At 40.6% G+C, this 115614-nt stretch overlaps 2 protein-coding genes and 1 long non-coding RNA gene across 15 annotated transcripts; all 3 read right to left on the bottom strand.

Moving 5' to 3' along the window:
- Positions 1-8308: 8308 nt before the first annotated feature.
- On the bottom strand, positions 8309-37938 carry ZNF782 (zinc finger protein 782). Of its 7 annotated transcripts, XM_074017960.1 has the most exons (7): positions 37483-37938; positions 36264-36459; positions 35374-35432; positions 30616-30742; positions 15877-15978; positions 13413-13555; positions 8309-11623 (listed from the first exon to the last, which is right to left on the bottom strand). In XM_074017960.1, the coding sequence occupies exon 7, from the start codon at positions 11469-11471 to the stop codon at positions 9768-9770; it is 1704 nt and encodes a 567-aa protein (XP_073874061.1). In that variant the 5' UTR covers positions 11472-11623; positions 13413-13555; positions 15877-15978; positions 30616-30742; positions 35374-35432; positions 36264-36459; positions 37483-37938; the 3' UTR covers positions 8309-9767. The 7 variants fall into 7 exon arrangements, with proteins under 7 accessions (XP_073874061.1, XP_015292121.3, XP_015292123.3 ...); XM_015436635.4 differs by lacking the exon at positions 13413-13555; XM_015436637.4 differs by lacking the exon at positions 13413-13555 and having other exon boundaries at positions 36264-36361.
- Positions 37939-39791: 1853 nt separating this feature from the next.
- LOC135967497 (uncharacterized) lies at positions 39792-78979 on the bottom strand. 6 transcript variants are annotated; one of them, XR_010581660.2, is made up of 7 exons: positions 78510-78979; positions 77288-77442; positions 75795-75999; positions 55481-55649; positions 51976-52122; positions 49303-49496; positions 39792-40751 (listed from the first exon to the last, which is right to left on the bottom strand). It is a non-coding gene; the product is annotated as an uncharacterized lncRNA (long non-coding RNA). The 6 variants fall into 6 exon arrangements; XR_012424937.1 differs by having other exon boundaries at positions 39968-40620; XR_012424935.1 differs by lacking the exons at positions 77288-77442; positions 78510-78979 and adding an exon at positions 77050-77191.
- Positions 78980-105258: 26279 nt separating this feature from the next.
- CTSV (cathepsin V) lies at positions 105259-111535 on the bottom strand. 2 transcript variants are annotated; one of them, XM_045372902.2, is made up of 8 exons: positions 111335-111535; positions 110386-110521; positions 109963-110085; positions 109719-109865; positions 108991-109215; positions 108001-108166; positions 107182-107299; positions 105259-105652 (listed from the first exon to the last, which is right to left on the bottom strand). In XM_045372902.2, exons 2-8 carry the CDS (start codon positions 110509-110511, stop codon positions 105553-105555), a joined length of 1005 nt encoding a protein of 334 aa, XP_045228837.2. In that variant the 5' UTR covers positions 110512-110521; positions 111335-111535; the 3' UTR covers positions 105259-105552. The 2 variants fall into 2 exon arrangements, with proteins under 2 accessions (XP_045228837.2, XP_065386922.1); XM_065530850.1 differs by having other exon boundaries at positions 111464-111535.
- Between the last annotated feature and the right edge of the window lie 4079 nt (positions 111536-115614).

Genomic DNA, 115614 nt, shown 5'->3' with positions numbered 1-115614 from the left:
ACTGCCCCCAGCCTTATGCAATGAATGGTCTACTTTTCTTTCTATCCCTCTAGACTAGATGTCTTTCCTAGAATTTTATATAAATAGGATAAAATACAGCTCTACCCTCTTGTGCCTGGCTTCTTTTGCTCAGCACAATCTTAAGATTTATCAGTGTTGCTGCATGCACTAGCGGTTCCTTCCTTGTGCAGCTGTATTCCATTATATGGTAATAGTACTGTTTATATATTTTTCTGTTAATAAATCCAATTATTTACAATTTGGGGTTACTATGAGTAAAGATTCTATGAACATTTGCATGTAATTCTTTTTTTTTATTATTATACTTTAAGTTCTAGGGTAAATGTGTACAATGTGCTGGTTACATATGTATACATGTGCCATGTTGGTGTGCTGCACCCATTAACTCGTCATTTACATTAGGTATATCTCCTAATGCTATCCCTCCCCACTCCCCACAATAGGCCCCAGTGTGTGATGTTCCCCTTCCTGTGTCCAAGTGATCTCACTGTTCAATTCCCACCTATGAGTGAGAACATGCAGTATTTGGTTTTCTGTTCTTGCGATGGTTTGCTGAGAATGATGGTTTCCAGCTGCATCCATGTCCCTACAAAGGACATGAACTCATCCTTTTTTATGGCTGCATAGTATTCCACGGTGTATATGTGCCACATTTTCTTTATCCAGTCTGTCACTGATGGATGTTTGGGTTGATTCCAAGTCTTTGCTATTGTGAATAGTGCCACAATAAACATATGTGTGCATGTGTCTTTATAGCAGCATGACTTTGGGTATATCCCCAGTAATGGGATGGCTGGCTCAAATGGTATTTCTAGTTCTAGCTCCTTGAGGAATCGCCACACTGTTTTCCACAATGGTTGAACTAGTTAACAGTCCCACCAACAGTGTAGAACTGTTCCTATTTCTCCACATCCTCTCCAGCACCTGTTGTTTCCTGATTTTTTAATGATTGCCATTCTAACTGGTGTGAGATGGTATCTCATTGTGGTTTTGATTTGCATTTCTCTGATGGCGAGTGATGATGAGCATTTTTTCATGTGTCTGTTGGCTGTATGAATGTCTTCTTTTGAGAAGTGTCTGTTCATATCCTTTGCCCATTTTTCGATGGGGTTGTTTCTTTCTTGTAAATTTGATTGAGTTCTTTATAGGTTCTGGATATTAGCCCTTTGTCAGATGAGATTGCAAAAATTTTCTCCCATTCTGTAGGTTGCCTGTTCACGCTGATGGCAGTTTCTTTTGCTGTGCAGAAGCTCTTTAGTTTAATTAGATCCCATTTGTCAATTTTGGCTTTTGTTGCCGTTGCTTTTGGTGTTTTAGACATGAAGTCCTTGCCCATGCCTATGTCTTGAATGGTATTACCTAGGTTTTCTTCTAGGGTTTTTATGGTTTTAAGTCTAACATTTAAGTCTCTAATTCATCTTGAATTAATTTTCGTATAAGGAGTAAGGAAAGGATCCAGTTTCAGCTTTCTACTTATGGCTAGCCAATTATCCCAGCACCATTTATTAAATAGGGAATCCTTTCCCCATTTCTTGTTTTTGTCAGGTTTGTCAAAGATCAGATGGCTGTAGATATGTGGTATTATTTCTGAGGGCTCTGTTCTGTTCCATTGGTCTATATCTCTGTTTTGGTACCAGTACCATGCTCTTTTGGTTACTGTAGCCTTGTAGTATACTTTGAAGTCAGGTAGCATGATGCCTCCAGCTTTGTTCTTTTGCCTTAGGATTGTCTTGGCAATGCGGGGTCTTTTTTGGTTCCATATGAACTTTAAAGCAGTTTTTTCCAATTCTGTGAAGAAAGTCATTGGTAGCTTAATGGGGATGGCATTGAATCTATAAATTACCTTGGGCAGTATGGCCATTTTCACAATATTGATTCTTCCTATCCATGAGCATGGAATGTTCTTCCATTTGTTTGTGTCCTCTTTTATTTCACTGAGCAGTGGTTTGTAGTTCTCCTTGAAGAGGTTCTTTACATCCCTTGTAAGTTGGATTCCTAGGTATTTTATTCTCTTTGAAGCTATTGTGAATGGGAGTTCATTCATGATTTGGCTCTCTTTTTGTCTGTTACTAGTGTGTAAGAATGCTTTTGATTTTTGCACATTGATTTTGTATCCTGAGACTCTGCTGAAGTTGTTTATCAGCTTAAGGAGATTTTGGGCTGAGACAATGGGGTTTTCTAAATATACAATCATGTCATCTGCAAACAGGGACAATTTGACTTCCTCTTTTCCTAACTGAATACCCTTGATTTCTCTCTCTTGCCCGATTGCCCTAGCCAGAACTTCCAACACTATGTTGAATAGGAGTGGTGAGAGAGGGCGTCCCTGTCTTGTGCCAGTTTTCAAAGGGAATGCTTCCAGTTTTTGCCCATTCAATATGATATTGGCTGTGGGTTTGTCATAAGTAGCTCTTATTATTTTGACATACATTCCATCAATACTGAATTTATTGAGAGTTTTAGCATGAAGGGCTGCTGAATTTTGTCAAAGGCCTTTTCTGCATCTATTGAGATAATCATGTGGTTTTTGTCTTTGTTCTGTTTATATGCTGGATTACATTTATTGATTTGCATATGTTGAACCAGCCTTGAATCCCAGGGATGAAGCCCACTTGATCATGGTGGATAAGCTTTTTGATGTGCTGCTGGATTCGGTTTGCCAGTATTTTATTGAGGATTTTTGCATTGATGCTCATCAGGGATATTGGTCTAAAATTCTCTTTTTTTGTTGTATCTCTGTCAGGCTTTGGTATCAGGATGATGTTGGCCTCGTAAAATGAGTTAGGGAGGATACCCTCTTTTTCTATTGATTGCAATAATTTCAGAAGGAATGGTACCAGCTCCTCCTTGTACCTCTGGTAGAATTCAGCTGTGAATCTGTCTGGTCCTGGACTTTTTTTGGTTGGTAGGCTATTAATTATTGCCTCAATTTCAGAGCCTGCTATTGGTCTATTCAGGGATTCAACTTCTTCCTGGTTTAGTCTTGGGAGAGTGTAAGTGTCCAGGAAATTATCAATTTCTTCTAGGTTTTCTAGTTCATTTGTGTAGAGGTGTTTATAGTATTCTCTGATGGTAGTTTGTATTTCTGTGGGGTCGATGGTGATATCCCCTTTATCATTTTGTATTGTGTCTATTTGATTCTTCTCTCTTTTCTTCTTTATTAGTCTTGCTAGCAGTCTATCAATTTTGTTGATCTTTTCAAAAAACCAGCTCCTGGATTCATTGATTTTTTGGAGGGCTTTTTGTGTCTCTATCTCCTTCAGTTCTGCTCTGATCTTAAGTTATTTTTTGCCTTCTGCTAGCTTTTGAATGTGTTTGCTCTTGCTTCTCTAGTTCTTTTAATTTTGATGCTAAAATTGATGCTAGATCAATTTTAGATCTTTCCTGCTTTCTCTTGTGGGAATTTAGTGCTATAAATTTCCCTCCACACACTGCTTTAAATGTGTCCCAGACAGTCTGGTATGTTGTATCTTTGTTCTCATTGGTTTCAAAGAACATCTTTATTTCTGCCTTCATTTCGTTATGTACCCAGTAGTCATTCAGGAGCAGGTTGCTCAGTTTCCAAGTAGTTGAGTGGTTTTGATTGAGTTTCTTAGTTCTGAGTTCTAGTTTGATTGCACTGTGGTCTGAGAAACAGTTTGTTATAATTTCTGTTCTTTTACATTTGCTGAGGAGTGCTTTACTTCCAAGTATGTGGTCAATTTTGGAATAAATGCAATGTGGTGCTGAGAAGAATGTATATTCTATTGATTTGGGGTGGAGAGTTCTGTAGATGTCTATTAGGTCTGCTTGGTGCAGAGTTGAGTTCAATTCCTGAATATCCTTGTTAATTGTCTCATTGATCTGTCTCATGTTGACAGTGGGGTGTTAAAGTCTCCCATTATTATTGTATGGGAGTCTAAGTCTCTTTGTAAGTCTCTAAGGACTTGCGTTATGAATCTGGGTGCTCCTGTATTGGGTGCATATATTTAGATAGTTAGCTCTTCCTGATGAATTGATCCCTTTACCATTATGCAATGGTCTTGTCTCTTTTGATCTTTGATGGTTTAAAGTCTGTTTTATCAGAGACTGGGATTGCAACCCCTGATTTTTTTTTTGTTTTCCATTTGCTTGGTAGATCTTCCTCCATCCCTTTATTTTGAGCCTATGTGTGTCTCTGCATGTGAGATAGGTCTCCTGAATACAGCAAACTGATGGGTCTTGACTCTTCATCCAATTTGCCAGTTTGTGTCTTTCAATTGGACCATTTAGTCCATTTACATTTAAGGTTCATATTGTTACGTGTGAACTTGATCCTGTCATTATGATATTAGCTGGTTATTTTGCTCGCTAGTTGATGCAGTTTCTTCCTAGCATTGATGGACTTTACATTTTGACATGTTTTTGCAATGGCTGGTACCTGTTGTTCCTTTCCATGTTTAGTGCTTCCTTCAGGATCTCTTGTAGGGCAGGCCTGGTGGTGACAAAATCTCTAAGCATTTGCTTGTCTGTAAAGGATTTTATTTCTCCTTCACTTATGAAACTTAGTTTGGCTGGATGTGAAATTCTGGGTTGAAAATTCTTTTCTTTAAGAATGTTGAATATTGGCCCCCACTCTCTTCTGGCTTGGAGAGTTTCCGCTGAGAGATCTGCTGTTAGTCTGATGGGCTTCCCTTTGTGGGTAACCCGACCTTTCTCTCTGGCTGCCCTTAACATTTTTTCCTTCATTTCAACTTTGGTGAATCTGACAATTATGTGTCTTGGAGTTGCTCTTCTCGAGGAGCATCTTGGCGTTCTCCATATTTCCTGAATTTGAATGTTGGCCTGCCTTACTAGGTTGGGGAAGTTCTCCTGGATGATATCCTGCAGAATGTTTTCCAACTTGGTTCCATTTTCCCTGTCACTTTCAGGCACACCAATCAGACGTAGATTTGGTCTTTTCACATAATCCCATATTTCTTGGAGGCTTTTTTCATTTCTTTATACTCTTTTTTCTCTACAATTCTCTTCTGGCTTCATTTCATTCATTTGATCTTCAATCGCTGATACTCTTTCTTCCAGTTGATCGAGTTGGTTACTGAAGCTTGTGCATTTGTCACGTAGTTCTCGTGTTACGGTTTTCACCTCTATCAGTTCTTTTAAGATCTCTGCATTGATTATTCTAGTTATCCATGCATCCATTCTTTTTTCAAGGTTTTTACTTTGCGCTGGTTACATAGTTCCTCCTTTAGCTCTGAGAAGTTTGATCACCTGAAGCTTTCTTCTCTCAATTCGTCAAAGTCTTTCTTCGTCCAGCTTTGTTCCATTGCTGGTGATGAGCTGCTTTCCTTTGGAGGGGGAGATGCGCTCTGATTTTTTGAATTTCCAGCTTTTCTGCCCTGCTTTTTCCCCATCTTTGTGGGTAACCCTTTGGTCTTTGATGATAGTGACATACTGATGGGGTTTTGGTGTGGGTGTCCTGTTTGTTAGTTTTCCTTCTAACAGTCAGGACCCTCAGCTGTAGGTCTGTTGGAGTTTGCTTGAGGTTCACTCCAGACCCTATTTGCCTGGGTATCAGCAGCAGAGGCTGCAGAAGATAGAATATTGCTGAACAGCATGTGCTGCTGTCTGATTCTTGCTCTGGAAGCTTTGTCTCAGGGGTGTACCCTGCCATGTAAGGTGTGAGGTGTGAGTCTACACCTAGTGGGGGATGTCTCCCAGTTAGGCTACTCAGGGGTCAGGGACCCACTTGAGCAGGCAGTCTGTCCATTCTCAGATCTCAACCTCTGTGCTGGGAGATCCACTGCTCTCTTCAAAGCTGTCAGACAGGGGCATTTACCTCTGCCAAGGTTTCTGTTGCTTTTTGTTTAGCTATGCCCTGTCCCCAGAGGATAAGACTACGGAGGCAGGCCGGCTTCCTTGAGCTGTGGTGGGCTCCACCCAATTCAAGCTTCCTGGTGGCTTTTTGTCACCTACTTAAGCCTCAGCGATGGCAGGTGCCCCTCCCCCAGCCTCGCTGCCGCCTTGCAGTTAGATCTCAGACTGCTGTGCTAGCAATGAGGGAGGCTCCGTGGGTGTGGGACCCTCTGGGTCAGGTGTGGGATATAATCTCCTAGTGTGCCGTTTGCTATGACCCTTGGTAAAGCGCAGTATTAGGATGGGAGTTACCTGATTTTCCAGGTGTTGTGTGTCTCAATTTCCTTTGGCTAGGAAAAGGAATTTCCTTCCCCCTTGTGCTTCCCAGGTGAGGCAATGCCTCACCCTGCTTCAGCTCTCGCTGGTTTGGCTGCACCCACAGACCAGCGCCAAGTTTCTGACACGCCCCAGTGAGATGAACCTGTACCTCAGTTGAAAATGCAGAAATCACCCGTCTTCTGTGTTACTCACGCTGGGAGCTGGAGGCAGGAGCTGTTCCTATTCGGCCATCTTGGGTGCACCCCTATGTGTTTCTCTGGGGTAAATGCCTAGAATGAAAATTGCTGGTTGTAGGTAAGGTACTGTTATCTTTATAAGGAACTACAATATGGATTTGTATTGCTATCACATGAACACACACTTTCTTGCTGACCAAAGCTTTGGACACTGTTTCTAGTATTTATTGGCCAACTATATATCTTCAGTGAAATATCTATTTTAATGTTTTCCCTTTTTTTGGTCCATTATAACTGCATTTTCTGTATTATAAACATTGTTTTTTTTTTTTTCTTTTAAGAGACAGAGTCTTGCTCGGTTACCCAGGCTGGAGTACAGTGGCATGATCACAACCCACCACAGCCTCAAACTCCTGGGCACAAGCAATCCTCCCACCTCAGCCTCCCAAGTAGTTAGGACTAGGACTACAGGCATTTGCCACTATGCTTGGTTAATTTCATTTTTTGTAGAGATAGGGTCTCATGTTGTACAGGGTGGTCTCAAACTCCTGGCTTCAAGCAATCCTCCTGCCTTGGCCTCCCAAAGTGCTGGGATTACACAGGCAAGCCACCATATCCAGTCAGTTTCTTTTGTTTTCTATCATAAATTTTGTACTTTTAGTGATTTTGTTTGGTTCTGTGATTTATTTTGAGTAAGTTTTAAATTATGGTGTAAAGATCAAGTTGCATTTACAATATATAAGTATCATTATTGATACAGTTTGCCTGTGTCTCCACCCAAAACCTCATCTTGAATTTTAATTCCCATAATCCCCACATGTTATGGGTGGGACCAGCTGGAGGTAAGTGGATCATGGGGGGCAGTTTTCCCCATGCTGTTCTTGCGATAGTGACTGACTCTCATGAGATCTACTGGTTTTATAGCATCTGGCATTTGCCCTGCTGCACTCACTATGCTGCCCTGTAAAAAAGGTGCCTGCTTCTTTGCCTTCTGCCATGATCTTATGTTTCCTGAGGCCTCCCCAGCAATGCAGAACTGTGCGTCAATTAAACCTCTTTCCTTTACAAATTACCCAGTCTTGGGGTTTTCTTCTTACTAGCGTGAGAATGGAGTAATACAATTATCTCAGCATCATTTTTGAAAACAATTATCATTTTTCCATCAAATTACCCTGAAACATTTGTCAAAAAACAACTGATGACATTCAGTTACAACTCAGAGAAACAGAGAGCAGGCAAGAGCACTGCTCTCTATCCATGAAACAAGAAAACAGTTGGGAAGGCTTTAACTTTTCTTCAATGCACCAGATGTCTGAGGCCACAGAGCAAAAAAGCTATCTGGAAAACTAGGTGGTTGTAGAGAGAAACAAAGATCCAAGCAGTTGTTAACTGAGAGAAAGAATGCCAAATGCCATAGAAAGTGACTCCAGCGGGAAAACTAGACAACATGAAGTATCAGGTAGGTAACTGTGGCAGAGAGATAAAAACTATAACAAAATTAAAATGCTAAAAATGAAAAACACAGTACCATAAATAAAGATTGCCTTCCAAGTGTCCATTATTGTACTCAACACTGCTAGGAAAGAATCAGTAATGTTGAAGATATTTGCTTGTGTATTTGTGTGTGAAAGACACACACAGAAAAGAGAGAGAGAAATTTATTGGTTGACACTGGCTTCTTTGAAAGGAGGCAGTTTAGTAACAATGGCCTTTACTAGACAGACATGTTAGAAGGCAGTAGGAGAAAGGGAATGTGGCATCAGATATTTTCCATAAAAGGTTTGTTATTAATATTCATGTGGCAAATTGTAGCTGATGTCAAAGTAGTTATAAAGCAAGGGGAACACAATTCTCTTATAGCAATGTTGAGGTCTAAGAAACATATAAAACAAATACCTGGTAAGTACCATGCACACATACATACATAAACAATCAATAACTCACAAAACACTCACATATTTGCAACACTGCTTTTCAGTTTATGCAATTTATTTCTTGTTCTTTTTAAGCTTTTTGTTATACTGAATGTCTATTAATCAATGTTACATTTCATTAAAAGTTTTGATATTATATATGAAACAACAGTTCTGATATAGCAATATCTAGATAAAGGCTATTACTTACCTTTCTTAAATTGATAGATTTTCCCCTTGTAACAAGCTCTGATATAAAATATGATCATTTGTTGAAAACTTTACACATTCAAAATTAAATGATCAAATATTTAATGAGATTCTGGGGGTGTGTGTGTGTGCGTGTCTGTGTGTGTGAAGAATTTCCTACATTTGTTAAAATGTCAGATTTCTGATGATATTACCTGTCCGATGAGGAAGACTTGGGAATAAAAGCCATGGTCATTCAGGATGCTGTCTGAGGTTTGTCGTATGTGACTTTTCTGACATACACTGATTTCAGATGTCCTGAAAAATCATACTCGTGAGTTTTATTAGGTGAGGGTTGTTGAGTTTCTGTCAGTATCAAGTATACCCAAACCTTTAGAAGTTCAGCAGAGAACACATTTATTTCCTCACTACAAGAAGTCCAACTGTGTACATGGAGGAGAAAACTCCATGCCACAGGGTCTTTCTCTGACCTTGGTTCCTACCATCTTGTATTTTCTATCATCAGAGCCTGAGTCCCAAGGTTTTTCTCCATTCCACTCTAATGAGGGATAGAAGAAAATATTGAGAATTTTGCTGATGTATTTAAGACCTGTCATTGACCTCCATATTCCACTAGCTAGAGAGTAACAATATGACCCCATTTATATGACAGAGCGGTTGAGAAATTTAGGCCAGGTGTGGCATGAGAGAGAAGTGAAAATGATTACTAGTGAACATTTCAATAGTTATTATGTGACATATAGGGATTACCTCTATGTAAGTTAAAATGAGGGTTGACATGGCAGAAGAATTTCCCACATCCATTAACTTCATTTCTTGTTTAATATACTACGAGGTCTCCATCTTGAATGTATTTTCTGCTGTACTGACTTTTCATTAAAGTTTATCACACACTTATTATATTCTAGCTTTTGTCATTGTGTGATTGATGATGAAAGAGTTTTGATTGTTGGCACAAAGTTTTCACATTTTTATTACTTTCTCAGAGCTCTTCTGCAGCATGAGTTTTCTGAGGAGAGAGTTCACATGAGTATTTTCTATATTCATTATCTTTATAGGGTTTCTTTGCTGGGTGAGTTCTGTAATATCCATGGAAGACTGTGCTCTGGCTGAAAGAATGCCCATATAAAATACATTTCAACAATTCATCTTCTATTCTTTGACATTTGGTGGGGGCTGAAATTGTAGAGGAAATTCCAGTGCTATGTTAACAGTTTTCTCCTGTGTGTTCATTATGTATTGTGAGGTTTGATCTCCAGCTCAGAGTTCTTTCATATTCTTTATATGCATATGTTTAATCCCCTGGGTGGGCTTTCTGATGTTCTCTAAGGCTTGATTTTTGACTGAAAGTTTTTCCACATTTATCACATTTATAGGGTTTCTCCCCTGTGTGAGTTCTCTGATGTACTCTGAGATTGGATTTCTGACTGAAAGCTTCCCCACACTGATTACAATTATATGGTTTCTCCCCAGTATGAGTTCGCTGATGTTTTCTTAGGACCGACTTCTCACTGAAAGCTTTTCCACATTCATTACATTCATAGGGCTTCTCCCCAGTGTGAGTTCTCTGATGCCCTCTGAGATTTGATTTCTGCCTGAAAGTTTTTCCACACTCCTCACATTTATAGGGTTTCTCCCCAGTATGAGTTCTGTGATGTACTCTGAGGTTTGATTTCTGACTGAAAGCTTCCCCACAATGATTACATGTATAGGGTTTTTCCCCTGTGTGAATTCTATGATGTCCTCTGAGTTGTGATTTCTGACCGAAAGCTTTTCCACACTGATTACATTTGTAGGGCTTCTCCCCTGTGTGTGTTCTATGATGTTTCCTCAGGCCTGACTTCAGTTTGAAAGCTTTCCCACATTCATCACATTTGTATGGTCTTTCCCCTGTGTGAGTTCTTCGATGATTCCTTAGGCCTGACATATGGCTGAAAGATTTCCCACATTCATTACATTCAAAAGGTTTCTCCCCTGTGTGAGTTCTCTGATGCACTATGAGGATTGATTTATAGTTAAAAGATTTCCCACATTCATGACATTCGAATGGTTTCTCCCCTGTGTGGGTTCTCTGGTGTATTCTTAGGCCTGACTTTGCACTGAAAGCTTTCTCACATCCATCACATTGATATGGTTTCTCTCCTGTGTGAGTTCTCTGATGTTTTCTTAGGCGTGACTTCTCACTGAAGGCTTTCCCGCATTCACGACATTCATAGGGTTTCTCCCCTGTGTGACTTTTCTGAGGCCAAATCAAGCGTGAATTAACAGAGCAGGATTTTCCACATTCATTATACTCACAGAGTTTTTCCCTTATGTGAACCTTCGGATGTACACTGAAAGTTGACTGGTAGCTGAACGTCTCTGTACATGGGTTATAATCAGAGTATTTATCTGTTGCATGAGTTCTCTGATGCACTGGGAGGGTTGAATTATGGTTGAAACTTTTTCCATATTCAAAGGGTTTCATCCCTATATGAACTCTACGACATTCTCTAATGTGTGACTTTTGGCTGAAAGATTTCCCTCCTGTTGGAGTTTTGTGAGTGATCCTACAGAAACAATTTCCAGTATCATTAAACTCATAGTGACTCTTCTCTGTATGAATGTTCTGAGGAAAAATAAAGGTTGATTTATCATATTTGTTTTCCCCAAATTTATTGAAATTGTAAGATTTTCCTTTTGGGTAGGTACTGTCAGATGTAACAACGGCAGCCTTTTCAAGAAAAGCTTTTCTACTTTCATTATGTTCAAAATCTTGCCCCGAAGTCTGAATTGTCTGATACTGAATAACGTCCTCCTTATGACTGAGGGTTTTTACACTTTTATTATAAGCAAAAGATTTCTCTTGAGTGTTAGTTCTGCCATCCTTAATACTGATGAGCCATTTGTCACATACATTATGCTCATGAGCCTTTTCTTTTGAATACTGACAGTGTGGGGCCGTCGGGCTGAGACCCAGGTAAGCAGACCCCACAGTGTCACATTTACAAGGCATCATTCTTGCAGGAAAAATGTTTATGTCCCGATTATGTGGTTTTCCTGAAATTTCTTGCTCTGTAGTCAATAATTTATTGCTGAATAAAACTTGCCACAAATGTTTGCCTTGATTTTCTGGGCTCTTCTCTGAGATTTCATCAGGTTGGGAGTCTTCTAAAAATGATAAAATTAAACAAACTTTATGATATTTAACACATTTCTTATGGAATGGGACATATGTGTATATATATGCCCTATTATGTATTTGATTCCTGAGTTTCTGGCTCAGTTTCTCAACAATAAAGTAATTTCAAGTATATTCCCTATATTCCCTTTTAAGCTTAAATTTTTTTTTGTAGTAGAAAAAGAAATGGGAAATGAATATACGTCTGTATTTGGCATCTTAAAATAAAAATTTCAAAACTGAATAGAGAAGAGGATATAAATCAACAAAATGACTGAAAATGGTGTATATGTAAGAGCACTGGATCCTGGGAACAGGAAAATCAGAGAATGGGATGAATAAAAAAAAGATTACCAAAATGAAGTAGCTAACAACAAAAATCAATGGATTAGTGGTTTTATCTGAGACAGGGTTTGCCTTAGGGAGTAAAGCTAGTCTAGATTCTTATACAAATATAAATTACAATGGTAGGATAATCATTAGCCTACAATAGTCCAGTTGAAGCTCCATTTCCTTTCTACATATCACAAAATAAATTTATAATGGCACCAATTTCCTCATGTTAGAAGAAATACTACTGTAGACCACATTTTAATTCTGTCTGTATTATCATCAAAGGAACACAAATGTGTAAGTGGAAGTATAAAATTGATGGGAGTTAAAGTCATTTTTCCACCTCGATTGGATTCACTGCTCTGCCCTAGCTCTGGTGACTTGGTTTATTGTATCAGGGTTGTTCAACAGTGAATCTTTTTTTTTTTTTCTTTTTTTTGAGATGGAGTCTCACTGTCGCCCAGGTTGGAGTATAGTGGTGTGATCTTGGCTCACTGCAACTTCTGCCTCCTGGGTTCAAGTGGTTCTCCTGTCTCAGCCTCCTGAGCAGCTGGGATTACAGGCATATGCCTGTAATTTTTGTATTTTTAGTAGATATAAGGTTTTGCCATGCTGGCCAGGCTGGTCTCAAACTCTTGATCTCAGGTGATCCACCTGTCTCGGCCTCCCTAAGTGCTAGGATTACAGGCATGAGCCACTGCACCTGGTCAATAGTGAATCTTTTTAGATCATCAAATCTTAACTTTTGTCTCTTCAGTTTGCTCACTCTTTTCCCTAAAACCAGCCTTGTCTTTGTCCAATCCTTAATTCTGTTTTCAATCTACTTTTTAACATTGCTAGTTTTTATCGACTGTGAGTACCTTAAGGATCATATTTTAACCTGGACTTAAAAACTTTACATGTATCCTTTATATTTATTTATCATAAATTTCTTGTGTATGTTTGACTGCTATTGCCCTATTGCTACCCACATTCCATGCAAAAATGTCAGCCCCAAGGCTTTAAATACACTGCCTTAGTGCCCTAAGAGATATTCAGGAAAAGAAGGTTTTACACTAACTGCAGGCTCATTACATGTTCTAGCTGTCACTGCAATAGCCCAAAGTCTTTTCTGCTCTAGTCTTGACAGTATATCACCAGTAAATAGTATATTGACAGTAACAGTCTTATATTCTTTCTCTGAGTCACTCTGCTTTTTAGCCTTAGACCTATGTAGATTCTAGATGCCCTTCAGGCAACGCAAAGCATTTCCCAAATTACATACACACAAAAGGCTTCTTGTGTCTTCCCACAAATGTAAGGAACATTTATTTACAATCTAAAAGTAGTTACTGTCTATATTATTCATTTTAACAAGGGATATATGGATAGTACTCATATATCTGACACTCATAATTTTTTAAGAAAGTTACCATCATTCAAATTAGGGAGTATTTTAAAACTTACCTCACGTGCACAGTTAAATGGCATTTTCTCTTTCTTAGTTGTACGTAAAATAATAGTTCACTTTTTAATCAATAGCATTATTTTATGCAGCTTTGTTCTCCTTTACAAAATATAACCTTCATTCTGATATACTTTATACCTCTCTGTAATATAAATGAAGACAGTGACTCTTAAAAAGCAATGTGCCTCAAAATTACCTCCTCTTTCCTACACAAGTGCTCAGACCCAATGCTAACCTACACCTGATTATTCAAAAGTCTCAGAAATTTGACTTGGGTGTTTGCATTTAGGGATAATGTTTTTTGAATGAATCAATAAGAAACACCTCTCCCAAGTGGCTTTGAAGTTAATACACAATATTATTAAAAATACTTATGTGTTATATTGCATGGACTCAATATATAGAAGAGTAAAGCAGGGACCATTCTTTTTAGTGGATTATAATCCAGGTAGGAATGGAGCTCATTCAATAACTATGTGCTCTCTGGCACAGTGTTTCATTTCTTTCTTTTTTTTTTTTTTTTAACACATCTATCAAGTAGATTGTGAGTTAACAAAAAGAAGAGATAAGGCATACACTAAAGGATTTCAAACTATACCACAGAAGTAGGAATTTAAATCAAAACTTTAAGTGAGTAATAGTGCTTTCCCCCTTTTTCTAATTGAGATTATCTATTTTATTCAGTTATTTTTATTGCAAGAACCACTTTTGGCTTTAAAATTTATACTAATATAGTTTTATTTTTATTACATCTTTTGCTTTGCTTAGTTTTCTTTGAAAACTTTCTCACTTTAAAAAACAACTATATAAGACTAATATAAGACTAAAAGTTTTTTCTAAGCACTGCTTTATCTATATCCCAAAGGTTCTAGTATGCATGTTTTTTACCTTTGAAATTTTCTGGATATTGGACAATTTTGATTTTCATTTACTCTTTGATTAAATATGTTTATATAGTCCTTATTGATTTTAAGACAGAGAGACTTTAATTCTTCTCACATTGTTTGCAATTTATAGTTTTACTGGACAATACTATCTTTACTTTGTGGAATTTATTGATGTTTGCACAAAATACTTTTATATTTTGTCAGTGTCCCATGGTCATTTTAAAATGGATTCATTCTTTGTTAAAAGAGTAGAGTTTTGAAAGCCACAGCAGATTCAGTTTTATAAAACATGTTATTTATAACTTCTAGAGCAGGAGTCAGTAAACTTTTTCTGAAAAGGCCAGAGAGTAAATGTTCTCCGCTGGGCTGATCATGTGGTCTCTGTTGCAGCTACTCATTTCTACCTTGCAGCATTAGCACATAAATGAACAGCTATGGCTGTGTTCTAGAAAAATCTTTCCTGACCAAAATAGGGAGCAGGTAGAATTTCCCCTGTGTCCTCATTTGCTGAGCACTAGTCTAGGATCTCAGTTGTGATCCTCTGGTTCCGGTATGAAATCAAAAAGGTAAATTAAAGGCTATGCTACCTATATGTTTCCGTATTTCCTCGGAACACTTGTGGTTTTTTGTTTTATGAAACCCGGTAATTTAGTACACAAATATTCAAAACTCTTAAATATATTTTAAAGTTGTCTACTTTTAACATATCCTTTCAAAACTGTCTACTTTAGCATTATCAAAATGCCCTTTCTTTTCTCTATTTTTTGACCTGAATTTAACTTTAGTGTTAGTTACTGAGTTCACAAAAAGAAGAGATAAAGTATAGGATAAAGTATTCCAAGATTATGCGATAGAAGTAGGAATTTAAAGCAAATAAAACCTGAATTATTGTACTTTATTGCCTTAGCAATTCCTAACTGTATTTTGAACTTCTCCAATTATTTTTTAAATATACTTCTTTAACAAAATCTAATAGAATTTTCTCCTAATAGGCGCATTTAATCCACTTACATTCGTTGATATGGTAAATATGTTTGTCTTAATCTATGTTATGCCAGGGATTTGCATAGGTTTTGTAGAGACAAGAGTTGATACAGCAGGCCTGAGACTGCTACTCTTAGAAAGACTTTCTTATTAGGTTTGCCCTTGGCTGGCATCTAGAAACAAGATTCCCATAACTGCTGAGGAGCTCACTGTGCCAGCCCTGTACAAACAACATGATAGAGAACACCGGTTTTCCATCTCAAAGTCTGGATTTTTGGTGCATGCTAGACAGAGGGTGTCTACATGGTTAGCCTGCAATAAAAATCCTGGGCACCAATTCTGGGTAGACAACATTTACATGGGTTTTCGCAATTCCTTGCTTAGGGAACTGTGCTTGGGGAACTGTATGAACTCTCAGAAACTTACGGTTTGTTTCCTATGAACTTTGCCCCATGCACCTTTAATCTTTGCTGATTTCTCTTTGTATCTTTTCACTGTATATAATTTAACCATTATTATGACTATATGCTGAGTTGTGTGAGTCCTCCTAGTGAATCAGTGAACCTTCTGCTCATTGAATTCAGTAACTCACCTGGGGAGTTCCTGCTTAGAAATCCTTTCTCTTTCTCTAATAACCATGGATCTTCTCCTTGTTCCAATGTGAAGATCAGTTCTGGTTTTGTAAAGCAGTACCCTATAAATGGGAAATAATTTAGCATTTGCATTAGTTGTATAGGTTCTACTGTTTCTGAATGTGAAAAAGCTACAGTTTCAGAAGGGGCATATTCAGGGTGCTCACTGGACCTTCTTTGAGGAAGTAACCAAAAAAAACCATTTTCTTTCTTACTTTTTTTTTTTTAGCAACAGGGTCCCTTTGTCACTCAGGCTGAAGTGCAGTGGTGCGACCATGGCTCACTGCAGCCTCAAACTCCTGGGTTCAAGTAATCCTCCTGCCTCAGCCTCCTGAGTAGCTGGGACTACAAGTGTGCACCACCATACCTGGCTAATTTTTAAAAGTTTTTTTTGTAAAGACAGAGTCTTACTATGTTACCTAGGCTAGTCTCAAACTCCTGGCCCCAAGCAATTATCTCACCCTGGCCTCCCAAAGTACAGCGGCGTGAGCCACCACACCTGGCCAGAAAACATTCTCTTATTCTCATAAATGGTCAATCTCCTTGAACCCCTAAACTGCACACCTAAATAACATACAATTCTAAAATGGCCAATGTCTTGGGTGTCAAGGAAGATATTTCATGAGGACTTCCATATCTGGCTGTAACAGGGTAAAAGAAACTGACTTGCTGCTCCATAACAGACAACTAAAAAACCAAACAAAATATAAAAAATGGTAATTAGGTTTTAGCCAAGAGGCAGTGCAGACAGTGATCCTTGAAAGTAGAGAAACAATGAGGTGAGCCCTATGATTATCACAGGCTACTTGTGAGAGAGTTGCCAACCCAGAGCAGAAAAAGAGAACACCAAAGCAGAGGCTGGCAGACTTGGTAAGCTGATGTGACAAAACTGGATGTTTAAGGAATCCCTGGCAACTAGAATTTGTGGGAGTAAATGCCAGTGAAGAAAGAGCTATACTGATATAAAATGCTGGAGATCTGCAGAAGGGTCTCCTGAGTACTGACTTGTACAAGCATATAAGAAAATCACTCAAGGTTAGGAAAAAACCAGTGAAAAAGAATAGGCTGAAAAATCACTACAGCGGACACAAAGGTAGGAATGATCATTCATACCTAGTAATTTTTTATTGGGTGCTAGATATTGTGAATTTTACATTGTGAGTTGCTAGATTTTGTTGATGATAGACAACGATCATCACCAACTAGGGTAGAAAAACTTCCTAATTAATGACCAACAGGGTAGAATAACCAGAAGGGTACTGCTTTAGAAGAGGGACCAAATTAATTCTAGACTAAAGTGAGCTCTGAATCCAACACAACAAAGCTTAAAGTGTATCTTGAAATGATCGAACTAATTCCAAGTAACTTAACTACATCCCAGAAAAGGCTCAGAAATACGTAAAAGAATACAACAAAATCTAGCAACTCACAATGTAAAATTCACAATATCTAGCACCCAATAAAAAATTACTAGGTATACAAGACTCTTATCAAGGAAAAAAATCAATCAGTAACAACCAAACAAGAAATGGCCCATATGGCCAGGCACAGTGACATCTGTAATCCCAGTTATTTGGGAGGGCGGGGCAGGAGGATTGCCTGAAGCTGGGAGTTCAAGACCAGCCTGGGCAACACATAGAGAGACTGGAAAATAATAAACAGAGTTATCTGTGATCTGTGGTTAAATAAATTTGTAGTCTAACATATATGTAATCAGCATTCCAGAAGATAAAAAGGAAAGGGAGAGAAAATTTTGAAGCAACAGTGGCCAAAATTTGCCAATTTTAATGACCTATATAAACCTGCAGATCCAAGAAGCTAAATAAATGCCAAGAGGAAACATAAAATCACACCCATATACATTATAATCAAATTGCTAAAACCTGCTGAAAAAAAGTAAATTTTATGCAGACAGAAAAAGACATAATATGTGCAGAAGAACAAAGAAAATTAAAGCTGACTTCTTGTTAGAAATTTTACAGTCTGGAAGACAATGAAGTGACACTCTTAAAGTACTGAAAGAAAAAAAATCAACCTAAAATTCTATACTTAGCAAAGATGTTTCAGCCAAAAAAAAAAAAAAACTGAAACAATTTATCAGCAACTGATGTGTATTACAAGAAATGTTAAATTTTCCTGACAGAAGAAAAACGGTACTATGAAAATTTTTGATTTATATAAAAAAATTTATAGAGATAAAGAGCACCATAAACTGGAAAAAAGAGGATGAAAATAAAATATACTTTTCTCATTTTTGGATTTTCTTTAAATAGAATATTATCTTTCTTTTTTCTTTTTTTTTTTTTTGAGACAGAGTCTCGCGCTGTCACCCAGGCTGGAGTGCAGTGGCCGGATCTCAGCTCACTGCAAGCTCCGCCTCCCGGGTTCACGCCATTCTCCTGCCTCAGCCTCCCGAGTAGCTGGGACTACAGGCGTCCGCCACCTTGCCTGGCTAGTTTTTTGTATTTTTTTTTTAGTAGAGACGGGGTTTCACCATGTTAACTAGGATGGTCTCGATCTCCTGACCTCGTGATCCACCCGTCTCGGCCTCCCAAAGTGCTGGGATTACAGGCTTGAGCCACCGCGCCCGGCCGAATATTATCTTTCAAGTTATCTTTTTAGACAATATTATTTATTATGGGTTTCATAATATATAAACAGCATACATAAAGAGAAATTCTGCATAATGATAAAGGGAATAATTAATCAAGAGGATATAGTAATCACAAATGTTTTTCCATCTTATAACACTACTTCAAAATACATAAAGCAAATCCTGATGAAACTGGAAGAATAACCAAATCCACAATTGTAGCTGCACAGTAAGACTCCTTTCTCAATAATTTATAGAAGTAGATTACAAATAAATAAGAAGGAGTACAGAAGACTTCAAGAATATTATCAACCAACATGACCTCCATTTATAGAACACCGATCCAAAAGGAAAACACATATTTTCAAATACATATGAAACATTTAACCAGGATAAATCATATCATGGGCCCTGAAACGAGTTTAAATAAACTTTAAAAGGATTTAAAAAAATCTTGCTCTCCAAATAGGAATTAAGTGAGAAAACAGTAATAGTAAAAAAAAATTTTCAAAGAGTCAAAAATTTAAAATAAAAAAGCCATGTTCTATTAGAAATATGGAGTAGAGGTATTTCCTCCTATCTTTTCTGGTAAGTATAGCTAAAAACTATGGATATTATATATTTAAAAACATAAGATGCTGAAAGGTGGAGAGAAGACAGCAGATTGTTCAGGGACCTCAGGACTTAAGGAATGACAATGATATATTCCCAATTAGAAGCTGGAGAAGCTGGCAACAAGCAACATGAATGTGGAGACAGAAAAAACAAAACAAAACAAAACATAAAACCCAAAACTTGTACTCTCAAACCAGAGGTTCAGGAAAGAGGCAGCCTAGCAAGACTGAAAACTTTTAGACAACGACTGTTCTTATTTCAGCCAAACACAAAATAAAAAATACATTCTCCACCTCTACTGCTGCCATGAAAGGCCACGTGGGGAACTCAAATGTCTGTGCTCACCAGGCTGGAGGAAGGCTCCCTTACCGCTCCACCAGGGACATGTCAGAGAGGGCTGACTGGGGGCTGAGACATGTCTCCAAGCCAGGCAGTGACAAGGTCCCCTGCCCCCCAGTGTCAGTCGAAGCCCCATGGGGAGCAGTAATGAGGCACTCCGGATCCTCCCATGCAGGGTATTATCAGTGAAGGCAAAATGGGGATCTTGAACTGCCACTACCATTCAGCAGTAATGACAACCCCTCCTCCAGGTGCCGACAGAGGCTGAACAGGAAACCTGGACTTTCAGCCCACCTTTCAATAATGAGGCAGCACCCCCCACCTCCCCTGCCACAGTGGTGTCAGAGAATGCCTGCTACATGAGAAGATTTAATTAAATAAGACATAGATCTTATAATTTCCAAATAGGTTCAATCTAAAATCACTTGTCATACTAAGATCTAAGACAACTTCAACTTGATTAAGCAAAGACAATCAATAGATGCCAACACTGAGATGGCACATAAGTTAAAAATATCTGATAAAGTCTTTAAATAAGCCATCATATAAATGTTTAAATAAATAGTAAGAAATATGAAGCAAAAATAGAAAGTCTCAGCAAAGAAAGAGAAGATCTATGAAGTAGATATTTTAGAGTTAAAAAATACTCAGTGGATGGGTTCAACAGCAGAATAAAGAAGACAGAGGAAAGAATCCATGAATTTTAATATAGAAGAGTAGAAATTACCCAATCTGAACAACAGACAGCAAACAGACTAAAGCCACAGGGACCTGTAAGACTATAACGTAATATCTAACAATTGTGTCACACAAGTTTCAGGAGGGGAGAAGAGGGCGGGGCTGAAAAGCATTAGAAGAAATGATAGCTTACCAACTTAGTGACTACCATGAGTTAAGGGATTGTAAAAGGAGTTGGGCTGACTTTATATAAAGGGGTAGGACAAAGCTCTTTGTGGTGACTGAATAGTTCTGCTGACTTGACTGTAGTGGTGGTTATACCAATCTATACATGTGATAAATAACACAGAACTATACACCTGTTGTGCCAATGTCAACTTCCTGATACTGACATTGTACTACAGTTGCATAAGATGTAATCTCTTGGAATACTGAAGCATTTAGGATTTAAAAACTGCTGTCTTAGGCCAAGTGCGGTGGCTCATGCTTGTAATCCCAGCACTTTGGGAGGCTGAGACGGGTGGATCACGAGGTCAGGAGATTGAGACCATCCTGGCTAACACGGTGAAACCCCGTCTCTACTAAAAATACAAAAAAAAAAAAAAAAAAAAGAAAAGAAAAGAAGGCCGGGCGCGGTGGCTCAAGCCTGTAATCCCAGCACTTTGGGAGGCCGAGACGGGCGGATCACGAGGTCAGGAGATCGAGACCATCCTGGCTAACACGGTGAAACCCCGTCTCTACTAAAAAATACAAAAAACTAGCCGGGCGAAGTGGCGGGCACCTGTAGTCCCAGCTACTTGGGAGGCTGAGACAGGAGAATGGCGTGAACCCGGGAGGCGGAGCTTGCAGTGAGCTGAGATCCGCTGCACTCCAGCCTGGGCGACAGAGCAAGACTCCGTCTCAAAAAAAAAAAAAAGAAAAGAAAAGAAAAGAAAATTAGCCAGGTGTGGTAGCGAGTACCCGTAATCCCAGCTACTTGGGGGGCTGAGTCAGGAGAATGGCGTGAACCCAGGAGGCAGAGTTTGCAGTGAGCTGAGATCGCGCCACTGCACTCCAGCCTGGGCGACAGAACAAGACTCTGTCTCAAATAAAAAAAAAAAGAAAAAGAAAAAAAATTGCTGTCTTCTTGGCAGACTGACATGTAACATCACTCTGTATCAACAATTTTCTGTGCTCTGAAGTCTCCTTTATCTGATATGAACATAGCCAATCCTGCTTTTTTATGGTTAATGCTCCATGGTCCACCTTCTTCTATTCTTTTACTTTCAATCTACCTATTATTTTTGAAGTGAATTTCTTGTAGATGGCATATATTTAGGTGAATTTTAAAAACCAACTCTTTCAATCTGTCTTTTAATTAGTGTATTTAGACCATTTAATGTAATTATTGATATGCTAGGGCTTTAATCTGCCATTTTATTTGTTTTCTGTTTCTTCCCTTGAATTTTTATTCATTTTTTCCTGATCTCCTCTCCTGAACATTTTTTTTTTTTTAGAATTCAATTTTTTACTTATCTATGTTTCTAAAATATTTTTGAGTATACTACGTAAGTTGTTTTTTAGTGGTTACTCTATATGTTAAATTATATACATATTACTTATCACAGTCCACTGTGACAGAGGAAATTAAATATTTCCTCTGTATACACTGAGAACCACATCAGAGAATGTTACACTTTTCCCTTCAACCATCAAACGAAATTAGAAAACCCAAGAGGGAAGGCAAGTATATTGTATCTCCCAGCATTTTTAGTCTTTCCATTGTTCTTTCTTCCTTCCTAATGCTTGAAAGCTTCCTTTTATGATTTCTTTTCTGTTCCAAGAACTTCCTTCCTTCCATTCTTTCGGGGTAGGTATGCTGGCAATAAACTCTTAGTTTCCCTTCATCTGAGAATGTCTCAATTTTCCCTTCATTTCCAAGAGATACTTACACTGGATATAGAGTTGTGTTAACAATTCTTTTCTTTCAGCACTTGAAACATATGTTCTCTGTGGTTTCTAATAAGAAATCCACTGGCATTCCAATTCTTTTACCCCAAAAGCAATATATTGTTTCCCTTTTGTTGCTTGTCAGATTTTTTCTTTATCTTTAGTTGTCAGAAGTTTCATAATTATGCTTCTTAGCATGAATTCCTTTGGGTTTATCCTGTATAGAATTTACTCAGCTTGTTGAATCTCTAGGTTTATGACCTTTGCCACACTTGGGAAAATTTTAGCCATTATTTCTTTGAATTTTTTTTAGCCTTTTCTTATGGGATTCAAATTACACAAACATTAGAGATTTTCTTTCAGTTTCTGGGGCTCTGTTCATTTTTATTCAGTCTAGTTTTTTCTTTGTAAAGAGTGACTCATTTCTATCGTTCTGTCACAAAGTTCAGCAATTCTTTTCTCTGTCTACTCTGCAGCTGTGCATATGTAATTACTTTTTTAAAAAGTTTTACTTTAGAATAACTTAGATTTACAGAAAAGTTAAAAGGATGGAAAGAATTCTTGTATACCTTGCTCCAAACTTCCTTCACTGTTACCGCCTGAAATTACCACAGCAGTTGTCTCACGTAATATCAGAAATTCCAATGGCAGTTTTTTCATAACATAACATTATGAAATAAAATCTACACTTTATTCAGAGCTCCTTTTTACCTAATGTCTTTTTCCTGTTTTACAGCTTCATCCAAGATTCTACATTACATTTAGTCACCCTGTTTCCTTAGGCTCCTGTAAACTAAGTGTTTTGAGGTATTTTGGATCACCTTGACAGTTTAAAGGACATTGTAGAATGTTCTTCAGTTTTGGTTTTTCTGATGTTTTCTTCATAACTGAAGTGGGGTTATGTATTCCTGGGAGAAAGACCACAGAGGTAAAGTGTCTACCATTCTCATCACATCTCATCAAGGGAATAGGCCATCAACAGACTTATCACTGATGATAACTTTGATCACCAGTGGAGGTAATAGATGCCAGGGTTTTCCATTATAGTTATTCCTTTTCTCCAGTATGCATGTTATACTTTTTAGAAGACTGTCACAGGCACAGCTCACTACAGCAGTGGAGAATTATGCTCCACTTCCTCGAAGAGGAGTAACTACACAAATTATTAGGAATTCTTCTATTTGGGAGATTTTCTATTCTCTCTTATTTATTCAATTATTTGTATCAATATGGACTCATGAGTTTTTCATACTTTGGGTTATAAACCAATACTATGTTGTTTATTTTATTGCTCAAACTGTTGCAATTTTGGCTACTGGGAGATCTTTCAGTTGGCTCCCCTGTTCTTTGACGTATCCCCTGCTATGGTTTGGGTATGGTTTGTCCCCATCAAAACACATGTTAAAATTTGATCCTTAATGCAGTGTTGGGAGGTGGGGCTTAGTGGGAAGTGTTTTGGTCATGGGGCTGGATACCTCATGATAAGATTAATGCCCTCTGACATGGTTTGGCTGTGTCCCCACCCAAATCTCATCTTGAATTGTAGCTCCCATAATCCCCATGTGTCATGGGAGGGACCAGGAAGAGACAATTGAGTCATAGGGACGGTTTCCCCCATCATATTCTCGTGATAGGGAGTTAGTTCTCACGCGAGTTGACCGTTTTATAATGGGCTCCCCCCTTCACTGGGCACTCATTCTCTCTCCTGCTGCCCTGTGAAGAGGTACCTTCCACCATAATTGCAAGTTTCCTGAGGCCTCCCCAACCATGTGGAACTGTGAGTCAATTAAACCTCTTTCCTTTATAATTACCCAATCTCAGGTGTTTCTTCACAGCAGCATGAGAACAGACTAATACACCATCCCATGGGGAAAATTACCCAATCTCAGGTGTTTCTTCACAGCAGCATGAGAATGGACTAATACACCATCCCATGGGAGTGAGTTCTTGCTCTCACAGGAATGGATTAGTTCCTGTGACAGTGAGTTGTTTAGAGAGACTGGCTTCCTCAGTTTCACACTCTTGCTTCCATGCAATTTCTTTGCACATGCTTGCTCCCCTTCCACTTTCTGCCATGAGTTGAAGCAGCATGACGTCCTCACCAGATGAAGCTGTCTAATTTGGGACTTCCCAGCCACCAGAACTGTGAGCTAAATAAATGTTTTTTCTTTTGAAATCACCCAGTCTCCCGTGTTGTGTTACGGCAACACAAAACAGACTAAGACAGAAAACTGGTACTGAGGAGTGGGTTGTTGCTTTACAAACACCTGAAAATGCAGAAGTAGCTTTGGAACTGGGTAATGGGTAGTGGCTGGAAAAATTTGGAGGGGCAGGCCAGAAAATGTCTATACTGCCATGAATGGAGCATTAAGGGTGATTCTACCTTAAGGGTGGCTCAAATGAAGACAGGAAAACAAAGGAAAGTTTCAAACTTCTTACAAATTGGTTAAATGGTTGTGAAGAAAATGCTGATAGAAATATAAACAGTAGAGACCATTCTACTAAGACCTCAGATGGAAATGAGGAAGCATGTATTACGAGCTGGAAAAAAGGCCATCCTTTTTACACAGTACCAAAGAAGGTGGCTGCATTGTATCCATGCCTCAAGGCTTTATGGAAGGCAAAACTTAAAGAGTGGTGAACTAATATAACTGGTGGAAGAACTTTCTAGGCAGCAAAGTGCTGGAGAAGCTGCATGGTTACTTTTAACAGCTTATGCTGGAGTTATAGTAGCAAAGGGATAATGTAAAGATGGAATTTATAATTAAAAAGGAAGCAAAGTGGAAGGAGTACTGATACTCTAGGACCAGGGTGGAAGTCAGTTTTTGGTGATAGGAAAGAGTTGCAGGTTTTTTCCATAGTGGTTAGTTAGAGTAGGGCAGTTGTCTAAAATTTTCTCTTTCTGGGTGGTTGCATTCCTGTTCTTTTGTCTAGAGGAAGCAGACTTTACTTGGGACTTTTTTTTTTTTGGCTGTGCCAATTGGTGTTTCAGGCTGATGCATTACGCAAAAATAAAACTGGGAAAGAGGTGTCATTTCTTGGGTTCCAATGTCCCTAGCCTGTCTGTGTCCTTCTCTCACTGTTCAAGTCTTCTTATGTTTTTGCATATAATGCCTCGCAGTTTTAGCTGTACTTAAGGAGAGGAACAGGACGAAGTATCTCTAATCAATCTTATTTGGAACCATCAGTCTCTAAGACGTTCATATTTAAGAACTGCCTTTTAAATTTACTGTAATCTTTCAATATGAAAAACACGTATGTAGTTCAAAAATCCAAACTGTATAAAAAGGTATATTAAAAGTCCCACTTCCATTCCTGTTCCAATCACTCACCTCCCACCTGCTGTATTTTATTACTTTCTGATTTTTCTCCCAGTGTTTCATTTTTGCAAGTATCAACAATCACATATATTCCTCTCTCTTCTTTTCTTACTCAAAGATGGCTTTCTATGGACACCATTCTACTGCTTTCTTTTGACTTAATATTTACGGAATATCACTCCTTATTTGCATATAGGCTCTCGCCCATTGTATGGTTGCATAGTCTTCATTTGTGTGTAGAAGTAACATACTTTTAGCCAATTAGTCAATGACGTACATTTGGGTTGTTGATAGTCTATTGCTATTACAAACAATGCTGCAATGAATAACCTTGTGTATGTATCATTTTGTGTTTACGCAGGTATTGTTGCTGAGTATTGTATATGTTGCTGAGTAAAAACTAACGCACCTGTAATTTTTTTAGTGCCAAAAAATTACATTTCTTAGCAGATATGGTTGATTACTATTTTAGTTAAAACCCTCAATGATTACTTATTGCTTAAAAACCAGAATATAGCCTCAATAATATATATTCACTTGGTCCACTTTCACATCTGTACCATATTCCTTCTTGCTTTCTTTGTTGCAGGTGTACTGGTTCTTTTTCAGGACTCTGTACTCACTATCTTCTCTTCTACCAGGGGTCTTTGTGCTTGTACTTTTATCTGCTTGGAATGTTTATATTTCCTTATTTAGCTTATTCCTAGACTTCCTTAGAGCTATTCTCAAGCACTGCTTATCTTTTTCTTTGAATTTGAAAAGTTTCTTTAAAAAAGTAAAAAGAGTTCAGTGAACGCTTCCCCTCATAGATCCTTTACCCAGCTTCAAAAAATATCCAATTTTTTTAATAGAAGGTTTTCTTGGCCTCAGAAACTCTTCACATCACCCTATGAAAATTAAGGCTGTGCTATTAAGTAACTTGAGAACTGCACTGGTGTCTATCAAAGAGTGGATATTAAGTAAACAGTTGTTAAGTTTTAATTGCATTTCTTTGGTCTCATACTGTATGATTGAGTGTTCAATCAAAGAAGAAGAAATATGTCTTCTAGACATAAATAAGAGACATGTCTTAGTAACCCAATATGCAATTTGTGTGATGCAGCTAAAGCAATGCTGAGTTTTTATGGCACTAAATGTGTACATCAGAAAAGAGGAAAAGTCTCAAATTAATAGTCCATGATCTCACATTAAAAAACTAGACAAACAGCACAATAATCCTAACAGAAGCAAAAGTAAAAAGTAGAAATCAATTAAATTAAAACCAAAAAAACAAAAGAGAAAAATCAATGAGAGAAAAAGCTGGTTGACTGAAAAGAGCAGTAACATTGTAAAACCTCTAGGAAGAGTGAATAAAAAAATAAAAGAGAGAGTAAGAAGACAGAAATGACCAATATAAAGAATAAAACAGGTCTATAAATACAGATCCTAAAGACATCAAAATGATAATAATGGAATGATCTGAACATTTTTGCGCATATAAACGTGACAACTTATATAAAATGGACTAATTGTTAGAAAAGCAAAAATACCACAATTCACCTAATAGAATTAATTTGAATATCCATATATACGACTTAAAGAAATTGATTTGTAAAACTCCCCAAAAAGAAGTCCCTAGGCCCAGATGGTTTCACTAGATAACTCTACCAAACATTTAATGAAGAATAAATACCACTTCTTACAACCTCTTCCAGAAAATTGGAAGGAACACTTTCCAACTAATTTTATGAGGCCAGACTTATGCTGATATGAAAACCAGACAAAGGTAGTACAAAACTACGGACCAGTTTCTCTCATAAATGCAAAACTACTTAACAAAATATTTCAAATAGAATCAAACGATAAATAAAAAGAATTATATGACATTACCAAGTAAGGTTTATTCCAAGTATGTAAGGCTGGTTCAATATTTGAAAACTAGTCAACAAAGTCTACTATATTAATGGAGTAATGAAGAAAAATCATGTAATCACAGCAGTATATACATAAAAAATATTCGACAAGATTCAATATCCATTCATAGTCAATATTCTCAGAAACTAGGAGCACAGTAGACGTTCCACCATTTGATGAAGAATATCCACAAAGGACCTGCTAGGATCATTTGGTGAAAGAGATGTTTTCCCCTGAAGGTTGGGAACAAGGCAAGGATGACCACTCTCACCGCTCTTACTCTACACAGTACTAGAAGTCCTAGCCAGTGTAATATGGCAAGAAAAGGAAATAAAAGGCATACAGATTAGAAAGGAAGATAGTAAAATGACCCTATACATAGATCACATGATAGCTTATGTTAAAAAATCAGAAGGAATCTACAAAAAGCCTTCCTAGAAAGTTCAGCAAGATCTCAGCATAAAAGAACAAACATACAAAAATCAATTACATTTCTATAAACTAGCAACCTTTGCATGCAAACAGAAATTTAAAACACAATGCCATTAACAATTATCCAACCAAATGAAATACTGAGGTATACATATAACATGTACAGGACTTTTACATTGAAAACTACAAAACACTGAAGCAAGAAATCAAGATCTAAGTAAATGGAGAAATATCTTGTGCTTATGGATTATAAGACTTAAAATAAGACTCAAAGCAGTGAAGATGTTAACTGTCACAAAATTGAAAATTTATAGCTTTAATTCCTGTCACTCAATAAGATTTTAACATAATGAAATTATTACAATATGTATATGCAAAGGCAAAGTAACTAGAATAGCTAAAACAATATTGAAAAAGAAATATAATGTGGGAATATAATAGTCTCATACAAGTACAGTCAACTGATTTTTGACACAGGTGAAAAAGCTAGGAAGGGTAATGGTGCTGCATGGAGCAAATGGATATCCATAGGCAAAAAAAAAAAAAAAATTATCTCAACTTACACTTCATGCCCTATACAATAATTAACTCAAAATGCACTATCATTAAAATGTAAAATATACTACACAATTTTTAAAAATAGGAGGAAATCTTTGGTCCAAAGACTTAGTGAAGAGTTCTTAGATACAAAATTTTTACAAAACTGATAAACTGGACTTCACCAAAATTAAAAACTTATGCTCTTCAAAACATCCCATGAAGACGACGAAAAGACAAGTTACAGATTGGTACAAAAATGTGCAAACCACACATCTGATAAAGAACTCATATCTAGACTATCTAATTTCTCAAAAGTCAATGGTAAAACATACAAACTTCCAATTAAAAAACGGACAAAAGCCATGAACAGACATTTTACTAAGGATACACAGATGGCATGTGAACACATGAAAAGATATTGATTACCAGTAGCCATTAGGAAAATGCAAATTAGGATCACTATGAGATATCACTATACACCTATTCAACCACTAATATATAAAATAGCAACAATGCCAAGAACTAGAAAGGACAGGGAATAACTGGATCCCTCATACATTGCTGGTAGAAATGCAAAATGGTACAGCAACTCTGGGAAATAGTTTGGCACTTTCTTAAAGAATAAAACATAACTTACCATACAATCCAACAATCACACTCTTTGGTACTTATCCCGGAAAAACTTATGTTCACAAAAAATCTGAACATGAATGTTCACATCAACTTTGTAATAGCCCCAAACTGGAAACAAACAAAATGTCCTTGAATACGTGAATGGCTAAACAATGACATTCATATAGTGAAATACTACACAGCAATAAAAGGAATGAACTATGGATACGCAACAACTTGGATCTCAAGAGCATTTTGCTGAGTGAAAAAGGCAATCTCAACACATCAAATACTGTATGATTCCATTTATATAACAGTCTCAAAATGACAAAATTATACAGCTAGCAGATTAGCAGTTAGCAGAGATTAGGGACAATGTGAGAGACAGCATGGGTGTGACTATGAATGAGTAGCACCAAAGAGATCTTTGCGCTGATAGAACAGTTCTGTATTGCAACTGTGGTGGTTACACCAATGTCCACATGTGATAAAATGGCACACAGCTATTCACACACATTGTGCCAGTGTCTACTTCCTGGTGTTGATATTGTAGTACAGTTATATAACATGTAACCTTTGGGGGAAATGAAGGTGAGGACACAGTTTTTGCTAATTCCCATAAATCTATAATTATTTCAATATAAAAAAAGGTTTCTTAAAATATATGCAAAAAATTAAAAACTGAAAACATTTTCTCTTTAAAAAGAGAAGCGAGAGATAGCAAGAAAAAGTCTGTAAAACATATATCTAATAAAGGTCTGAACTTCTTCGACTAAACAAACAAAAATACTAAAAACTAAATGAAACAAAAATGAGCTAAAGATTTGACTGGTCACTTAAAGAAGATTTATGAATGGCTGAAAAGCATATAAAAAGAGGTTCAATGTTGTTAGTCATCAGGAAAATGCAAATTAAAACCCAACTAGAATTGTTAAAAACAGTAAAATTTTCCAAATAATGGTAACCAAAGAGTAATGAGAACTCACAGACATTGTTCATGAAAATGAAAAACTGTGGAGCCAGTTTGAAAACATTTGGCAGTTTCTTATAAAGTTATAGACAGATAAACTTATCAGAAGACCTGGCAAGCCCACTCCTAGGTACTTACACAAGAGAAATGAAAACATGTTGACACAAAGACTTGTATGTGAAAGTTCACAGCAGCTTTATTCATAAAAGCACCAACTGGGAAAAAATTCCGTATGCTGACCAACTGATAAAGGATAACAAATTGCAGTATATGCCCACAAAGGGACACTACTTAGGATAAAATAATAAACCACTTATACACACATGTGCATGAGTTTCAAAAGCATTATGCTAAAGAAAACCAGACAAAAGGGAGTATATAATTTATGATTCCATTTATATGAAATTGGAGAAAAGGCAAAATTATTACAATCGAAAGCAGACAAATAGTTGCCAGGGGTTGTGGGGGAAGGGATGGAGGGAGGGGACTCACTGCAAAGGGCTACAAAGAATCTTTTGGGGGTGATTAAAAAGATTCCAAACCATGATTTGGACTGTGGTAATCAACTGTATACATTTTTTAAAACTCATTGATTTGTACACTGAAAGGTGCTGAATTTTATTTTCTGTTAAATACACCTCAATAAAAGTAACTAATATAAAAAAGGAAAACCAGAATTGCACTGTAGAGGGAGTCACACGGTACGGTACGGAGAGAGAGAAAGAGAGGAGAAACAGAACTGCCCTCTGGAGGGAACCTCATGGTAAGCTGTGCTCACCCACTGAGACGAGGTGGCTGTAGTTCTCCAGCATCACATCTCTGTACAGGGTCCTCTCAACAGGGCCCATGTGCTGCCACTCCTCCTGGGTAAATTCCACAGTCACGTCCTTGAATGACACTGATGCCTGTAACAGTGCATTTCTGATTAATCTGAGTGTTCAGAATCAGGGAAAGGAAAATGTTTTCAGAAACTAACTCATTATGTTTACTGTTGAGAATTTAAAACAAAATGCTACAAGGGATTATTATTATGACCCTAATTCTGCCTTATTCTTTTGAAATGCATAATTAGCACAAATATTTGTTCTCATGCTCTCATTTGTATTTATTTTAAAATTATACACATACATTTTTATTTAATATATTGAGGAAGCTTAGTGCCCTTTTAGGTAAAATTATTATAAATATGATTCCTGCATACATTTCCCATGGTGCAATCTTGGCTGACTGCAACCTCCACATTCCTAGGTTCAAGCAATTCCCCTGCCTCAGCCTCCCAAGTAGCTGGGACTACTGGTGTATGCCACCACACTGAGCTAGTTTTTTGTATTTCAGTAGAGATGGGCTTTCACCATGTTGGTCAGGATGGTCTCGATCTCCTGACCTCATGATCCGCCTGCCTCAGCCTCCCAAAGTGCTGGGATTACAGGTGTGGGCCACAGCGACCAGCCGGGAAGTGAATCTTCACAGGAATGAAAATCTGTTCATTATTATCTCATGCAGCTATACACACAGATGTGGCATGATACATAACACAAAAAAGCTCAAAAAGCTAAGAAAAAATAATTAAAAGAAATGAACAAAGTCTCCAAGAAATATGAAATTATATAAAATGGCCAAACCTAAGAATAACTGATATTTTTGAGGGAGAAGAGAAAAAAGTCTAGAAAAATTATTTGAGGAAATAACTGAGGAAAACTTCACTGACCTGGCTAGATATTTACATATCCCAATGTAAGAAGGTCAAAGAACTCTTGGAAAATTCACGGCAAAAAGATCTTCACCAAAGCATATAGTCATCAGGCTGTCTAAAGCCAATATGAAGGAAAGAATTCTAAGAGCACTAAGATAAAACCATCAGGTAACCTATAAAGGAAAATTTATCAGACTAACAGCAGACCTCTAAGCAGAAACCTTATAAGCAAGAAGGGATTGGGGGTCCTATCTTCAACCTCTTTAAACAGAGTACCTGTCAGCCAAGAATTCTGTATCCAGCAAAACTAAGTTCCATAAATAAAGGAGAAATAAAGTCATTTCAGACAAACACATGCTGAGGGAATTTGTCGTTACCAAACCAGCACCATGAGAAATGCTAAAAACCTAGAGGAAGTGAATAAATTCCTGAAACATACAACACTCTGAAATTAAATCAGGAAGAAATTGAAACCCTGAATAGACAACAAGTAGAGAGATTGAATCAGTAATTAAAAAATTTGAAAATTGCCAACAACAACAAAAAGCCTGGGACCAGAAGGATTCACAGTTGAATTCTACCAGATATTCAAAGAACTGATCCCAATCCTGCAGAAACTATTCCAAAAGACTGCAAAAGAGGGAATCCTCCCTAAATCATTCTATGAAGCCAGTATCACCCTGCTAGCAAAACCAGGAAAAGATACAACTAAAGAAACAACAGACCAATATCCCTGATGAACATAGATACAAAAATCCTCAACAAAACACTAGCTAACTGAATACAATAGCACATCAAAAAGCATATCATGATTAGGTGGGTTTCACCTGAGGGATGCAGGGATGGTTTAACACATGCAAGTAAATAAATGTGATACATGACATAACATAACAAAAAACAAAAATCACATAATCATCTCAATAGATGTAGAAAAAGCATCTGACAAAATCCAGCATACCTATATAATAAAAACTCTCAAGAAACTAGGAAGACAATTTTTCCATGGACCAGCGGTGGGAGGGTGGGGATGGTTTCAAGATTAAACTGATCCACTTCAGATCATCAGGCATTAGTTAGATTCTCATAAGGAGCACGCAACCTAGATTCTTTGCATGTACAGTTCACAATAGGGTTCGCTCTCCTATAAGAATCTGATGCTGCTGATCTGACAGGAGGTGGAGCTCAAGTAGTAATGCTTACTGGCCTGCTGCCCACCTCCTGCTGTGCCGTTCCATTGCTAACAGACCAGTACCAGTCAGTGGCCCCGTGGATTGGGGACCCCTGACCTGTTTAATGGTGCTGGTGAAAGTGGCAAGCCACATGTAGAATAATGAAACTGGATCCCTATCTCTCACTTTATAGAAATATCAACTCAAGATGGATCAAAGACTTAAATCTGTGACCTGAAACCATAGAAATTCTAGAAGACAACATTTGAAAAACTCTTCTCGACATCAGCCTAGGCAAAGAACTCATGACTAATACCCCAAAAACAAATGCAACAAAAACAAAAATAAATTAACTGGACCTAATTAAACTAAAAAGCTTCTACACAGTAAAAGAAATAATTACCAGAGTAAACAGCCAACCCACAGAATGGGAGAAAGTATTTACAAACTAGACATCTGACAAAGTATCCAGAATTTACAAGGAACTCAAATAAACCAGCAGGAAAAAAAATAATCCCAACAAAAAATGGGCGAAGGCCATGAATTGTCATTTCTCAAAAGAAGATATACAAATGTCCAATAAACATATGAAAAAAATGCTCAACATCGCTAATCATCAGGGAAACGCAAATTAAAACCACAATGAGATACCACTTTACTCCTGCAAGAATGGCCCTTATTAAAAAGTCAAAACACAATGGACATTTGCATGGATGTGAAGAAACGGGAATGCTTATACAATGGTGGTAGGAATGTAAATTAGGACAACCTCTATGTAAAAAGTATGGAGATTCCTTAAGGAACTAAAAGTAGATCTACCATTCCATTTAGCAATCCTACTACTGGGTATCTATCCAAAGGAAAAGGTCACCATCAATGAAAAAGAAACCAGCACACATGTTTGTGGCAGCACAATTCACAATTGCAAAGATGTGGAACCAACCTAAGTGCCCATCAACTGAGTGGATAAAGAAAATGTGGTACCTATACACTATGGAATACTACTTAGCCATAAAAAGGAATGAAGTAATGTCTTTTGCAGCAACTTGGGTGGAGCTGCAATTCTAAGTATCACAGGAGTAGAAAACCAAACCATATGTTCTCACTTATAACTGGGAGTTAAGTTATGAGTATGCAAAGGCATACAGAGTGACATAATGGACTTTAGAGACGAAGAAGCGGGAGGGTGGGAGGCTAGGGAAAGGTGCTAGGGATAAAAAGCTACCTATAAGGCACAACGTACACCACTTGTCAGGCCATGGGTGCACTAAAATCTCAGAATTCACCACTATAAAATTCATCCATGTAACAAGATGAATCCATGTAACAAGAAACCACTTGTACCCCAAAAGCTATTGAAATAAAACATTTTAAAGAAATGTTTTTAAGTATAAAGACAGCATTCATTATGATTATTTTAGTCTTGCTCTTTCATTTTAGTTAAGGCCTGTCTTGACTTCTTTTATACTCTGGGATAGTAAAATACATAAAACAAAATGTAAAAGTAAAATGTTCAGAATCTTAGTTGAAAATTTCAAATACATTTTATGTTAAAATTGAAAATTTTTCCAGTTTTAGTAAACATACATTATGAAAACTTTCTCATCTTAATAAATATATCTAAGTACAGTGCTAAGTAAGAAGGCAGGTTGCATCTTCAGTGTCAAAGTGTGTTAGCACGAGGATGACAAGGTGGTGTGAAAATTATAGTAAATTTTTATAATTTGTGTATGCAAGGTGGTTTTTAAAATAAAATATCTTAGTATCTTATTTTATTTTCCTTTCGGTTTATACCTTGTCTCTGTACATTTATAAGTGAAGGCATACTGACAAAGACAAATCTTGTTTGATAATGGTCAACCAACAATAAACTAAAAATCTAAAAAAAAATAAGCAAATAAAACACAAATATAAATGATTACAATTTTCTATGAAAATCTAATGACAAAAATTATATTGAGAAAGTATAAATCCAGTATAAGCTTATAAGAAGTTGAGTAATGAATTGATTAATAAATTTATTCAATAATCAAAATCTTCACACAGAAAGTCTTCACAAGGTCCAAATTCATAGGTGAGTTTCACAAAATCCACATATAACACAATTTTCTCATTTTTCTAAATTATTAGAAAAGAAGAAACAAGAAAAAGTGCCCCATTTCCTTTCATGAGACAACCATGGTACCCTAACTGAACAGGGAAACAGGAAAATACAGTTTAATCCAATTTGTGAATACAGAAAAAAAAATCCTACATTATTACCAAAAAGTGCTAGGAAAACATGTAAGAAGCAAGTTACTACACTCATTAGCAACTAGGGTCTATACAGGAATTCAAGTTACTTTTAGAAAATCCATTATATTATTCACAATATTTATAGATTCATTAAAGGACACAGCTATAGATTTATTCTAATAGATATACAAAAAGTATTTAATATAATTCAATGTGCATTTATAACTAACACGAGATCTTGGCAAACTGGTAACTGGAGGGAACCTACTAACCCTGACAAAGATTATTTACCAAAAGCTGACAGCAAACAAAAGAGTTCATGGTAAAACTGTATATATTTTCCCTCAAGATTTACTCGATCTATTTCTCCTTTTCCATTTAATGCAAAGACCTCATAAATACATTACAATACAAAGTGGGGAATGAATAAAGAGCTTACCTGAAATGTGTTCATTTTCTGTGGCTCTTGGGAGAGTGTAGAGAACTGTGAAGCCTCAGCTGGGGGGACAGAAAGAGGAGGTCACACGGTCTGGCCTACCTCACAGCTCCTAGATTCACCTCCCCAAATCTCAGCAACCCAGTTGGGGAGCAGCCTTCCTAAGGTAACAGGGCCCTTCAGGCCTTGAAAAAGCATGAGAAGCACCACGTAGAGGTGGTACTGTCTCTACGACAACTCTGAAATAGTTTTGGGGCTTAAACTGCTATTTTTTATTGAGTGAACATAAACTTTGCCCAGTTGATTTAACAATAATGCACATGTGCTTTTAACTCACACAAAAAAATAAAGACAATAGAGGATTAGTTGAACTAAAGTACACCACAGGATAAGACACTATTCTTTCACTAAAATTAACTTAGCAGGCACCATAGTTCATGCCTGTAACCCCAGCACTTCAGGAGGCCAAAGAGGGAGGATGGCTTGAGCTCAGGAGTTCAAGACCAACCTGGGCAACATGGTATGACCCTGTCTCTACAGAAAATAAAAACTTAAAAAATTAGCCAGGTGTGGTAGCATGTGCCTGTGGTCCCTGCTACTTGGGAGGCTAAGGCAGGAGGAGGTAGAGGCTGCAGTCAGCCGTGTTTGTGCCACTGCACTCCTGCCTGGACAACAGGATAAGAATCTGTCTCTGAAACACTAAATTAACAGAAAAATATTCAGTGGGCATCATTTAATTATTTTTCTTAGTAATACTGTTTACCCTTGGTATAGACAATCCACAGAAAGTCTTGTAAAAGAGATGAGATACTTTAAGGCAAAGAGTTGTAGATGTTTTAACTGGGATGTATTTCTCAAAAGGCCCTTTGGATAAGATGTTTTTGGTGACTCACCTGTGAAAGAATGAACGGAACTGTTTTCCTCCTGGCCCTGCCACAAACGAGGGGTCCCTGGAAACTCACTGAACCTTTCATGCCCAATGTCTTTAAAGCTTTCAAAAGAATCAGAAGTAGATAACCACAGAAAACCCTTCATGTATCATCATGCTGGGATTCTCCAGTGTCACATGTGTTAACAGCAGTATGGCATCTGTAAAGAGTGGAGAACAAAGGGACTGGCGGCTACTTTGGGATCTGGGGACAGACTCTTTGGTTACCCCTACCCCCAGACTTCTGCAATGATGTGGCCTTTCCTGAGCAGCCTGTCCCTGGCCCCCACCCAGCTCATTCTGCTCTTCTCAAAGCTGGCCCAAACCACCCACTGTCACCCATTCTGTGGTGGCTTCTGGAGGCTTCACCAACAAGTCTGGCTCTATCTGGGAAGTAGGATCAAGAACTGCTTCTGACCATACACATCCAGGATCTGCTCCTCTGTGGCCTCTTCTGCCTCTGCTCTGAAGCTCGGGAGGGAGGTCTAGGTCTGAGAGGGGTTCTCTTCCAGGTAAAACTGTTCACAGAGGCCCCTGCTTCCCAAGTCGCAAGGGCTGCTCCGTTCAAGGAGCCTGCGACCTGACCTGAGAAACCATGTTAGTGCCAAAAATCTGACTCTTAGAATTCATCATATCAGACTTAAAACAGAGACACCCTGACGATGCAGAAGGGGCCAAGAACCTGTCTGACCCAAGAGATCTGAAGACACACCAGAAATCCAGACGACATTTGACACATGGTAAGATTCCAACTACATCCACTCCCTGAGTATTTGGGGACATGCCATTCTGCTAAGTGCTGTGAAGGCTGCAATGCTGGTTATAGGCAGGTGTGATATTAGCGCCTGAAACGGGAAATAAATCACACGTGCCCTTGAACCCCAGCTCCCTCACTGCTAGCTTGTGACCTGAGCCTCAGTTGTTATATTTAATGCAGATGTGGTTGTGAGGTTTACATAAGGCAGCCAATGAACAGAACAAAGTGTCTTCTAAATATAACAGCAGCAGTCGCTCATGGCTTAGCAGCCTACAGTCGGCTGTTTGCTTTACAGGTGGTGACATAAAGTTTTAAAACAACGCCATGAAGCAGTCATTATTAATACCCTCACTTTCAGATGAGAAACCTGACTCTCATCCAGGTCCCTGCATTCGCCTAGGCTTGCAGTTGACAGAGCTGAACTTACCCGGGTTTTTCCAGCTCCAGAGCTCGGGGTCTCGATGCAGACCCACCGTCCGGGAATTTCGGGCACGTTGTCGCCCGCGTTACAAATGCGCTTTCCCCTCCCGCCGCCGCTCGCAACACGCTCCCGTCCCGCACACCGCGGCCCGCACCCAGCACCTGCTCGCGACCCGCGCTCAGCCCCAGCCGCCCCGGGAGCCAGTGGCCGGGGTCCCTCTCCACCGGCCGGGAAGGTCGAGGGCCCGCCCGGTCGCATCCACTGACACTGGGGGCGGGGATCCCACGAACTTCCCGCTTCCTCTCCCACTCCCGGCACAAACGCTGCCCTGCCGCCCCAGCTCCGCCCCCTCTACTTTGCGAGCCGACCCCAGAGCTCCCCAAATCGCTTCCCGGGAGTCCCGAGAACTCAAATGAGGCAGCGGGGCTTCAGCTGCACAGGCGCAGAAGGAGCCCAGTAACCCCATCCCAGAGTGCTGCGCGGCGAACCAGACTCGTTCAGGACTACATTTCCCATAAGCTCTTGCGTCCGTTTTCGACGAGACTCCTCACGTTTCGGCGATTCAGAACTGGCGGGGTGGATTTTTTTTTTTTTTTTTTTTTTTTTGAGACGGAGTCTCGCTCTGTAGCCCAGGCTGGAGTGCAGTGGCCAGATCTCAGCTCACTGCAAGCTCCGCCTCCCGGGTTCACGCCATTCTCCGGCCTCAGCCTCCCGAGTAGCTGGGACTACAGGCGCTGCCACCTCGCCCGGCTATTTTTTGTATTTCTTAGTAGAGACGGGGTTTCACCGTGTTAGCCAGGATGGTCTCGATCTCCTGACCTCGTGATCCGCCCATCTCGGCCTCCCAAAGTGCTGGGATTACAGGCTTGAGCCACCGCGCCCGGCCGGGGTGGAGTTTTTATGAAGAGTCTCTTCTCAGGCTCTCTAAGAACAGGGAGAAGTTAAAGGTTAAAACTTGAACGCTACTGACAAATATAAAGAGTAGCTCTCCGTTGGTTCCCGGTTGAACCAGCATTTTTTTTTTGCATAAGGCTTTCGGAGACAATTGGGAAGCTGAATACGGATTGGGAATTGAAAATATTGAAAAAAAGTACCATTACTTTTGTGAACTGTGAAAAAAGATTAAGAATTTTGCAGAAAAATTGATTTTTTAAAAAAAGGAATCACTACCGAAGTATTTAGCATTGAAATGATATAACTTTTAATTTACTTTACAATTTTATACATTTTCAACCTGGAACCTCCACCTTGTCTCTTCACAGCCCACCGGACCCATTGACCTGTGAGCCCTGTCCTGGCGCCCCCAGGCGTGAGGATTCTAAGGCGGGTCGAGCCCATTGCTGCAGGTGTTAGAGAAAAGCTTTTGGTTTTTATCCCTTAACATTGCTTCTTGCCGAATTCTCTTATTGTTTCAAAATATTTAAATTTAATGTTATCTTAGGTTTCCATGCTCATAACGAGTTTTCTTGCTTTTTGCTGATTTTTTAAAAAAAATCTCCATTGGTTATTGGGGAACAGATGGTGTTTGGTCACATGAGTAAGTTCTTTAGTGGTGATTTGTGAGATTTTGGTGCACCCATCATCTAAGCACTATACACTGCACCCTATTTGTAGTCTTTTATCCCTTGCGCCCCCCCCCCACCATTCCCCCCAAGTCCCCAAAGTCCATTGTGTTATTCTTATGCCTCTGCATCCTCATAGCTTAGCTCCCACTTACGAGTGAGAGCATATGATGTTTGGTTTTCCACTCCTTAGTTACTTCACTTAGGATAATAGTCTCTAGTCTCATCCAGGTGGCTGCAAATGCCATTAATTCATTCCTTTTTATGGCTAAGTAGTATACGATCATATATACCACAGTTTCTTTATCCACTTGTTAACTGATGGGTATTTGGGTTGGTTCCACGTTTTTACAGTTGCAAAATGTGCTGCTATAAACATGCATGTGCAAGTATCTTTTTCATATAATGACTTCTTTTCCTCTGGGTAGATACCCAGTAGTGGGATTGCTGGATCAAATGGTAGTTCTACTTTTAGTTCTTTAAAGAATCTCCACACTGTTTTCCATTGTGGTTGTACTAGTTTACATTCCCACCAGCAGTGTAGAAGTTTTCCCTGTTCACTGCAGCCATGCCAACATCTACTATTTTTTGATTTCTTGATTATGGCCATTCTTGTAGGAGTAAGGTGGTTTTGATTTGCGTTTCCCTGGTCATTAGTGATGTTGAGCATGTTTTCATATGTTTCTTGGCCATTTGTGTATCTTTTTTGAGAATTGTCTATTCATGTCCTTAGCCCACTTTTTGATGGGATTGTTTGTTTTTTTCTTTGATGGGATTGATTTGCTTGAGTTCGTAGTAGATTCTGGATATTAGTCCTCTGTCAGATATATAGATTGTGAAGATTTTCTCCTACTCTCTGTGGGTTGTCTGTTTACTTTGTTGACTGTTCCGTTTGCTGTACAAAAGCTATTTAGTTTAAGTTCCAGTTATTTATTTTTTGTTTTTATTGCATTTGCTTTTGGATTCTTGGTCATGAAATCCTTGCCTAAGCCAATGTCTAGAAGGGTTTTTCCGATGTTATCTTCTAGAATTTTTATAGTTTCAGGCCTTAGAATTAAGTCCTTAATCCATCTTGAGTCAATTTTTGCATAAGGTGAGAGATGAGGATCCAGTTTCATTCTCCTACATGTGGCTAGCCAATTATCCCAGCACCGTTTGTTGAAAAGGGTGTCCTTTCTCCACTTTATGTTTTTCTTTGCTTTGTTGAAGATCAATTGGTTGTAAGTATTTGGGTTTATTTCTTGGTTCTCCATTCTGTTCCATTGGCCTATGTGCCTATTTTTATACCAGTATCATGCTGTTTTGGTGACTGTGGCCTTATAGTATAGTTTGAAATCAGATAATGCGATACCTCTAGATTTGTTCTTTTTACTTAGTCTTGCTTTGGCTATGTGGGCTATTATTTGGTTCCATGTGAATTTTAGAATTGTTTTTTCTAGTTCTGTGAAGAATGATGATGGTATTTTGATGGGAATTGTGCTGAATCTTTAGATTGCTTTTGGCAGTAGGTCATTTTCACAATATTGATTCTATGCATCCATGAGCATGGGGTGTTTCCATTTATTTGTGTCATCTATGATTCCTTTCAGGAATGTTTTGTGGTTTCCAGCAGCATATCAAAAAGACAATCCATCATGTTCAAGTGAGTTTCATACCAGGGTTTCAGGGATGTTTTAACATATGCAAGTCAATAAATGTGATACACCACATAAACTGAATTAAAAACAAAAATCACGTGATCGTCTCAATAGACACAGGAAAAGCATTTGACAAAATCTGACATCCTTTTATGATTAGAACCCTCAGCAAAATCTGCATACAAGGGACATACCTCAATGTAATAAAAGCCATCTATGGCAGACCCACAGCCAACATAATACTGAATTGGGGAAAAGTTGAAAGCTTCCCCCTGAGTATGGGGATAAGACAAGCACGCCCACTCTCACCACTTCTATGCGACATAGTACTGGAGGTCCTAGCCAGAGCAGTAAGATAAGAGAAAGAAATAAAGGACATCCAGGCCAGGCGCGGTGGCTCACGCCTGGAATCCCAGCACTTTGGGAGGCCAAGGCAGGACGATCACAAGGTCAGGAGATCGAGACCATCTTGGCTAACACGGTGAAAACCTGTCTCTACCAAAAATTCAAAAAATTAGCCGGGCATGGTTGTGGGCGCCTGTAGTCCCAGCTACTCGGGAGGCTGAGGCAGGAGAATGGCGTGAACCTGGGAGGTGGAGCTTGCAGTGAGCCGAGATCGCGCCATCGCATTCCAGCCTGGGCGACAGAGCAAGACTCTGTCTCAAAAAACAAACAAACAAACAAAAACAACAACAACAAAAAAAACCCAAAAAACAACAAAAAAGGACATCCAGATCAGTAAAGAAGAAGTCAAATTGTTGCTGTTTCCTGATGATATGATCGTATACCTAGAAAACACTACAGACTCCTCCAAAAAGCTCCTAGAACTGATAAATGAATTCAGCAAAGTTTCAGGATACAAAATTAATGTACACAAATCAATAGCTTAGCTATACACCAACAGCGATCAAGCTGAGAATCAAACCAAGAACTTAAGCCCTTTTGCAATAGCTGCCAAAAAAATAAAATAAAACACAACACTTAGGAATACACCTAACCAAGGAGGTGAAAGACCTCTACAAGGAAAACAACTTTAGTATTTTTAATGGGTTAAAATGAGAGGCAGCAGGTACAGTGGAAGAAGTCAGTGGGTGGGCATTGGTGTCCAACAGGTACTGGACCTTTGATGGTAAGGCATTGGTTTTGACTTACTAGATTAGTAGGTATGATTATTTTCTAGTTTTTGTTATTAAACTTTAAGACTGCTAAGTAACTCCTTCCATTTCTTGTTAAAGATTGGAAAATTTCATACTCTGTTATCTACACTGACTGAATGAAGTTAGAGTATTTGTTCCTATTTTGTGACTACCTTAAATAATACCTATAAACAGTAAACTGTTAGTAGTGTTTTTGCTGTAATTAAATGTAGTAAGACTTATCTTCCAAATTATAACTGAATTAATTTGTCAAACACTTGTTGAACTTTTTGATTTATCCAAAATTCTATGCTCAGCAGCTGGAGGTAGGAAGAGTAAGGGTCCTCCCTTCCGTGGAGAGGCATACTTTCTTAAGAGGGGAATACTCTGCAAGAATTAGTATCATGTAACAGGTGGTGAATTTGACCAAATAGTGTACAAAAACCATTTTTTTGGTGTGGCTCGTGGCAAAGAGATTCAAGAGGGTAGACGGAGTCAAGCTTGCTGAAACAAGGAAAGAGAAAAGAAGTATTCTAGGCAGAAAGCAGGAGTGTAGCAGGAAAATGCCTAGGTGCAGGTCAAATGATTCACAGGATGAAATTAATCAACGTTTGAAATGAATGGAAAGTATTCTCTGAGAGTCTCACTTGAGTAATGTCATGGGAGTCTTATGTAAACATGAAGTGAAAGTTACATTTTTTAAGTTGTCTTTGTCATCTGTTTTTAGGGTGTGTGAGAGAATACTAAAGTGATACTCTTTTTATCCTCCATAGTAAGAAAACTGGACTAGAGAAACTGATGGCTTCCTCCCTTTTTGGTGATCTAGCAGCCCTGGCACACAGTGTCTCTGAATCTAAAACACTTGTTTTGTCACTATATCTCCTGAAATGATACACTTAGGATTGGTAACTTGGTAAATGCACTAGTCTTATATTCATTGCAATAAAATGCTCTTGTGCCAATGTTATTTTACAATATTACATTTCATTGCAGTAAATCAATAGAAATAGAAATTCTCAGCTGATTTGTATTACTTAAGAAACAATGAAATCTAATTTTAAACTTTTCTCATTATTTATAAAGGGAATTCATAAAATCCTTGCTAGGTTTGATGACAGGTACCACATTAAGGGTAGCATTTTATAATAACCCTTTCTCAAACATCATCTGTGGAAGTTAAGAGCCTCCAATGGGTTTTCTGTAGAGTGTACATGATACCACACTCAGGCAGTTCACGGAGTGTAAGAAATATGTTAGTGCTTTGTCATCTGACATTTTAACCAAGAAAAAAAATACACGTTGATAAGTTTAACTTATACTTCCCTTTCCCTTCAGGTATCTACTGAGCATTTTTTGAAAAATATAGTTCATGCTTGACAATATTCCTTGATGACAGCACAGCCAGCCAGCCTCATCTTAAACAATGACAGTAAAATCGTGAGTTCAACTATAATGTCAAGGGACAGACCCCTTATTCTAAAATGATTTCAGCCATTTGGTTGTCCTTTTCAGCCATCAGTTTAAAAAATTGGAATCAACTATATATTGATATCTAGATTCTAAACATTAAGTATCAATTTCTCTTTTAATCTTAGATGTCATGGTAGAAGGAAAAATCGGTTAGCAAATAAGCCATCCCAGAAAAAGTGTAGCTATTTATTTGATACCATTTGCCTTAGACAGTGTTGAACACAATGAGAAGGCTAGGTTCCCTTTGTGGAATTTTTTTTGTGAAAAATTAGTTTTTAAATGAATTACAGGCCTAAATCAATGTGTACTACTTTGGATACTAATCTTTGAAGAAGGAACAGCTTTTTCTCTTAGGTGGCACCATTGTGTACCTGCATTTGAATTTCTCTTATTGTGCATGAGCACCTCATGGGCCACAATCAAAGGTGCACTTTTAGAGCACCCTAAGATGAAGTTTATTTTAAAAGGAACAACAACCAACAATAACACCAGCTCCATTGGGGTTGTCCAGACTGTATCATTATCATCTCCTTGGATTGTGAGTGTTGATTTTTATAACACAGTTTGGAAAGTGGTAATTTAGAATATTAATGTCTTTAATTTTACTTTTCATTCTATGAACATAACTAGCTTATAAACAATTTTGTTCCTAATGCACTCGGTTTTAGCTAATTCAATTGTCAGTAACTTTTACTTTAATTAAAAAATGACAAGTTTACACTCATAATGTCACTTTCCTCTCTCACTTTTAATGATAGTTGCGATAAAATTGTGTTTCAGCAAAAAGTGGACTCAAACTCTGTCTCAAGTGCAGGGCTTTGGGACCTATTGAGTAATCACTAAATGTCTGTCTTCAGCCAGGTCTATAAATTCTTGCGAAAAAAAAAATCACTCTACTTTGGCTAGAGTCCCTGGCTTCTTTTGAATTCAAAATATTTTGATATGTTAGTATATAATTCAAAAGTAGTTTTAAGGATTAATCTTGCTCAAACAAATAAATTTCATGCTTTTATCTTCATTATTCTAATTTTTAGAAGTCCACTTTTGGAAGTAAAGTAAGTTTTAATTTGCCATCAGCAAATTTGAGAAGTGATCATTTGGTATATTGACTATTGATGAAATGAAGGTTTATCAAGCAAATTAATAGGGCAAAATGCCTTCAAGAAAAGATTCAGAAAAATGTTTATCACGGGTTAGTAGTGCATTGTTGTCAGTGGGACAGGTGGAACTCACTGGGATAAGTTATGCCAGGTTTTTTCCAAATATATGTCTGCAAACCCATGTATGTTTCCACCTCCACCTTCCCTCTATCTCTAGGCACTGAGAAGCCTTTTAGGAAAAGAGGGATGGATGTGAGGCATCTTTATTATTATTATTATTATTATTTATTTTTATTTTTAGAGACGGAGTCTCCCTCTGTCGTCCAGGCTGGAGTGCAGTGGCGCGATCTTGGCTCACTGCAATCTCCGCCTCCTGGGTTCTAGCAATTCTCCTGCCTCAGTGTCCTGAGTAGCTGGGACTACAGGTGCACACTGCCTTGCCAGGCTAACTAGCGATGGGGTTTCACCGTATTGCCCAGGCTGGTCTTGAACTCCTGAGCTCAGGCAATCCACCTGGTGAGGCATCTTTATATGGAGGAAAGCGTCCCAGAAGATTCTGATTTTAATCCCAACTCAATCATTCCCAAACTTTGCTGTACATTGAAATCACCTGGGAAGCTTTTAACACCAACCCTGTGCCCAAGGTCATACCCAGTGCTAATGAAATCAAAATGTCTCATGTTGAAAGTGAGGCAGTGACTAAAGCTCCTCAGGTGATTTTAATGTGCAGCAATGTTTGAGAGCCACCGCCTAATTTGAGTTTAGGATGACAAACTGCTCCTATTTGGTGGGACCTTGGGTAAGTCAGTTTTAAGGTTGTTACCATTATCTGTAAAATGAGTGTGGATTTGTGGATTAAATGTCATGTAAGGTCATGGGTCCTTTTCACTATGTAACATCAAATTCTTTGTTTTTAAAGTTATTTCAGAGATGAAAAGTACTTGAAGTACTATAGACATATCCATCTTAAATGTTACAGGCTTTTTAAAAAGCGCTAATATTGTATAGACCTACTATTGAAATTCAGATTTGTCTTCCCTCAATTATTTTGAGCCTCATTCTAGATGCCGAGGGCAAATGGAAGCACATAACTTATGTAAGAGAACCTCTTGTTTTCTGATACAAAGCATCTGTGGATAACTTAGGGATACAGTAACATATCTGAAGAGTTGTATCTGTTCAGAAATATTTCACTTCAACTAATTGAAAGTACCTGCCATTAATATTACACTGTGTAGTGTTATACTGCTTTGTTAGCACTGCTTATTGTAGGATCACTGTACCTATCATTGATCTCATGTGAACTTATGTTTACTAATACATGCCAGTTCTGACCCGCAGACCCTGGCTGAATGATGGATGAAGGAATGCACTCAGACACAGGTATCCACTGAACGAGCGGGCTAGGAGACTGGGCCACTCACAGACACTGAGGAGGGTGCTGTAAAGAGTCAGCAGCCATGGCCCTGACAAGCTGGCACTACTGGCATTTATTCAGCACAGATTTAATGACAAAGGCTTTGAGTCAACACACTTGTGATAATTAGCATGGTCACCCTCCCAGGAGAGAGCAGTCCTGCATGCAAATAATCAAAGGTCAGTCTTAGGACAACATGAGAAAACAAGCTATTTAGATAAACTCCTCTACCTTCCCTTGTTATTTGCTTTTTACTGTTAACTCAAGGTAAGAGGATCAGGCTGCCTTCAGCCATAACCCTTTCCTAAAGCTTTTGCAAAAACTTCTGGCCTTCCAAGAAGGTTTGCATTTTTCCTATAATTTTCTCTTATAATTTCTCCCATCACCCTGACCGAACTCCTACAAATACATTTACTAATTATTATGCAAAAGTGATTTCAAATACTTCGATTTGTTATAAGGTACTTTTATTATGTATTTTTAGGGAAATAATAAAAAATGGTGTTTAGGAGATAGTGAAAAACTAAAATGCAGGGCCTAACATCTTAGAAAACATTACCGTATGGCTTAAATTTAAGCATATGTACACATAGATATAAATTACATGAGTGGGCATGGTGGGTCATGCCTATAATCCCAGCACTTTGGGAGACTGAGGCAGTTCGATCACTTGAGGCCAGGAGTTTGAGACCAACCTGGCTGTCATGGCGAAACCTTGTCTCTACTGAAAATACAAAAATTAACTGGGTGTGATGGTGCAAGTCTGCAGTCCCAGCTACTTGGGAGGCCGAGGCATGAGAATTGCTTGAACCTGGGAGACAGAGGTTGCGGTGAGTTGCGATTGTGCCACTGCACTCCAGCCTGGTCAACAGAGTGATTCTGTCTCAAAAAATAAATAAATAAACAAAATAAACTGCATGGCATGAAAGGTTTTGTAGGCAGAAGAACATATAACAGGGAAATATATTACTGTTTATATATTATAATCATCAACAAAAACACGTCTTCTAACAGCATATTGCCTAGCATTTTGGTTCTCATATTTTTACTAAAGCCAAAAACCTAAAACAGGAAAGTGCCCTCATGATACTGTTCTGAACTAGAAGATTTTAATTTCAGGGCCACTAGGAGAGTTCTAAAAAACTCGCCACTTAAAAAAATGTCTTCAGGCCTAACAAATGATAACATCTATTGTTATGAATACTTTTTCTTTCCACAGTGTCACCATAGCAATACACTATTACATCAGATACAGGTGACCTTTTTAAAAAACCTGTCTTGTTATTCCAGCTAATTACTTTGCATGATATCAAGCTCAGTGTTAGGTCACAGCTATAGACATCATCAACTGTATTGTGCCTACTAACATATTGAAGCAAATTATTTGTGTTTTCTGTGGTCCTTAAGACTTTTAATTTTTAAATTATTGGGAAACCCAAAGAGTATGTGTTTATATTGATTATATTGATATTTATTGTGTGAGAAATATAAAATTGACTTTTTTCCAAAATCTATTTTTGGTTTAGATTTCATAAGCTTACCACTATTGATATTATGAGCTAGATAACGCTTTGTTGTGACGACTGTCCTTTTCATTGCAAAAAGTTTAACAGCACTGATGGCCTTTACCAACTAGATGTCAGCAGTAACCCATAACCCAGGTTGTGACAACAGAAAATATTCCTTCGGAATGATATTGCTAACATAATTTTTAAAGGTAAAATTACTTTTCTTTAAAAGTTGAGTAAAAAGTGTGTCATGTATTTATATTATTGAAAATCTCTAACGTTGAGCTTAATAGAAGACAGCTGAATTCTCTTTCTTGGCAATTTGTTTCAAAGAAACAATAAGATGATTTGGCCTTGTGCAAATATGTAGTTGATAAAAGGTGTATTTTTAATCGTTTCAGACAGTTGTGGGTATTCTTTAATATTAAATCAAAACTTTACAAGTGCTAGTTTCTTAGAGTGGCATTTTACATATTAATAAATGTATTCCATCAATGTTCACTGATCTTTCTTGCACAATAAGTGAATCTTTCCTTCCATACTTGCTTTTATAATAGTATGCATAACTTATTTGGAAAATATTGGTTTATGTTTTATTGTGTCAAAAACTCACTTTTGTTAATATAACCACCAATCTTATTTTAAAAAGTCTAAGTATTGAGAAGCTGTCGTGCATACGGTTGAAGGAACAAGTTTTTCAAAGTCCTCATGAAAGCTTAAATTTTATCATTGGGAACAAAGACTTATTTTCCTTGAAGTGACAGCCTCATTTTGTTTTTGAGAATGATAGTTGTACTTTTTTTTTAGACCAAGTCTCACTCTCTCCCTTGGCTAGAGTGCATTGGCATGATCTCAGGTCACTGCAACCTCTGTCTCCTGGGCTCAAGCAATCCTCTTGCCTCAGCCTCCCGAGTAACTGGGACCACAGACGTGTGGCACCATGCCTGGCTAGTTTTTTTTTTTTATTTTTGGTAGAGACAGGGTTTCATCATGTTGCCCAGGCTGGTCTCGAACTCCTGAGCTCAAGCAATCTGCCTGCCTTAGCCTCCCAAAGTGCTGGAATTTTACAGGCATGAGCCACTGTGCTGGCCCAGTTGTACTTTTAAATAAAAATGATGTTCCATGAAAAAAGTGATTATTCAGTTCACAATTAAATCAAATTCTTTTTTTAAATGCAACCGTACTGTAGTAAGCAGAAGTGCTTCTTGTTAACTTTCCACTTGTTTAGAAAATTAAAAAGAAATGTTAAGATTTAATAACACCATTAATTTTTACTGCTTCATCAAAGACATTCTTAAGAAATTCAGCTGCGCAAGGATGACACGCAAATTCATGAAGCGTTCCATATTTTAAAAAAAAGAAAGAAAAAAAAGAAATTCGGCTATCTTTTTTTTTTTTTTTTTTTTTTTTTAGCTGTAAGGGACAGTACAGAATAGAATGACTACTAGTGTAGTTTGGTACCACTGCCTTGATTTATGCTGAGAAACCAGCAGTTTTACACACTTTTGCTTTTATACAGTCATGGCAGTATCAGTGAAAAAGCAGGCAATGTCTTTGTATTACTTTCACAATTTAAAAAAAGTTTTCTATTAGGTTTTTCAGGGTGAATTAATATTATTATCAGAACAGTTTTGACATCTTAGGCTTTTGGAAAAAGGTCTTGGGGATCCCAGAGGTCCACAGAGCACATTTGGAGAACCACTGGTTTATCAAATAGGCATGATGCATTAGTTTTACGAAGCTTAAAGCTCATCAAAGACTGGCTTCTTTTACAATAAAAAGGCAGATGAGCTTTTAATTCAAACTACTAGAAATAAATAAATACTTCATGAGAATATGCTACAGAAATCTAAGGAGAAAGAAAGCTAGGAAATCCGAATCACATTCACATTTATTAAAGTTCTAAAGACTTTATTGCCCACCACTACTGCTTTATAAAACGTTCTTGTGTTTCAATGTATGGTTAGAAGAGTGAAAAGAGATTTGGTTTACTTACTTCTTTAGCATCCAGTTAGAGTTGAGGGGAGAAGGCTCCAGCTGTGCACTAGAATCAAAGCCCTCAATGGGCACTGGACCAGATACAGGCCATTTTCCAACAGCTGCAAGTCATTTGGAACGCTAAGCACATGCTGGAGGGAAGCAGGAGTGGTGCTTCCAGATGCAGAGAGATAGATGATGCTGGAGGGAAAGCTGGATTGGAAAAGGGAGAGTTTTGAACATGGACATGCCTTTAGTCCTAGCTACCTGGGAGGCTGAGATGGAGGAATTACTTGAGCCCAGAAGTTTGAGTTCAGCCTGGGCCATATGATGAGACCCGGTATCTTAAGAAAATATAAAATAAGGCTAGGTACAGTGTCTCATACTTGTAAACCTAGCACTTTGGGAGCCCAAGGTGAGAGGATTACTAGAGTGTAGGAGTTCAAGACCAGCCTGGGCAATAAAATGAGACCCCATTTCTACTAAAAAAAAAAAAAAAGAAAAGAAATCAAGAAATTAGCTGAGCATAGTGGCACATGCCTGTGGCCTCAGGTACATTGTAGGCTGAGGCAGGAAGATCACTTGAGCCCAGGAGGTGGAGGCTACAGTGAGCTGTATTCATGTCATCGCACTCCAGCCTGGGCAACAGAGTGAGACCCTATCTCAGAAAAAGATAAAGTGAACCGAAAATGGGCCTGTAAGGACTGTGGTCATTGAAGGGACAAGCTGCCAGAGGAGTGGCTATGAGAGCAGGAGGAAGAAAAGCAGGAGAGGATGATAAAAGGAGAAGAGTTCAAGATAGGAGAGGCTGTGGTCACAGAGGTAAATGCGGCTAAGAAGTGACTTATTTCATGAACACTCACTGGATACTGACTCTCTTCCAAGTGCCGGGGTAGAGGAGAGGACACGTGGATCACAGTTCTTGCTTTTATGAGCTTATGTTCTAGTAAGAACGAACTTAACTATTTTTTCAGGTAGTATCAAAGAGCGGGATAAAGGGACACACAGTGATTGGGGGCTATTTTAGGTGGAATGATAAGGAAGAGCCTCTCTGGAGAGCTGACATTTGAACAGTGACCTGACTGAAGCAAGGACGGGAAACAGTGCTGTCTTTACAGGCAAAAAGGTGACTGCCAAGACAGAAATGCGTTTCACGTGTGTTTGAGGAAACAACAGCAAGGTGACCAGCACGGTCAGAGTAAAGAATGAGGGGAACAGCAGAGATGAGGCCCCACAGGTGGTGCCATAGCTCATAGGGCCCTTTGGCTTGCAGGCCACAGGAATAAATTAAGGTTTTACTCAAACTCAGTTTGATGGGAAATTCATGGTAGATCTCGAGCAGGGGAGTGCCATGCTTTAAATGAAGAGGTTATGCTGACTGCTTTGGGGACTACAGGCCATAGTGGAGAGGCAGAGTAGAGGCAGAGAAGAGGGTTAAGCAGCAGCTAGGGTAATACAGGTGAGCAGTGACAGATTATGGCTCATGATCAGACCAGGCCGACCATCAATGAAGGTAGACATAACAGGCATTGCACACAGATAGGAGCAGGGTAACTGAAATGCAGGTAGTTGGCCCCAGCACCGAGGCAAATGCCAATGTATGAAGAGCTCCAGTTTGTCAGCATGATGGCACCAGAGGCCTTGGCAGGAGGAGCCTTGAGAGTCATGTCAGCAGGGCAGGCAGTGGAGGTGAAGGAGAGATGGAAGCTGAGGAGCTGGCATGAGGGCATGGTGCTGTGACACCAGTGAGAGGACACACTTAGAGCGTAGTGGGGAGTGGGATGGGAACAAAGGAAACACAATTTGGGGGAATCTCTGGTAGACACGGGAAGAAAATCTTCAGAAAGGGGTGATTGTGGGAACAGTGTTCTGCAAAAGTGAGACGGGATCAACTGCACTGAGGGAAGAGTTGGCATCAGTGGGAATAAAGAATTCTGTCTCAAACTGACTCAGAAGAGCACATGGCATGGATGAGTGTCAGCAGGTCAGCAGCTTAGCAGGAAAGGGGACGGGAAGCAGAGGGCTTGCTAATGTTGTTCCAGTGCTCTCTGATTCCTGTACCATTGATCCCAGAAAGGGAGGTTCATTCTTGAAATACTTGAGCCAGATGTGGTGGCTCACGCCTGTAATCCCAGCACTTTGGGAGGCCAAGGCAGGCAGATCACCTGAGGTTGGGAGTTCGAGACCAGCCTGACCAACATGGAGAAACCCCATCTCTACTAAAAATACAAAATTAGCCGGGTGTAGTGGCACATGCCTGTAATCCCAGCTACTCGGGAGGCTGAGGCAGGAGAATCGCTTGAACCTGCTAGGCGGAGGTTGCGGTGAGCTGAGATCGGGCCATTGCACTCCAGCCTGGGCAACAAGAGTGAAACAGCATCTCAAAACAACAACAACAACAACAATGAAACAAAGCAAAACAAAAAAATAATACTTGAGAGCACAGAGTTTGGGAGAAAGGGAGCAGAATCTCTGTAAAATGTGATGTTCAATCACCATTTGTTTTTGAAAACATATTTGAGTTTGGTAGCTTAGATCTGGCAATGTTCTCCCATCTGATAACCACCAGACAAGAAATGAACTTGCTTAAAATAAGCTTTTTTCCTTTCATTTTGACTTAAAGAGTTCAAGTAGCTCATGGATATACGCTTCTGCAGAGCACCCTCTGAGGTAACAACACCTCGCAGCTCACCTTTAATCTTTACTCAGCCGTTCATTTTGCTCAGTTCTTTGTAGGATAGATGTTTGATAGATGTAAAGTAATTCATGAGATTGTCTCACAAACTGCTTGGCAGGTTTAGAGGAATCCCAGGGTACAGAGACTGGCAGCTGTGTCCACCTTAAAACCAACAGAATTGTGTCAGTTGCAGATGATGTAAGACAGAGCAATGTTTATGATGTGATCATGAAGATGTGAGAAATAGGGGCTGTGAGAAGGACCATTCTTTATATATATGTGTTCCTTATCAAGCCAGCAACTGACTATGGGGAATGTTTTACAGCCCCAGAGACCTGTGCCTGCCGTGCTGCTCTGCACAGCAGCCACTGGGAGGCTCTCTTGACCAGCAGTTTTTTAAGCTCGTGCCCTATATAGAAGGGTTTTTGTGAAAAGATCAACATTTGCTCACTATCACATGGGTTGAACATATTCAAGCTTGACGTACTTGTAAAGTTCCCATCTGCCTACCCACTAGGCTGAGACATTACATGTGGTAGGTACTTGAGGATTTACTGAATGACTTTAATTCACACTGGGCCCGTGTGTGTGCTCCCCTTAATGAGCGTGAGGGTGACAACACTGCCTCTTTTCATGATGTCCTTGGCTGAGAGGTACCGTCATTCTTGTGACCAAAATTGGCCTGTACATTTCTATGGGCAGAGTAGGTAGCAGAAGTATCTGACCTATGATTGTGATTCGGCTTCTTGCTCTGCCTGATCAAGCAAAGTCTCTGGAGAACATAAGAATAAAAGGCAGGTACTTTCTGGTCAAAACCAGAAGAAACTTGTCATTCCTGAGAGTTCTTACTACAGCACTCAAACTAAGCTGAATCAAAGGCCAGTGCTCTATTTTGCAGATTTACATAGAAAGACTTGTAAGTTATGCTGATACCGACATTTGTCCAGCCAACTGGAAGAGGATCGTCTTGTCAGCCATTTCTCTTACTGTGGAGCGATGACCAGGAGGTTGCTGGGAGTGTGAAAAACCGCAGGCTCTCTGAGAACATTTCATCTGATGACATGTAAGTTTGTAAGGTTTCTGTGAACTTTCTGATCATTTTTCAATACTTCTTTTGCTCCCCTAAACTTAACACTTTAAGAAAGTTTTAAAGGTTACATTGTGCAGATGATGGAAATGGACATAAAACCCACATCTTTCTATCAGCTTTAGAATAACAGTTCATATTTTTCATCGTTCGTTGGTAGGTCTTGGTAAATTGCTCTTATAATAATCTGCTCATAAATTGAAAAGTATTTTTCTGGTGATTTTTGGCAATTATCTTCCAAGTATACTACCAGAACATCATAGTACAGTAAATATCTTTATGGCTTTCTAGGGGCTGTCTGCAAGTTCCGGTCTCTCTTTAAGGAGCACATGTCTGGCCTTTGAAATAATTGGCCACTGACAGGTCTAGGGCCTCCAGACTGTGAAAAATGTACAGCTTCACCCTGAGTCATACATTGTGTATTTGCTCTTGCCGGTGTTCCCCCTGCCTTTATCTGGAGATCTGCTTTATAGAAACCTTGACATACAGAATAACCACAGATCCTTGTGCCCCTGTCCCCTCCCCTAGGAGTGTTGCCTGTGTTTAGAGATCAGGCTGATGAGTTAGAAGCTCTCCACAGGCAGTCTGAGAAACATTGCATTGCTGGACATCACCCAATGCTCACCTCACTCAAGGGCTTCCTAGGGCACTCATATGACCACGACAGCCCTTTGGGGTCCTTGAGTTACCTATGAGAGTGCAGGAAATCTTGCTGAGTCATGGGGTTGCTCACAGATATCACCAACTGGACACAGAAGCATGAGCTTCATGGGGTCTTTCTTCCAGTCTGGCCTCAGGACTGCTGTAAAGGGAAGGGCCTTGGAGCTGGCAGGCAGGGTGAGCCAGGGAGGCATTTTTAGCAAAGGCTCTCAGAGTGCCCACTGGACAGTGAGAATGGCTTTGTGGGTGCCGCTTAGGAAAATATGAAGGAACATCTTATATGAAGATCAAGATCATGACAGGCAGTGGCACGAGGTTTTGTTTGTTTGTTTGTTGTACATTTGCCTGTAGGTAAAACTGTCGTTGAGAATGTATGTAGCCACAGAAGTGGAGCCTGATGGCTGAGTAGACATCTCTGCCAGTTGTGCTCGTCACAGGAATAGCCTCGGCAGAGGACCTGTGGCGAGGAGAGAGTCTGCATGTTTGGTGGAGGGAGAGCACAGCAGCTGTGGGACTTTGCCCTGAACATGGTGCCGCCTTGTTGTAGCAGAAAGCAAAGCAAGGCTGCACTCATCCAATGCTCACCTACAGAGGAAACATTTAGCCTAGTGCTAGCCCGAAGGGAATTGTTTATCCCAGTGGTTGGAACTTGATAAAGTTGATAAAGTTGTGGAAAGCCTGGCTACTGCAGGATAAAGTACTCTTGGTCCTTAATAAACCTGAAAGGCTGTCTAGGCCACAAGGACTGCAACTCTTAGGCAAGTCCTAGTGCTGTGCTGCGCTTGGAGCCAGTGTATTTGGGGGCATGTGACCTAGAGAGACAGCAGCTGGGGCAGCTATGGAGTGCTTGCCCGCCCCTCCTCCAATCCTAGACAGTGCAGCTTGCAGGTCTGACAGCGACCTCCTCCTTCTGCTTGAGGAGAGGAAGGAGGAAAGAGGATTTTGTCTTGCATCTTGGATACTAGCTCACAGTAGGAGCGGGCACTGGTCAGAGTCATGAGATCCCCATTTCAGGTCCCAGCTTTGGGATAACATCTCTAGACAAACTCTGGGCCAGAAGGGAACCTGCTGCCTTGAAGGGAAGGACTCAGTAATGGCAGGATTCGTCACTATCTGACGAAAGAGCCCTTGGGCCTTGAATAATCAGCAGAGGTAATCAGGTAGTACATGCCATGGGCCTCAAGTGAGACTCAGATGTGCTGGCATCAGGTGTCACCCAGCACATTCCCAGCTGTGGTGGCTGTGAGGAGAGACTCCCCTGCTTGAGAAAAGCCAAAGGCAGACTAAAGAGGATTTTTCTGGAGCTTAGACACCAGCTCAACTACAGTGGAGAAGAGCACCCCGTGGGCTGTTGGAGTCCCTGATTCAGGCCTTGGCTCTTAGATGGCATCTCTGGACTTAGCCTGGGCCAGAGGGGAGCCCACTGTTGTGAAGAGTGAGTTCCAGGCCAGGCAGCATTCGCCACAAGCTGACTGAGAGCCCTCAGGCATTAAGTGAACATCAGTGGTGAGCTGGCGGTAATCCACACAGGACTGTGATGACGTCGTACATGGGAAAAGACTGTCCTGCCTGGGGAAAGGGGAGGGGACAGTGGGCAGTGATTTGCTGGGTGGATTCAGTGCTAGCTCAGCCAGGGTAGAACAGAACACCAGGTAGATTTCTAAGGTTTATGACTCCAGCCCTGGCTTCCAGACAGCACCTTTGAACGCATCTAGGGACCAGGGGAATGTACTGCACTGAAGGGAAGGACAGAAGCCTGGCTGGCTTCACTACCTGCTAGTTGGAGAGCCATGGGGCCTTGCCTGAAACAGGTGGCAGCTGGGTTGTTGTTATAGTGGGGGTCTTGGGCAGTCACAGTGCTGTGCCGGCTTCAGGTCTGACCCAGTGCTGTCCCAGTGGCCACAGCGGTGCTTGTATTGCTCCTGTCCTAACTCCAGGCAGCCTAGCACAAAGAGAGAGAAACTTCATTTGCTGGAAAGGAAGGGAAGAAGTGAGTCTCTGTCTGCTAATCCAGACAATTCCTCCAGGTCTGATCCAAGACTGCCAATGTGCTAAAAACAAACAAAACTGGAGGAATCACATTATCTTATTTCAAATTATACTCTACAGCTATAGTAACCAGAACAGCATGGCAGTGGCATTAAAAATAGACACATAGACCAATGGAACAGAATAGAAAACCCAGAAACCAATTCATACATCTGCAGTGAACTCATTTTCAACAAAGGTGCTGAGAACATACAATGGGGAAATGACAGTCTTGTCAATAAGTGGTGCTGGGAAAACTGGATATCCATATGCAGAAAAATGAAACTAGGCCTCTATTTCTCATCTTATGCAAAAATAAAATCAAAGTGGATTAAATATTTAAATCTCAGCTGGGTGCAGAGGCTCACACCTGTAATCCAAGCACTTTGGGAGGCTGAGAAAGGAGGATTGCTTGAGCCCAGAAGTTCAAGACCAGCCTGGGCAATGCAATGAGATTTTGTCTCTATTTCTTAAAAATTTTTTTTAAAAAAATATTTAAATCAAAGACCTCAAATATAAAACTAAAATAAAACATTGAGAAAACTCTCCAGGATATTGGACTGGGCAAATATTTCTTGAATAATATTTTATAAGCACAGGCAACCAAAGCAAAAATGGGCAAATTTGGTCACATCAAGTTAAAAAACTTCTGCACAGCAAAAGAAACAATCAGCAAAGTGAAGAGACAACCCATAGAATGGGGGAAGATATTTGAAAACTATCTACAAGGGATTAATTACCAGAATAGTTAAGAAGCTTAAATAACTCAATAGAAAAAAATCTAATCATCTGATTTTTAAAATGGGCAAAATATCTGAATATACACTTCTCAAAAGAAGACACAGTTCTCAAAAGAAGGCATGGGGGCACGTGCCTGTAGTTTCAGCTGTTTGTGAGAATTACGTGCAAACATTACTTGATCCCAGGAGGTTGAGGCTGCAGTGAGCTGTGCTTGTGCCACTGCACTCCAACCTAAGTGATAAAGTGAGACCCTGTTTCAAAAATAAAAAAGGCATACAAATGACAAATAGGTATATGAACAGATACTCAACATCAACATTATTGATTGTCAGAGAAATGCAAATCAAAATTACAATGAGGGATCATCTCACCCCACTTAAAATGGCTTTTATTCAAAAGACAGGCAATAGCAAATGCCGGTGAGGATGTGGAGAAAAGGTAACCCTCGTACACTGTTAGTAGGAATGTAATTTAGTACAACCACTGTAGAGAACAGTTTGGAGGTCCTCAAAACTAAAAATAGAGCTACCATATGATCCAGCAATCCCACTGCTGGGTATATACCTAAGAGAAAGGAAATCAGCATTATCAAAGAGATACTTACATTCTCATGGATATTGCACTAGTGTTCACAACAGCCAAGATTTGGAACATCCCGAGTGTCCATCAACAGATGAGTAGCCAAAGAAAATGTACATACACACAATGGAGCACTTACTATCCAACCGTAAAAGAGAATGAGATCCTGCTATTTGCAGCAACATGGATGGAAATGTTAAGGGAAATAAGCGAAGAAAGAAAGACAAACTTCACATGTCCTCACTTACTTGTGGGAGCTAAAGTAGAAGAATTGCTAGCAGAAGCTAGTAAAGGTAATATGGGCGATGGGGGGATAAGGAGTAATGGTTAATAGGCACACACACATAGTTAGAAAGAATAAATAAGATCTAGTATTTGATAGCACAACAGGGTGACTACTGTCAATAATTATTTAATCGTACATTTTACAGTACCTAAAATAGTATAATTGAACTATTTGTAAAACAAAGGATAAATGCTTGAGGTGTGATGGATACTTTATTTACCCTACAGTGACACATTGTAGGCCTGTATCAAAATACTTTATATACCCTATAAGTATATATGCCTACAATGTACCCAAAAATTTTTTAGAAGACAGTCATTCAGAATTACCACACTGTGTATTTACAACGGAAGCAAGGCTTCTTGTGACTAAGAAGAGACTAGTGACGGTTGGTTGCTGTTGAAATGGCTGCTAAATTACCACTTTGCTAATAGTATATAAACTGAGTTGTCATGGTGATACTGCTAATAGCCATTTTAGCAAAGAACATAACAGCAAATGAATTTGAAACAAATAGAAGTACTTTGAAAGTTGCAGAAGCTAACATGCTTTTAATCACTACAGTTGTCATCAGTCTATAAACCGGTTTCTTGAAGGAAGCAAAATTCATAATTATGAACATGTAGCTCACTATAATGGCAGCTAAATTGTTCTAAAAACCTGCAACTAATCTGGCAGCGGGGGGTGACTCTAGCTCTAGTTACAAGGTCAGAAAATACACAGGGAAATGTGCAGGTTTCCATAGATGTGAGCTCCAGAAGCAGTGGTGGCAGAGGCCAGCTCCAAGACAGCCAGTTCTACACAATGCTGTTTGTGAACGCAGAAGCACCAGGAGCTATGCTCTGAACAGGAGCAATGTTCATGATCTTTGGAAATTGAAAAGTATTACAACAAAGTACTTAACGTACATTTATCTTGTCCCTCTGCTGTTGGTTATTTATAATGGTCTCTTTTTGACTGTAAATTGAACCATTTAAAAATTAGTGTCTATCAGATTTTTCTTAAAACTTTTTGACATGTATTTGTCTTGTTAGAATATATTTTCTTTCAGGAACGTTACTAATTATCAGGGACATGCAACTGAAAACCACAATGTGATATGACCTTGCTCCTGCAGGAATGGCCATAGTTTAAAAATAAAAAAAAAAATACATGTTGGCATGGATTTGGTGAAAAGGGAACACTTTTACACTGCTGATGGGAATGTGAACTAGTGCAACCACTATGGAAAACAGTGTGGGGATTCTTTAAAGAACTAAAAGTAGAACTGCTGTTCAACCCAGCAATCTCTCACTACTGGGCATCTACCCAAGGGAAAATAAGTCATGAAAAAACACATGCACATGCATGTTGATAGCAGCACAATTTGCAATTGCAAAAATATGGAGCCAGTCTAAGTACCCATCAATGAATGGGGAGCTAAAGAAAATATAGAATATATACACCATGGAATACTGCTGAGCCATAAAATAGAATGAAATAATGGCCTTTGCAGCAACTTGGATGGAGCTGGCGGTCATTATTCAAAGTGAAGTAACTCAGGAATGGAAAACCAAATATCATATGTTCTCACTTATAGGTGGGAGCTAAGCTATGAGGATGCAAAGGCATAAGAATGATATAATGGACTTTGGGGACGTGGGGAGGAAGGTTGGGACGGTGGTGAAGGATAAGATTACATATTGGGTACAGTGTACACTGCTCAGGTGGTAGGTGCACCAGAAGCTCCAAAAGCATCCCTAAAGAACTTATCCATGAACCAAAAACCACCTGTACCTCAAAAACTAAATAAAATTAAAAACCATTATTGGTAAAGAAATATATATATATATATATGCATACATACATATACACATACATACACACATACATATTTGTTTATACATAAATATATAAAATGTGTATATATATATTTGTATATATATACACACATTTAATTTAAATTGAGCAGCTCCTATTCAGAAAATTTGCTGTGCCTGTAAAGGGTATGCTATTCAGCCATGTAAAAAACAACAGAAAACTGAGAAGATGTATATCCTGTAGGCATAATGGTTTTCTTTGATAACTAAGCCTCTATTAATAAACATGATGATTCTATAAAATACTGTATTTTACACAATTAAAATATGTTTTTGGAAAAACATAAAAGAGATTAAGTGCATATATTCCTATAGTAAATTAAGTCCTGATTAGCTGATTATGAAAACATTATCTGATTTACATTTCTATAGCCTTATGGTTATATGAATAGTAAATTAATGCTGGAAGGAGATTCAGTCAGGTTTTCAGTTAAATGAGAAAACCACATATCTGCTTATGTCTTAACTGCTCTTCATTACCAGAGAACATCAAGCATTTGTTGGCTTAGCCAGTGGATAAAACATTAAAACTTTAAAACCAAGAAACCAAATGTGTTGTTCAGGTATTAATTATTTTTATACAATTAAGTCTTTACAGGAATTACTGTGCAAGTGGTAAGATTACTCTAGTTTATATTTATTTAAACATTAGACAAAGTGCTGGATACAGTGACTCCCATCTGTAATAATAACAGCACTTTGGGACACCAAGGTGGGAGTATCACTTGATCACAGGAGTTTAAGGCCAGCCTGGGCAAAAAGTGAGACCCTGTCTCTGCAAAAAGAATTAAACAACAACAACAACAAAACAGCCCAGCTCAGTGGCATGAGGCTGTAGTCCCAGCTACTTGAAACGCTTAGGTGAATGGATCACTTGAGCCTGCAAGTTTGAGTCTGCTGTGAGCTAGGATCATGCCACTGCACTTTAGCCTGGGTGACAGAGCAAGACCCTGTCTCTTAAAATTTAAAAAAAAAAAAAGCAAACACCTTTGGCCAGGGCAGCTGAATAATCATGTGGCAGAGGGCTGCTCCCAGCCTGTTCTCTCAGTGCATTCAACTCATCCCGACATTCTCTTCTGACCGGGGTGAGAGATGCTGAACACCTTAGAGTTTCATTTCCAACTCAGGAGAAACATTGTGTGATACGGTTTGGCTGTGTCCCACCCAAATCTCATCTTGAATTTCCACGTGTTATGGGAGGGACCCAGTAGGATGTAATTGAATGATGGAGGCGGGTCTTTCCCGTGCTGTTCTTGTGATAGCGAGTAAGTCTCATGAGATCTGACAGTATTATAAGGAAGAGTTTCCCTACACAAGCTTCTCTCTTTGCCTGCTGCCATCCACATAAGATGTGACTTGCTCCGTCTTGCCTTCTGCCATGATTGTGAGGCCTCCCCAGCCATGTGGAACTGTGAGTCCAACAAACCTCTTTCTTTTGTAAACCGTCCTGTCTCGGGTATGTGTTCAGCAGCAGCGTGAAAACAGAGTAATACACGGTGCAAGTCCAGCACCTACCAAAAGGCATATTATAAAATGGGTGTAGTCTGGCCAAGATGGCTCTCTTTGATCCTTCTGCCTTCCTAAGTTTAAAGAGTATTCCTGTCCTGTCATAGTGACAGCTAGTAAATGGCATCCACCATTTCTGTCATCTGATCACTATTGTGGGGCCTTGTGAGTGAGCATGGGGTCTGAGCTGTGCAGCTGCACTAAGGGAACTCTGAAGAATGAGCCCTATATCAGCAGCACAAGTGCATTAGAGGCTGTCACCTTTCTGCTCATCCCAAACTTGGGGTGCTGGATGCAGAATGGACTGCAAGCAGCTGTCTGGACATTAGTGTAGGAATCCAACTGCATAGCCTTGATTTGTTTCAAAGCAGAATTTAGAGCCATTCTAGTAGCTCAGCATGATATAGATAGATATATATATATATATATATATATATTTTTTTTTTTTTTTTTTTTTTGAGATGGAGTCTCGCTCTGCCGCCCAGGCTGGAGTGCAGTGGCCGGATCTCAGCTCACTGCAGGCTCCGCCTCCCGGGTTCACGCAATTCTCCTGCCTCAGCCTCCCCAGTAGCTGGGACTACAGGCGCCCGCCACCTCGCCCGGCTAGGATATTTTTAAATAAATGGAGAAAAATTTTATTAACTGACTTAACAAAGAAATACTGCCTATTAAACTCACATAGTATTGTTTAAAGAGTATCTACAAAATTCTAACCTCAATGTTTTCTTGCAAAAGAAGTGGAAATAAGTAGATAGACTCTCTCAAAGAATCGCTGAGAAACACAAAATATTCATAAGTAGTATAAGTTTTACATAGGTGCATTTTTGAAGATTACACAGTAATCAGTTTGCATCAGCCCTTCCAGTTTAGGAATACGGATAGGATTTCCCTCCAGGGGCAGTTTTCACATAAATTTTGAAGACATTGTTAAAACTGAAAATTTTCCTGTATTTTTTAATCTACTGGGGTTCCAATCCAGTGTGCTTTCTTATATTTATAAGGCCCAACTACAATGTGTATTATCATAGGTCTTGGAGCAAATATCACATAAATGAAGGCATTTCTGCATTCTATACGTTCATAGGTTTTATTTCAGAAATGAGTTCTTGTCTTCATATGGAACTGGAACAACTGACGACCCTACCACATGTGTGTATTTATAAGGGTTTTCTACCTTGAATCCTTTCATGTTTCAAAGAAATGAAAAAGCTGAAGCCTTGATCATATTTCTTAAGATTATGTAGTTTTTCTACATATTAAAATTCAAATATGCCTTTGAAAGGATGTGGGAAAATCAAATTTATTAACATTTTTTTTTACATTCATGTTTTTTTCCAATATAAATTTTTCTAAGTTTTCAAAGAGAACTGGGAAAGTTGAATGCTTTTTTGTGTTTCTTCCATCGATAGGGTTCTTTACAGCATGAGTTCTTTTATGTTTTCTAATAAACTAGAGCGTGTGATGACTTTACCACATTTCTTACATGAGAATAATGTTTTTGAAGATAGCCCAGTTGACTAACATTGTCCTGTGTTGGTTTTGTTGTGTTTCTCCTTCCCCAGGCTTGAGTTGGGAAACCAATTCTCCCACTTAATTAATAATGATGTTGATGTTTCTGGCAGTGTTTATACCAAATGCTACTTTGACCTTTGCGCGTTGGCATACGACAGTAGCCTATATTTGCCATTTTGTCTTGACATAGTAAGAGCATGGGAGCTGGAGGTAAGGCTATGAAGGTACTAAGTGGGCTTTCAGTTGAAACTAGGCCTCATAAAATTTAGAAACTAGGCCTCATATAGAAAAAATTAACACCAGGTGGCTCTGGATAGGGTCCCACCCTGCCTCAATAGGGTCCCACCCTGATAGGGTCCCACCCTGCCAATTCCGGGAAACAACCTCATGGGGTCCCACCCTGCCAATTCTGGGGGTCCCACCCTGCCTCGAAGTTCCCGGAATCAACAACTCCAGGAAAAAAAACCTCATAAGGTCCTGCTCTAACCAATTAGCATAAGACACCTTGCTCAGGCCATAGACAGACCCAATTACCACGCGCCTAAAGCTTTGTTTGAATTTCACGCCCTAAGCTGTGTTTGAACTTGTATTTGCCTATATAAACAACCTGTAACAAGCACTCGGGGTCCCAGGGCCAACTTAGAGCTTGGGACCCTAGCGCGCTAGTAATAAATAACTCTCTGCTGTGAATCTCGTGTCGGTGATCCTTCGCGGCGACCCCTGCCCAGGAGGGAATCGACAGTTCGGTTCCAACACAGTCAACACCAATGCCAACATCTGCGACTAGATCATATTAAGAAGTGATTATAAAAATGAAAAGCTTCAAAATTAACATATTGAAGAGCTTATTAACCTTTCTGCATTCTATTTTCTATATATTTATGGTTTATACAAGGATTCACATTATTTAAAAGTTATAGATATCTCTTCTGAAACCATAATTCAGATTATTTTAATCAAATTTAATTCATTCTTAATTGTTTTCCTTTTGAACCGCTACCCTTTCAAATAGTCATACATAAGTGATTTCCGGCAGTTGTATTCCTGATATCTACATATATAATGAACTTAACATTCTTGACTATTTTTTATCATTTAGTTTGCAAATTTATGTCATTTTCTACTGTATATACCACAGTGCAGTGAGTCCCATGAGTTTGTTAGACAAAGCATTAGTGCCTAAGCCAAAAGACCTGCACTTAGACTGTACAAAGTATGCGGGTCTCAAGCACTGGATGCAGTAAGTACATGGGATTCTACCGGAAATAACTTTTATGGGGCAAAGTAATATTCATGGTTTGTGACTTTTGGTAAGTACACAGCAAAATTACTCACAACTGACATGGATGAACATTTAAAATAGGCATTTTTGGTGGTACCTGGGAAGTATTTTAAAATAATACATTTTCTACCATGATTAATGTGCAAGTGAAGTAACACCTTTTGATGCTTTAGTCATTAGACTTATTTGACGTTCCAATGCAGTCCGGCACATACCTGCCTCATTAAAATTTGCTTTGAATATATAATAACTACTACAGATTGGGTAGAATTTGAATAAATTCATAAACTAACTTTTGCAAAAGTATACGTTCATTTTGTTTAAGGAACAAGTGCACAGGTAACAGATGATACTGTTGTTAGAAGCCTGTCACAACACTGTGACATCTTTGGGAGCCCAATTTTTAAATAACTTAATAAAACAAGTTCCCCCTTTGCTCCAGCAATCTAATTATAGCTCTTAAAGGAGACCACCTCAGTGAGTTGACAGAACTTGGCAGTGTAAACCTCAGCCAAAGTAGCTGTTACTGAACTATCTAAAGGAGTCTGCATGTGTGGCTTATCATCGATGGTGATTGTTATAGGTTGGAACCCCTTTTGAAATTGTACCTCTTTTCTATTCAATTGTCTTTCTTAGGTTGTTTCAAGGTTGGAAGACAAAGACTTTTATGGTACTGCTAACAAAAGGAAAAGGTCTTTGAGTGCTGATGATTTAATGAATCTTCAGTGCCTTAAGGCCATCCACTCCTGAAGGAAGAAGTGAGGGGTTATGTAACATCTGAACCCCTCATCAAAAAAGACAGGAAAATATCACCTTTCCTGCTGAAGAACTGGAAAAGTACATTCAAAAGAAGAAACACCTAAAATTCAAGTTAACTCAAGGACAACTAGGATTGCACTTCATAGAAAAGCATGGGACCTTGTCAATGCAGCAACACACTCTTCCACTCTTCTGTCCCTCTTAATGTAAAAAAGAGTTATAAAATGTTGGGAACAGGCCCCCCAAAATCTGGCCATAAACTGGCCCCAAAACTGGCCATAAAAAAAATCCCTGCAGCACTGTGACATGTTCGTGATGGCCATGATGCCCACACTGGAAGGTTGTGGGTTTACCAGAATGAGGGCAAGGGAAACCGCCCGGGGCAGAAAACCATTTAAAGGCATTCTTAAACCACAAACAATAGCATGAGCGATCTGTGCCTTAAGGACATGCTCCTGCTGCAGATAACTAGCCAGACCCATCCCTTTATTTCAGTCCATTCCTTCGTTTCCCATAAGGGATACTTTTAGTTAATCAAATATCTATAGAAACAATGCTAATGACTGGCTTGCTGTTAATAAATACATGGGTAAATCTGTGTTCGGGGTTCTCAGCTCTGAAGGCTGTGAGACCCCTGATTTCCCACTTCACACCTCTATATTTCTGTGTGTGTGTCTTTAATTCCTCTAGCATCACTGGGTTAGGGTCTCCCCAACTGAGCTAGTGTCAGCAAGTGGTGCCCACTTGTAGGGGCTCGAATCCAGGTCGAAGGGTTGCCGGAGTGACTGTTGGAGATTGTGGAACTAGTGGGAGGACACCTGAGTACTCTTAAAGCAATCCCCGTGGTGAGTAAGAAGGGGAGCTCAGAAGCATCAGGGTATCAATGGAACAAGTGTGGGGTCTCGTTCATTCCACCCTGGAACTTTTTCACACTGATGATGAGGAGGAAGGAGAGTATAATGAGGTAACAGAAGAGATTACAGAGCAGATTTATTTGCAGCTAAAGCTAAAGCAGCAAAGGAGGGAGAGGTTCATCCCTACCCTTCTGCACCTGCTCATTATTTTGAAGAAAATGACCCTCCGGATCTTTCTTTTCTGGAGGACACTGGACGAAAAGTAGTTGCCCCAGTGAATGTTTGAGCAGCGCCTTAAGTGACCGCTCTTAGTTCTATTCAGGTAGGAATTCAGCAAGCTAGACGAGAAGGTGATTTAGAGGCTTGGCCATTCCCTGTTAGAATACACTCCCCAGATCAACAAGGAAATATAGCTACAATCGAGCCTTTTCCTTTTAAATTACTCAAAGAATTTAAACAAGCTATTCATACTAAAAAAGAATGTAGAAATAATCAGTGAGCCAGGCCACCCGGTAGAGGAAAAAAGAAAACTGCTGAGCCCAAAATATGTCCAAAATGTAAAAAAGGAAAACATCAGGATAATCAGTGTCACTCTAAGTTTGATAAAGATGGGAACCCGATTTGGGGAAGCACTGTTGGAACTGAACTGTCGATTCCTTCCTGGGCAGGGGTCGCCGCGAAGGATCACCGACACGAGATTCACAGCAGAGAGTTATTTATTACTAGCGCGCTAGGGTCCCAAGCTCTAAGTTGGCCCTGGGACCCTGACTGCTTGTTACAGGCTGTTTATATAGGCAAACACAAGTTCAAACACAGCTTAGGGCGCGAAATTCAAACAAAGCTTTAGGCGCGTGGTAATTGGGTCTGTCTATGGCCTGAGCAAGGTGTCTTGTTCTAATTGGTTAGAGCAGGACCTTATGAGGTTTTTTTCCTGGAGTTGTTGATTCCGGGAACTTCGAGGCAGGGTGGGACCCCCAGAATTGGCAGGGTGGGACCCCATGAGGTTGTTTCCCGGAATTGGCAGGGTGGGACCCTATCAGGGTGGGACCCTATTGAGGCAGGGTGGGACCCTATCCAGAGCCACCTGGTGTTAATTTTTTTAAGTTCTTTTTTTATGAGGCCTAGTTTCTAAGTTTTATGCGGCCTAGTTTCAGCACCATGAGGGGCCTGTCCTGGGCCCTGTTCTAAACAGGGGCATTTCCAGCTCAGGCCATTTTCTGTCCCCCACCACAGCCGTAGCGCTGCAGTAGATTTATGCTGCACAAAAGCTGTGAGCCTTCTGCCTGGGGAACACCCACAAAAGGTCCCAACAGTAGTATGTGGACCCTTGCCAGTGGGGACAATAGGATTACTTTTAGGAAGGTCTAGTGTAAGTTTAAAAGAGGTACAAATACATACAGGAGTCATTGATTCAGATTATAATGGGGAAATTCAAATTGTTGTATCTACTTCTGTTCCCTGGAAGGCAGAGCCAGGAGAGCACATAGCACAGCTCCTGATTGTGCCATTATGTGGGAATGGGAAAAAGTGAAATTAAATGAACAGGAGGATTTGGAAGCACAAATAAACAAGGCAAAGCAGCTTATTGGGAAATCAAATTACTGATAAACATCCTACCTGTAAAATAACTATTCAGGGAAATAAATTTAAAGGTTTGGCGATACAGGAGCAGACATTTCAATCATTTCTCTACAGCACTGGCCATTCGTGTGGCCAATTCAACCCACTCAATTTAACATAGTTGGAGTTAGTAAAGCCGCTGAAGTATATCAAAGTAGTTATATTTTGCATCACGGGCCCAGTGGACAACCTGGGACTATTCAACCAATTATAACTTCTGTACCTATAAATTTATGGGGGAGAGGTTTATTACAACAATAGGGAGCACAAGTTCTAATTCCAGAAGAATTATATAGCCCTCAAAGTCAACATATGATGGATGAAATGGGGTATGTCCCTGGTATGGGACTAGAAAAAAATTTGCAAGATTTGAAAGAACCACTTCAAGTGGAAAGACAAAGTTCCTGCCAAAGATTAGGATATCATTTTTGATGGTGGCCATTATTAAGCCTTCAGAACCTATACCTTTAAAATGATTAGCAGATAAGCCAATTTGGATAGAACAATGTCTGCTAAGTAAAGAAAAACTGGAGGCTTTAGAAAAATTAATTACTGAACAATTAGAAAATGGGCACATCGCTCCAACATTTTCCCCTTGGAATTCTCCTGTTTTCATAATTAAGAAAAAATCAGGTAAATGGAGAATGTTAACTGACTTAAGACCAATCAATTCAGTTATACAACCTATGGGAGCATTACAGCCAGGATTGCCTTCTCCTGCTATAATTCCAAAAAATTGGCCTTTAATAGTCATAGATTTAAAACACTGTTTCTTTACTATCCCTTTAGGTGAGCAAGACTGTGAATGGTTTGCATTTACAATTCCTGCAGTAAACAACCTACAGCCTGCTAAGCATTTTCATTGGAAAATGTTGCCACAAGCCATTTTAAACAGTCCAACAATTTTCCAGACGTATGTAGGGCAAGCAATTGAACCTACTAGTAAAAAATTTTCACAGTGTTACATTATTCATTATATGGATGATATACTTTGTGCTGCCCGCACTTGAGAAATATTACTCCAATGTTATGATCACTTGCAAAATTCAGTTTCTCATGCTGGTTTAATTATAGCTCCTGACAAAATTCAAACTACTACTCCCTGCTCCTACTTGGGGACCTTAGTAAATGACACTACCATTGTGCCGCAGAAAGTAACCGTATGTAGAGATCAACTGAAAACATTAAATGACTTTCAAAAATTACTAGGGGATATTAATTGGATACAACCTGCTCTAGGCATTCCTACCTATGCCATGAGTAATCTGTTTTCTATCCTTAGAGGAAATCCTAGTCTCACGAGCCCTCGGCAATTAACAAAGGAGGCGGAGGCAAAGTTAAAACTAATTGAGAAGCAAGTCTATAAAGCTCAAATAAATAGAATAGATCCAGAGAAGACTCTAGATTTGCTAATTTTTTCAACTCAGCATTCACCTACTGGTGTTATTGCCCAAGAACAGGCCTTAGTAGAGTGGCTTTTTCTTCCACATAGTAATTCATGGACTCTAACTCCTCATTTAGATCAAATTGCTACTATGATAGGGATTGGGAGAACTCGGATTGTTAAATTATATGGATATGATCCTGGAAAAATTATTGTCCCTCTCACGAAGGCACAAATACAGCAAGCTTTTATAAATAGTCACACTTGGCAAACCCATTTAGCTGACTTTGTGGGTATTCTTGATAACCATTTTCCTAAAATGACACTGTTTCCGTTTTTAAAATTAACTAATTGGATTCTCTCTAAAATAACTAAATTTAAACCAATTGAAGGTGCTGACAATGTTTTTACAGATGGGTCTAGTAATGGTAAAGCTTCTTATTCTGGCTCGAAAAGTAAAGTTTTCCAGACGCCCTATACTTTGGCTCAAAAAGCAGAACTCATAGCTGTAATTGAGGTATTGACTGCTTTTGATATGCCTACTAATGTGATTTCTGATTCTTCATATGTGGTTCATTCCACACAGTTAATTGAAAATGCTCAGTTACAATTTCATACAGATGAACAACTGATGACTTTATTTACCCAATTGCAAACAGCAGTTAGAAGCAGAATGCACCCTTTTTACATCACTCACATTAGGGCTCATATACCTTTTCCAGGACCTTTGACTGAAGGGAATCAAATGGCTGATCACTTGGTAGCTAATGCAATACCTAATGCTAGACACTTTCACAATTTAACCCATGTTAATGCCTCTGGTCTCAAACGCAGATACAGCATTACCTAGAGAGAAGCTAAAGCTATTATTCGACAATGCCCAACTTGCCAAATGGTACATTCCTCATCTTTTTTAGGAGGAGTTAATCCTTAAAGATTGGAACCTACCTCTCTTTGGCAAATGGATGTAACACATATTCCCTCATTTGGGAGACTAGCTTATGTACATGTATGTGTGGACACCTTTTCTCACTTTGTCTGGGCTACATGCCAATCAGGAGAGCCTTCTGCCTGTGTTAAACATCACTAGCCAAGCTCTAGCTACATATTTATCTATGTGGAATATTAAAAACATTACTGGTATCCCATACAATTATCAAGGACAAGCCATAGTAGAAAGAATGAATCTCTCCCTAAAACAGCAGTTGCAAAAGCAGAAAGGGGGGAAATAAGAAATATGGAACCTTACAGATGCAACTGAATATAGCATTATTAACTTTAAATTTTTTGAGCCTGCCTAAAGACCAGATGCTATCAGCAGCTGAACAGCATCTACAGAAATCAGCTGCAAAGACAGAAGCAGAAAAATGGATTTGGTGGAGAGATCTGATAACAAAAAGTTGGGAAATAGGTAAAATAATAACTTGCAGTAGAGGTTATGCTTGTGTTTCTCCAGGCCAAAATCAACAGCAGATCTGGATACCACCTGAAACCTTATCATGAGCCAGATGCTGAGGAAGAGATTCTGGGAGGATCCTGAGGACCCCCCGGTGGCAACCATGTTGAGACTGACGCTGAGGAGGACCCCAACTGTCACGAGCAACACCCATCGAACCCACCTGGGGACAGATCAAGAAGCTGTCACAGATGTCAGCAGAAGAAAACCTGAGGAAAGTGGGACAACCAGTCACAATGAGTAATTGAATGGTAGCTATGATAGCGGTGATCACCACTGCTGTGAGTATTCCTTCAACAACGGCTGACACAGAGAGCAATTATACTTGTTGGGCATATTTATCAATCTTAGCTGGTAATAATGCCTACATGTAATCACTCTATGACACAGTTACACATGCTTTCTGATCTCAGTATTTACCATAATAAATCTGCTCCTATAATTGAGGCATACCGCCCCAAAAAACCTATTTGTAAACAAAATTGAACCTGGCCAGAAAAAATGAATGTACTGGTTTAGGAAGATTGCACTGCAAAACAGGCAGAGGTGCTGCACAACAATTCCTATGGAATCATTATTAATTGGTCCCCTAAGGGGATGTTTAGCTTGAATTGAACCTCTCAGTCTGCGTGGCACGGCCACACTATGTTCAGCTGCTCTGAACAAAATGGTGAGATGGTAGAAATGATAAGAAGTACGGCAAGAGTTCCTATTATCTGGAACCATGGCGGTATAGTGCCACCTCAACCTCAAATGATATGGCCCTTTGTAGGAGCTAAACATAAGGATTTGTGGAAACTATTAATAGCTCTTAATAAGATCAAAATTTGGGAAATAATAAAAAAGCATCTAGAAGTACACTCTACAAACTTGTTTTTGGATATAGCAAAATTAAAAGAACAAATATTTAAAGCATCCCAGGCATACCTGACCTTAATGCCAAGAACTAGAGTGCTTAAAGGAGCTGCAGACAAATTGGCAGCTAGTAACCCATTAAAATGGATGATAACACTTGGAAGCTCCGTGATTCCAATGCTGATTGTGCTTTTAATCTGTGTTGTTTGTCTTTGTATAGTCTGCAGATGTGGATCCTGACTCCTGCGAGAAGTAGCTCACCACGACAAAGCTGCCTTTGCTTTTATCAATTTGCAAATCAAATAAGGGGGACATGTTGGGAACAGGTCCCCCAAAATCTGGCCATAAACTGGCCCCAAAACTGGCCATAAAAAAAAATCTCTGCAGCACTGTGACATGTTCGTGATGGCCATAACGCCCACGCTGGAAGGTTGTGGGTTTACCGGAATGAGGGCAAGGAACACCTGGCCCACCCTGGGTGGAAAACTGCTTAAAGGCGTTCTTAAACCACAAACAATAGCATGAGCAATCTGTGCCTTAAGGACATGCTCCTGCTGCAGATAACTAGCCAAACCCATCCCTTTATTTTGGCCCATCCCTTCGTTTCCCATAAGGGATACTTTTAGTTAATTGAATATCTATAGAAACAATGCTAATGACTGGATTGCTGTTAATAAATACGTGGGTAAATCTCTGTTTGGGGCTCTCAGCTCTGAAGGTTGTGAGACCCCTGATTTCCCACTTCACACCTCTATATTTCTGTGTGTGTGTCTTTAATTCCTCTAGTGCCGCTGTGTTAGGGTCTCCCCAACCGAGCTGGTCTCAGCAATAAAAGCCACTCCAAAGTGAAGGCTCCTTCTAGCCCATGCACAGATATTTGCTTAGTATATAGGCTGACAGCAGTGAACTATGTAAGGGTTTTAAAACAATGGTTTAAATTTTTAGATTTTAAAGATAACTTTTCTGTTTCTTTCGTATTTTTCTTTCCCCCAATATTGCTGCATATGCATTTAGCATCGATGCATATTACCATTAAAACATAGGACTCTCAACAAGTCAGAAAGCCACTAAGAGCAGGTGCAGCATTGCCAGGTACTGAAAGGGCTCTTCCTTCCTACTCTTACAATCGAAGCTACTAGTTACCGGCAATCATTTTAAGGAAAAGCTTCTGGATAACGTTTGCCATTCATATCCTCTGTAGGCACTTCTTATTAGCAGTTAGCATGTTTGGTGTCATAAAAAGAGAAAATGCTGGTTATTGATTATCTACTTTTATTAGGGTCTATGGTGTATTTCTTGTGAAATATGATGGTTCTTATTTGCTGATAAATTTTATTTTTTAAATAAAGGTATGAAAAGATATTTTCACAGTGCCAAGCAATATGGTGACGCAGTGGTAATAAAAAATAAACTATGAGGTGCCCTGAAAGTTTCAGGACAGTTTTTAGCTTTAACATAGTGTGCTTGTGCCCTCCAGAGCACTGCAGCATACATATATATGCTATAAACCTTTACAAAATATCATTGGAAAGTTTAATTGTATTTCTTATTCATTTTTTTAAATAGATGTTGTGTCAGTATGTTGCCCAATCTACAGTGCAATGATTATTCAGTGGCACAGTCATAGCATACCACAGCCTGGAAATCCTGGCCTCAAGCAATCCTCCCATGTCAGCCTACCAACTAGCTGGGACTACAGGTGTGTACCTTTGGCTTCATTTTGCAGAATTTGAATATTAAGCATTTAACTTTTTGTCTCATCAATATCTGCTATCTTCAAGAAGGATTGAAACAAAAAATTAAAGGGTTAATATTCAGGAGCTAGGCATGCCTGTAGTCCCAGCTACTCATAAGGCTTAAGCGGCAGGATCACTCAAAGCCTAGCATAGGAGGCTGCAGTGCACTGTGATTGTGCCTGGAAATAGCCATTACACTCCAGCCTTGGCAACATACTGAGACCCTGTCACTTTAAAAAATGGTAAAACTAAATACATGTAAAAGAAACAGGGGGTCGGCGTGGTGACTCATGCGTGTAATCCCAGCACTTTGGGAGGCTGAGGCAGGCGGATCATGAGGTCAGGAGATTGTGACCATCATGGCTAACACGGTGAAGCCCCGTCTCTAATAAAAATACAAAAAAATTATACGGATGTGGTGGCGGGCAACTGTAGTCCCAGCTACTCAGGAGGCTGAGGCAGGAGAATGGCGTGAACCCGGGAGGCGGAGCTTGCAGTGAGCCGAGATCACGCCACTGCACTCCAGCCTGGGCAACAGAGCGAGACTCTGTTTCAAAAAAAAAAGAAAAAAGAAATATAACAAACCTTTCAATGATGCTTTGTAAATATTTGTAGCATTGACACTTCTACAAGTATCAAAGCTTAAAATTACACTAAGCCTTTTGGAATTGTTGTATTTTTATAAAGTGCCCTTTTCTCTTTTGAAGTAGTTCTTTGCAGGGCTTTTATCTGCATTGATCACCAAAAATTATTTTCCAGAGATGTGATAAAGAATAGGATCAATTTTAATGCACATGTAACAAATTCGAAGGAACTGGACCTTAATAGTAGTAGATGATCTAATACATTTTGTTATCCCGCATGTTAACCTGGAGGCAGGTATCATATTTTATGCTCATAAACCTTAGGAACCTTACCTCCTAAAAAAATTATCATTTATGGAGTGCAGAGCTTAGAGATTGAAGTATTGACTGCAGTTTTATTTTCAAAACATAAATGCTACAATTTAGGTGGTTTTTATTTCTCATGCTGACATTAAAAGAAAACCTAATAAACTATTTTAATTAAAATGTGACTAGTGGGCCTGGCACAGTGGCTCATGCCTGTAATCCTGGTACTTCGGGAGGCCAAGGTGGGTGGATCATGAGGTCAGGAGTTTGAGACTAGCCTGACCAACATGGCAAAACCTCATCTCTACTAAACATACAAAAATTAGCTGGGCGTGGTGGCACACACCTGTAATCCCAGCTACTTTGGAGGCTGAGGCAGGAGAACGGCTTGAACCTGGGAGGCGGAGGTTGCAGTGAGCTGAGATCACGCCAGTGCACTCCAGCCTGGGTGACAGAGCAAGACTCTGTCTCAAAAAAAAAAAAAAGGGACTAGTGTGTTTATATGTGTTTATAACTCTTCTGTTCACATAGTGTTACATCTCTGCCTACCTTAAATGATTCAAGTCAGTCTTGATGTGTCTTAAAGCATTTTTATAAGTTGCCTTGACCATTCACAAGTTGGTTTAATCCATGCCTCTATTTAAGACATAATATTTGTTTTCTCTGGCTTAAGTTCTTTTCAATTTTAAGATAATTTATTACACTTAAACTCACTCTCTGGCCACAGTACTTAGTGGCATAGTGCATTAGATGGCATCTTTGAATAGTTGGTTATTGTGTCTGAGAGGAAAAAGTACATTAGAATATAAAATTAGGTCAATACACCAAAGAGAAAGGATTCCCAGGAATAGTGCAGAATTAGACCAAAGGTGTTTGAGGTTTTCAAACAGTTACACAGAAAAAAGCATGGAAGTACAGAAAGTAGAATTAAAGTTGCTATACAGAGGGTGGCTTAGACCACATAATTTGACTTTAGCACACCGCTTTCAAGCTTACATTTTAGTTAAAAATATATCTAATCACTGTTAGTTTTTTTTTTTTTTTAGAACTAAGAGTCTAGCCACTCAGCTTCAGTGATTCTCACTAAACCCTAATAATATTGGTATATTTTCATCTACTTTAATTCTTTAGTACCTAAGAAAAAATCTTTAAATAACTCATCACCTCATCTTGATAAATTGCAGACTAGAATCAGTGATCTGACTTAAAAGAAAAAGTCTATCATGAATCCCTGTTTACAAGATGCTTTGCACCATATAATATGCAATAACTAAGTAGAGGTCCTGATATATATGAGTGGGCAAAGGTTTAAAAACCAGTTTGAGAGAGGGGCACTGGACATAAACCCATGACTTCAAGAGTAAGTCAGGGCTGGGTGTGGTGGCTTATGCCTGTAATCCCAGCAGTTTGGGAGGCTGAGGCAGGCAGATTACTTGAGAACAGCAGTTCAACACCAGCCTGGCCAAGGTGGCAAAACCCCATCTCTACTAAAAATACAAAAATTATCCAAGCATGTTGGCATCTGCCTGTGGTCCTGACTCCTTGGGAAGCTGATTCACGAAAATCACTTGAGCCTGGGAAGCAGACGTTGCAGTGAGCAGTGATCATGCCTGCACTCCAGCCTGGGTGACAGAGCGAGACCTTGTCTCAAAAAAAAAAAAAAAAAAAAGAAGGCCGGGCGCGGTGGCTCAAGCCTGTAATCCCAGCACTTTGGGAGGCCGAGACGGGCGGATCATGAGGTCAGGAGATCGAGACCATCCTGGCTAACAAGGTGAAACCCCATCTCTACTAAAAATACAAAAAATTAGCCGGGCGTGGTGGCAGGCGCCTGTAGTCCCAGCTACTCGGGAGGCTGAGGCAGGAGAATGGCGTGAACCCGGGAGCTGGAGCTTGCAGTGAGCTGAGATCGCGCCACTGCACTCCAGCCTGGGCCACAGAGCCAGACTCGGTCTCAAAAAAAAAAAAAAAAAAAAAGAAAAAAGAAAAAGAAAAAACAAAAAAGAAAAAAAAAGAGTCAGTAGAATAAGGACTACTAACATTGCTTTCCCCTTTGGCTTGAATTCTAGAAGGCAATATAATCATTTTGATAAATGGAAAATTGGGTCAATTTAGAATAAGAATATAAATGTGATGAAAGTGGGCAGGTTCTCCAAAACTAAGTTGCTAGTAGGGTGGTAACTATGGCAATTTTCTTAGAGTTTGATATCCGGGAAAGATTTGCTGTCTAACATAAGACTATGAAAAAGATTATCTGACTACCAAAGCTCAAATTTACTTTCATTTTTAGGGTTATTTCCACTTTTGTAATACAGACACCAGTGAAATTTTCTCTGGTATTGTGTGAACTAAAACTTTTACCTCTTAATTACAAGGAAAAGACAATAGATCACTATCCATCAATACAAAAGAACAAGCTACGAAAACATGGATGACCTGGACCTGTGACAGACTAAATGGCACTGTGTTTGACTCATGGATCTGACACAAACTAAGTGGGTCTGGATAATTCACGGACACTCGCAGGTCCAATCTCTTAATAGTTTCAAATGAGTCACAAGTAGATGACCATAAATACCTTTCGTGAACCATCACTGTGGAATTCTGTGAGGTTAAGATATCAAGACTAGTGTGACTAGTGTCACATGTGGTTATGGACAGGTGTGAGAGCAATGCAGTGTCTCTCAAGAGTGGGAGTTTTTAGAGATGGAGGAAACAGGATTTCTACCCTCTGCCTGCTTACCTCTTACCCATAGACCTCCCCACAAGCTCTCCATTGAAGTGGCCTCCTGTCTCCCCTTGGTCTTCTCAAAGCAGGTTCAGGCATTCCACTGTCACAGATGCTTGTGGTTTCCAGAGATAGTGACATCACCAGATCCGGCTCATTCTGGCACTGTTTCTGGCTGTGCTTCCTGCTGTCTGGGCTCTTCTGCCTCTGCTCCGAAGCTCTGGAGAGTAGTAAGGTCAGAGGGGTGCTCTCTTTCCGGGAAAGATTCCTGTTCCCAGGGGCCCCCTGCTTCCTAATTCGCAAGAGCTGCTTTGCTTTCCTGTGAAATTATTTCTTGGAAGCTGGAACCAAGGGCCCGGGAAACGAATTTTAGGGACATAAACCTGGCCCTCTGGAATTCAATACATTGGACTGAAAACATAGACAGCTTGGTAGTGAGTGGCTAAGAGCCTTCCTGTGACCCAAGGGATCTGACCAGACCCTACCAGAAAGCCTAAAATATATCTGACACAAGGTAAGGTTCTACCCACATTCACTTCCCATTATATCCCTGTGTATTTTGGGTCGTGTCACTGCTCAGTGCCGTAAAGACTGCAGGACTGGTTTTAGGCAGGTGTGATATTCGACAGCACCTGAGATCGGAAATAAATCACACCTGTCCTTGAACCTAAATTTCCTCACTGCTAGCTTGTGACCTGGGCGCACTGCTCCACCAACCTGAACCTCGGCTGTTATTTTTAATGCAGACGGCTATACCGGCCTCAGAGTGCTTGTGAGGTTTAGGTGAGTCATCCAATGAAAAGAACAAAGTGTCTTCTAAATACAGCAGCAGCTGTCACTCACTCAGGGTTTAGTAACTGCACTTGGCTGTTTGCTTTACAGGTATGACTTAACTAAGTTTCAAAACAACGCCATGAAGCAGGCATTAACACCGTCATTTTCAGGCGAGAAACCTCTTACCCGGTTCCTGCCCTCGCCCCCGCTTACAGGTGACACAGCTGGAATTTACCCAGCTCTTTCGCTCTCCACACCTCGGGGTCTTGCCACAGACCTGGCGCCCACGAGTTCTGGCACTTTGGTCAACGTTTATAAACGGGCTCTCCTCTGCCGCATCGGGCATGGGCTTTTCTCAAGGTTCGCACTGAGCACCTGTTCCTAAAGGGGGTGCAGCCGCACCTGCGTCCCCGGGACCTCTAGCATGGGGGGGTCGCCCCTGGGGTCCACCCTGGCTTCCCGTTCCCACCCTCTGAATCACAAGCCCAATTCTCACTAGAAGTTGACAGGCTGTGGAGAGACCCGGTCTCCCCGCGTCCCACTTCACGTGCGCACCTTCCCGACTCGCGACACCCAAAGGCCCCGGGACCACCTCCCTGCCCGAGCCCGGCGGGAAGCAACGAGCTAAGCTTGCGCATGCGCAGATGTCATCCAGAGGACCCGTTCCTAGTGTGGCGCGCGAGCGATCAGGATTGAAGACTACGTTTCCCAGAAACCTCCACGCCACGACTTACTTTGCAGCGTTTTCTCTATTGGATGACTGGAAGACGTCCCTGACAGCCTCGCCTGCCCAGGTTCAGCCAGAGCCCCTAGAAGTTATCGGGGAAGTTTGAACTTTGCTGGCAAATACAGTGCGTGGTTCTCCATCAAATCCTGATTGGAAAAACAGCTGCCAAATACGTTGGAAACAATTTGAGAAATTTGGATGTGTACTGGCAATTATAAATATTAAAGAACATTGCCGTTATGCTTAACTGTTAAGTGGAATTATATTGGAAAATACTAGTTTTTACAAAGACATGCACAGGGAAGCATTTAACATTGACAGGATAGTTAATTCACTTTACAATTTTTCAGCAAAAACTAACAAAGCGAATATGGCAAAAGGTTAACTTTTCTTACATCAAGGACATGCATGACTATAGACAGATGCTCATTTTACCGTTTCCTACGTTTCTGGGTGCTTACACATTTTTCAATACAAAGGAAGAAAGAAAGAAAAACAAGGATACTCCCTCCATCAATTTGCCTTTTCAACTCAAAGCAGCTCCTAGATGTCAAGGTACATACAAATCTGTCTTGGGAAGAAGGCTGTGAAATGTGATTGCACACGTAGCACAGCATTACTATAGAAGAATAGTACCTGTGACCCTGACCAACAGGGTTTCAGGAAAGGGGAACAAAAGAAAAGAAAAACACACACCTTCAAAAATACATAATAAATGAAAATACGCACAACGCAAAACGAGAAAAAATGGCTATGGCCGGGCGCGGTGTCTCACGCCTGTAATCCCAGCACTTTGGGAGGCCAGTGCAAGCGGATTGCCTGAGTTTGCTACCAGCCTGCGCAACACGGTGAAACCCCGACTCTATTAAAATAGAAAAAAAATAGCCAGGTGTGGTGGCGCGCGCCTATAGTCCCAGCTACTCGGGAGTCTGAGGCAGGAGAATTGCTTGAACCAGGAACTCCGTCCCCCCCCGCCAAAAAAAAAAAAGAAAAAGAAAAGAAAAATGGCTATCAAGCAAATCATGGATCTCCCAGAGATGTCCCCACTTAAACCTTACATGAGCACCTGTTGATTTTTTTTAACCAAACCAGGGAAATACGGTCATAATATCGTGGGAACATCTTTTTATTAAATTATACATATTGAGCATTTATCCGCTCAATATTATTCCGTAACATCAATACTTTCTTCCGTGAGATGATAAATGTAAATAGTAGAACCTATTCACCCGAGGATTGGTCACGAAGTCAGTGCGATCCGGGTGAACACACGCGTGAAGCTTTGCTTCCCAGCAACCTTCCCGGGGGACGTGGGGGAGGGCACATCCCCAGGTGGCGCGGCGCGAGGACAGGGGCCCTGACCTCTGGGTCTTGGCGGGGCACACAGGAGCCCGGCTTCGGGGTGCTTAGCGGGGCGAAGCCGCTCCCGGACCCGCGTGGCTCCAGCCTGCCGGGGTACCTCGCGGAGCGGCTGCCGCGAGCGCCCTGCCCCGCCGCTCCCTCCGCGCGCTCCCCGCCTGGCTCTGCCAAGAGTGAGGGCTTCCCCAAACGCCCGCGACCGGGCGTGTCCCCCGGCTTCGCTCTGCGAGGTCTGGGGGCCCGGTGGGCTGGGGTTCGGGCAGGGTCCGTTCCTTGCGGTCCGAAGTCTTCAGGCAATTTCCAGGCAAAGTCCCGGGACAGCGGGAAAGGAACTGGTCTCCCTGCCTGGGATCGTTTCCGGCGGAAGTGCCCCTTCATCGGACGGAATTTTCCGTCTGTGCAAAAATGAAGCTTACTCGGTATCATGTGTGCTTTTTTGGGGGAAGGACAAAATAATAATAAAAAAAGACTTATTTTTTATAAACAACTTAATTGGCTTATTAATACTCAAATCCCTTGCTTCTGTTTTATTAAATGCAGTTTTCCATATAAAAATCCTTGAACTTCTAATGAGAAGGCTAAAGGTAACAGTATAATAAACAGTCAACTCAACCATATTTGTTCGCTTTGTAATAAGCTTGGCAACTTGGCAACTTGTTATTTTATCCTCCTTAAGTTCTGTACTGAGCAAGGCTGTTAAATGAGCCGAATTTTGCTCTTGTTGCCCAAGCTGGAGTGCAATGCGGCGATCTCGGCTCACTGCAACCTCCGCCTCCCAGGTTCAAGAGATTTTCCTGCCTCAGCCTCCCCCGAGTAGCTGGGATTACAGGCGCGCGCCACCACGCCCTGCTAATTTTTTGTATTTTTAGTAGAGATGGGGTTTCACCATGTTGGCCAGGCTGGTCTCGAACTCCTGACCTCAGGTGATCCGCCCATCTCTGCCTCCCAAAGTGCTGGGATTACAGGAGTGAACCACCGCGTCCGGACTCCCCTGTTTATTATTTAACGTAAATATATTTAAACGTTTCTTTAAAAAAAATCTAGACACTAAATTTGATTAAAACATAGCAGCCCATAAAGCTATAATGTAACTCCCCCATCTAATCTCCAGCCCACCTCCCAAGTACAACCAATGTCCACTGATGCCTAACTCTAGACTTTAGACTACAGCAAACAATGCATTTTTTAAAACATGGTTACAGCTTCTTTACAACTTGCTTTTAACATGTGAAGTTGTCTCCTAGTGGAGTCATCTGGTCAAGCTATAGAGAATGAAATCATTCTGTTCCTTAACTGCATTGTTAAGTGTATATCATGTTTATTTAATCAATTCTTTGTGATGGATGTTTAGTTTGTTTCCAGTTTTCACTATTATAAATAATATGTGGTAAATAGCATTGTTCTTGCATCTTTTGATATCTGTGAGATTATTTCTTTGCACAAGCGCCAAAATAGAATTGTGCCATTAAAATGTGTACAAATGAACATGTTACAGATGCTAACAAATAGTCCTCAAAGAGGCTATATCAGTTTATGCCGTTTCTTCACATCCACTCCAACACCAGATAGCATGCATTTTTGGTAACCGATTAATAGAAATGCTTAAGGTTAAACATCAAATGGTGCACCATAAATTTCTTTAAAAAAATGCTTAAAGAATTACTATTCATGTTTTAATGGAGAGAAAGTGGTCCAAACATATATTCATTCTACAGACACTTATTGAAAACCTGCTGTGTGATGGGCATAATTGTAGATGCTGGCATAATAACAAAGAATAAAAGATAAAAATCCTCACTTTGGCATAGTCAATTGTTAAGAAACAATGGGATACTTAGGCCGGGCGCGGTGGCTTCCGCCTATAATCCCAGCACTTTGGGAGGCCGAGGTGGGCGGATCACGAGGTCAAGAGATGGAGACCATCCTGGCTAATACGGTGAAACCCCGTCTCCACTAAGAAAACAAAAACAAGAATTAGCCGGGTGTGGTGGCGGCGCCTGTGGTCCCAGCTCCTCCGGAGGCTGAGGCAGGAGAATGGTGTGAACCCGGGAGGCGGAGCTTGCAGCGAGCCCAGATTGCGCCACCGCACTCCAGCCTGGGCAACAGAGCGAGACTCCGTCTGGGAAAAAAAAAAAAAAAAAGAAAGAAAAAGGAAAAAAAAAGAAACATATGGGACACTTAAAGACATCCAATAAAAGGGACTTTTACAAAGCCTGGGCAGAGTTGGTGAGGCGCCCTGTGACTGGTGACAGTGGAGTCATTATCACTGCCAGGGTTGACATCGGGGGAAGGAAATGTTACCAGAACCTGGCAAAAAAGACCATCCCAACAGGAGCTATGGTCTTAAAAAGAGGAACATTGTTAGATTTGTTTCGCTTTTTTGGAGCTATTGTAAGTAAGCTTATGTTTTTTATTTCAGTTTCCAACTGTTTTTGGCTAATATGTAATATGGTTGATATTTATGTGTTGACTTTGCATTCAGTGATCTTGCTTTACTCACTTACTAGTTTTAGGATTTTTTTGTTTTTTTTTTAGATTCCTTGGGATTTTCTATGTAGACAACCATGCAATCTGCAAATAAGGATAGACTTATTTTTTCCTTTCTAATTTGCATGGCTTTTCTTTTCTTACATTATTGTAATGTCCAGGATTCCCAGTACGATGTTGAACAGTAGTGGGAAGATCAGACACCTTTACCTTGGTCCTGATTTTAGGGGAAAAGCATTTAGACTTTAGTCATTAAGTGTGATGTTAGCTTTAATTTGTAGTTCCTCGTTTTTTAGGTTGAGAAAGTTTTCTTCTAGCTCTAGTTTTCTGAGAGTTATGATTATAAATGGATGTTTGATCTGGTCAAATGCTTTTGCTGCATCAACTGGTATGATCCTGTGGTGTTTTATTTTTTCTTCAGTCTGTCAAAATTGCAGATAACATTGGTTGATTTTCAAATATTGAACCAGGCTTGCATCTGCTGAATAAACCACACCTAGTTGTAATGTATCTTTCTTTTTATGTATTAATAGCTGTGATTTACTGATATTTGTTGTAAACTTTTGTCTTCAGAAGGAGAATTGGTCTGTAGTTTTCCTTCTTTGTACCGTCTTTGGCTTTGATATCAGCATAATGCTGGCTTTGTAAAATGAGCTGGGACGTGTTCTCTCCACTTTTGTTTTCTGGAATAGTTTATGTAAAACTCATGTTATTTCATCTTTAAAAGTTTGGTATAATTACCCAAGGAAGACGTCTATGCCTGGAGATTTCCTTTTCAGCATGTTTTAAACTATGAATTCCATTTCTTTAATATAAAACTACTTAAATCATCTATTTTATAGTGGGCGAGTCTTCTTTGTGTTTTTCAAGGAATTAGAACATTTAAGTTATTGAATTTTGGATAGACTTGTTCATATTATTCCCTTATTAAGCTTTTAATGTCTGTAGGTTCTATAGTTAGAACCCCTCTTTTCTGCCTAATGTTGGTCATTTACATCTTCTCTTCATCTTTGTCAATCTTGCTAGGTGTTTATCAATTTTATTTATCTCTTCCAAAACCTCCCACAACTTTTGGGTTGATTTTCTCTTTTGTTTTAATGTTTTCAATTTTCTTGATTCCTCATATCTTTGTCATTTCCTTTCTTCTTCTAGCTTTTAGTTTATTTTGCTTCCCTTTTTCTGTCTTGTAGTACAAACTTACTTTGTTAATTTGAGACTTTTACTTTTCTAACATAAACATTTAATGTTCTAAATTTCTTATAAGCACAGCTTTAGGTGCATCCAATAGATATTATGTTGCAAATGATGCAAATTGTGAATGGATGAGTGATCAATCAACTGATTGATCTTTTCTTCAATAAAGATTTTTCAATTCTGGTAATTGATTTACTTTTCTTCAATAAAGTTGCATAAATCAATGGAAAAAAATTAGACCATAATCCATTTTGTGTTAATTTTTGTGTATGATACGGAACATGTAGGAAGGCTTGAGCTTTTTTTTCCCTCTACAAATATCTAATTGTCCCATCACTATTTATGGAAAAGACTATCCTTCCCTTGTTGAGGTATCTTGGCACCTCTATAGAAAATCAGTTGTTTAGACCATAAATGTTCATTTTCTGTTTCTGGACTTCATATTCTCCTCCATTTATTTATATGTCCATTCTTATGCCAATATCACACTATTGTAAATACTGTAGTTTTATATTAATTATTTAAATAAAATGTAACTCCTCTAGCTTTGTTTTATTTCATAAAGTTGTTTTGGTTATTTAGGTCTTTTGCATTTCCACATAAATGTTAAGGCTTCCTTGTTAATTTATACAAAAGAGCTTGTATTGTATAAAATGAACTATTTTGGAAGTATGAGTGTGTGTGTGTGTGTGTGTGTACTCATTGTAACAACATATTATCAGAAATCTAAAAAATAATATTAGAAAATCATATTTTAAATAAAAGTGTTCAGGCTTTCAATAGTTAACTATTTAATATTTACATAGATTGAGGTGACTAAAGAATGTGTTCACCAAAAAAGGCCTAAATTCATTAAGATAGTCTCTGTGAAAAAAGGGTGTTAAAGGTTATGAGAACAGTTACTAGATCTGCATTTTAAAAATGAAAATGACTTTCTGAGATACTGGAGAGAAGCAACCTTATTTATTTGGAGGTCGGGCATACATGTCTAGTATGATTCACAATAAAACCGTATTAGCAACCATCAGCCAGTACATTTTGCATTATTTCCTTTTGCATATTTAATATGATAAATTCATTTTAAGTTTGAGCACCAATAAAAAAATTAGGCATTTCTTTTAAAAAATAGTAGGCTTCCTTTAATCAGGGGTTTTGAATTATCTTTTGATTCTCTTTTCCATTGTAAATTAGCAAATTACTGAGATTATATTAATTTCTTATAAATGTACTCCCATTTTATTTAAAAAGGTGATAGTATTACACATTTTAATCTCTATGCACTGTAAACTATGGAAACATCAAGCCTCTAATTGAAAAAAAATTCCCGAAAGCATCAGTAGGAAAGAATCAATCTCTTGGTCTCAGTCATGTAGCAAGAGCGTTCTACGATTATTTTAACTGCATGCTTATATATTTTAGTTATGTCTCATTGTAAAATGTCAATGCCATTATAGAAATTTTAAATTTAAAAAGTACATCTCGTCCTTGGACACTGTGGCCTCAAAAGACTAGCTTAAGTTTTCCTTGACCTTAATTATCATTGCTGAACTTGTAGGAGGGGTGGTTTAAATCTGTCAGTGACTTAAAACGAGAATTCTCTCTTTGATTTGGATAACCTGTGAACACCAGTGATGTTACTTTATCCATGAAGGAACAGTGCAGAGAAGACACCACTCTGGCTGTCGTGAGAAGAACGGACAACAGGAGACGAAGAATGAAAAGACGGAATTCTGGAAGACAACAGTGGCAGTGAAGTTGTTTAGTTTCTTTGCATTGCCACACTAAAAAAAAAAGAAAGACAAAGCAGCTAGGTATCGAAACAAAACACCAAACACCAGGGACAATATGTTTTTTAAAAACATGGTGACAGGATGTTCTCACGAATCCCAAAATATGGGGTGTTGATAAAAGCCACCTGACTACAAGTGACATCTTGTGTAGGAGGAAGCAAGGAAAGCGTTGGGGTGGGATGATTCCAGAACAGCAGCTCTAAAAGAAGGGGTTTGCTTTCTCCAATACCAGCAGGGCTCAAGGGGCTTGTGTAACATAAGCTGAAGGGGATGGAGCAGTGTAGCTCCTCCGAAATCACCTGCCAGGGATCCCTTTTAGGGCAGGCCCTGCACTGAAGAGAGCCTCCTAGTGGAATGAAAATCAAGCAGGATAGGGACAACAAAGACGACAGAGAGAGAAGGTTTAGACTAAAGGGAGGGAGGAGAATAAAGGCAGAACATCTCAGAAAGCCAAGTTGCCATATTTTTGAGTCCTAGACACAACCAATAGAAGGGAGCTCTGTGAAGTTTGAAAGGCTTTTCACATCTCTTTCTGAAAGTTCAGAGAAACTAACGACATAAAAAATAAAAGTCCTTCCTTCTACACAAAGAAATCTTTGGAAACAAAACAATAAACAAGCATAGCAAAACTCTGAAAAGACACATGGAAGAAGATGGGCTGTCCAGAGACATCAAGGGTTGATGAACTGCGGGGTGACGAGTTCTCTGTTTTCTTCTGCTTCTCGTATGCCATAGACAGGGCACCACAGAAACCTCCATCCCAGAACTACCAACAGGCACAGACAATGAAACAAAAACTTTAACAAAAGTGTGTTCTCTTTAGCCAAAGGTCTTGGAATGGATGGACTACGAATAGAAAACCTTTTAGCAATATCAGCCCTACACCAGCCAAACATCAACAGAAAAACTGTACTACCCTCTGCCCTGGAGAAGCAAGCAGGGGAACTCTGATTTCCCAGTCTGGTGGTATTGGCGGGGCTGAGCACAGAGATAATCTTGCATCCCCTGCCTGGCAGAAGTGGGTGGCAGGAGGAGCTGAGATTCCATCCTCTGCCTGGAAGCAGACAGTGCTCTGATTCCCGCACAGGGGTGGTGTCAGTGGGGTCAAACAGTGAGCGGCGCCTTCACCCCCACCCAGCAGCAATGACATTTGATGATGCAGTAAAAGGCAGAGCTGGTTACAACGAGGCTTCACCCCTCCAGGCCCTGTCATCAAGCTCCTTTGGGTGCTGACCCTTCACCTCCACTTGGCATCAACAAGGCAGACTAGGGTGCCATAAGGAAGGGTAGCTGATGCTCTGCTTCCCCCCTTTCCTGATATCAATAATATGCAGAGGGGAGCCAACCCTCCACCCCTACTCGTAGCAACAAGGTGGTGTGAGTCAGCCTTCTACCTTTCCTCCCTTCCCTCCCACCCCACAACCCTGAAGGCAGTGGAGCCAGTCAGGGAGCTGGTCACACAATCACACTCAGAGGCAACAAGGTGGTGTGAGTCAGCGTCCCACTTTGACCAGGAAGATGAATGTGGGATGAGGAAGGACTTGAACTTTCATCCCACCCATCTGCAACAATGCAGTGTGAGTCAGCGCCCCATTTTTGCCAGAGGGTTTGGAGGAGTCTATTAGGAAGCTGACCAAACACACCCACCTGGCCCTGGCACTATACCCACTTAAAAGAAGTTTAAATAGGATTCACGGTCTCATAATATGCAAAATATCTGGGATACAATTTTAAAAAATGCTTGACATACCAAGAATCAGAAAAATCTCACAGAATGAGAAAAAAAAAATAGCAGACACTAACACCAAGATAAATCAGATAGAGTATTATCTAACAAGGGCTTTCAGGCAACTATCAAATGCCTCAACAAGCAATTGCAATTTTAAAAAAGATTAAATAGGATTACATTTAAGGAAAAATTAAATAGGATTCACGGACTCGTAATAGAGAAAATAATCTGGGATACGATTTTAAAAATGCTTGACATGCCAAGAATCAGAAAAATCCCACAGAAATGAGAAAAAAGTAACAGACACTAACACTAAGATAAATCAGATAGAGTATTATCTAACAAGCATTTTCAGGCAACTATCAAATGCCTCAAAAAGCAATTGCAATTTTTTTGGAGTAAAAAATTAGAAAATTTCACCAAAGAAACAAAAATTACAAAAAGAAACCAAATGGAAGTTAGAGAACTGAAAAATATGATAACCACAATAAAAAGCTTGCTGGATATGCTCAATAGTAGAGTGGACATAAAAGAGGATAGAATCAATGAACCTGAAGACAGATCAATAAAATTTACCCAATGTGAGCAGCAGAAAAAAGGAGGTTAAGAAAAGAGAACAATTACAGCATGTCAGGGATCTATAAGACAATAACTACAGTGCTAACATATGTGTTAACAGAGATCCAGCAGGAGAGAGAGAGGGGGGGACTGAAAAAGTGTTTGAAAAAATAAAGGCTGAAATGTCTCAAATTTGGGAAAAGACATAAATCTACAGACTGAAGAATCTGAGTGATTCCCAAACATAATAAGCCCAAATAAATTGATGCCAAGACACATCATAATTAAGTTTCTGGAAACAAACAAACAAACAAAATAAAGCAAAGGAAAAAATCTTGAAAGCATCAGAGAGAAACAACACATTACTTGCAGAGCCCCAATTTAAATAACTTTCTTTCTCCTCTTCCTTCCTTCCTTCCTTTTCTTTCTTTTTCTTTCTTTCTTTCTTTCTTTCTTTCTTTCTTTCTTTCTTTCTTTCTTTCTTTCTTTCTTTCTTTCTTTCTTTCTTTTTCTTTCTTTCTCTCTCTTTCTTTTTTTCTTTCTCTCTTTCTTTCTTTCTTTCTCTCTCTTTCTTCTTTCTTTCTTTTTCTTTTTTTTTTTTCTTAGAGAGAGATAGAGTCTCACTCTGTGGCCTAGTCTGGAGGGCAGTGGTGCAATCATGGCTCACTTCAGCCTCAACTTCCCAGGCTCAAGTGATCCTCTAGCCTCAGCCTCCCAAGCAGCTGGGACCACAGGTACACGCCACCATGTCCAACTAACTTTTGTATTTTTTGTAGGGACAGGATCTCCCTGTGTTGCCCAGGCTGGTCTTGAACTCCTGGGCTCAAGTGATCCTCTTGCTTCAGCCTCCCAAAGTGCTGGGATTATAGGCATCAGCTATCACGTCTGGCCCAACATTTTCAACCTGAAATCCTGGAACTGGAAGAAAGTAGAAAGCAATTTTCGAGTACAGAAAAAAAAAAAAAAAAGAACTGTCAACCCAGAATTCTACATCCAGTGAAAATATCCTTTAAGAATGAGGCCGGACACAATAGCTCACAGCTTGAAGCTTAAGACAGGAAAGAGCATCAAAATGAGTAAAAATAAGGGCAAATATGAAAGACTATCCAATTTTTCATGAGTTTCTTAAATAATATTTGACTGTTAAAGCAAAAACTCTACACCTAATGTGGTGTTCAATGTATAAGGAGGAAACACGACAGAAATTTTATTTTAAAAGTGGAGAGAGTAAAGGGTTGTAAATGTAGGAAAGGTTGTTAAACCACACTAGAATTGGTTAAACATCAATATTAGTAGACTGTGATTAGTTACATATGTATATTGTTATACCTAGAGCAACCACTAAGAAAACTATCCAAAGCTGTATGATCAAAAACACTATAAGCCTGGGTGTGGTGGTGCATGCCTGTAATCCCAGGACCTTGGGAGGCTGAGGCAGGTGGATCATCTGAGGTCAGGAGTTCGAGACCAGCTTGGCCAATATGGCGAAACCCCATCTCTACTAAAAATACAAAAATTAGCTGGGTGTGCTGGTGCATGCCTGTAATCCCAGCTACTCAGGAGGCTGAGGCAGGAGAACTGCTTGAACCCAAGAGGTAGAGGTTACAGCGAGCCAAGATTGCGCCTCTGTGCTCCAGCCTGGGCAACAAGAGCAAGACTCCATTGCCGAAAGAAGAGAGAGAGAGAGAGAGAAAGAGAGAGAGAGAGGGAGGGTGGGAGGAAGGAAGGAAGGAAGGAAGGAAGGAAGGAAGGAAGGAAGGAAGGAAGGAAGGAAGATAGGAAACAAACAGAAAGCAAATAACAAAATGGCAGACTTCAGTCCTCATGTATCAGAATTGCTACAAGGCAATTCTTGAAGTGGTCTACATACAGTAATTAAAAGACAGAGATTGGCAGAGTGGATTAAAAAACAAAAAACCAAACATGATTCAACATTATGCTGGATCTACAAAAAAACTCACTTGAAATACAATGACATAGGTAGATTGAAAATGAAAAGCACTAAAATAAGTGTACCATGCAAACATTAACTTAAAACTGGAAGTCACTACATTAATACTAATATAGTAGAACTCAGAGCAAAGAATTACTGGAGACAAAGAGGGACATTACATAATGATTTTTAAAAATTAATTTACCATGAAGACAAAATGGTCTTACATGTGTTCACACCAAGAACAGAGCCTTAAAATGCATAAGGTGAAAACCAACAAAGTTGAAAGGAGAATCAACAAATCCACAATTGTAAGTTTGGACTTCAACACTCTTCTCAGCAACTGATAAAACTACTAGACGTAATTTTAAAAATTGTAGTAATTTATCAAAAATGGAGTGAATAATATAAACACAAATTAAGAGTGTGTTTGATTGTGTCATTTGCAGACTCCTTCCTTTGGCAGACCTTGACTGGGCAGTTTGATGTGCCTGAACTTAATGCAGGATGCACTTGGATGTGGTCCAGAGCTAAAGTCTGGACTTCGTGTCTGCAGCTGTGGCCACTTTACCCTCCTTCGGACTCCGAGGCCACTTTTGCTCTCAGAGGCACCCAGAAGAGCCATCGGGCGCACGGGAAGCACTGCTCAGCAGCCTCAGTGGGGCACCAAGCACATTAGCGACAGCATCTGTCATGAATTCCAGGCCTCTGAAAGTCGCTGACCACCTTAACCATCGGCCAGATGGACCCCGCAACTGGGAAACACATAGATGCCACATAATTCCCAGCCCTGGACTGTCTCTCTCCATGAAATCAGGTGATACCAGAAATCCCAGGAGCTTCTGATCCTCAAGAGCTTTTTCCAAAACTGGTCTGGAAAGTCATCCGACATCTGCAGCCAAGCCTGTGCTTTCAGGGCTTTGCACAACTGTGAGGCCTGCCCGGTCAGTCTGTTTGATGCAAAGCAGGAATTTCTCTACACTGTGCCCCGCAAAGCTTACTTCTTTCTAGATTACTCCTCCTGTCATGCATCGGTAAGCCCACTCCCTTCACTAAGCGAAATGCTGTCTTCTCTGGATGCTCAGTAGCACCCCTTCTAAAATGCAGCTTTCAGGCCTGGACAAGAAATTCCAGACATGATACCAGGAAGCAGGCATTCACGCCACTATCTCTTTCTCTATCCAGCCATTTAATGCCATTATTGCAAACTTTTGGGGTGCCCAAGTCAGGTTGTTAATAATACTGAAATTATTGGTATCCCAAAACTCATTTTTTTTTTTTTTTTTTTTTGAGACGGAGTTTTGCTCTTGCTGCCCAGGCTGGAGTGACATGGCACGATCTTGGCTCACTGCAACCTCCGCCTCCTGGGTACAAGAGATTCTCCTGCCTCAGCCTCCCGAGTAGCTGGGATTACAGGCATGTGCCACCACGTCTGGCTGATGTTTTGTATTTTTAGTAGAGACGGGGTTTCTCCACGTTGGTCAGGCCCGTCTCAAACAAACGACCTCGGGTGATCTGCCCGCCTCGGCCTCCCAAAGTGCTGGGATTATAGGCGTGAGCCACCGCGCCCAGCCCCAAAACTGAGATTTTTAAAGAGTACTATTAATTTCTTCTTCATCCTGTACTTGTGTCATACATATGTATGTGTGTGTGTATAAATAAATATATATGTTTAAATAAAATTTAACTGATACATATATTTAATCTCAACAAAGAGCTTTACATTTATACACAATACGTTTCATTCTATTAGTTTTAAACTTTCTAGAGTTTGGAAGTCCTTTTCTTCCTGTCTCTTTTTAAAAATCCAAATTCTTTTATTCAGAGTACACACTCTCTGTCATGGGCATCTGCTGCTCTCGCCTCTCTGGTGAAGCCATCCTGGTTTTCTTGTGGAGCATCATCCTTCACGTAGCAATCCATGTGCTGTGGCTGGGCTGACCGTCCTCCACATCCTGAGGCAGGTGTGTGACCCAGGCAGGGCCAAGCAGCACCAGCCTGGTACTTTCCTCCAAGGAGGATAGGGATGAGCCTGGCTGGGGGGGTGTGCAAGGCAGAGGACAGCAGGTCCTGCAGGGAAAGAGACAGAGTGCTGATGATGCTCTGTGAGCCCAGAATCCAGCCAGGCCTGCGTCACCCAGGTCCTCCTCTCGTATACGCAGTTCAACAGTGGTTTCTGCCCCTTTCAGCTGACAGACTTGTCTAACAGCATCTCTCCAATTCTTTACTGTGGCTTCGACTGTCATCTTCTTACAGGATGGGCTGGTGGTGACAAGGGGTCCAGGGGGTTTGTTCCAGGGCTGTTCCCTAGCAAGGATAGTTTTTGTGTTTCATGTGTGTTTGGGTGGCTTAGTGGGGTGCACTGGATTTGTGTGTGTTCATGTGTTAAAGTGTCCTCCAGCCTCCCGCCAGTGTCGCCACCATCATACTCGTTCAAATGACTGAGAAGAATCATTGGGAGATCCAGTCAAGGACATGGCTAGATTATTTGCCACTAGAAACCAGATGCAACTGGGCAATAACTAACAGTATTTTATTTAACTGGGTCTTAGCCACCTTTTATCCAGGTCCTACTGCTGGTTTGGATGTAAAATGTTACAGCTCTGTGGAAAACAGTTTGGCAGTTCCTTAAAAAGTTAAATGCAGACTTACCATATGATCCAGCAATTCCACTCAGGTATTTGTATATCAGCGTTCACAGCAGGGTTATTAATAATAGCCCAAAGGTGGGAACAACCGAAATGCTCATCAACAGATGAATGGATCAACAAAATGTGGCCTACACACACAATGGAACATTACTGCACCAGAAAAAATCAAATTCTGATACATGTAAAACAAGAATGAACCTTGAAAATATTATGCTAAGTGAAAGAAGCTAGACACAAGAGGATAAATAGTGTATATTCCACTTACATGAGGTACCTAGAATAGGCAAATTCATGGAGGGAGAAAGTCGAGTAGAAGTTACCAGAGGGTGGGGGAGAGGAGGATGCGGAGTTATTGCTCTTTGGGTACAGAGCTTCTATTTGGAATGAGAATAAAAAAATCTGTAGATATGAATAAATGTGATGGTTGCACAACATTCTGAGTGTATTTAATGCCACTGAATTGTACACTTAAAATAATACATTTATATTATGTATATTTTACCACAGAAAATGAAAAAAATTCTTTCATTTTGCAGACACTAGTACTTCCTCTTAAATACTTTAGCATTCATACATTTGCTCAAAATTTGTTTACAACATTTTTATTTTTATGTAAAATTTACATATAATAAACGCACACATCTTGAGTGTACATGCTTTGAATTTTGACAGATGTGTGTACCTGTATAACTGAAGTCCTTATCAAGATACAGAATGTTACCATCACCCAGGTGATGTTCCCTCATGGCCTTTCCCTGTGAAATGCTCTGTCAAGCTTTTTTTTTTTTTGAGATGGAGTCTTGCTGTGTCACCCGGGCTGGAGTGCAGTGGTGCAATCTCGGCTCACTGCAATCTCTGCCTCCCCGGTTCAAAAAATTCTCTGCCTCAGCCTCCCGAGCACCTGGGATTACAGGTGACCGCCACCACACCTGGCTAATTTTTGTATTTTTAGTAGAGACGGGGTTTCACCATCTTGGCCAGCCTGGTCTTGGTGATCCACCTGCCTTGGCCTCCCAAAGTGCTGAGATTATAGGCATGAGCCACTGCAGTGGCCTCTGCTAAGATTTTTAAGAACAGAATCAAGAAATTGAAGGATTTGCTGTTACTCCTACCTGCAATGGACTTCCCCTGGGTATTGGGTGAGTAGCAATCTGTTACTGTTTCTCAGTGTGGAGGATGAGGAAAGGGTTGAGAAATCCAGCGAAAGGACACTTCTGTTAATAGCTCAATCTGCTGCCCATGGTTGGGATAAGGGGAGTATGTGGTGGTGGTTGTGGGCAATCAGGGGAGCTATAGGGAACAAGTGTTCGGATTCCTAGCAGAAGCACTCTGTGCTCTCAGTAAAGCAGTCATGGTAGAACATTGCCCCTGGGTATATGCCCTTGTTGTCCATCCCTTTTTTAGTTCTTAGCAAAACCGTCTTCCTATTTCTTTGCCTGGGAATGGTAAGTTGGAGCCAATAGTTCACATCCTCATGAAGGTTCGTTGTGACTGTCATGTGTGGACCACGCTGGAGTCCAGCTGGGCAGTGGCCCTTCCTCACGCATGTGCTGTGTGATGGACCGGATGAGCAGCGTCAGTGCGGATCTTAGGAATACCAGTTCCCAAATGGGAGACACGCCTTTACCATGTTTCACACTCTCTTCCTCCTCCTCCTTCTCCTTTACCAGTTCTTTAAATTTTTTTCTTGAACTATATTCTTCTGAATCTGTTATCTCATGAGAATTATGCATCTTAATTATTTTTTTAAATCGAGATAATACAGCACAAAAAGAAATACCTTTTTTCAAACACCTCTAAGAAATATATCTAGTTTATATCATTCGTGAACATTTTAAAATGCACATATAGGAATTGTGCATGTCTGTATTTTTAAAAATTGTACTAAATTATTCAGACTTCCCTACAAATTGTTTTTTTTTTAACCTGAAAATTATAATTCATGGCAGGACTCTGTTTCTTCTGCCACAATATGATCAACTGGGTTTGAGACAATGACTCTCATAACACCCGCGGAGTTCTGTCTCTCTTTTTAAAGAGTTTATTCTTTTCAAAGTCGTGTGGATTAATTCCAGCATGTCAAGTCAAACTTTGGTCATAAAATGACATGGTTGACCAAGAAAAACACTTATATGCTCACAATTTTCCACCCAGTGACTTCTGAACATTTTTAAGAAGACTCCCTACCGCTGAGCAAGTCCTGTTTTGAAAATCGCTTAAACAATCTATTCAAGAAATCATACCGAGCCTTTTCTTTACTGGGGATGGGCAAAAAAGAATTAGAACACACAACAAAGCAAGGAAGAGAAACTTCGAACTTTCTCATCATATCAGAAGCAGCAAATTCCAACTCATAGTTAAAAAATAGGAGGCCATTAAAGAAAACAATAAAAAAATTAGCCGGGCGCAGTGGCGCATGCCTGTAATCCCAGCTACTTGGGAGGCTGAGGCAGGAGGATCGCTTGAACGCAGGAGGCGGAGGTTGCAGTGAGCTGAGATCATGCCATTGCGCTCCAGCCTGGGCGACAAGAGCAAAACTCTGTCTCAAAGAAAAAAAAAAAAATAGGAGGCCCTAATCCTGACTTTTTCTGGAGTCTGTTATCAAATAAAATTATTAACGTAAAGCGCTTTGTCATCCTCCATGAATGCTAGGTATTGTATTATTGCTTTAATTATTATTTTGGGAAGCCGTCTTAGATTGGGGAAATAAACCCTAGATTATGGAAGGTTTGGTGACAAAGAGGCCTTAAACCTGAAACTTGAAACCCTGAAGACACTTCTTGTTAAAAATCGCAGGGTGAGGAGAACTACACTCTATAAAAGGCATTCCATAAAAGGCATTGAGGAAAAGAACACCTTCCCCCAGACTGTATTAATTAGACTCGAGCTATCTAAAGTGCCTACTTGAGCTATCTAAAAAGGATAGAAAATAAAAAGAACAAAAACTGTTTTCAGAGTGTGTATGTGTGTTGAGGGACATAAGGTGGGAATGACAGCAAGAGAAGGAACAAGTGGGAAGGTGGGGAAGGGACCACTGGGGAGGGGATACATCGAGGATAATGCTCCTGAGATGATTACATTTTATGTGTCAAACTTCACTAGGCCATGGTCCTCAGTGATTTGGTCAAACACCAGTCCATATGTCACCGTGAAGTATTATGTAGATGTGATTAGCATCTACAATCAGTTGACTTTGGATAAAGCAGATTTCACGCCATAATGTATGTGGGCCTCACCAATCAGTTGAAGGTATAGAGTGAAAACTGAGGTTTCCTGGAGAAGAAGGAAACTGCTTCAAGACTACAACCTAGAGTTGCTAGAGTGTTGGTCTGCCCTACAAATTTTGGATTTGTCAGCACCCGCAATCCTATGAGCCAATGTTTTAAAATACAGATTTTCCTACTGACAGTGGTTCTAGAGGAAAAGAAACTGAAGACTGAGTTTTCTGAATTGGTTCTGGAGTTTCTGAAATGGATTATCTAATCTGATTAAATCTAAAGGCAACAATGACTCTATTTCCAGTGGTAAAGGGAGCACAGATAGTTCATGGTGTGATGTGATGCCAAATATTACCATTGGATATTCCTAATCAAATACTTAGGAGAGGCACATTTCAGGGTGACCAGTATTTGATACCTTAGAACACTTTTGTTAAACTAACCAGTATGAGAGTAGCTGGTTGCTTGTAACTGCAGTGGACAAAGTAGGGAAAGAAAAGAATCAGCTCAGGACTTGGCTCAAGTGCCATACAGAATGACCTGAACATTTCTATATATGCTCTGAGAAAATCATTAACACTTGTAGCCACAGAGCCAAGATTTCTGAAAACCAAACCCAAAGTCTTGTCCTGTGAGTGGATGAATTACAACACAAACTGAATCCCTAATCTCACAGGGTGTGGGTTGTTAAGGTGTTTGGGAAGCAGTGGCATGCTGGAATTTGGAATGGGGATTTATGGGCATATTCCGATGAAGCTGGGGACATTGAATCCCTAAACTCTCCTGCATCTTCTTTTCCAGAAGTAGCCTTTCCACTTCTGTCTGAGGAGATTAACCTGCTTTTAATGAGAATCTGTAATGGCCTCCTTTTGAGCTGCCCTGCAAGACACTGCTGATTCTCTTCAGTGACTTCCAGACCCCTCTTTGTTTCCAGACTCATTACTAGATTAAAATCCCAGCATGTTCTTAAAGGCGAAGTAGGAAGTGTGCCCCATGAAGACGTGAACCAGATGCCAAAAGAACTGCAAAATTTTTCTAACTTACACATCATAAATATGAGGAATAAGAATAAAAATGGATATTAAGGTGTGAGATGGTGGAAGGAAGACAATGTTGGATCTGACTAAATTTATTGCTATGGGCTCATTAAGCAGAGATTATTTATTCAGTATTGTAGCTTGAGGAATTAGAAAGGGCTCTGGCAATTTGGTTAGTAGGTTGAACCACAGACCCAAAAGTGGCCTATACTAAATTAGCTGAGATGCTGGAACTGCCTTTGGTATACCATAGAAGGTATCCAAAGGCTTTGGGAGATTGATATGTGAAAGTGAATTTATAAGGTAAGACCTGCTCACTCACCCAATGAGGGTACAGGGAACAAAGATCCTCTGCTTGACCAAACTTTAGTCAGGCTTCTGAAACTTCACCTAGGCCCATCTGTACACTTCCTTGGAAAATTCAGTTTTAGAAAAGAACCCTGCTGGGCTGGGCACAGTGGCTCATGCATGTAATCCCAGCACTTTGGGAAGCCGAGGCAGGTGGATCATCTGAGGTCAAGAGTTTGAGACCAGCCTGGCCAACATGGTGAAACCCCATCTCTACTAAAAATACAAAAATTAGCCAGGCATGGTGGTGTACACCTGTAATCCCAGCTACTCAGGAGGCTGAGGCAGGAGAATCGCTTGAACCCAGGAGGTGGAGGTTGCAGAGAGCCGAGATTGCGCCATTGCACTCTAGCCTGGGTGACAAGAGCAAAACTCCTTCTCCAAAAAAAAAAAAAAAAAAAAAGAAAGAAAGAAAGAAAAGAAAAGAACCCTGCTAAGTCAGTTTAGAAAGAATCCCTATGCTCTTGGGCAAGGACTTCATGACTAAAACACCAAAAGCAATGGCAACAAAAGCCAAAATTGACAAATGGGGTCTAATTAAACTAAAGAGCTTCTGCACAGCAAAAGAAACTACCATCAGAGTGAACAGGCAACCTAGAGAATGGGAGAAAATTTTTGCAATCTACCCATCTGACAAAGGGCTAATATCTAGAATCTACAAAGAACTTAAACAAATTTACAAGAAAAAATCAAACAATTCCATCAAAAAGTGGGCAAAGGATATGAACAAACATTTCTCAAAAGAAGACATTTATGCAGCCAACAGACACATGAAAAAATGCTCATCATCACTGGCCATCAGAGAAATGCAAATCAAAACCACAATGAGGTACCATGTCACACCAGTTAGAATGGTGATCATTAAAAGGTCAGGAAACAGCAGGTGCTGGAGAGGATGTGGAGAAATAGGAACACTTTTACACTGTTGGTGGGACTGTAAACTAGCTCAACCATTGTGGAAGACAGTGTGGTGATTCCTCAAGTATCTAGAACTAGAAATACTATTTGACCCAGCGATCCCATTACTAGGTATATACCCAAAGGATTATAAATCATGCTGCTATAAAGACACATGCACCCCTATGTTTATTGTGGCACTATTCACAATAATAAAGACTTGGAACCAACCCAAATGTCCATCAGTGATAGACTGGGTTAAGAAACTGTGGCACATATACACCATGGAACACTATGCAGCCATTAAAAAAGGATGAGTTCATGACCTTTGTAGGGACATGGATGAAGCTGGAAACCATCATTCTGAGCAAACTATCGCAAGGACAGAAAACCAAACACCACATGTTCTCACTCACAGGTGGAAACTGAACAATGAGAACACTTGGACACAGGGCAGGGAACATCACACACTGGGGCCTGTCGTGGGGTGGGGGGGATGGGTGAGGGATAGCATTAGGAGATATACTTAATGTAAATGATGAGTTAATGGGTGCAGCACACCAACATGGCACATGTATACCTATGTAACAAACCTGCACGTTGTGCACAGGTGGTGTCTCAACACCCCAGCCTGTTTTCAGCAAGAATTCTGTTAGGTCAGTTAAGCCAGAATCTTTCCTTACCCTTGAAGTTTCCTCTTAGTAATTTTCAATCCACTGACCCCCACCCTACTCCTTGGCAATGAGTTCCCACTTACCAAGCTGCATTCAGAGTTGAGCCCAATATCTCTCCCTCACTGTAAAATGCTATTGCGGTGGTCCCTATATCTATTCTGACGATCTTGAAAAAGTCAGCCTTACCATCCTCGAACCAGTGTCATTGAAAAGTCTTTTCTTTAACAAGAGGACATGCTTTCGTTTTCTATTTATTACTATTTTTTAGAGTCAGGGCTCACTCTATTGCCCAGGCTGGAGTGCAGGGGTGTGACCATAGCACACTGTAGCCTCAAACTCCTGGGCTCAAGGGGCCCTCCTGCCTCAGCCTCCTGAGTAGCTGGGACTATATGCACCATCATACCTGGCTAATTTTTAAGATTTTTATAGAGGCAAGGTCTTGCTATGTTGCCCAATCAGGCCTCAAACTCCCGAGCTCAAGCGATCCTCCAAAGTGCTGGGATTATAGGTGTGAGCTACCACATCGAGCTCAGGACACACTTTCTGTCGTGACTACGAGAAATACATTTGTGAGGGAGTTCCAATATTTGTAAAGAGCTCTGCAGTTGCTCTTCTCTCTAGGTCAGAGATTACAGTGGGAACTGCTGCCACTGTATAGGATCCCTCAGTACAAGGAGAGTAACTGGATCCCAGGATGGCAGGCGCCAAGTGCAGCGTTTAGTCACCAAAGACAAGGTGAACGTGGTTACTGTAATGGACGGTAAAGTCAAAACTATAGTTAAAAAGTCTGATTTATAGAGACTTATGGCATTGGCTAGCTGGTCATAGTATCCACAGAAATAAAATAGATGGAAAGCCTACTAAATTCTTATTTGTTCTGTATAAAAAGAAGAGTCAAGTGAATAAAAGTCTAACTTGAATCAAAAAAATGGAGTCACAGCTCCTGATCAATTCCAAGACTTGGACCAGTTTGCAGACCCACATCTCCTTAAATAACGAGGAGGCTGTGTCCCCACTGCACTACCAAAATTGTGTACTGTTCATTTTTCTCCCAGCCTTCCCAGAGGGACCGACAGCACTTTACCAAGATGACTGTGCACTGGGGCAAAGGCAATAATCAGATTTTGGGGGAGTTTTACCGGACATCGGTTCTGAACTCAGACTCAGAGGACCCCAGGAAAACTGACACATCACTCGGGTCCACACGCGAGAGTAGGGGCTTAGGGCGGTTAGGTGATCAGTGGAATTTTAGTTCGGGTTTGTCTTGCAGTGGGTCCAGTCTGGTTATCTCTGTAGCTGCAGAAGTAATAATTGGAATAGACATACTCAACAACTGGCAGAATCCCTACACTGGTTTCCTGACCTGAGGAGTGAGGGCAATTATGGCAGAAAGTGGAAGCCACTTAACTGCCTCTATCTAGAAAAACCGCAAACCAGAAACAATACTGCATTCTTGGAGGGCTAGCAGATTAGTACCACCATCAAGGACTTGAAGGATGCAGAAGTGGTACTTTTTATCACATTCCCATTCTACTCCCCTGTAAAGCCTGTGAAGAAAACAGATAGATCTTGGAGAATGAGAGTCAATTACTGGAAACTTAATCAGGTGAGGACATCAATTTCAGCTGCTGTTCCAAACGCAGTTTCATAGCTTGAGTAAATTAATATATCCCCTGGTACCTGGTATGCACTTATTGATCAGGGAGATACTTTTTTTTCCTGATGTCTGTTAGTAGAGACCACCAGAAACAGTTTGGTTTCAGGTGGCAAGCCTGTAATACACTTTCATTGTCCTACCTCAGGTGTATGCCAACTCTCCAGCCCTGTGTCATAATTTAATCTGAAGGGATCTTAATTGCCTTTCCCTTCTGTAAGATATCAATCACACTGGTCCATTCACTGATGACATAATGCCGACTGGAAGCAGTAAGAAGTAGCAACTATTCTACACTTATTACTAAGACGTGTGCGTCAGAGGGTGGAAAATAATTCCTACAAAAATTCAAGGGCCTTTCACTTCAGTGAAATTTCTAGGATTCTAGTGGTCGAGATATTCCTTCTAAGTGAAGAATAAGTTGTTGCATCTAGCTCCATGTACAACCAAAAAAAGAGGCATAACACCATTAGTCCCTCTTTGGATTTTAGAGGCAACATATTCCTCATTTGAGTGTGTTACTCTCTGACCTATTTACCCACAAAGCTGCTAGTTTTAAGCCCAGGATAAGAGCAGGCTCTACAACAGGTCCAGGCTGCTGTGCAAGCTGCTCTCCCACTTGGGCTTTATGTCCCAGGAGATCCAATGGAGCTTGAAGTGTCAGTGGCAGATAGGGACACTATCTGAAGCCCCTGGCAGGCCTCTACAGGCAAATCGGTGTGGACCCTAGGACTCTGGAGCATGCCATCTTCCGCCGGTCACTATTTTCCTTTTGAGAAGCAGTTTTGGCTTGCTCCCGGGCCTTAGTGGAGGCTGCTTAATCATGGGCCACCTAGCTATCCTGCAACCTGAGCTTTCCATCATACATTGGGTACTATCTGACCCACCAAGCCATAAAGTTAGGCGTGCAGAACAGCACTCCAGCATCAAATGAAGTGGGATACAGTGGGTTTTGCATCTGTGAGCCCTTGCAGTTCAAACTGTGTGGGATGCAATCAACCTCGGATAGACTTTTTTTTTTTTTTTTTTTGGAGTCTTGCTCCGCCGCCCATGCTGGAGCGCAGTGGTGCGATCTCGGCTCACTGCAAGCTCTGCCTCCCTTGTTCACGCTATTCTCCTGCCTCAGCCTCCCAAGTAGCTGGAACTACAGGCGCCTGCCACCACGCCCGGCTAATGGTTTTGTATTTTCGATAGAGACAGCCTTTCACAGTGCGAGCCAGGATGGTCTCGATCTCTGACCTTGTGATCCGCCTGCCTCGGCCTCCCAAAGTGCTGGGATTACAGGCGCGAACCACTGCGCCCGGCCCAATTTTTTTTTTTTAAAGGATAGTCTGTGCTGAATATGTACAGGCTTCTTTATCTTGTCATTATTCCCTTAAAACATACAGTATAACAACTACTTACATAACACTTACAATGTTCTAGGTATTATAAGGAATCTGGAGATAAAGTATAAGGGAGGATGTGGTAGGTTATATGTAAACACTACAGCATTTTATATGAGGAACTTGAGCATCTGTGGATTTTGGTATCTGCAGGGGGTTGTGGAACCAATCCCCCACGGGATATCAAGGGATGACTGCATGCGTGATGGGGCATGAGGAGGCCCTGAAGGTAAGTTACAGGAAGAAGCAGTGGGAACACTGACGGTCCTAACTCCTGTTACATCATGTTTTCTTTCCTAGCCCACATCTATGGCCTCATAGGGAGTTCCCTAACATCAACTGGGTGAGGAAGAGAAAACTTGGGCATGATTTATAGACGGTTCTGTACAATATCCAGGCACCAACCAGTGGATGCTGCGGTATTAGAGCACGCTGGAAGAACGGAGGTGAAGGGAAACAAAACTTTCCGAAGTGTACTTGGTTGTTCATTTTGCTTGGAAGAAGAAATATCCAGGTGTATGATTATATACCATTTCACGGGCTATGGTTAATGATTTGGCTGGGTGGCCACAGAGTTGTAATGAACGTGATTGGCAAATTGGTGATAAAGGGGTCTAGGGAATGCATATCTGAACAGACTTCTCTGAATGGGTAAAAAAAAAAAAAGTGAAGATATTTGTATCCCATGTGAATTCTCACAAAAGGGTGACCTCGGCAGAGGAGGACTTTAAAAACTGAGTGAATAGAATGACCTTTTCTCTGGACACCAGTCAGCCTCTTTCCCCAGCCACCCTGGGGTTCATGAACAAAGTGGCCATGGTGGCAGGGATGGAGGTTATGCATAGGCTCAGCAACATAAGAATGTAAGCTCCAAGGGAAGGAGTGTGACTATTTGCTTCATACTTGTGTCCCCAGAGCCCAGCACAGAGCTATTGCATAGGAGCCCAACAAATAGTAGACTCTTGAACAACATGGGTTTGAACTGAGGGTCCACTTACAGATTTTCTTCCGCCTCTGCCACCCAAGACAGCAAGTCCAACCCTGCTTCTTCCTCCTCCTCCTTAGCCTATTCAATGTGAAGACGACAGCGATAAAGACCTTTATGATGATCCACTTTCACTTAGTAAATATAATTTATCCTCCTTGTGATTTTTTTTTTTTGAGACGGAGTCTCGCTCTGTCGCCCAGGCTGGAGTGCAGTGGTGCGATCTTGGCTCACTGCAAGCTCCACCTCCCAGGTTCACACCATTCTCCTGCCTCAGTCTCCCGAGCAGCCGGGACTACAGGCGCCCACCACCACGCCCAGCTAATTTTGTTTTTGCATTTTTAGTAGAGACGGAGTTTCACCGTGTTAGCCAGGATGGTCTCGATCTCCTGACCTCGTGATCTGCCTGCCTCGGCCTCTCAAAGCGCTGGGATTACAAGTGTGAGCCTTGTGCCCGGCTATGATTTTCTTAATGACATTTTTTCTTTAGCTTGTTGTAAGCATACAGTATTTTATAATACATAGACAAAATATGTGTTAATTGGCTGTTTATGTTATCAGCAAGGCTTCTAGTCAACAGTAGGCTATTAGCAGAAAAGTTCTGCTAATTAACTTTTAATTAATTAGCAGGAATTAATTAGGAGGAATTAAAGTTATATGCAGGTATTTGGCTGCACAAGGGTTGATGCCCCAACCTCTGCGTGGTTCAAGGATCAACTGTATCCGAATGAATAAATACACTGCAGAACAAGAACATGTTGCAGCTTATTAATAGTTTTACTTATTAACTTACTTAAAAAGAGATAGTGAACATTTGTGAAATTGTTTACAATTGAGATATCCATACACACAAGTCATGTGCTACGTGATGTTTTGATCAGTGACTAACTGCATATATGACAGTGGTCCCATAAAATTATGATCCTATATTTTTACTGTACTTTTCTCTGTTCAGATATACAAATACCACAGTGTTACAACTGTGTACAGTATTCAGTACAGTGATGTGCTACACAGGTGCATAACTTAGGAGCAACAGGCTGTACCATATAGCCTAGGTGTGTAATAGGCTCTACCATCTACGTTTGTGTCAGCGTACTCTATGATGTTGTTACGATGAAATCACCCGACACATTTCTCAGAATGTATCCCCATCATTAAGCAACACAAGACTGTATATATACATTTACTAATGTTTGTTATTTTTACTAGAGAAGTTTCTTCTTTGCTTTTTAGAAATTTTATATCAGTTAAAAGGGAAATACACTTAGAAAACAGTTTCAACTTTCAGAGGCAAAACACATACGTGAAACACACATAGGACTCAGTGGATGTTTGCTAATTGCTGAGCCCATGGCCTATAATATGATGCCCCAGTGTCATAACTACACTCCCACATCAGCAAACTCCTCCCTCTTAATATGCTCAATCATTTCTGTCTCACCCTTCCTTACTTCCTTTGCAACTCAAGTAAGAAAACAAACAATTTAGATGTTTGAGTATAGGAAATAGTTGCGGAGACCAGCTCCGTCGGGGAGACCCTAATCCAGTGGCGCTAGAGGAATTAAAGACACACACACACAAATTTATCAGGTGGAGTGGGAAATCAGGGGACTCACAGCCTTCACAGCCGAGAGCCCCGAACAGAGATTTACCCACATATTTGCTGCCAGCAAGGCAGTGATATGCATTGTTTCTATAGATTATAGATTAACTAAAAGTATTCCTTACGGGAAACAAAGGGATCAAAACAAAGAGATGGCCTCTGGCTAGTTATCTGCAGCAGGAGCATGTCCTTAAGGCACAGATCGCTCATGCTACTGTTTATGGCTTAGGAACACCTTTAAGCAATCTTTCCCCCTGGGTGGGCCAGGTGTTCCTTGCCCTCATTCCAGTAAACCCACAACCTTCAGTGTGGGCGTCATGGTCATCACAAACATGTCACAGTGCTGCAGAGATTTTGTTTATGGCCAGTTTGGGGGCCAGTTTATGGCCAGATTTAGGGGCCTGTTCCCAGCAAATATTGGTTAAGTCTGTGCTTCAGGCTGATTTTTCAAGTCTACTGGCTTGTTTGAAAAATGCTTTTAGACAACACATCAGATTTGTAACTTTTCACAAGTTTAAAATGTTTCAAAGGTCTTTGAAAATTATAAAATCTTGAACTATCTCTACTTTAGTTTTCTGAGGGGTGCTGTTTTGACAGATTGGGAACTTTTTTATTTGAATAAAAAGCCATCACCCTTTCATTCAATTCAGTGCCTAGATGTTTCCTAAGGGCCTCGGGTCGTTGTGCCAGGAATCTGTGGCGAGTACTGACTTAGCCTGCTGCTGCAAAGACAAAGGAATCCTTTCTCAGAAAAAACTCAAGACTGAATATGGTACACTGGATTTTCCAGAGACGGCTGTGGACAAGGCCTATCGAAAGGTTTTCGGGATACACAGTCCCACATCCCCCCTTCCCTCCCACTGCATTCACAATGGATCACCTCTCAATTAAATTTCACCAGCTCATCCCCTGTATTTTTTTATTTGACTGGAAACATGGGCTTTTTAAACACACACGGGGCTCTCCTTTAGCCTGCAGAATGTGGGTATATCTTCACTACTTTTTCCTGCTCATAAAAATACATGCTTTCCACTAAACAAGTTAAATAATCACCCATAATTCACCCACAGGTTTGGTGTACTTTCTTCCAGTATTTTAAATATGCAAATATATTGTTTTATTTGTATTTACTACCTGTGTAACTATATTCTTAGCCTTTTTCCCCCCTTTTATTTTTAATTCAGGGACTAGGTAGCCAGAGTCTGGCCTAGTGACTTCTGACCTTTCACTTGTGATCTCTTATCCATCTTCGGCCAGAGGCCTCTTTTTGTAGCCCAGCCTGATCTCTTGTGGACCTTGAACAAATATCTCCAGCTACTGCCAAATGCCTGAGATTTGTTAACCACACCATTACATTTATTTTTGCTAACACTAGTTAACAAATAAGCTTTTCTAGAAGAGCTAGGGGGAATATGTCATCAGAGACTTGGAATGAAAACAAAATAGCCTTGGTAACCTACTTGCACCTGAGTCTTCCTCAGACTGCAAAGTGGCCACCAGCAATTCAGAGAGGCTCCAGTAAAAAGCAGCTTCACTTTTTTTTTTTTTTGAGACGGAGTCTCGCTCTGTCGCCCAGGCTGGAGTGCAGTGGCCGGATCTCGGCTCACTGCAAGCTCCGCCTCCTGGGTTTACGCCATTCTCCTGCCTCAGCCTCCCGAGTAGCTGGGACTACAGGCGCCCGCCACCGCGGCCCGGCTAATTTTTTGTATTTTTTTGGTAGAGACGGGGTTTCACCGTGTTAGCCAGGATGGTCTCCATCTCCTGACCCCGTGATCCGCCCGTCTCGGGCAGCTTCACTTTTTATCACATAACCTAACCATCTTGAGGTTATGTGTCCAAGGGAGAAGACGTCTCCTTTTCTACTATCTAAAACCTACGAATCTGTGCCTATTCAGTTTTCTAAAAAGTCAACTGCTTTCTTCTTTACTAAAACAATTTAGAGGCCGGGCGCAGTGGCTCACACTTGTAATCCCAACACTTTGGGAGGCTGAGGCGGGTGGATCACGAGGTTAGGAGTTCAAGAACAGCCTGGCCAAGATGGTGAAACCCTGTCTCTACTAAAAATACACGAGGTGTGGTGGCACGTGCCTGCAATCCCAGCTCCTCAGGAGCCTGAGGCAGAGAACTGCTTAAACCGGCGAGGCAGAGGTTGCAGTGAGCTGAGATCATGCCACTGCACTCCAGCCTAGGCGACAGAGTGAGACTTCGTCTCATTAAAAAAAAAAAAAAAAATTTAGGTCTGTCCTTCCAAATTGGTTATCAAATTGTGGTAGATTCAGGAGTTGGGTTACACACAGTAACTGGGTAGCTGATAAAAATCTGTATTTTTATAACCAGAAGAGCCAGGAAGTCAGCTTTCTGCTAGCATCTTTCTCCTAATACACCATTGGCACATGAAGCTATTATTTCAGAGCTCAATTATATTTCCTGACTACACAAAAAGTCAATGCATTAAAAAAAGAAAAGGCCCCCCTTTATATACGAATTAAAGTTTATTTTAAACTGTTTTGTACATCTTTTTAAAAAATGAAAATTCAAAAGTCTTAGAATTAAGCAATGAGTCTTTGATATCATAAAGCTGTGTATAACAGTAATTAAAATACTGGTAACATTTTACCCTTGTAAAAACGTCACAGATTTCAAATCTCAACTTGGATCCTCAATGATTCAAGTGGTTTATCTTACACAATAAGCATTTGGTCAGTGTCAAGATAAAACTCCCCCAGACATGCTGTCCTTACGTCCTTCCTCCTCACCATCCATCAGCTCACACAGTGGGGTAGCTGGCCGCTGTGGCGATTCCACAGTGGTTGTCCTTGTCTTTGGCTATTTTTACATAGCCATTCGAGCCCCATTCTGGACCCCAGCTGAAAGAGGAGCAGGTTTTCCATTTTATACGAAGAATCAAGGGAAAATTGGCTCCATTAATAATAATAGCTAATACTTAAACAGTGCTTTCCATGTGTCAGGCACTATTCTAAGCGCTGTTAATATCCATTTATAAATGTCTGGAGGCCGGGTGTGGTGGCTCACGCCTGTAATCCCAGCACTTTGGGAGGCTGAGGAGGGTGGATCACCTGAGGTTTCAGGAGTTCGAGACCAGCTTGATCAACATGGTGAAACCCCGCCTCTACTAAACTTAAAAAAAAAAGTTAACTGGGCATGTAATCCCAGCTACTTGGGAGGCTGAGGCAGGAGAATCATCATTTGAACTCAGGAGACAGAGGTTCCAGTGAGCCAAGATTGTACCACTGCACTTCAGCCTAGGCAAGAAGAGCAAAACTCCATCTCAAAAGAAAAAACAAACAAACAAAATCCCACAAAAATTAGCCAGATGTGGTGGCGCATGCCTGTAGCCCCAGCTACTTGGAAGTCTGAGGCAGGAGAATCACTTGAACCTGGGAGGTGGAGGCTGCAGTGAGCCGATACTGAACCACTGTACTCTTGCCTGAGTGACAGAGCAAGACTCCATCTCAAAATAAAATAAAATTGGCTGGGCATGGTGGCTCATGTCTGTAATCCCAGTGCTTTGGGAGGCCGAGGTAGGCGGATCACATGAGGTCAGGAGTTTGACAGCAGCCTGGCCTACATGGTGAAACCCTGTCTCTACTAAAAAATACAAAAAAAGTTAGCTGGGTATGGTAGCACACCCTTGTAGTCCCAGCTACTTGCGAGGCTGAGGCAGGAGAATCACTTGAACCCAGGAGGTGGAGGCTGCAGTGAGCTGAGATTGCGCCACTGCACTCCAGCCTGGGTGACAGAGTGAGACTCTGTCTCAAAAAATAAATGAATGAATGAATGTATTGATTCTTGTGGGTCCTTAACTTTTTAAGAACACTGAGGCAGAACTGGAATTCCACTGCAGCAGTGTGTCTCCACATGCTACCTTGTATCACATCTCAATTAAAGAATGCTAACTGTGAGAAAATGGATTCTGACAACCTTCAAAGCCTGAGAGCTAGGGAGTGAAATTCGATGACAAGGCATCCAATGACAACAGAAGGACGCACACAGACCACTGGACTCCCAGATGATGTTTTAGACTCAACAAAGAACCAGCAAAGGCAGATGTTTCTGCTTACTATTCCTTGTTGAAAAATTAGAGACAGAAAAAAGCAATCAGCTCTCAAACCTACAGGTCCACAATCCTTCGTCTGAAACCCTTGGGGCCTAATGTGTTTCGGAATGTAAAAATTTTCAAAACTTAGTAATAAAATATGACAAATACATAGCAGTAACTCCAAAAAGCTTGGTACGGAATCCTCTAATCAAACCTTAGTATTTCTGGTTCACTCTAAGTAGAAGACTTCTGGAATTTCAAAATTGAGCTTTTGTGAACTTGTATCCAGATACTGATTTGAAACAAAAATTTCCTTCTCAATTTTGAGTTTTATACCTGTTTTTGACGAGCCAATACTTGTTGTTATCTGAATTTGCTCCTTCAAAGCCGTAGCCAACCACCAGAACACCATGATCCAGGTTTTTGCTGCTGCAGTCTGGTTCAAAATAAATGCCTGGGAGAGTCAAATCAATGCTGGGGTGAGAAGCTCCAAGTGACATGTGACAGTAACCCACCCAACCACCCTCCATAAGGGAGGCATCTCTAAATTCAGTGAAATGTCATAAACAAATGCCAAATAAGGACCCAAACAATACTGGCCAGAAAACAGTAATGGCTGATAAAGGAAAAAAGTCAACCTCAACTCACTAGAAATCAACTAACTTCAACCAAAGTTCAAGATATTTTCTACCTAAAAAAAAGAAAATCCAAAAGATAAAACCTATTGTTTACAGCTAAGGTAATTTAGATACTTATCTCTGAGCCCAAATACCAATTAGCATAATCCCTTTCTACTCCTAGGATGTCAGTCTAAAACACCACCAAAATAAATAAACAAAAACTTGAAAGGAGTTCTGGGTTCTTTACAGTTTTTTACTAATTACAGTAGTAAAAAGCTTTGAGAAAAAAAGACCCAATAACCGGAAAACAGTTTGGAAAATTAGGTTGTCTCTATACAATTACATAGCCATTTAAAAACATTTATGAGAAGTTTAACATAACTAAGCATTTTCTCATGGCAAATGCAAATATCACCATGTTAAATGCACACTCTCAAAATACTACATTCCTGCAAAGCAGGACTTCATATCAAAGAATCAATCATGGTGATGTTTCCCAATCCTGCCTAACTTTCTGTAATAAAATGACACTTACCTGATTTGTAGAACTGGAAGGATGAATGGCCTGCATCCATAGCAACAGAGATGGGCCCCACAGTTGCCACTGCTTTCATCAGGGCCTTCTCCTTTCCAGCTGGGACCACCTCGAAGCCGGTGTCATTAGCAACAGAATTCTCAGGTCTGTACTTACAGATTCCATCCTTTTAAAGTTAAAGGGGGAGAGACTCGATCACTACCATCTACCACCTGGGGAACATTAGTTCTAGAACCAAAACACTCAGCAATTTGCAACCTACGATGTCCAAATTAACACCCTTATAAATCGTCCCATGAAATAAAATGTTATTCGTTGATTTAAAAATGAAAAATTAGTCGATATTTCTTCAATGAGAACCCCTATGTCAATCTGTCCATAAAAAATTTTCACAATGGATCAAGTTCTATTATATGTAGAATGGTTTGCTTATTCTCCATGTTATGCAGAAGCAAGAACAGCTATGTGTTAACCATCTAATGTTACTTACATGTTAACCATTAGCTGTTGACCATCTAATCGGAGAACTGTGCAAAGGCTAGTAATTTTTTTTTTTTGAGACGGAGTCTCGCTCTGCCGCCGAGGCTGGAGTGCAGTGGTGCGATCTTGGCTCACTGCAAGCTCCACCTCCCGGGTTCACGCCATTCTCCTGCTTCAGTCCCCCGAGTAGCTGGGACTACAGGCGCCCGCCACCAGGCCCAGCTAATTTTTTTTTGTATTTTTAGTAGAGATGGGATTTCACCATGTTAGCCAGAGTTGTCTCAATCTCCTGACCTCGTGATTTGCCCATCTCGGCCTCCCAAAGTGCTGGGATTACAGACGTGATTCACCATACCTGGCCAAAGGCTAATAGTTTATAATGACAATACTCACAGTTTACAGATGTAGATTCTACCATATAAAATGTGAATTCTGAAAAAAGTATCTGTTATCTCTGAAAGGGTTTCACCTTCCAAAAGCAGAGCACGAATGACAAAGAGCTCCATTTACCATTGCTACATATGGATAGGATTCCTCAGAGTCCAGGCCTCCGTTCTCCTTCACATACCGGAAGGCGCTATTCATGAAGCCACCATTGCAGCCCTGATTGCCTTGAGGATGTGAACAGTCCACCAGATTCTGCTCACTCAGTGAGACAAGTTTCCCAGTTTTCCGGAACATCTGTCCTTCAAGAGCACCAGTCGCACTAAAAGCCCAACAAGAACCACACTGTTTCTAAAAAGGGGAAAAGAAAGCTGTCAATTTACAAGACCAATATAAATACAGTAGCCCATATATTTGAATTATCTGAATATTCTTTTAAAAAAACAAAAACCAAAAAACCCATCACCACCCTTTGGGAGGCCGAGGCGGGCAGATCACTTGAGGAGAGCAGTTTGAGACCAGCCTGGCCAACACGGTGAAACCCTGTCTCTACCAAAAATACACAAAAATTAGCTGGGCATGGTGGTGAGCACTTGTAATCCCAGCTACTCAGGAGGCAGAGGCAGAACTGCTTGAACCCAGGAGGCAGAGGTTGCAGTGAGCTGAGATCATGCCATTGCAATCCAGCCTGGGCAACAAGAGCAAAACTCTGTCTCAAAAAAAAAACACACCAAAAACGAAAATACAAAAAAACCTATCATCATATGTTGTGCCACCATCTACCACAGCAATGACACCAATTCCTTCTTGGCTTTCCAGTGGAGACGGGAGGTCTGAATCTGACGCTGTCTCACCTGATTCTTCACTGGCGTCACGTAGCCTTTCTTTCTCCAATCCACAGATTTGGGAAGATCAAGAAACAGAGGCTCACGGAACAGTTTCCCCTTCCTGAGTTTCTGGTTTCGAAAGCAACCCATCACCTGCCTGAATTCTTCATTGGTCTTCAAGGAGAAGTAAATAAAATGTTAAAAGCAAGACTATTTTGGTGAAGAACTGAGGAGAAGCAGCACAGAGTTCAGCAATCCTCGTCACACTCACCATGTCACCAAAAGCATTCATGGCCATTGCGAAGCCATGTTTCCCTTGGCTGTATTCCCCATTGTGCAGTTCAATCATTTTCATATTCTTTTCCCACACTGCTCTCCTCCATCCTTCTTCACTCTAGAGGCAAACATACAGCTGATGGACTTCATGTCTACTTACCCAACCCATGTTCACCCAGCCGATTTGCGGGCAGAAATGAAGAGAAACCATGGCCAGGGATGGCTTGATACATCTCTGGGAGCTGTTCTCCAAGCCGAGACACAATGGAGATATATGCCCATACTGCATCTATAATGGGTGCTGTTAGGTTACTGCCTGGTAAGGTCTGGCTTCTAGAAGCTACTCTCTGGCTATCAACTCCCAACAGCAAGGACCATCTCTACAGAGTCCCTCTGGAGAGTTTCAGATGTTACCAACCGCGCCATATAATCGTCTATGTGTTGCCTTCCACTGGTACCACTTCGTATCCAAATTTTGGTCAAATTTTGGAACAGCGGAGGCTATTCCCAAGCAAAACGCAGCCAGGACGAGCGAAAGATTCATGTTTCAAAACCTAAAACTGGAAAAGAAATGAGTATCTGATTAGACCAATCCTAAAAAGCCATCTTACAGCCCCCGTGGAATAAAAATATTTCAATTATTCTCCCTGGCATTTCCCCAAGGACTGCGGAACACGCTGAAACAGGCCTACTGGAGGTATTTGATGGGCCCATCAAGATGAAAAGCAGCCTGCGGAGTTGGAGGTGTTGAAACAGCATATGCGATAATTCAGGGTATGAGAAGGGTGTGAAGATACCTGACGGGTGAGAAGCTTAAGGCGAAAACTAGGAAACAGCAGGTCCAGCTTTTGCACCAATTGTACTGAGGTCATCCAGGCAAAACGTCACTAATGAAGACATACCATCCCAAGTAGGTGCAAGCGGATCCCCAAGGAACACCACCTCACACCTTCGTAGCTGATACACAGCAGGAATGAGCTATGTCTTCCAACCTCTCCTTTTGGAATAAAACCTTTCTGGAATCCCTTTCCAGGAGACACTGGGAAGGAGAGCACCCACTACTCCCGCCGTCCCACACCTGGGTCTCTGCTTCTCGCTCCCCTAAACCCGGGCAGGGTCAGGCAGCTCCCGGGGCTCCGGGGGGCCAGGGCCGCGCCGCCTGCTCTCGCCCTCCGCACGCGCCCGCCGCGCCCCGAGAATGTTTGCGGCGGCGCACGGAGCGGGGGCTCCGCGGCCGGGATGCCGGGGTGAAGCTGCCCGGTCCGGCTCGGCTTCAGCCCGCAGGGTGACTGACCTGCACCGCCTGGGCCCTCCCAGTGGTCCCGGCGCCTCCCGGGGGTCCCCAACCGCCCTCCCCCGTTCCCCACCTCGAGGCTGGCAGAGCGCTGGGCAGAAGCTCTCACTCTCAGGGGTCGCGCCCGCCTCCTCTCAGTGTCCCTGGGTTCCCTCCTCCAGTCCCCCTTCGCCCTGCCCCTCGGTCTGGCGGGGGCGCTCACCAGCAGCCGTCGCCGCTGCGCAGGCGCCCTCAGCCAACAACCCTCCGGCGAACAACCCTCCGCGGTTCTGGCGCAGGGTCGCCCGACCCGGGATTTAAGTTTCCAGGCGGCCTTCCCCGCCCCCACCGCCTGCCCGCGCTGCGATTGGCTGCGCCGGCCACTGGGCGGGGCCCCGGGCGCTCGGAGCCCGCACGTGACGCAGCCCGGTCCCCACCTGTCTCAGGTCTGGGCGCGCCTACCTCGGTGAACCCGCGCTGCGGGGAGCGGAGCCGGGCGCCCGGGGGCTGCGCGGAGGAGCGGGAGGCGCCTCCCTGAAGGGCTCAGATCTACCGAGTATCCCGACTTACTGCGCTGAGCAGCTTGAGAGTGGTGGAAATTGCTCTTACTTACCTACTGTCTGCTTGTGGGTTACAACGTCTCTTCCTCAGTATTCAAAGTGTGCTTCTTTTGAGATTTAATAACTTTGCTTTAAAAATATTTAATATCCGCCGGGCGCGGTGGCTCACGCCTGTAATCCCAGCACTTTGGGAGGCCGAGGCGGGCGGATCACGAGGTCATGAGATCGAGACCATCCTTGCCAACATGGTGAAACCCCGTCTCTATTAAAAAGGCAAACATTAGCTGGGCGTAGTGGCACGCGCCTGCAGTCCCAGCTATTCAGGAGGCTGAGGCAGGAGAATTGCTTGAACTCGGGAGGCGGAGGTTGCATTGAACTGAGATCGTGCCACTGCACTCCAGCCTGGCCACAGAGTGAAACTCTGTCTCAAAAAGTAAAAAAATAAAATAAAATAAAATATTTAATATCAGGGTTGAGGTGATGCAGTTTGAGGAACTGCTCTTTATGGAGAAATATATGTAGCTAAAGATTTAAGGAAATCATTAATAATTCAGAAACGTTTCTAATTCTTTCTAAAGTTATATAAAACATCCATTATAAAAAATATGTTTTAGAAAATAAACGTCCCTTGTCCCCTCTCCATAACCCTTTCCTAGGCATATCTTTTTTTTTTTTTTACAAAAATGAAGTTATAATGCATATTAATTAATAAACTCTTAAAGATTAAATTGAATAATATGCACAGTTTTTACTTGTTAATTTGAAAATTTGTTAAATCAAGTTTAGCCTAAAGCTGCCTCCCTATATTATTTACATATGGCTTGAAGGTTTCTCTGTATATAGCGAATTGTCACCTAAATGGAGGTGTAAACAGACTGTAGCCTGCTCTTGTGCCCATCCCCGAAGTTCTGTGAATCAAAGAGGTTCAATTGTTCAAACCATGTTCAAATAAGGCAAACATGAAGCTGTAACCAGTCCTGCAGTTTCTATGCCTCACTTGCCCTTTTCTGTCTATAAATCTTCCCCCATGTGGCTGCACTGGAGTCTCTCTCAGCCTAGTCTGGCACCAGAGGCTGCCAGATTCACGAATCGTTCTTTGCTCAATTAAATTCTCTTAAATTTAGCCGGGCGCGGTGGCTCACGCCTGTAATCCCAGCACTTTGGGAGGCCGAGGCGGGCGGATTACAAGGTCAGGAGATCGAGACCACGGTGAAACCCCGTCTCTACTAAAAATACAAAAAATTAGCCGGGCGCGGTTGTGGGCGCCTGTAGTCCCAGCTACTCGGGAGGCTGAGGCAGGAGAATGGCGTGAACCCGGGAGGCGGAGCTTGCAGTGAGCCGAGATCGCGCCACTGCACTCCAGCCTGGGCGACAGAGCGAGACTCCGTCTCAAAAAAAAAAAAAAATAAAATAAATAAATAAATTCTCTTAAATTTAATTTGGCTATGGATTTTCTTTTAGCAAATTAAAAACAAGCCGACAACTTCTCAGAAGCACCATCAGGCAAATACATGCTTTAAAAAATCAATTTATTAATAATTATATGTCCTTCCTTTAAAGAAATAGCAGCTTTTCCCTCTCAAACACAACTAGGGGCCAAAGCTCTCAGGTGGTTATATAAAAAATACAAAAGTATATTGTATTGCAGGCCAAGGTAGGTGGATCTCCTGAGCCCAGGAGTTTGAGACCAGCCTGGGCAACATGGCGAAATCACACCTCTACCAAAAATACAAAACAAACCAACAAAAATTAGCCAGGCATGGTGACGCAGAGCATGCGCCACTGCACTCCAGCCTGGGATACCTTCTCAAAACAAAAACAAAAACAAAAACAAAACAAAAGCGTGTTGTACTATAAATAGCTGGAGTTTTTTTTTTTTTCTTTTTTAAAAATTAATCATTGTGTTGAACACAATCACCATTCACATGTGGAAATAAATGAAGACCACCACATAAGAACACACAGAGGCCATATATTCAGAACTTGCTATGACAAGGGAGATAATTCAAAGACAAGGGAGAAGAAAAGCTTTAGGGGAAAAAGGGGGCAACTTCAGATATGTCCTCTTTGCAGAGTGTCATCATGGAGAAGCTGGAGGAGGGATAACTAGAGATGGAGCATCTTATGTGATTTGTTTGTGGAGCATGTTTGGGTTTTCTGGTTTGTCCTGGGTTGGAAGCAGAGGCAAAAATGAGGAAGTTGTCAGTCACTGAGTAAGTCCTGACTCTTCTGAGTTGGTCTCTGCAGATATTATGCTTCATTTCTTCCGTGGGTCAGAGTTCTATTGCCATATACTGTGGCCATTGTCTATTTGTTTACTCAGTCTATCACAAGAAAGCTAAGTTATTCTAACACGTGGGTTTTACAGTTGCCCTTGGGCCACAGCTCCCTAAGATTGTAGGGTGGAGAAACCTGCCAGGCCATGAAGATCTGCGCCTTAAGCAGTAGCCTGACAGCAGACGAGTGGCAGGTGCTGCCCTGAAGAATGGCATCCGCTTGGTTTTTTGGAATGTGAGACAAATGTAGTGGAGAAAACATAGACACTTTTCAAACCAAGTGTGCTCAAAATCTAAAATTATACCAGAAATATTTAAAAGCAGAAGAAATATGGGAGAAAGCCAATAAGCAAGAGGGTGGAAGACGTTATTGCTTCAACTTAGGACACCTCTTTGTATCTATTCATATCTGTAAAAAAATGCATTACAGAAATGTGGTATTACTAGCCAGGACAGATATATTTAAATATTTGTTTCTTTCCTTACTCGTCTCTTCCTATTTCTTTGCAAAATAATTTTGATGAGTGATAAATTTTAAAATGGTCACATTTTAGTGAAGCAACCGAGCCTTGGCTATGCCTTTACTAAAATGGAGTTGGCAGAACTTCCTGATTCCTATTTAAAACGCAGTGCCTGTGAAAGTCTATTCTCACGTGCATCTGTGTGGCTTTCTTTTACTCACTATTAAAAGAGGATATAGGCCAGGCATGGTGGCTCACGTCTGTAATCTCAGCACTTTGGGAGGCAGAAGCGGGTGGATTACTTGAGGTCAGGAGTTCGAGACCAGCCTGGCCAACATAGTGAAACCCCATCCCTACTAAAAATACAAAAAACAATTAGCCGGGTGTGGTGGTGCATGCCTGTAGTCCCAGCTACTTGGGAGGCTGAGGCAGGAGAATCGCTTGAACCCGGGAGGCGGAGGTTGCAGTGAGCCGAGATTGTGCCATTGCACCCTAGCCTGGGCAACAGAGTGGGACTGTGTCGTAAAAATAAAAAAATAAATAAGGATATAATTCTTTACCCAGTCTTTGGAAGTTTTAAACCATAGGGGAACTGGTGAACTTAGTGTGGTGGCATTCAAGACCCTGACATCACTTAACACCTCTCCCCAATATAACCCCCTCTGATTTGTTTAAATTCACTGAGCCAAGAATTACTCGTAAGAAGCATTATCCAGCAAACTGCCCACTTGCAAAATGGTTTATCACCATTGATAATCATACAGCAAACAGCCTGTTTATGATTTGAGGTTCATATGAAACCACTTATGAAGTAACTACTTTTCTGGGTTACTGTAACTGTGCTTTTCCTGTAGAGTTCAACTATCAGCCAATTCATTGAGCACGTAGTAAATCAGTCAATGAGAATTCAGCTCTTACTCGGTACCAGTTCTCTTCTTCTGGTGTAGCATGAGCATTCGCTTCCACATTCTTAGCTTTCCTAACAGCTTTCTGAGGTTCAGCCTTTCCATATTTAAATATGTGGTTCACTATAGTAATTTCAGTTCTACAGCAAATCGAACAGGACAGATATATTTA

Source organism: Macaca fascicularis, chromosome 15 (genome assembly GCF_037993035.2).
Source record: "Macaca fascicularis isolate 582-1 chromosome 15, T2T-MFA8v1.1".
Taxonomy (NCBI): Eukaryota; Metazoa; Chordata; class Mammalia; order Primates; family Cercopithecidae; genus Macaca; species Macaca fascicularis.
This window is presented reverse-complemented; position numbering and strand designations above follow the sequence as displayed.

Coding starts and splice junctions, on each gene's coding strand:
- ZNF782 (XM_015436635.4), bottom strand. CDS start 36,405: ATGAAGGGTTTTCTGTGGTTATCTACTTCTGATTCTTTTGAAAGCTTT. Junction 35,433..36,263: donor TTCCGTTCATTCTTTCACAG/GTGAGTCACCAA, acceptor CTGTCCCCCCAG/CTGAGGCTTCACAGTTCTCT. Junction 30,743..35,373: donor AGAAAATGAACACATTTCAG/GTAAGCTCTTTA, acceptor GCACTGTTACAG/GCATCAGTGTCATTCAAGGA.
- CTSV (XM_045372902.2), bottom strand. CDS start 110,511: ATGAATCTTTCGCTCGTCCTGGCTGCGTTTTGCTTGGGAATAGCCTCC. Junction 109,216..109,718: donor TGACGCCAGTGAAGAATCAG/GTGAGACAGCGT, acceptor TCCCCTTTTTAG/AAACAGTGTGGTTCTTGTTG. Junction 105,653..107,181: donor TATTGGCTCGTCAAAAACAG/GTATAAAACTCA, acceptor CTCCTCTTTCAG/CTGGGGTCCAGAATGGGGCT.